Source organism: Silurus aristotelis (assembly GCF_946808225.1).
Source record: "Silurus aristotelis genome assembly, chromosome: 5".
Taxonomy (NCBI): domain Eukaryota; kingdom Metazoa; phylum Chordata; class Actinopteri; order Siluriformes; family Siluridae; genus Silurus; species Silurus aristotelis.
In genome coordinates, this window is record NC_139578.1 from 3,264,537 (window position 1) to 3,386,996 (window position 122,460).

General features: G+C 40.4%; 4 protein-coding genes and 1 long non-coding RNA gene across 7 annotated transcripts; 4 read left to right on the forward strand and 1 right to left on the reverse strand.

The window, feature by feature from the left end:
• The first annotated feature begins 17,863 nt into the window (after window positions 1–17,863).
• clstn2a (calsyntenin 2a) lies at window positions 17,864–89,691 on the forward strand. 2 transcript variants are annotated; one of them, XM_083541695.1, is made up of 18 exons: window positions 17,921–18,015; window positions 18,060–18,190; window positions 52,326–52,448; window positions 63,807–64,002; window positions 64,263–64,471; window positions 66,965–67,114; window positions 70,194–70,379; window positions 72,195–72,452; window positions 73,356–73,477; window positions 81,977–82,139; window positions 83,371–83,537; window positions 83,621–83,769; window positions 83,877–84,085; window positions 84,967–85,134; window positions 85,541–85,686; window positions 85,878–85,998; window positions 86,140–86,327; window positions 88,050–89,691. In XM_083541695.1, exons 2-18 carry the CDS (start codon window positions 18,121–18,123, stop codon window positions 88,266–88,268), a joined length of 2,844 nt encoding a protein of 947 aa, XP_083397821.1. In that variant the 5' UTR covers window positions 17,921–18,015; window positions 18,060–18,120; the 3' UTR covers window positions 88,269–89,691. The 2 variants fall into 2 exon arrangements, with proteins under 2 accessions (XP_083397820.1, XP_083397821.1); XM_083541694.1 differs by having other exon boundaries at window positions 17,864–18,190.
• Window positions 25,107–102,482, reverse strand: LOC310726413. Its single transcript, XR_014533748.1, has 4 exons — window positions 102,293–102,482; window positions 83,364–83,482; window positions 26,303–26,359; window positions 25,107–25,260 (listed from the first exon to the last, which is right to left on the reverse strand). It is a non-coding gene; the product is annotated as an uncharacterized lncRNA (long non-coding RNA).
• Window positions 94,548–96,744, forward strand: LOC310726374 (retinol-binding protein 2-like). Its single transcript, XM_083541895.1, has 5 exons — window positions 94,548–94,569; window positions 94,716–94,874; window positions 94,959–95,137; window positions 96,462–96,563; window positions 96,658–96,744. Exons 1-5 carry the CDS (start codon window positions 94,554–94,556, stop codon window positions 96,709–96,711), a joined length of 510 nt encoding a protein of 169 aa, XP_083398021.1. The 5' UTR covers window positions 94,548–94,553; the 3' UTR covers window positions 96,712–96,744.
• A 1,725-nt stretch (window positions 102,483–104,207) lies between the features above and the next one.
• On the forward strand, window positions 104,208–112,517 carry copb2 (COPI coat complex subunit beta 2). 2 transcript variants are annotated; one of them, XM_083541701.1, is made up of 22 exons: window positions 104,208–104,368; window positions 106,169–106,306; window positions 106,400–106,486; window positions 106,583–106,709; window positions 106,810–106,958; window positions 107,119–107,265; window positions 107,387–107,486; window positions 107,564–107,706; window positions 107,784–107,983; window positions 108,211–108,321; window positions 108,401–108,489; window positions 108,634–108,740; window positions 109,397–109,540; window positions 109,676–109,806; window positions 109,895–110,102; window positions 110,195–110,305; window positions 110,426–110,640; window positions 110,751–110,843; window positions 111,481–111,664; window positions 111,755–111,829; window positions 111,918–112,064; window positions 112,141–112,517. In XM_083541701.1, exons 1-22 carry the CDS (start codon window positions 104,366–104,368, stop codon window positions 112,234–112,236), a joined length of 2,805 nt encoding a protein of 934 aa, XP_083397827.1. In that variant the 5' UTR covers window positions 104,208–104,365; the 3' UTR covers window positions 112,237–112,517. The 2 variants fall into 2 exon arrangements, with proteins under 2 accessions (XP_083397827.1, XP_083397828.1); XM_083541702.1 differs by having other exon boundaries at window positions 111,921–112,064.
• A 717-nt stretch (window positions 112,518–113,234) lies between these two features.
• Window positions 113,235–116,927, forward strand: LOC310726298 (uncharacterized protein). The gene is made up of 4 exons (XM_083541742.1): window positions 113,235–113,612; window positions 114,675–114,860; window positions 114,942–114,961; window positions 115,046–116,927. The coding sequence occupies exons 1-4, from the start codon at window positions 113,361–113,363 to the stop codon at window positions 116,574–116,576; spliced, it is 1,989 nt and encodes a 662-aa protein (XP_083397868.1). The 5' UTR covers window positions 113,235–113,360; the 3' UTR covers window positions 116,577–116,927.
• The last annotated feature ends 5,533 nt before the right edge of the window (window positions 116,928–122,460 follow it).

The following is a 122,460-nucleotide window of genomic DNA, read 5'->3' on the forward strand; positions in this document are numbered from 1 at the left end:
CCATATTGACAGAAAAACACAAAATTGTTGACATTGTTGCAGATTTATTAAAAAAGAAAAACTGAAATATCACATGGTCCTAAGTATTCAGACCCTTTGCTGTGACACTCATATATGTAACTCAGGTGCTTTCCATTTCTTCTGATCATCCTTGAGATGGTTCTACACCTTCATTTGAGTCCAGCTGTGTTTGATTATACTGATTGGACTTGATTAGGAAAGCCACACACCTGTCTATATAAGACCTTCCAGATCACAATGCATGTCAGAGCAAATGAGAATCATGAGGTCAAAGGAACTGCCTGAAGAGCTCAGAGACAGAATTGTGGCAAGGCACAGATCTGGCCAAGGTTACAAAAAGATTTCTGCTGCACTTAAGGTTCCTAAGAGCACAGTGGCCTCCATAATCCTCAAATGGAAGACGTTTGGGACGACCAGAACCCTTCCTAGAGCTGGCCGTCCGGCCAAACTGAGCTATCGGGGGAGAAGAGCCTTTGTGAGAAAGGTAAAGAAGAACCCAAAGATCACTGTGGCTGAGCTCCAGAGATGCAGTCAGGAGATGGGAGAAAGTTGTAGAAAGTCAACCATCACTGCAGCCCTCCACCAGTCGGGGCTTTATGGCAGAGTGGCCCGATGGAAGCCTCTCCTCAGTGTAAGACACATGAAAGCCCGCATGGAAAAACACTAAAAAAACACCTGAAGGACTCCAAGATGGTGAGAAATAAGATTCTCTGGTCTGATGAGACCAAAATAGAACTTTTTGGCCTTAATTCTAAGCGGTATGTGTGGAGAAAACCAGGCACTGCTCATCACCTATCCAATACAGTCCCAACAGTGAAGCATGGTGGTGGCAGCATCATGCTGTGGGGGTGTTTTTCAGCTGCAGGGACAAGACGACTGGTTGCAATCGAGGGAAAGATGAATGCGGCCAAGTACAGGGATATCCTGGACAAAAACCTTCTCCAGAGTGCTCTGGACCTCAGACTGGGCCGAAGGTTTACCTTCCAACAAGACAATGACCCTAAGCACACAGCTAAAATAACGAAGGAGTGGCTTCACAACAACTCTGTGACTGTTCTTGAATGGCCCAGCCAGAGCCCTGACTCAAACCCAATTGAGCATCTCTGGAGAGACCTAAAAATGGCTGTCCACCAACGTTTACCATCCAACCTGACAGAACTGGAGAGGACCTGCAAGAAGGAATGGCAGAGGATCCCCAAATCCAGGTGTGAAAGACTTGTTGCATCTTTCCCAAAAAGACTCCTGGCTGTATTAGATCAAAAGGGGGCTTTTACTAAATACTGAGCAAAGGGTCTGAATACTTAGGACCATGTGATATTTCAGTTTTTCTTTTTTAATAAATCTGCAACAATGTCAACAATTCTGTGTTTTTATGTCAGTATGGGGAGCTGTGTGTACATTCATGAGGAAGAAGAATGAACCTAAATGATTTTAGCAAATGGCTGCAATATAACAAAGAGTGAAAAATTTAAGGGGGTCTGAATACTTTCCGTACCCACTGTATATTGGGAATATACCATCATCAATCATGGATTGCATCGTATTTAATTTCTCATTTTTGAATTGTTTCTTGCTTTCACAGGACTTATTAAGGCCTTGACAACCAAAAAGCCTAGAAGGAAGGAAGGAAGGAAGGAAGGAATTCCCTTTTAAAGTACAAAAACTATACAGGAAAACTGCCATGTATGCTTTAGATTCAAATTACACTAACCAATGAGAGTGAAGTGCTGTAACATCAGCATTGTTATGCTTTTTGGTTCTCCTAATTCTAGTGAAGGGAAAAATTCTTTCTACTGCATTTGGCTGGGAAAGTCATGTGTCCCAATACTTTTGTCACTTTGAGTCTCGTTGCTGGTCTTGGCAACCACAATATAGCATGTTCAAGGGAAAGCGTAAAGGTGCATTGGATGCATAGTGATTTCGCTCTCTGGTGAATGACATATGAGGACTATGTTTAGACCTTACACAATTTTTTTTTTCCTTTTACTTTCAATCTCTCTTTTCAATGTTTAATAACCTGAGGAAGAGAACATATTTTAACCGACACATAGGAGAAATAATGCTTGCGGGATGTGTCAGAAAAATTAATAGCTGCTTTCATGTGGACAGATTTTCATTTTATTTTTTTTTCCTCCCACTGCCACCTCTAAACATCCAAGTGGCCTTCAGCAAGCTTCACAATGCCTACGCTACATCAAAACCGCACACACGGATACACACACGTCATAATCCGGCATAAACCATGTCACCTGCAAAACTTTTTTATTACTTTAATAGAAAACGGGACACTTTTTCCATCACCTGTGTCAAATGACTTCAAATATTCATCTTTATCTTTCGAAATCTGGCTTTGATCAGTGGTCCAGAAAAACAAAGAAAAATAGAACGTAATATTTATGTGCAATTGTGTTGCATAACTTAACACACATTCCCGTGGGCTCACCACCTGCAGGAGGGACCGTAAGGGACCGCTGCTGAGAGGATTGGGCAGCAGTCGAAGGCGGGGGCCTTGACAGCCCGATCCCTGGACACGGAGAAGTGTCCGGGGAATCTGCTTAGACTGCTGACCCCGCGACCCGAATTACGGATAAGCGGGAGAAGATGAAAATGAAATGAAACTTAACACACAGAAACACACATTCAAGGTGAACACTGGGAACCAATCCAGATGCAATTAAAAATACCAGCAAAACACTTGTACATTATTAGACAGAGGAACACATGCAAGTCCTGACAATCCCATTGTTTGTATATTTAATGATTTATTTTATAGTGTAATTTTTGGATTTTCCCTCTGGTCTGGTCATACCACGCTTCATTGTGTTTGACGATTGCCCACCCCATCAGCCGAAACATAAAACTCACTGACAGGTGAAATGAATATCATTGATCTCATCAAGGGATGGAATATATTAGGCCTCAAATGAACAATCAGTTCTTTAAGGTATTGGTTTTAAAAGCAGGAAAAAAGGGCAAGTGTAGGAGGAATTTTGACAAGGGTCAAAGTTTGGTGGCTAGGCCACTGGGTCAGAGCATGTGTTTAATGTTAGGCTTTGTAGGTTGTTGCTGGTTTGTAGTTGTAAGTACCTTCTAAAGGTGGTCCAAGGGAAAACAACCAGTGAACCCGTGACAGGGTACCCAAGACTTACTGATTTGTGTGAGAAGGGAAGGCTAGCTTGTTTGGTCCACCCTCACAGAATTGCTACTGTAGCACATATTTGCTAAGGATATTAATGCTGGCTCTGAATAAAAGGTGTCAGAACACCGCAAAAAAAGTGTCCACAAAGTGCACATGAGCATCAGAACTAAACCATTGGGCAACAAAAAGGTAACTTGGCGCGATCATCTTTACACGTTATGTGGGCAGCCGTGTGTCCGTCGTTTACCTGGGGGGAATGGTGGCACCACGATGCATTATGGGAAGAAGGCAAGCCAGAGTAGACTATCTACCTGAACATGCAGACCAAGAACTCCCCTGATAGCAAAGGTAATTGGTAATGGCTGTGGCTGTGGCTCCTTTCAGCAGGATAATTGACTCTACTAAACTGCAAAAATGGTTTAGGAGAAATTTGACAATGAGTTCAAGGTGTTGACAAACAGGAGGGTCCACCTCACAACTTACAAAACAGGATCTGCTGCTAATATCCAGTGGTGGATGAAGTAAACAAACCATGTACTTAAATGTACTATAAATGTACTATAAAGTAGGCCAAATAAGGCCATGGGTTTTGTGGCAAGTTGGAGTCAGGAGGTTCTTCTATCATTTATTCCTCTCAAAATGTTCGGCTTGCTGTTGAATTGACACTTAACTGTATGTTTGTGATCAGTAGATGCCACCAAGCGCCAATCAAAACAAGTTCAAAACAGAGCGTGCACTAGACCCTGATTGGTGTTTGATTAGTTTAGTTTTTATCCTCATAAATAAATAGGAACGACTAATTTCACAAAATGGAAGATATATGACTTTGGAATGTAGTGAAGTTAAAGTCTCAGATAGAAAGACTTCAGTAAGGTACAGATATGTAAAAAATCTACTCAAGTACAGTAACAAATTACATTTAATTAATTACTGTCTATCATTCCTAATATCTTTATTGGCACCTACCTATTGGGACCTACAGAACATTGTGCAGTTGTCTTACAATGTTAATTTGTTTGCTTGAGTTCTTAACCAGAAGGGAATAACAGCACTGTACTAAAGTCCCTTGTCAGAAAATCCCAAAGCAAGGTACATTTTATCATCTCTTTTTGTCAGGAGTAAGGAGAAATGAAGATGACATGGAGATAAGAAGGAGAGCACCTCAAAACTTCCGGGCCCACACCCTGAATTTTGGTTATAATAACAAGTAATGTATTTTACAGTACACCACTTGCTTAGTGAGGCTACAAATCAGAGAGGCAATCAGAGGAATGGATTATAAGAAAGGGGCTGCTGGGTGATCGTGCATGCGACGGAAGTCAAATTTCTTTTTGACATGGCTCATTAGAGTGTCGAAAACTCTTCAGAGAAAAGACCTAGTGGAGGCAAATGCCTCCTTTGACAATTGCAAAATAATGCTATTATCTAGTGAGTGGAGATTTTGCAAGCAGGAATGAATGGATAATGAGGGGGGACGGGGTAGAAAATATGCCAGGAAGGAAAGGTACCACCCCCCGAACAGCAAAACCTTGAGTCAAATTGCCCTTGCATTGCTTTAGCTCGTCAGTGAAAAGCAATCGTCATTGGCTTATGACTTGTTTTGTGTCAAAGGTGAATGTAATCCGCTTTTATCAGCGTGTGAATGACGTGCCCCACTGAAATCGCAATCACCGTCCTATGCCGTGCGCCGACAAAGCTTAAAAAACCTACCTCATTTCTTTAAAAGATCTTGCTTGTTCCCTCAAGTTTTAACTTCAAGAATTAGCACCGAAACAAACAAAAAAATACTTACTAAAAATACCTAAGGCTCCAAATATGTCTTAATGACAATCATTACAACTCAATACCCAATGAAGTGCTATGGCAGTGAGGCAAGACAGGCTTGCTAACACACCAAAATCACAAGAAATAGCTGCATTATGTGCAGAATGGTTGTGTGTGCATGCTAAAGAGAGTGCACAAATGTTGTTTGTGTGCAAAATGATCAAAGCTGACCCCAGAGAGAAACTGCCATCTATCTAGCCATCTGGCAAGAGAACTCAAGTGGCAGGACCCAGCACATCTTTCCTTATGCACCTCTTTCCTTTATCCAGCACTGCACCACACTGTCAAATATCTCACACGGGCTAATGATCCGTGCCGGATAACTGATGATAAAAACCAAAGATTTGGTCACAGATGGCAATAACGTAGCAAACTTTCAGAAAGAAGAGCCAACTGGCGAAAGGCCATGCGATGTCAAAAATTAAGGGGGAGTTATATACATGCTCATTCAAAGAGTTTCGAACTACACCGCCTTTCTGCCTCAACAACACCGGGAATATAAAACAGATGTGTCACATTTTACACCCCCTTGGTGACAGAACAAAAGCCTGAATTATGCAGTGTCTACAGATATATTGCACCGAGGGTAACGCTGCACCTTTGGAGAAAATGCCAACACAGTAAATCTCGTTCTTAGCCTTTGTTCCAGGACTTGTTTGTCGGGCTTGGCTTTCGCATTCTGCCACAGTCTTGCTCTCTCCCAGGGAAACATTTAGGCCCTGGCATTCAGACTTGGCACTAACAGCAATCACAGATTCTTTGATGATCCCATCGGAATTGGGACAGCCAAGAAGGACAGCTCCTTGTATTTGTCTTGAAAGTGTCTTCAAGGGCCACTCATGATCGCGTTTGGAAAAAATTGGCAAAAAGCTATCTGATATTACCTGATATTATTATTGGGTCCGAATCAAAGCCAGAGATATTAGCCAGTGAGAACACTCAAACAAAAGGTTTATTTTTAACTATCGGCTATCAATAAACCAGTGAAGGCTCAGATTGGTCAATATAACTTCACTCAAGCTGTGAACTGGTTGTCTGAATTAGCTTATCTAATCATTATTCATGTGCTTTCAGCAGAGAGAGGGAGATACAAGATAAAAGCCAGTAATACACCCTCAGGATGCCCAAGTGATACACATCTAGACACTTTGCATAAGACCAGACTATCAATAGGGGTAGATCTATGTTTAGTCCATCACTGCTGTGCAGTGTTAAATGTGCACAAATAGTTTGTACTAAACCAGGAAACAAATTCATTGTATGATCAGCCATACTTAGCCAATAAAGTGAAATTCTGATTTAGTGCCATCGGTGTAATGCAAAATTCAAATGTCTCCCCCGTTGCACAAGTGCGGTTAAGGGGTGTTAATGTCATTATTAACTTGAATATGGGCTTATTGCTGTCTGGTCTTTTTATGGTTTTTGAAAGATGGTATAACGGTATAAAAAATTTATTTTAACCAAAAAATTACAGTACACCTTTGCATCAGGAGAGTTTGTTTCTCCAAACATTCAACCTGTATATTTCTTTTTGATCTTGAGATTCAGTTCATCTTGGTGCAGTTTAATAAGATTAAGGTGTGGTGACTAGGCACGCCATTCCATGTAGATAATACTCCAGCTGACTGTTGGCTCTCTTGAGCCTTAATGCTTACAGATGCTTTTGGCTCATTGTCTTGTTATATGTTGACGCAATTACCCGCAGTCCAGATGGAATTGCATGGTGTCGAAGTATGCAATGGTAGCCATGTTGGTATTCCTTCAGTATATTGCATCAGTTTTCCTTCCACCTGAAAAAAGTCTCCTATATTCCCTATGCCAAACAACCCCAAACTATTAGGCTTCCACCTCCATGTTGGACTGTGGGCATTAGGAAGTCTGGTAACATTATCTTCCTGTTCAGCTTATACACAGAAAGTGCTTTTGTTAGATTCAAATACATCAGATTTGGGCTCATCTGTTTACAGAACTTTCTTCCAGACATACACTGTCCAATTCTTGTATCTTTTTACCTTTTGCCTGGTTTGTTGCATAGAAACATAAGGAACATGCATGCATCTTTTAAAAACCATAAACAACGAGGTAAAAGGCACTGTCTCTCTTTTAAAACCGGATATTAAAGCAGCTAACAGACCATTTTTACACATTGTTATGAAGTCTAACTTTGTCAAAGACATTATACCAGACAACAGATGTTTGATCTGCCCATTTAGACTAAGAGGTCCATCATTTTCAGTTCACATTTACATCTGTGTCATTTGGCAGACATCCTGCGTGAATCACAGAAGTGAAGTTTCTATCAATAAATACAAATACTGCTGCATTACTGTAGGTCACCAAAAAGAATACCATCAGATATACTGGTATTTTATTATTTTTAACAAGTAACTGAGTGATATTGCAGCAGTTTAAGTGTACTTTCTCAAATGCAGCTATTACCCGAATTACCTTAATTGCGACATTAGATAAAAATGTGCTATTGACGTTGAGCTACTGGGAATAATGCACACCATATTCATTTCCAACATTTTTATAGCTGATAATTAGTAATTTTGGTTTCCCACAGAGACTGTGAGGCCCCAACTCATCCATTAAAGCCCTCATGGTGGGGTGCAATGGTGTCAATAGCATGGTCGCAACACTAATGTTCACTCAAGGAAGCAATTCCCTTCAAACAGGTTTGTATCTTAAGTGAGGCACCTACTGAACATTAGTAAGAAGGGCTCTGGTAATAGAAGAATTAGGCGTTTAATTGATATTGCAGATAAATTTTGGAAAACAATTCTCAGTGTAGGGAATAACAAGCAATATAGCTTTGTAATAGGTAACTAATGGTTATATAACAATATATGACAAGTTAGTAAAGACAATGTTCTTTTCTGTAATATCTTTCGGTTCCAACTATACAGCAATTTAGTGTAGGTCCCTGCACCACCAAGCTTGTACTGCTGGGCCCTTGAGCAAGGCCCTTAAACTCTGGATAAAAGCATCTGCCAAATGCCAAAAATTTCATTTTAACAGGAATTGATTTCAAACTTTACCTTTTTTCTTTTTTAAGTCTTTAAACCAATGTTTTATTTGATTGAAATGTACTTTTGATATGTAACTATAGTAATCGTTGCATACTGATTAAATTATACTTTGGTATGTAGCCATTGTATTAGTTGCATACTTATTACCATGATATTTTGTACTTTTTTGTGTAGCTATAACGTTTGCATACTGTTTAGTATGCTAGTATGTACTCGAGGTATGTAGCTGTAATAGTTGCATACTGATAAGTATTTCAAAAAGTAGCTATAGTATTTGCTGCACACTTATTACCATGGTATTATGGACTTTGGTATGTAGCCATAATGTTTGTTGCATACTTATCATGGTAGTATGTACTTTTCTGTGTAGCTATAACATTTGCATACTGATTAGCATGTTAGTACAGTAATCTCCCGTTTATTGATTTATGATAGATTTATGACCAAACTTTTGATGTCACCCATATGAGGATGGGTTCCCCTTTGAGTCTGGTTCCTCTCAAGGTTTCTTCCTCATATCATCTAAGGGAGTTTTTCCTTGCCACTGTCGCCACGGCTGCTCATCAGGGACAAACGCACACCATTCACCTTCACTGTTGTTTTCTGTAAAGCTGCTTTGAGACAATGTCTGTTGTGAAAAGCGCTATACAAATAAACTTGACTTGACTTGACTTGACTTATTGTTATAAAAGAAAAAACTCGATAAACGAACGCCAGCCCAAAAATTATTATTATTTTTTTTTTTTTAATTGTTTAAGCCGTAAATCATCCTCTCACACACTTTTAACACACAGAAAACATTTGCAAGAATATAGCGAGATACATTTTTGGGATAAATTGGTAGAAATACAGTACACAATCACATTTATAGTAAATTGCGTAGTTTCTGTGCTTGTTTATTGGTTGAAGTGTCCTATGACGTCAAAATATTTGCGAGTCAAACCACGGTAAAGCGCGGGGGGAGGGGGGGGGGGATAAGGGCTACTGTATGTACTTTCGGTATATAGCTATAATATTAGTTGCATACTGATTAGTATGGTAGTATGTAGCTATAGTATTAGTTGCATACTCATTACTAAGTTAGTACCTACTTTTGATATGTAACTATAGCTAAAGTATTGGTTGAATACTGATTAGTATGGTAGTATGGACTTTTGGTATGTAGCTACAAAATAGTATTGGCTGCATGTGGATTATTATGACAGTATGTACTCTTATGTAGCTTTGATATTATTTCAATACTTATTAGTATGCAGCTTTATTTGTATGTAGATTGGAATGTAGATGTAATATTAGTGTAATATAAATGTCAATGATTACTGTGTGGATTATGAGTCATCAGGTCACCAGTGGAGATGGCTTAACCTTCATTACCGCACAAAACAGCGCATGTCCTCTACAAATTGTGTCCCCTTGTGTTCAATCTTAGAGCAGTTACGTTCACTGTTTGCATCACTTTTTTTGTGGTAATTGTGACTTCTTGAAGCATACAAATGGGAAATTTTGTGCTTTGTAAAGTTAGTTTTAGTTGCAAAATACAGGCAGACATAAAGCAACCAAACATTTCCAGACGATCGATTTCTGGATGGCTTGTATTTTTAAGAATATACGACTTAACGTGTTTATTAGCTCCAACACTGACAAGCAAAAGAAGAAGAAGAAGAAAAAAGATCTCTGATTACATCACATTTGATTACAATCAAATCAGACAACTTTGATTATAGCACTCACTGTAATTATATAACCATTCTTTTGTGCTGTACAATTACAGTGCCTGAAGTTCTTCTGGAGGGATAATTGCATTCCTGCCCGACTAATCTAGACAAAATGTAATCAGTATAAATGAGCATATACTGTATATATCAGCAATATTCTACTGAAGTGAACCCCTTCTGACACTGCAACTGGGTTTTAGATCGGTTTGTTAAGGTTATGGGTGTTAAGTCTATCTTTTTTTTTTATAATTAGAGCCAATGTGGGCTCATTTTAAAGCAGAATTTTTTCCAATTCTAGAACTCAAATGGCATTTTTTTTTTGTTTGTTTTTAGCTTTACTCATGCAGATCTACTTACGAAGTGTATAATTCAAGCCATATTGACAATGCCAAGATTGTTTTTCATACAAGGATGGATGAATAAAGAATGTAAAAAGTGTCTAATAGTGTCAAATTCAGACTCACAGGGAAATGAAGGCTGAGTGGTGAAGATCATGAGTTAAAATCCCAGTCAACTCACTGCCAGGCTGATTGGCCCAAGAGCAAGACACTTGGCGCCAAATGCCCACCAAGCTGCAACTGCTGGGCCCTTGATGGCCCTTAAGCAAACTTCTTAACACTTGACTGCTCAGTTTAGTGCCACTCTAGATGAGTGTTGAAGTGTAACTATACAGTAAACAAAAATCTTTTTGATGAAAAACGCAAAATGCTTTAGAGACCTCAGTGCTTTCCTACTTTCCCTCCAAATGTCCCTCCAAAAAACTGTCCTTTCTCTATGATGTTTTTAGGAAAAAAATGGAAAAAAGGGGTCAGTTTGATAAAAATTGACTGTGGCTGCTACATTTATCAACTTATCCGAACGTTTAACCAATGCCTGGAAAAATTAAACGTAGAAGTATTGGTAAGTACGCTGAACCATCCTAGGACAGACGTTCACCGTTCCCACAGGAAGATTCATCTCTTATGCATAGATTATCCGGGATCAGGTGTTCCACATGCTAAATGCTCACAGGTTTGACTGCTGTGGGCTGGGAACCACCACCAGGATCATCACTGACAGACATATTGCCATCTTTGAAACGTTTACACCATTCAAATGTCTTACTGCAGCAGAGCGTCTCATCACCGTACTGTGCTTGAAATCTTTTGTAGATATCAATGGGTTTTATGCCTTTTTTCATTTTATACACAGATTTTGTGTACGGCTGATGTGAATTTGCCTTTATTGTGAATTTGTATTACAGTTTAAGAGGTCCTTGATGGCAAACAAGTTAAAAAACTGTTGAATAACTGGCAACGTGGGCAAAAAAGCAATGCATGAAAAGATTTGCAGGGTTTGCAATTGTATATGTAAGAAACATATGTTTGTTTTGTTTTTTTTGTCACATGGATGGCATGATCCGGTGAGACCTGCGATGTTGTATGGTTTAGAGGCAGTGGCATTGAGTAAAAGACAGGAAGTGGAGCTGGAGGCAGCAGAACTGAAGATGTTGAGGTTTTCGTTGGGAGTGACGAGGATGGACAGGATTGAAAATGAGTTTATTACAGGGACAGCGCATGTAGGACGTTTTGGAGACAAAGCGAGGGAGGTGAGATTGAGATGGTTTGGACATGTTCAGAGGATGGACATGGGGTATATCGGTAGGAGAATGCTGAGGATGGAGACCCAGGAAGAAGAAAAAGAGAAAGACCCAGGAGGAGGTTCATGGATGTGGTGAGGGAAGACATGCAGGTAGTTGGGTTAAGAGGCAGATGTAGAGGACAAGGGGGTATGGAGACGGATTATCTGCTGTGGCGACCCATAATGGGAGAAGCTGAAAAAAGTAGAAGAAGATGGCATGATCCAAATCCTAAACAAGGTCACCATGGACCATTAAGTGCTATACTCAGTTTCAAATTAATTAAAATAAATAATTTGAACGTCTACCAAATTTGGTCTGCTTTAATATTTAATGGTCACGAAGCAAACATCAGACTAAAACTTCCCCATGCCCTCTCCTCTCTTTATACACACTCTGACCTCTCACAAGGGCAAACATTGTGCAAATAACTGTGAGGAGGAGAAAAAAAAGGTGTCACAAGAACAAGAAAAAGTTGGCAATGACAACCAGGAATCTTTTCCAGTTTTAAATTGTTCAGATTTGGTGCGTCTGCGCCCAATGTAGCTTTGGGTTCTTTCCGATTTGGCTTATAAGAGTGGAACTTGATGTGGGTTCTGCTGTTGTAGCTCAACTTCCCCAAGTTTTAACATGTTGTGCATTCTAAGATGGATTTCTGTTCACCACAGTTTCAAAGAAAAGATACCGTAAAGCCTTTTTGATAAGATCTTTCTTATCAAACAAGGTTTATCCGCACAACTGTGACGTACTGTTGTTTTTTTTTTTTTTTTTATGATTTACGTACAATTTTGTGTAAACTCTAGAATCTTGTCAAGCATAAGATCAGCAACATTGGTGATGAATTACTCAAACCACCTCCTTGTGCCGAAGTCAAAAACCACAAGGTCGTAATTTCCCCCGTTCTGATGTTTGATGTGAACATTCATCAAAAGATCGGCTGCTGTTTACCCAAAGTCAGGGATTAATCAATTAGGAAAAATATTTTTTAAGTGTTCAATCAAATACTTAAGAACTTTATAATCCACTTTCAGACTCTAATAGGACTCCAAATGAGCACTTAAATTAAAAACGAGAGCACTTGCTTTGTTTGGTGAAATCATTAAAGCTGTTTTTTCAACAGATGCTTTTCATCTTAATTGAGCTGTCACAAAAAAAAAAAATGACACATCCTGAATGGATTCTTTGGTCGGATTAGAATACGCAATATGACCTGATAACTTGTAGTCATTGTAACCAAAGGCAGCTGATGGCACAGTTTTCTTTTTGGAATACATTTTCATAGCTAAAGACACTGAAAGAAAAACAGTACCAAGAAGAGCTACAAATTAGTGAAAGCAAGGCCAAAATGACAACAAAAAAGCTTGAGAGAAAAATTATTTTATGTTTCTAAAGGATATTTTTGTAAATTCCAATATTTAAGAGTTATTCATGAGTAGCATTTGCATCTTCCTGAAAATTGCTGGCTTAAAGCGTCTGGATAAATGCTGAAAGGAGCTTCAGGGTACTCAGATGAGCCCCCACCTTCTTCATCGACGAGTTCAATACATTTCATAAGGGTTCAACAATTAGATTTGATGTACCAAGTTCCCTCCATTTGATAATCTATTTGAGGAGTCTACCCTCTTCATCCAGAGCCATTAGCTGCTTTTTTCAGCATTGATGAAAAGAACATTGGGAAAGGCTTGATAATGGGTTTGGAACAAGGCTCTTTTAGAAATTTTGTTGTTGAGATAGCTACAAATTTTCTAACTTTCTTACTATGTTGTTCAGCGTCCACATCAAGTTCAGCTTCCTTAAGCCTCCTGGGGCTCATCTACATCAAGTCGATTATAATTAATGTTTAATATTTAATGAAATCCAGGAAACAGTTTGTGCTCCAGGTTGGGCAACATATTCCAATTGTTTGCTGCACCCAGTTGCCCAGGCTAACGGATTTAAGATGACCAAATGGGTAGGTAGTGCCCCCTCATCCACAATAGTACCAATACCTTTAGGTCATTTGCACTTAAACGCCTCATCCAAGTCTTACATTAAGTCTTTGAGAACTGCAAAATTGATCAAAATGTAAAAACTTGATCATTTGTTTTGGGGGCAATCTCAAATAGGATACAGAATTTCTAGTCCAGGTTGGCCAGCATTTTCCAATTGTGTGCTACACCAAGTTGATCAAGGGTACATATTGCCCCTTAGTCCACCACATTCCCAAAAAATCATAAGACTTTAGCATTTGCAGAACTTATCTATTCCAAGGAAACTTCCAAGAAAACTCTAAGCTCAATTACATTTGAAGAGGCAGTCTCATTTAGGAAACATGGTGCAGGTTGGCCAGCATTATCCAATTGTGAGTTACTTCAAGTTGCCCTGGTCGACAAGCTTGAAGCAATCAAGGATTATGTGGTACTCTTCCATCCACAATTTTATGAACAGTCATAAATCTCTTACATTCATAGTCCTTATTTACAGAATTTCCACGGGAACTGTAAGCTTGACCATGTTTGTTGAGGCAATCTCAGTTAGGAATCACAGATTCTCACTCAGGTCGACCAGGAGCCTCCAACGATGTGCCACTCCCAATCGGTCAGGTCTGATTAGTTTAATATTTTCAAAGAATACGTACGTTTTATGTTCATCCACCACATACACAACATATTCTTGATATTGTCAGGTTGGTCTTACAGGCATTTCATTGAGATATGTAAAAAAAAAAAAAAAAAGCATGCTTTTTCTTCTGAAGCACCATACCATAGGATGATGTTTTTCATTTTATGTGAAACGAGGGCATTTCTGAAATAACTGCAACCCAGTGCTATATTAGTTGTAACCTAAGGAGGAAGTGTCACATGGTTAGCTTGTGCATCTCTATGGCCACCTTTGAATCTGGCTTGAATAATGGGTTGTCAAAATTTGTACACAAAATATTTTTTGTCATAGCTATCTAGCCTTGCAGCGTTTTTTTTTTTTTTACATCCAAAGAGAAAGCATTTACTGGAAATGTTCTACAAGCATAAACCCATGCAACCACACACCGGAATTTTACCTTGTAGCTTATTGTGTACAGAGAGAAGAACTGAGACAATTTTCTTTTTCTCCACCGCATTGTCGGCAATCTAGTACAATATAATCTTTTAGCTAGTGCTATACAAATGATATAGGAGAATGTTCCTTGAAACTACAATGAAATTTTTACAGGTCAGAAAATATCGGTGTTGTGAACCAGAATATAGAGAGGAATGCAAATCCATGCGATCTTTACTATCTAGAGATGTTTTTTTATGTGGTATATAAAAATGTGATGGTTGCATTACTACTCTAATTGCCTCCTTTTGCCACCTTCTAGCTACAGGATATAAGTATTTTCCTGAGAACTGCTGAAACAGCTGGTGGTCATCATTTAAAATATACACTCACCATCCAGTTAATTAGAAACTCCTGTACAATTTATTATTTATCTCATTTCATGTGACAGTTGCACAATACAGATACAAGTCAAGTCGAGCTTCAATAATTAAAAAAAAACAAAACAAAAATAAGTGCCTTTAATTAGAACATAGACATTGGTTACAAATGGACTGGTTTAATGTTTCAGAAGCTGCGATCTCTTGGGAAGACACATAAAAGTCTGCAAAGTTTACAAACCGTGGCGTGAAAAACATTAAAAGTGTGAGAAGAGGGAACGTCCGACCTCCCAATGGGACCATTCATTCTTTAGTGGACAGCAGACTTAAAAGGACAACTAGAATGAGTAAAACGGCAAAGGCAAAAAAACTAAATGTCCCATCCAGAGGACACAATTGAATCGGTGGGGTCTCAGGAGGCTATAACAGTTATACCCAGGGTAAGCATGTGGATTCGCAATGACCCTGACCAGGATGAAGGATGATGCGGTTACTGAAAACTAATAAATGAATGATATATATATATATATATATATATATATATATATATATATATATATATATATATATATATATATATATATATATATATATATACAGTGGGTACGGAAAGTATTCAGACCCCCTTAAATTTTTCACTCTTTGTTATATTGCAGCCATTTGCTAAAATCATTTAAGTTCATTCTTCTTCCTCATGAATGTACACACAGCTCCCCATATTGACAGAAAAACACAGAATTGTTGACATTGTTGCAGATTTATTAAAAAAGAAAAACTGAAATATCACATGGTCCTAAGTATTCAGACCCTTTGCTGTGACACTCATATATTTAACTCAGGTGCTTTCCATTTCTTCTAATCATCCTTGAGATGGTTCTACACCTTCATTTGAGTCCAGCTGTCAAGTCAAGTCAAGTTTATTTGTATAGCGCTTTTCACAACAGACATTGTCTCAAAGCAGCTTTACAGAAAACAACAGTGAAGGTGAATGATGTGCGTTTGTCCCTGATGAGCAAGCCGTGGCGACAGTGGCAAGGAAAAACTCCCTTAGATGATATGAGGAAGAAACCTTGAGAGGAACCAGACTCAAAGGGGAACCCATCCTCATAGGGGAACCCATCCTCAGCTGTGTTTGATTATACTGATTGGACTTGTTTAGGAAAGCCACACACCTGTCTATATAAGACCTTCCAGATCACAATGCATGTCAGAGCAAATGAGAATCATGAGGTCAAAGGAACTGCCTGAAGAGCTCAGGGACAGAATTGTGGCAAGGCACAGATCTGGCCAAGGTTACAAAAAGATTTCTGCTGCACTTAAGGTTCCTAAGAGCACAGTGGCCTCCATAATCCTCAAATGGAAGACGTTTGGGACGACCAGAACCCTTCCTAGAGCTGGCCGTCCGGCCAAACTGAGCTATCGGGGGAGAAGAGCCTTGGTGAGAGAGGTTAAGAAGAACCCAAAGATCACTGTGGCTGAGCTCCAGAGATGCAGTCAGGAGATGGGAGAAAGTTGTAGAAAGTCAACCATCACTGCAGCCCTCCACCAGTCAGGGCTTTTAGTGGCCCGACGGAAGCCTCTCCTCAGTGTAAGACACATGAAAGCCCGCATGGAGTTTGCTAAAAAAACACCTGAAGGACTCCAAGATGGTGAGAAATAAGATTCTCTGGTCTGATGAGACCAAAATAGAACTTTTTGGCCTTAATTCTAAGCGGTATGTGTGGAGAAAACCAGGCACTGCTCATCACCTGTCCAATACAGTCCCAACAGTGAAGCATGGTGGTGGCAGCATCATGCTGTGGGGGTGTTTTTCAGCTGCAGGGACAGGACGACTGGTTGCAATCGAGGGAAAGATGAATGCGGCCAAGTACAGGGATATCCTGGACAAAAACCATCTCCAGAGTGCTCTGGACCTCAGACTGGGCCAAAGGTTTACCTTCCAACAAGACAATGACCCTAAGCACACAGCTAAAATAATGAAGGAGTGGCTTCACAACAACTCCGTGACTGTTCTTGAATGGCCCAGCCAGAGCCCTGACTTAAACCCAATTGAGCATCTCTAGAGAGACCTAAAAATGGCTGTCCACCAACGTTTACCATCCAACCTGACAGAACTGGAGAGGACCTGCAAGGAGGAATGGCAGAGGATCCCCAAATCCAGGTGTGAAAGACTTGTTGCATCTTTCCCAAAAAGACTCCTGGCTGTATTAGATCAAAAGGGGGCTTCTACTAAATACTGAGCAAAGGGTCTGAATACTTAGGACCATGTGATATTTCAGTTTTTCTTTTTTAATAAATCTGCAACAATGTCAACAATTCTGTGTTTTTCTGTCAGTATGGGGTGCTATGTGTACATTCATGAGGAAGAAGAATGAACCTAAATGATTTTAGCAAATAGCTGCAAAATAAGAAAGAGTGAAAAATTTAAGGGGGTCTGAATACTTTCCGTACCCACTGTATATATAAGGATACATATGGAACAGCTACCGAGGGTCTCTTTTCATGACAATGCTCCTGTGCACAAAGCCAGCTCCATGAATATATAGTTTCTATGCACGCTAGATGATGTTGAGTGGCCCGTTACAGAGCGCTGACCTTAACCCTATTGAACACCTTTGCGACGAATTGGAACAACGACTGCACCCCAGGCCTCTTCGCCTCACCTATGTCGGAATTTACAACACCCTTGAGCACAGTTCTCCACAAGCACACACCAAACCCACCAGAGCAACATCTTCCCAGAAGAATGGAGGTTCTCAAAACAGTAAATGGGAACTAAATGTGGAATGGGGTTGTAAAAAAAAAAAAAAAAAAAAAAGCACATACCATATTTTATAGTCAGGTGTCGGCAAACTTTTGGCCATATATTGTATATTTTCAGTTGAGGAAAATATTAAATGCTGTACGCATGAATACATTTGATCATTTTAATTGGCTACAAGGTGTTTTATCCGTGCAGGAGCTATATATATATATATATATATATATATATATATATATATATATATATATATATATATATATATATATATATATATATATGGCAATAAAGCTTGGTTAAAAATAAATTAAAACATGGGTAAATAGATAAATAAATAAATAAATAAATAAATAAATCTGAGACACACGTGACTGAGGAGGCAGCACTGGTTGTGTTTTTCTCATGTGAGCAGGGACTTTGCTCAGACTCCATCCTACCGTGTGCGTTTTTGCATGCGCTGTTCGAAAGGAGGGACTCGCCTCTGCACACACACACGAAGAAAGAGAGAGCGAGAGAGAGCGAGAGAGAGAGAGAGAGAGAGAGAGAGAGAGAGAGAGAGAGAGAGTGAGCAACACCGAGCATGGAAGAGAAGTGTGAATTTTGGCTCTCGTCGTCATGAAGATGGCCGTGATAGCGCTGGTGCTTTTGGGGCTTTTCAGCCAGAGCTGCATCCTCGCATTTAAAGGTAGGAAAACTCTCTATGACAGAAAAAGCATGCATTAAAACAGCTGCTGGATATGGGACCGGTCCAGTGTTGAGCTTCATTTCTAATTGTACCTTGCTTGCTTGCTCGATCAGGGGTGTGAGAGCTGACCTGAAGTTTGTTATACCTTGACGATCCTTCCTTTTTCAAACATGAAGTGTTGTATTTTTGATTATAAGCCTAACACTAATAGACATCGAAGCTTGGTGCTCAATCTGCTTCCTCTTTTGTAGCGTATGCGACGTGATCCACCTCTGAAATAAAAGTATTGAAAGTTTCAGCCAGGTTAATTGGACTGTTTGGCTTTGGGTGCATTTGGGTGGGTTGTATAAGAGCCAGAGGAGCCCCAGCATCGACCCTGCAGGTTTCACATGATTTCTTATCCTTCGTTTTGCTTTTTATTAGATTTTCTCTTCCCAGCTGAAACATTGCTGAATTGAATTGTCTGATGGACTGGCATCCTATTCAAGATTGGAAGGTTGGATTGATCCTTGGTGCACTCCTTGTACATATCTTGTCCTCTAAAATTTCAAAGATACACCAGGAATATAGTGAACATGAATTTACATTGAAAATTTCTCAGTAATATAGTGTCCAAGAAGGTGTTCTGTCAGTAAACTAATTGGATTACATTTACGGCGTTTGGCAGACACATTAATGCAGGTTGAACTACAATTTGAGGGTCAAGGGCAACACTCAGGGGCCCAGCATTGGCAACATAGTGGAGCTGGGATCTGAACTCACGACCTCCCGATCAGAAAAAAACACTGTTACCACAGAGCAAGAGTACAGTCTCGCTAGAAAATTTTCCTCAACTGGTGCAAATTGGTGGATTTCTGTATTTAATACCTGCCGTTCAGGTGAATTTCAATACCAGTGCAACTAGATACAAAAGAGATCATCCAAAAATAATGCATGGATATTAGACGCAGAAATGTAGCCCAGTATCTAATTTCACCGCAATACAATAATGACAACTATACTTTTTTTTGGAGGAATGGTTTACCTTTTGGGTGTCCACGTTTAGTATTTTCCTTGACCCCCAATGTTAGCAAACTTTTAATTATGCTACAATTTGCTAAAAAAAAGATTTATGAGCCCAAAAGAAACCTTGTGTCCAGGAAGAACCATGCATCCCTGAAATCTATAAACAGTAAAAGAAATCAGACAGAAGAGACTTGCGAGTAACAAGAGCAATATACGAAAGGGAAGAAAGAGGTGCGAGTGTAAAAGAGGGCGAGATTTACAGTGGACCTTTCTCCGAAAAAGCGGATAAATCCAGTTGTCTTGTGTCGCCAAGCTGCATAATTCAAGCTTTTGTTCTCGGATCCGAAGACAAAGGTGTCTCGCAATTCTCCAGTGCATGAGGAGTTGTTGTTATGGGAGCAAGTGCATACTGGGGTTGGATTGCTGTAATTTTTTCCATATCCATCAAATGTGTCTTGCAGATGTTAATTTAATTGAACACGTATTACACCACAATGTTGGCAAATGTTTGAATCTGATTGGTTAGCCCATTGGCGCCCCTTTAAAAGCCCCCACACACAAACACATCCCATTCCCCTCCACCTTAAGGATTTAAATTTTTAGTTATCCAGCATCCTGAACCATTCTGCAGTCTTGAGCTAAAAGACAGGCGAAGACAGGAAGGCGTAGGACAAAAGTGCAAAGAAAATGCAAAGAGGTTAGACAGCTTGGTCATCATTTCTGGCCCAGCTTCTCCCACAGGTCAGCTCGTGTCCAGTTTACAGTCTATGCAGGAATAACTCTGCGTACTCAGCTCCACTTTCATTAACCCTCATGAACACAGACGCATTGCAAAGTTAGATATATGAGTAACCCAGAGACAAGCAGATTTAGTGTCTAGGCTCTTGGTATTTCATTTGTAGGTAACGGGAGGACAAGGAGGTCTACCAACGAAAAAGAAAATCACCTGAAACCTGGTGACACTCATGGACATTCATTAGCTTCCCCTATATTTTATAAACAGATGTTGTATATGGAAAGGATAAGGACTTATCCTTCATTTGGTGGTGAGTTCAACACTAATGGTCTAATTGTACTTTAGAGCAAAGCAGTTATCCTGCAGTTGCACCAATTACTATGTACATGTAGGAAAAAATTACACATTTTAAAGCTGAAACCTTGGTCAAACATCTTGCTGATTTGTTTGTTTGAAAATGAAAGATTGTTTATTCTCTATGAACGCACTTAAAACAGCTCAGTAGCTTGTTGTACAAAATGGTCTGTCTGAATAGTCGATTCTGATTGGCTGGATGGAGTTCAAAAGGTCAAACCCAGGCAGTTACAATTTAGCGACATACAGTAGCATACAAAACGAGGCAGATATTGTTATCGTTATATCCTTACTCAGCTCAATGGAGGATTTCTGTAGTGATGGAAATATGGTGATTTTGCCAAAAAAAAAAAAGAAAACAGTAAAATGTGAAAGGGCATTAGTAGTTAACATCAACAGCTTCGTCATTGGTAGTGCCAAAGTCTAATAAAGGTATTGCACATTTACCTTGTCAATGCATCATGGTAAGTGTGAGCAACGGTTCTTTGCCTTTCATGTATATATTACATTAGCTGCCTCGTATATATTACATTAGCTACCACATTTCCGGCTAGTCCATCAGCAGGCAAACAAAATATGAGACTATAAGAGCTTTTGCCTGCTTTTAGTGCATATGTGTGTGGGAAATGGGTCCTTCACAATGAACAATTTGTCTCAAAGAGGTTTTTTTTTCATTTTCTGAAGACTGAATGTGAACTAATTGTTTTTGTTTCCTATACAGAGCTACTGCAGGTTAGCTACTGAAAATGGATCAGTTTAATTATGCTCAAAATGACTCACTTGACCACAAGATTTGAAGATCCAAATAGACGAAGGAATCTGAACTTTTCCTCCCTGTTGCGTACGTTAGTGTGTGGTCTCTGTGTTGTCGGAAAGGCGCCATTGTTAAGGGATTCCCTCCGCTATAAGATGCATTGGGCTCATTTCACAGAATCCTTATACCTATACCGTACTGCAAGTTCTCATGAGTAGATCTTATCTGCAAACTTTTGCTTTGCCTTGCTATTTGGGTCGGCTCTCGGCAATCCTGAGGCACAAAAAAACATTTCATTATGTGCTCCTCTGACCTTCAGTTCACATGTCAGTTCACAGCAAAATGGCTTTCGAGCATCGCTTGTGTAAGAGAGAAAATTGTGTGGGGGTGATTTGCTTGAATTCAGAGCTACGAGATCTAAAATGTTCAGATGAACCAAACGGTTCAAATCAGGTTGCAGTGTTTTGGATGAAGTCTGCGTTATTCAATGCGTTTCGAAGTCTGCATTATTCAGTGTGACCTTTGGCAAAGTGAGTGTGTGCTGGCTAAAAAACACATATATCTAGGTTCTCTCTTTCCCTCACTCATTCTTTTTGTATCTAAAAGGTTTCCATTAACCTGTTTCACAAATCCCTGCAGGAGTTCTCCTTTTTTTTAAGCACGCTTGCCTTGAAGTTTGATCTGAAGCTGTTGTTAAGTAAGCCGCAACACTGGGGCTCAGGAGTAGCAAATCGTAATCCTGCTATGTTTAGTCCATATTGTACCACGTCGCAGGGGTGTTACTGGAAAAACGTTTGAACTCCAACGTCCTGCTGTCAGGACGTCCTGCCCCCAATAAAAACTGAGCCTAGGAATTTTCCAGAAGTTTCTTTGCTTTCACAGAATTATAGCTATGCCCCCTGTGAAATGCACTGATTGAGGGAATTACATGGGCATTTAAGGACAAAGCAATAATTGCTTTTCAATCTGTAATGTTTTCTCAATGCATAAGTGGGTTCTTAATGGAAAACACTTTACACACTTCACACTGTTCAGAGTTTGAGTGTTTTGCTTTTCAATGTGGCATGCTCGTTTTGTGTTACTAATAAAAAATAAAAAAAAAATAAAATCCACCTTTTATATGGTGTTTCATGTTTTCTCAGAATGAAGAATCCAATAGCAGGAAGACACCTTACTAGTAGATTGGAATATCCTTTTTTTTTTTTTTTTTCTTTTCCTTTCAGATCATACCAGGTTACTAGTGTAGTATTCTGAAAATTTGATCTGGCAGCAGGGGTGATGTTGAGGGTTGATGTCAAGGGTTGTTGTGGCAGCAAGTATTTGGTAGAGGGTTGGTGTTGGAAGCAGGGTTGTGGCTACAGGGATGTGGTCAAGGAATGATGGCAAAGGTTGATGTGCCTGTGTGAGTGTGGTCAACGTTTGATGTCAAGGGTTGATATGGCAGCAGGGGTGTGGTAAAGGGTTCATGTCAAATTTGTTGTGTCAGCAGGGTGGATAAAGATCGTTGTGTCAGCAGCGGTGTGGTTAAAGGGTTGATGTCAAGGATTGTTCTGGCAGCAGAAGTTTGGTCAAGAGTTGATGATGTCAGGGTTTGTTGTGGCAGCAGGGGTGCAAGGTTGGTAAGGGTTGGTAAGGTGCAATTGAGGGTTGATGTCAAGAGTTGATGTGAAAGCAGGGGTGTGGTGAAGGTTTAATGCTGTCGAGAGTTGTTGTGGCAGCAGGAGTGTGTTTTACGGTTGATGGTCGAGAGTTGATGATGTAAATGTTTGTTGTGGCAGCATGGGTGTGGTTGAGGGTTGATGTTGGTGAGGGTTGATATTTTCAAGAGTTGATGTGGCAGCAGAGGTGCGGTTGAGGGTTGGTGTCAAGAGTTGTGGAAGCAGGGGTGTGGTTCAGGGTTGGTGTCAAACATTGATGTGGCAGCAGAGGTTGATGTCAAAGGTTGCAAAGGTTTTTCTGGCAGCAGTTGTGTGGTCAAGGGTTGATGTGGCCGTGGGGGTGTGCTCAAAGTTTGAAGTCAAGGATTGTTTTAGTAGCAGGGGTGTGGTTGAGAATAAATGATGTAAAGGTTTGTTGTGGCAGCAGAGTGTGGTGGAGTGATTATAGTCGACTGTTGTTGCAGCAGGGGTGTGGTAAAGGAATAATGTTACCAAGTGTTGATGTGGCAGTGGGGATGTGCTCAAGGGTTGATGTCAAGCACTGGTGTACTCAAGGGTTGATGTGGCAGCATGTGGGAGCAGAAAGCATTCTCCAGTGTTGAATTGGTATAAGGTTGATATGGTTATTATGTTATGACGTCTACAGAGACAGCAAGAAAAGGATAAGTGTAGGAGAGTAGAGGTTTGGGTTGGCACTTTAAATGTTTGTACTATGACTGGTAAAGGGAGGTAGCTGATATTATGGAGCAGAGAAAAGTAGATATGTTCTATGTTAATGAGACCAAGTGATAAGGCAGTAAGGCCAGGAACATTGGAGGTGAGTATAAACTGTTTTATCATGATGTGGATCGAAAGAGAAATGGTGTAGGTGTAACCTGAAGTAAGAGTACAGTAAGAGTGTAGTGGAGTGTAGTGGAGTGATGAATGTGAAGCTGAAAGTTGAAGGGGTGATGATAAATGTCATCAATGCCTTTGCTTCACCAGTGGGTTGTGAGATGGAGGAGAAGGAAAAGTTCTGGAGTGAGTTAGATGAAGTGGTGGAAAGTTAACCTAGCAAATAACGATTGGTGGGGCAGAGGTGATGAGGAGGTGATGGGTAGATATGGCCTTAAGGAGAGGAATGTGGAATGGCAGATGTTGGTATATTTTGCTAAAAGGATGGAAATGGCATTGGTAAATACTTATTTTAAAAAGAAGGAGAAGCATAGGGTGACATATAAGAGTGGAGGACTCAGGACACAGGAGGACTATGTTTTATGCAGGTGATGCAACCTGAAAGAGATAAAGTAGAAATGGAAAATGCATATGAGTAGCTGTATGTGAAGTTGGACACTGAGGAAGGAGAAAAGGATTTGTGCCGATTGGCCAGGCAGAGGGACCGAGCTGGGAAGGATGTGCTTTAAGTTAGAGCAATAAAGGATGGACATGGAAATGTGTTGAGAAGATGGAGGGATTATTTTGAGAATCTGATGAATAAGGAAAAAGAGAGAGAAGGTTGGATGGTGTGGAGATGGTGAAGCAGGAAGTGGAAAGGATTAATAAGGAGGAACTGAGAGCGGCGATGAGTGGAAAGTCTGTTGGACCAGATGACAGCAGTAGAAGCATGGAGATGTTTAGGAGAGATGGCAGTGGAGCTTTTAACAAGATTGTTCAACAAAATTCTGAAGGATGAGAGGATGGTTTGCTGGTACAAATCTTTTTATGAATAGGGAAGATGTGCAGACCTGAAGTAATTACGGGGAATAAAGTTGATCAGTCACACCATGAAGTTATGGGAACTTGGGTGAACTGCCAGGCAATGTGTAATGATTTTCACCTGTGGTTTATTACAACCAGTCTGGTTACCAGGTCTGCTTACAAAGCCTAGGATACTTAGCCTAGCCTATTCAAAAAGCATCCTTAAAAAGCAATGGAGCTGTGAAACAACCTGAACAAATTTAGAGGTGTACACAATTCAGTTCAGAAAGCCTTCACTCGCCAGTGTGTACACCTGTAAATTAAAACTTAAAGCAAAAAAAATTTAAATAAAATTCCAGCCTCTGTCAAACCGACCTGGCATATTTTCAAAACAGTCACCTGCACACGATGATGAAGATAAGTGTGAATCTAAATCTGGGTACTTCTGTCATTATCACTTTGTCTTCTCTTCACCTGCATAATTGGACTGGGACTATGTGCCTCATTGCCAGTCTTTTTCCAGTCCCAGTCTGCAACAACAGGTGAAGCTTTCTATGCAGCTGAAACCTTCTCCACCTCGATCTGCATTGAGATTATCAGCCATATTTATTTTTATTTTTTGTAAACTTTTCCATACAGGTTTCTAAGCAGGCTTCAGGGCTGCACTGTAGAGTACGTGTGTATGTGCGTGTGCATATGTGCGAAAGTGTGTGCGAGTACGTGTTTACCTGCACACGATCCCCCTTGAGTGCTCATTACTCATGTTTAGAGCTGATATCCTGGTCGGAACACCTGCGCCAGGAGGCTCCCAGGTGAACGCTCCACTCTAAGTAAGGATGCTCTACTCTAGATCTTTTGCTCTCCTCTCCTTCCGCGAATGTGTCATCTGTTCGTGTTAAAGAGACAGTGAGTCAGCGGTTGATCTGCATTTGTTCTAAGGGCATCCCATACCACATTTAGTCCCCATTTGCTGTTTTAATGACTTAAAATCTAAGGAAAAGATGTTCCACAAGGTTTTGGAGTGTGTTTTGTGAAGATTCATGTTCATTCAACCACAGAGGTGTTAGTAAAGTCATGTACTGATGAAGGTGAGGTTAGGGGGGTCTGGGGTGCAGGCAGTGTTCCAATTCATCCCAAAGATGTTCAGTAGGGTTGGGATGAATTGGAACATCTTTGGGATGAATTGGAACACAGACTGCACCCCAGGCGCAGGGTTGAGGGACCCTACTGAACATCTTTGGGATGAATTGGAACACCGACTGCACCCCAGACCCCAGAGCTCTATAGCAGAGCTCTATAGCAGAACACTAAAGATCTTCACTCTTCATCTTCATGAAGTTAATGCTGGAACAGGTTTAGGGCCACCTAATGCTACTAATGTTATTGCATCTAAACTTTGAGGTAACAGTTTGACGTAGGAAAAATAAGATTTAATAAAACCAGACGTTCTTTTCCTTTTGGGTCTCCAGGAAGACACAGCTCTACCTCTGCCATGTAAATCTATATTCTATGTGACTCTCAGGACACGGTTTTGCGAGAAGAAATCGATCTACATATAAAATATTGGTCACAAACTCTTGATCATTTACTGATAATTATATCTAAATGTATAGTTTTTTACTGATGCAATTTATATATATGTTTCTGTTTTTTTGCTCCCAAACATGGACTTTTCTTCCCCCTCTTCCCCCATCCTCCACCCTCTCTAACACTAACACACACTCTTCCTCCAGCCACTAATGCTAACGCAATAACATCTCGGAGCAATTCTATTACCAGAGGACGAAATGTCTTATTTGTTGCGAGGTGATTTGATTATTTATTTATTTTTCCATGTCCTGCTGTTTTTTCACCATTTCTCTTCGGGTCCCTCATGGAGACCCTTAGAGAGGCAAAATAGATCAAGATGATAAAATGCAAAAACGTACCATTCCCTGCTGATACGTTCCACATTGACGGCTGAAATCTTTTCCGCCACAGCGATCCTGAAATGGGAATAGAGATGGCTCTAATTGGATAATGGAATCTAATCTAATCTAATCTAATCTAATGAGGCAAAAACATATGGGTTCGATATGGGTATCGTTTTTTTTTTTCCTGTTAGGGAAAAAACATTTAACATGTATGCAAGGAGTCTCTGGTGTTTCCACTAAGATGTAGCCACTCTACCATGAACATTGAGTGTAAAAAAAAAAGATAATCAGCAAAGGTTTTTTTTTTTTTTTTGCTTTAGTTCGTTCAGGGTCGTTTGTGTCAGTTCAGTTGGCTTGTCTAAAAATCGTGGAGGAACATTTATGACTCAGTGTGTACACAGTGTTCTGGCAGAGATAGGGCTGAGGATCCCAAAATTATTTATGCGCCCCGTTTGTTTGTTTGTTGTGTTTTTATGGTAGACCTTGTCTGAGTTGGAAATCAAAAACCCAAAAGTGTGTTACTGGATTCAGACCTGGTGACTGGAAAGGCCCAGGAAGTACAACAATTTCAGTCAGGATCATCAAAATGGCTATTAAAGGATATAATAAAGACGCACTACCACGCACCCGCGCACTTTATATACATTATTGATCTTTTATATACTTTGTATATTGTGTTCTTGTTTAAGCTGTATTCTCTGTATAGTCTCATATAGTCTGTATTGTCTTGTCTATAAGCTAAATGTATAATGTTATTTATGTGTGTACTTTTCAGTCACCAACAGCTAAAACCAAATTCCTTCTGTGGGTCAACACACTTTGCCAATTAAACTGATTATGATATATTTTGCCAATTTTTGAATATTTCCTGTAAGTGTGTGCTAAAAAGACATTCCCCATATCACCACACAACCACCACCAGCCAGCAGTAAAAGTTGAGCCCATACTATAAAAAAAATCAATAAAAATTTCCAATAAAAGCTACATTTTCTGACACAACTTCTCGGAAAGGTCTTGACATGAAGCAGCCATATGTGAGACAAAGTAGGTTTGAACTTGAACACCAAACAAGGTCTTTGTCTGAGCAAATATATGCTTATTTTCATGTTTCTCATGTAACATATGCTTGCTATTGCTGCAGAAAAACCCAATTTGCTGTTATATTAGCTTCCACTCTTCTAGGAAGTTGTTCCACTATAATTCATCCCAAAGGTGTTCTATACGGTTGAGGATCCCAATACTTTTGTCCATAGAGCGCATATCCACATGTTTTTCATGCTTTCTACCATTCCAATGGCCACCTTTACATATCATAAGCCTGAAGTTGACACCTAATCTGAGAAGTTGGTCAACAAATATGAAGCAATGTGAAGTATAAAGCAGCGAGATATCCTGGAAACTGTGTCAAAAAAATAAAAAGTAGGATTTTTTTTTTAGCAGCCTGCTGGTTACAATTAAAAATGTGTCACTTCTGATAATTGTATGTTAAAAGAAGCTCCTTATGTTCTTTTCACACTGGATTGTGACAAAATGCAAATCAGTCTCAGACACTGTTCAGTTCAGCAGTTGTCAAAAAAAAAAAAAAAAAAGAAAATCATACCCTAATGTTAAAGTGTTTCAATGATCTAATCCCATTACCACATGCACACGTTGTTGTAGGAGTGTTAAATGAAGGTAAAACCAAAAACAAATTAAGCTTTTATAACCGTCAAAGCAGCCCTCCACTGATCTGGGCTTTAAGGCAGAGTGGCTAGAGGGAAGCCTTTCCTTAGTGCAAAGCCCATGGAAGCCCGCTTGGAGAATACCATCAAGCACATGAAGGACTGTGTAAGTAAACTAGAAGTGGGTCTTGCACTGAGGAGAAGGTTCCGTCTAGCCAATCTGCCATAAAGCCCTGATCAGTAGACAGCTGCAGTGAAGGTTGTCCTTCTCAGACATTGTCCCATCTCCACATAGGATCTCCAGAACTCAGTAAAAGTGACCATCGGGTTCTTGGTCGCCTCTCTTACTAAGGCTTTATTTCTCCTGATTGCTCCCCTGATTTGAGAATTATTGAGGTCACTGCACTGGGAATCTTTAGCGTAGCAGCATTTTTTTGTAGCCCTTCCCCAGATCTTTGGCTTGCAACAATCCTGTCTCTGAGCTCAACACGCAGTTCCTTTGACCTCCTGGCTTGATTTTTGCGCTGATATGCATCGTCAGCCTTAAGGCTTTCTTTAGAGAGGTGTACGTCTTTCCAAATCAGGTCCAATCAAGAAACTTTTCCACAGACATACATTTAGGCAGAGGTACCGCCCCTCGCATATAGGTGTTTGGGGATTAATAAGTGTATAGGATATCATTAGACAGGATATCCTTGGATCAAAGTTCCAAAAAGCAATCCCATCTCAGATAGATTATTGATTTCGGACTTAGGCTTGGCTGGGCCAGCATCCGATGACAGCCATTACGATATTCTGATCAGCCGAGTCACTGTGTGATCATTGAATATACAAGTCTACAGCAGACAGTCTCCGTTCCACCCCCTCGGTTCCTCTATTTTCTACTTTTTTCCATGAATAAACGCTGCTATCCAGGCCATTACTGCCAGACTTAATTACCCTACCACGTTCCATACACCTCTTCAACATACGAATTTCAAAGAGTTTTAAATACCTTGGGATTTTTATTATATTGAACATAACCTACTTTAACGAACACAAAGCAGAAACGGAGATGACCACTGTCTGCTGGAGACTCATTGTCAGCCGACACCCGGAAACTACTGCCCCCTACGTCAAGTCCTCATATAATGCAGCGGTGCTACCGAGCGCTTCATGGTTTTTGTGTTGCGTTTTTGATTTAGCCATTTTGTTCATATATCCACCCTTCTGTTGGATTCGTTTACACACATATCCAAAGTCTTTCCTTCGTATGTCGCGAAGTAACGCTCAGAGTTTTGCCACCTGACCTTACCGAGCCATTAGTTTCAGTCTTGTTGTGGGTTAATACTGATTTATTGCTCCATAGACCCATGCAAGTAATATATAGCAATGCTTCTGAGTCTGTTTATTTATCTATCTGTCTGTTTATTCTGTCATTCATTCATTTATATGTTGGGTATTTATTTATTTATTTATTTATTTATTTATTTATTTATTTAATATTTAGGGTAGAACGGTTTGTGTTTCAATTTGTAACTCATTTATTTAACAAATTAAAATAAAGCCTATATGTTAAATGAATAAATGTATTTGTTTGTTGGTTGAACCAATAAGAATAGAGTGCATATGTTAAATAAATGTATTTATTTGTGCATTCGATTGATTATTTATTTGACATTTATTGAAGGAGCATACGATACAAATGTATTTATTCGTTTGCTTGTCATTTATGGTGTATTTAGTGTATTATTTACTTTGATTTCATTATTGAACAAATAAGGATGAAGTGTATCTGTTAAATACATAGATGTATATATTTGGCATTTATGGGAGGAGTGTGCATGTTTAAATCCAACATACACTATATTGCCAAAAGTATTGGGTCACCCAATCTTTCCTGCTATGTGTGCTTCTTTTCCAATCTGTTACCACAAATCTGGAGGCATTCAATTGTACAGGACGTCTTTAGATGGCGCTCTAACAAAATTTTCATTCACTTGAACTTGGAAACCCAAACCTGTTCCATATGGTGATGCCCCTGTGCACAAAGAGAGCCCCTTGAAGATCTGGTTTACATGCTTTGAAGAGGAAGATCTTGAGTGGTCTGCTTTAGAGCTCCATCCTAAACACCTTTGGGATGAACTACAAAAATCACGTCCTACTTATGATCAGGTGACCCGATACTTCTGTATATATGTATACATATTTTCCCCCAAACAAAAGCCAATCATAGCTTGTTCTCTCCTCAGTTTTTATGTCTTTCTCTATAATTATCTGTTTTTGTTTTTTGACACATCATTTCGCTCACTCTTTATCTCTAGCAAGGTTGCTCAGGTTGTCACGAAACCCTGCCATTACGCACTTTACTTCCAGGGTTCTAAACTCCGGGATTGGCATCGACGTCTACTTTTTTAAAGTCCATTAAGTTCCCCTCAGCTCTGCAGATCGTAGGGGGGGTTCCATCACTCCGAGCCATGCTTCTGCACTTCGGAGCTTGAATGTGCGTTTAAATCAGATTTGAGCATTAATTAAAAACGACACGGCTGAACCTTTCCACGTAAGAGACTATGTGCGTATGTACATTAGAAACTATTTAGACTGTGTATATGCATGGAGCAGAAATGTTTATCGGTATGTTAAGGTCGTTATCAAGGTCGCTTGGGGCGGCTGGGGGGAAAGATAAGGGCTGGTTGGATTAGTGTGCTGTACTGCTATCATTTGTTGCTCCTAAGCTCCATTTATATTTTATAGAGAATGAGGGCTTAAAAAGTTTGAGAGGTGGGTTTATATATGCAGTTTTTCTTTCTGCCGAATCGATCCGTGCGTGGGGTTGCGTCTCTCTTTTTTTATTGATACTCATTGATATTTAATCATGTGTTCTCTTAAAGACGGAACTCTGTAAATGTGATGCAAAGGAATGAAGGAAGCAGTGAAAAAAAAGGAAGGAAGGAATAAAGAAAGAAAGAATGGTGAAGGATGGATGGATAAAAAGAAAGAATAGCATGGCAGGGAGCATAGAAGGAAGGAAGAAAAGAAGGAAGGAAGGATGGAAAAAATAATATCATGGTAGGAAGATGAAAGAGTAGCATAGAAGGAATGATGGATGGAACAATATGGCAGGTGATATAAAAGCTTAGCAGGAAGAATGGATACCATGAACGGATAGATGAAGGAAGAATAGAAGGATTGAAAAGAAGGAATGCTGAATAAATGGAAAACAGAATACTATAGTAGGAGGAAAAAAAGGAAGGCATGGGAGGAAGGTAGAAAGGAAAAAATATTAGCGAAACGATTGAAAAAAGGAATAAAGGAAAGAAAGAAAGAAAGAAAGAAAGAAAGAAAGAAAGAAAGAAAGAAAGAAAGAAAGAAAGAAAGAAAGAAAGAAAGAAAGAAAGAAAGAACGGAAAGCATGGCAGGAAGGATGGAAGGAAGGAAGGAAGAATACCATGGATGGATAGATGAAGGAAGGATGAAAGGAAAGAAAAGAAAAGAATAAATGCTGAATAAATGGGAAAAAAAACTACTATAGTAGGAGGGGAAAAAACAAAGAAAGAAAGAAAGAAAGAAAGAAAGAAAGAAAGAAAGAAAGAAAGAAAGAAAGAAAGAAAGAAAGAAAGAAAGAAAGAAAGAAAGAAAAAAAAAAGAAAGAAAGAAAGAAAGAAAGAAAGAAAGAAAGAAAGAAAGAAAGAAAGAAAGAAAGAAAGAAAGAAAGAAAGAAAAGCATGGCAGGAAGGATGGAAGGAAGAAAGAATACCATAGATGGATAGATGAAGCATGGATGGAAGTAAGAAAAGAAGGAAGAAAGGAAGGAAAATACCATGGGAGATTGAAGAAAGATGAGAGGAATGAAAGGACAGCAAGGCAGGAATGAAGGATGAAAGTAAGGAAAAATAATAGCATGGTGGGGGGAGAAAAAATCACATCCAGATTATAGAGAAGGAATGAACACAGCAGATGGATGGATGGATGGATGGATAAATGAAAAAACTATAGTATGACAGGAGAAAGAAAGAATAACATCCAGGAAGTAAGGATGGAGGAAAGTAAGATTGAAGGCAGGAAGGACTTGCATTTATTTCCAAAAAGGGAATTTATTTCAGAGTTCATTGTAGGCTATTGGATTTGCAGGGTTCTTTTGGGAGGAACCTGTCATGTCTCTGAATCCGCTTCGTAACGCAAGCTTCTTGTACCCCACATGCAGAAAATAGACCCGAGGATTTCTGAGCAAACAATCAATAATGTAGACGACTCTCAACTTCGAACTGAACCCTGAGGAACAAAAGGATGTTGTAACATGGTAAAACTGGTGCAGTACCACGGTCAGCAAACCCGAAAACATGACCCAAAACCACTAAACAAGTAGAAATATAGCAGGAATCAAAATGTGGCCAAAAAACCCAGGAACCTGACCCAGGTTTTGTTTAATGAACATGACCAGGAAGTTCTGTGGACAGAAAATGTGCTTGTTCAGCATCAATAAACAGCAATGCACCCTGTGTAGGCTTTCATTTTTTCAGTTTTGAGCTCGATGAAGATATGGGTTTACATGGGTTAGATTGGAAGATCTCCTGCTATACAGCTCTATTAAACACCTTTGGGGAGGAGTTGGAATACTGGCAGCACCCCAGCTCTTCTCACCTCACCTACATCAGGACCGGGCTTTACTGACACCCTTGTTGCTGAATGACCACAAATCTCCTCAAGGACACTCTAAAATCTAATGAAAAATCTTCCAAGAAGAGTGGAGGTTATCATGGCATCAATTGGGGACTCTATGTCGAAAAGGAATGTTAAGAAAGCATGGATGGATGGATGAATGGATGGATGGATGGATGGATGGATGGATGGATGGATGGATGGATGGATGGATGGATGGATGGATGGGAAGTAGATTGGCAGTTATGATAAATGGGGCTAATGTGGAATGGGCTGTTCAAACAAGAACAGATCTTATGGTCAGGTGTCCAAACATCTGTCAAAACTATGGAAAACAAACAAAGGAAAGAATGTATAATGGACAGATAGATTGATGGATGGATCGAAAAAAGAATAGCATGACAAAAGAAAAAAGAATAGCATGGGGAAAAAGGAAAAAATTTAAATAGGAAGAAACGAACAATGCGAAGAAGGTAGGATGGATGGATGGATGGATGGATGGAAAGAAGACTGGCAGTTATATCAACAGCAAATGGGGACTAAATGTGGAAATAGAATGTTCAAAACATCTTATGGTCAAGTGTCCAAACACATTTGTCAGAAGAAAGGAACTTACAAAGTAAAAAATGTAGAGTAGATGGATAAATGGATGGATGGATGAAAAAAAAAATAGCATGATAAGAGAAAGAAACACTACCATGGCTGGAAGAAAAGATAAAAGCATGGGGAAGGAATACACACAGCAAGGATAGATGGAAGTAAAGAAGAGAGCAAATGGGGACTAAATGTGGAAATTGGAATGTTTTACAGATGTTTAAAAGCACATATGGATCTTTTGATCAGGTTCAAACACGTTTATGTATTTAGTCTACACCCCAGCTTAGTGTGGTGATGATTTACACAGGAGTTCCCAATCACTTACAGCTCAGAACCGAGTTGTTTTTTAAAGTCCCCTTGTGACAATATTATTAAAAGCGCTATATATAAAAACTAATAATTATATTGTGTTCAATATCATGCAATATGCAAATACAGTGAGTAATCAAGAGAACACTGTGACTCCAGATGATATATTAAATTCGATTTTATTATTAGCAAGTGATTAACAAACACCCCCATACACACACACACACACACACACACACACACACACACGCTAAGCAAAGAGCTTGGCTACATCATAAGGCCACGTTGAAGAAGAATCATCTGCCAGCCTCAGGTTTCAGCCATCCAGTCACGAGCATCCTTTATTAATGTTAATGAAATTTTACCTCCATCAGCCTCTTTTTATTTAATTAGTTTTTTTTTTTTTTTTATCATATTACTGCCACTTTCGATCTGTCCTATTCCTGAGATGGCATCGACTTTTTCTTTTTTTTTCTTTTAATATCCACAATTACTTCAGCATTACTGAAGATGGTTACATTTTTACAGTAAAGCAAAAGAAATTTTTTTTTTTTTTCCGGATTTACGCGTAAGCACTTGTGTTACAAAAACTTCTGCTCGAGAGGAAAATGCAACCTTGGCCTTTTAACCTGCATTCCAGGTATCTGAATAATCTGAATGAGGCTTTCAAACAACCACTCCATAATAACGCAAGTGGTGGCAAAGGAAGTGTAATAAAGGTGCAGGATGCTGGAGTGTTAACAGATGGACTAGCAGGTAGTAAATGTGTTCCACCTGCTTTCAAAAATCCAATTTCAGAATACGGTTATGCAACAAAACAAAAAGACAAGGTGTTAAGGAGCGGTGTTACTAAGCTCTCACACATCTGCCACCACACCAAGCAAAAATGTGCAAATATGGTTTCCTACTTTTGTTTTAAGTTCCTTGCCAGCTTATGACAGACAAATGATCTGAGGGAATCGGTGGAAAAGCCGTCCAGCTCATACACTACTCCAGTGGGAGAAAGATAAAAAAAAAAAAGTCTGGAGGTATGAAAAAGGAAGACAAAGATGAGAAGGCAGCTGAAGCGGATGATGAAACCGAGAAGGTTTTGTTCTCTCGTTAGCGATTCTGTGGCGTCGAAGTGGCGTCTCGAAAGTCATATTCGCCACATGTCCCGGCCATCTGCAAGCCCTTCTGCTGCTCTTCCAAAGGTGCGACACGGATTCCAGACCATAAAGCATATGATGATCAGTCAAATTCGTCTGACAGTATGGAGAAGGGTGCCAAAAACACTGTGAGGAATTTTGGAATCCAAATTCTTTAATGAAATACATTTTTAAAAAGATAAAAAAAAAAAAAAAGTATTAGGACCCCTGACTGTTCTGGCCATATGTGGTTCTGTAGCCGACTGTTGAGACAATGTCTTCGGATGGGGTGGCATTCAATTTTCTCTTCACTTGAACTTTGAGAACAAACCTGTTCCAGCATGACAATGCCCCTGTGCACAAAGCCAGCTCCATGAAGATCTGCTTTACATGGGTTGGAGTAGAAGATCTCCTGCTGTAGAACTCTGACCTCAACTCTATTGCACACCTTTGAAATGGATGTGAACACTGGCTGCACCCCAGTACCTGACTTTACTAACACCCTTGTGGCAAATAACTACAAGCACACCTTAGAATCTAGTGGAACCAAAATTTTCCCAGAAGAGCAAGGAAGTAGGGTTTATTATAACAGCAAATGTGGACTAAATGTGGAATAGGATGGTCAAAAGGCACTTAAACCTTATGACCAGGTGTCCAACAAAACGTTTGTCCACATAGTCTAGCTTATATAAGGATATATAAGGGGCGTTCAAGGGGAACCAGGACTTTTGTGGAAATTACCTTTGTTTTTCGACATACTCGCTACATTTATACCCTCCTCCTAATGTTTAACTAACGCCTGAAAAGATTAGTCAGTCTGCTTCACTTCATCATCATTAAACCACCACTGACGGATGTGCGTCCATCTTTAAAATGTTTCACCGTTCGAATGCCTCGTTTTACTGTTAGTTTTACGCCTTCGTTCACAAGAAACACGTCGGTCATCTTGATTAACGGTCTCCGGGATGGCCTTCAACATGCCAAAAACTTACTGCTGCATGTAGTACCAGCACACTAGCATCCATTTTTATACTGGTCCTGGTTTGACTTGAACGCCCCTCGTAGTATTCATTGCATACTTAGTCTCATATACAAACGATAATAAATGGCATATGGCAATAGGAAGTTGCACAGGGAGCAGTATGTGCCAGTAGAATGCATTCATCCTTCCCTTGATCCTGACTGGTATCCCAGTTCCTGCCCCATAGCATGGTGCTGCCACCACCATGCTTCATTGTGGGGGTGGTATTGGCCATGTGATGAGGGGCACCTGGTTTCCTCCATACAAGTTGCTTGGCATTCAGGCCAAAGACCTCGATCTTTGTCTCGCATGATCTGAGAGTCCTTCAGGTGCCTTTTGGCAAACTCCAGGCAAACTTTCCTGTGCTTTTTACTGAAAAAAAGGGAGTTGACCGAGAGACCCAGGGATTTGACCGAGGACCTAATGTACCTAAAATAATGAAATCAACCCGTTTTGGAATAAGGCTTTAACATAAAAAACGAAACGCTGTAAAGCAATGCACAGTGTTCCCAGTGTGATTTTGTTTTGATTGTGTATCAACAAGCTCGGGCTATTATTCATGTGGTTAGTGTCTGCTATCGGGCTAATATGATTTCATGCTAAATGCACCGGCTGAATAGCGTGACTTCACTGTACATTATCATATTGAAATCTTATTTGATCACACTGAATTTCTTTAGCGCTACCCTACACCACATCTCTTGTACTCTGGACCTTATCGACAGCACCACTGTGTTTTATGTGTATAATTGTGTTTTGAAAGAGGTGGGGCCAGTTCATAGCCCCACCTCTGAACTAAATTTGTTTACCCAGCAACAGTAATTCAAGCACAAGTATTGTCTTCCTTTTTTTTATTACATTACCATTCTATATTAGCAGGAAAAAAGGGGAGGGGTAGAAGATAGAGAGAGAGAGAGAGAGAGAGAGAGAGAGAGAGAGAGAGAGAGAGAGAGAGAGAGAGAGAGAGAAGAAGCTGAGCTAGGGGAAAGATAGAAAGAAGCAGATGGAGAGAACAAGGAGGAGAAAAAGTAAAGGGAAGGTTGTAGAACAGCTCCTGCTCTGTTATTCTTTTTCCTGAATCTCTGATCTAGTTTACGACTCGGGGTCTATTGTAAAACATTCCTTCGTTCAAACAGAAATGCCTGAGGTACAGATTTAGATTTTCGCTCCACATGGATTAGCAAATGTTTTATGCCAGTATGTATATATACACACACAAGATAGATGGGAAGTGGGAAAGTGGCTGATTGACCACAAAAAAAATAGGTTTACAATTGCAAATCACAAAAAAAGGCAGGGATATAAACATCAACTGTGCATTTTCTAAACACACAAACCCACATGGGGAGTTTGTTTTGGCAGAATGGTGGCCCATTTGTGCTAAAATTGGTATGCAAATGGGAGTTGAGTTGCTGCAATATATAATTATCACCACTGTTCCCTTCCATCCCTCCCTGACTTATTCTCCCAAATATTTTTAAGTAACTTTGGACAGAATGGATTCATTTTTACTTGCCCTTAAATGGACAGAAAAAGAGTCTTACCCACCATATTACCCCCCCCCCCCCCGCCCCCCCCATCGTGCCAGTACATTGGATCAAGTCATGTGTGTAAGTTAGTTTTCCACGAATCTTTTTATATTAACATTGAAGAGCACCGAAAGCTCACGCCTCACACTTCACACCAAAAATAACATTCAGAAATACCTTCTTCATACAAAGGTGCAGGATCTTTATTAGTACCTAGAAAGTTAAAGACTACAGCAGGGGGCAACGTTTCTTGCTACAAACACCCTCAACTACAGAAAAAACATTCAAGGTGCCCTAATGCTTGTTTTACCTTCTGGTTGTGGAATTATAAGAGCGACCCCATGAGGTCATCTGATCATAAAGGCACCCGAATCAGAACACGACATTGGTTACAAGTTGGCGATTGAATCACGATTAAGGCTGCTGCTACCATTTATCGAGTAATCATATAAGAGGTACTTCGTCTTTTTTAAATAGCAATAATAAATAAGAGAGAGAAAGTTAGACGGGTTTCTTAATACGAACAAGTAATTGTTTTTTTTCTTTTAAGAACAATGTACTGAACAATTGCTAAAATTGCATCCAAGAATTTAGTACATTTAATAGCCATATTACATCGAAATACATTTACAGTTGCGTTCAAAAAGTCCCTCTGCAGCAGCCACGTAGAGTAGGTTATGGAAAACTATTAGTTTAAAGAAAATCATTGTTATTTTTCCTTATGTATTAATTATTAAATATAAAAAAAAACGATGTTTTATTTAATGTTTTAGGTTAGAAATGATCCCAAACTTTAGAAACATTCTGCCATTTTCTTTAGCCTAAAGCTTCTTCTCGCCCCTCGCTCTTTTCTCCTCGTTCCACAATTTTTCCTTCTGCATCGTATTCTGTGATTCCTGTCCGGAGCGCTCCAGAGTTTAGCGTGCGTTAGAAACAAATGCACTAAGCAAAGCCAAACCCAAATCGCGATGATAATTTTTTTTTTACACGTATTTGCATTTTGAAAAAACGGAAAGTGACCAATATTTTATATGTACATTGATTTCTCGTCACTAAAACAGTTTCCCAAGCACGTTCTCTCAACATCACCGCTGCTACATGAACATGAATGTATGATGAATATGATGTAACAGATACCGAGGCATATCCTGACATCTATATTCTATAGACTAGAGATTAATATGGCAGAGGTAGAGCTGTATCTTCCTGGAAACAGAAACTGTGTTTTCTGTACTCCAAAGACCTGTTTGTGAAAGGGCCATGCGTTCGAAGTCAGAAGGGACTTGATGATTTGCTGTCTGTCTGAACTAATGAAATAAAAGGGAACTATCTGTGCCATGTTGAATTGGACAGCATCATATTTTTTCCATTGCATCGTATCGCATTGAACTGCATTGTGTCGAAACAAATCGGATCGCACTGCATCGCAATAGGGGTCAATCGTATCATATCACGTCGGTAGCCTCAGTTATGGAAATGCACATCGCTAGTAAATGCCATGTAACCATTTAAGAGTGGAGCTACAGTATCTAACAAAATGAGTGACCACCCAAATAGCTTTTTAACACAGATGCCCTGTGTACATACAGGCCTCCCATATGTATCCGATATGTATTGTACAAATTTCTAAAGGTATTTTACTGTATATACTGTATCAACCATGTGGTAACTAAAACCATGGCTATGTTTTTTGGTAGCAGCATCTGTTATGAGACTTCAAAGGTCATTAGCAGCTTTTTTCCTTTGACTTACTGAGGATGTTTTTCGCTGTTGTTTGCTCTTGTTTGTGTTCTTGTGCTAGGAGTGCCATACAAATGCCTCATTAATAAGAAAAAAAGACAAAAAACAACAGGTTATGTACAGTAGTAACAGTCATCAGTAACAGAATTTGTTATGGCATATGCACCTGATGAGTGGTTTGAACCTGAGCTTGATGAGTGCGAGATGGTCTCTCTGTGCCTGGCTGGGATTTCCTCAGGGTTCTCAGGTTTCTTTTCACCATCGCAAAGCATATTAGTAAGTGGATTGCTCTAACTCGTTCCAAACAATGACCTTGTTTTCCTTGAAGAATAGGATACAGGTCCACTGAGACCCAGGATAAAGTGGTTTCTGAGGGTCAATAAATTATTTATAAAGGGACTTGAGACAAATACTAGAAAAGAGTAAATTATAGTAAGCAAGTCGCAGTGTAATAAACACCTAATCTATTGATTAATAATGGGGTTGAGATGGGCAATACGCAGTAATTGCTTTATTCCAGTCAGGGTCCATCTATAGTTAACCTCATTTAAAGTGATAAAATGCAATTATAGTGGAATACTATATGATGTATTTGACCTCCAGACTCATTTGGGCGATTCTTCTTGTTCGCTGTTTTGATCCTAGGTCAATTGCAACAAAACATTTCCAGTCGACCGGCTTAAAAAGCGCCCTCGGTAGATACAAGACATTCCTTACCAAGTCGGTGCTGTTATAAGTATGCTTTCACACACAGTCAAATTTGGCAAGGTATCCAGAATCTTTGCCCCACACACACAATAAATAGAACTGTCAGAGGCGATAGATTGTGCTCTGACACATTTGTTTGCCTCTCATTTCTTGAACTTGTGAGCACCTAACATCACTGAACTCCACGGAAGCGGGACTATTCCTCCAGACCGGCAATTTCAGAAGCGTTTTTTTTAAAAGGGCTGCGAGTTGCTCCGATCGATACGTGCATCCATTATCGTACTCTTTTATGGTACTCGTGTTCCCAGAGAGATACGGTTGATGGAATCGGCTCTGGCATGACCGAGAGTGTTTGACATACTTAAAACAAAAACCGTACACTGGAAACTGAGACAAAACACGATACAATCCCTGTTTCTCACTTTCCACTTAATTTAAATACATAGTGACCCCCTTTTTCACTCTTTCTGTATCCATATGAAGTGTGGGAGCGAGAGATAGAAAAAAGATCCAGAAAAAAGGCGAGGACGGCACTAATGGGGCCATGCTCTTATCGCAGAGAGAGGGAGGGAGTGCGTGAGAGAGAGAATGGAAGGGACGCACTAATGGAACCATGCTTTTATCAGCAGGAGAGAGAGACAGAATGTTGATGTGATGAAGGAGAGGAAGATGAGCTTGAAGCGGGGAAAAAAAAAAGAGAGATGAAGGAGACTGAAATTCGGGATTAGTGCTGTATTCAGCTGAATAAACGCCCCTAGATAAAGCGGGGGCGCTTCATCATGACTAATCTCTGGTTGCATGCTTGGAAATTTCAATCACGTGAAATCTCACACACACACACACACACACACTTGCTCGGCTCGTAGGGTCGGGGCATTGGGAAGACCGATGGGATTCATTCTTAAGTCTCCATCTGTCTGCGCACCATTACTCGTGTGTTGCTTCACAAAAAAACAACCATCAAAACAGCAATTTGCTGTGTAGTCCTGCTTTCTTTCTGCGTGCCTCTGCCCCAGCTACAGGACCATGTGGCTGGACAGACCATGAACAATTTTGTGTAGGCTATTTGCATCGTGCTTGCTATGCCTTTGGGGATCGTGATCCTTCCCTTTCTTTCATATCAATCTCGACTGGAGAGTTCGAAATGCGCTCGGAGGGGAGGCCAGAATCTAAAGTCAACAGCTCGACAGTGACATGACCTGAAAGCTCAGAAAAAAGCTTTATATCACAAAGCCTCGTAGGTGATAAAATAAAAATGATGTGTAGCAATGCAAACACACACTTAAGCAATTGCATTCAGGATTAGTTTCAAGTCTGCAGTGGCCTAATGGGTTTTTTAATGGGACAGAAAAAAAAAAGTGTACATACCAAAAAACAAATAGCCAATAATCAGTGTTTCTTGGAGAAGTGGAAGTTTGTTGAATGCTTTCTCTCATTCGTCCAACGTGATACCAAAACTATGCTAAGCAAAATTATGCTGGTAACTGGACCTAACATCATAATAATATTAGGGCTATCAATCGATTAAAATATTTAATCGCACCTTTTCTATCTGTTCATTTTCTTCAGTTACTGTGCCCTTCTATATGCTTCATATATATATATATATATATATATATATATATATATATATATATATATATATATATATATATATATATATTAATCCACTACAATTCTTCTATACAGTGATTTACACTGATTGGTGTAGACATTAAAAGGTTCTTCCTGTCTGTAAGCAATAAATACCAGAGGTGACATAACTGTAGTCATGTGACCGGAAATTCAGTCATTAATGTATCTTGATGTGTAGTGAACCAGGGTCCTGACCAATGTCTGAAATTCATGTATATGATCTACCGATTCATGGCGTATAAAACCAGATCATATCAGTCAAACTCACCTAAACCAAAGACTCCCATATATTCAGTCAGATTATAGGTCACCTGACCCTTTTTATATTTGCAGTAGGTGTGATCTCGGAGGCCTGACACCTACAGGGAGATTCGGGAAAGATCTGGCAGTCCAGTCATTATTAACTCACAGATTATAATGAGTAAACATAGAAATAAAAACTTTCTTTCGGCTTCTCCCATTAGGTTTCGCCACAGCGGATTATCCGCATGTTTGATTTGGCATATGTTTTTACGCTGGATGCTCTTCCTAACGCAACCCTCCCCATTGATCCGGGCTTGGGACCGGCACTAAGAATGGCTGGGGTTGGTTTCCAGACCGGGGATCGAACCCGGGCCGCAGCGTTGATAGCGTCGCATCCTTACCACCAGACCACCAGGGTACCTTGCGTAAACATAGAAATAAAGGTACAAATATAAGGCTTATATTCACAGAGCATCAAGGGGAGATAACAGCGTGTAATGGAACTGGGATCGCACAATTGGTATCGTTTTATTTGTGTGAGAAATGAAGCTCGCAAAAACAAACTAAAACCTGGTCAGAGCGACTTGATGGAGGTTGAGGACCTGTCAAAACTGACCAATGTTTTTTAAGCAGTGGTGGTAGAGTTGAAAACCGAATACATAAACTATGTGGAATATTTGGATGCTCAAACAGGCGCAGGTATTTGAAGATCGCAACACTGCATCATGCCGCTAATTAAAAGTTCGAAACTCGGATTGCGCCCGGAGCGCTAGCTGCCATAGTTCATCCCAAGAAACACATCTTAAGGAGTCAGGCAATCACTCAAAGAGAGAGAGATCAAGGAGATGTAGTTCAGCTTGAGCTGGAGGGCAGGCTCCTAATCAGTCCTTTACATATGTACAAGCTAATAGGAGTTCCGATATGTGATCTGCTGCTGTGCCAAACCAGCAAATAGTTTCTCTTACACTTTCTCACACCCTCTCTCCATATTTTCTCTCTGTAGGGATGGGAAATGAACATCCCAGGTAAAATCAAAGCACAAATAAAATCTTACGTTCCACGGTATGGTCTCGTAGTCACAGCAAAACCTTGATCCAGATTCCATCCCAGCTGACATTTTGATTGATTTGCTCACTATTCTTAGAGCAGAATGTGTATCGCTTTACGTCTTGTCACCAAGAAAGCGTGTAGATTTGTTTTTGCTTGGATGTGTAATAGGAAAATGGGCATTTTGGAATCAGTGACTTTCTCCCGAATGTGATTTCCTGCCAGGAATTTCACAACGGTACAGTAGTTTTTACTCCAAAAAAAATCAGATTAGATTTTTTAAATCGAATTAGCCTTTGTGTTGAAAAAAAGACTGAACGCACGTTTGGTGCTTTTTTCTGCATATCTATTTCAAAAGACTAAAATAGAGGAAGCTCCACATGCTCTAAGATGATTAATAAACTTTATGCTGTTATGTAACAAATGAAAATGGAAAAGTCGGCATTTGTCTGCATTTTTTACTATTAAAAAGTGTTCAAGACTGTATTCAAGCAACTTTTGTTCGTTTTTGTTTGTTTGTTTGTTTGTATAGTTAAGCTCAAGAAAGAGAAAAAAAAAACCTGTTTCCACACCATGGACCAGTTTTGTTCTGAAAATATTTTTGCAGATCATTATGTGATCTGCTTTGCTCCATTAGATCCAATTTTTCACAATTTTTCGAATGAAATAATTCAACGGTTTGTCTCTCAATGCTATTAGTTTCAAAACGCTAAAATGTCAAGGGCTTCACTGACTCATTAGCTAATGTATCTCCACATATTACACGCATGGGGATTAAAGCATGTGAACAGCCCATAGAGACAAAACCGTATGTTAGCTATGAGTCATCATTTCTGTATTTGATCGCTACTTACCTCCTCCACCAAAAACCTTTAGAAGAATATTTAATACTCGTGTTTACTGTTAGATGTATGGCGTTTGGCAAATGCCCTTTTCCAGAGCGATTTACATTTATCTCATTCATACAGCAGAGCAGCTGTATGGGGTTTAAGGGCCTTAATCAGGGGGTCAAGGAGGAGTGTGGCTGGGATTTAAACTGATGACCTTTGGATCCAAAGACTAATGGCTTAACCACTAATACACTTGTGAAGTTTGGTGTGTTTGATGATGTTTTCTGAATGGTGGCTCTAAAAGTGTAAAACGCACAATACATAAAACAGTGGCATATTTACAGTCTAAACTTTTCTCCAGTACTTTCTCCTGACCTGCTAGTTATGGTAAGGAAGTTCTAAGAGGTCATGCATTAATACATTTTCTTTCTTTCTAGTTTTCTCGTGATTTCGAACGTTACAAAAGCTGTTTTCCTGTTATCACAACTTGATTCTCTTGCTCTTGACATGACAAACATTGTTGATCAATCAATTTTAGCAATAGGTCTACCTTATCTTCCTCCATCTTTGTCAGGTTCTCCCCTAGGACACCCCCCCACACACACACCCCCCTATATATAAATTTTTTTAGCTTCATGATGGAGATTTCAGAAGCCGATGCAAACTCGTATGTCATTGGAAAATGGTTTTTTTTTACGTTGAGATCATAAGGAAATAAAGTCGTGGCATGGCCTCAAAGGACTTCTCTATTGGAGTTACTGTATAAGTAGTGAAAAAGTCTGCCATGTTCTTGACAAGTAAATTCCAATTGTAATTGATGCACCCTGCTCTGGTATAATGCCCTCTACACACTTCAGCCATCCTATAAGATCGTTACAAATAAAACTGTGGAGCTAATAAACATGGGCACAGCGTGTATGTAGACTGTAGGATTAAGGTAACTAATGAAGCGTAAGGCTACCAGGCAATTCATGTAGAAGAATAAAACGTCATCAGTATGTGCTATTAGTATTTCACACCATCAGCATGTTCTTAAGCAAGATAAATCACTCACGGGCAATTGTGGTTTATATGCTTGTTGAAAAAAAAAAAAAAGAAGAGGAGGCGGAGGAGGAGGCGGAGGAGAATATGGACCTGGTCATGGCTAGAAAAAAAGAGGCCAACTTGGGATGCCAGGAATGCAAAGGGAGGTTGAGATAAACATATATAAACAAGAAGGCCTCGGCTTTCATAACCCCGCAAGATTTTATTCTGTACTGCAATCCAGTATACCGATATTCCTTTTTGCCTTCATGGTAATTACGTTTTAGCGCCATGCTGCGTTTTTATTGGCTATTCAGTAGATGTAGGTGGGAGCAGCAAACACACTGAACACTGTGAGATGTCATATCTTGAATTTCTGACAGTTGCAGAAATTTTTTTAGATGCTATCTTTGGTCACAAGACCTGAACCATGGGTACCTTCTCTCTTAGTACAATGTAATAGCACTGTTTTACAGCCAGAACTACCAAAATAGCCACCATCGTTTTACATTGGTCATCCTTGATATACCAGGTATAAGAGGAATAAAGTACCTCTGGATGATCTGGAAAAAAGATCCACTTCAGGTTGAAAAAAGTAGTTCACATTAGGCTAAATAAGACCACCGTTCCTATAACAGCATGGCCCTCAGTGTTTGGTCCTTAAAACATAAATTGTGGTGGTGTAGACTGCAGTCATACATTTTTTTTGATTTGTACTATCAAAGTCAAATTCTAGTTGTCATAAATAAAATGTTTTACTTGGCAAAAACAGATCAAACCACTGGTAGCTCAGTGGTGTTAAGGCTCTGTGTTACTGAACGGAAAGTCAGGGGTTCACGCCCCACTATCACTAAGCTTGAGCCCTTTAAAAGGCCCTTAACCCTCTGTCCTCCAGGGGTGCAGTATCATGGCTGACCCTGTGTTCTGACCCCAGCTTCCTAACATCTCCGGGATATAAAAAGAAAGAATTTCATTCTGCTGTGCTGTATTGTACATGTGTACAAGTATAAAGGCCCCCTAATAGGAAGCACTTCTGATTAGAATTAATAGATATTTGGTATGGTAATGTGGCTGTAATCATTTTGGCAGTTTTCCAAGAGGCAAAGCAACATTAATGACCCTTCAGTTTCTGTCACTCTGCCCTTATTTGCTCACTCTGTTTGCCTAACCAGATTCATTTTATGCTAAAAAAAAAATCCAAAAGGGTTAAAGTGATTAAAAGCTAACTGGAGAAACAGCTGACAGGAAAATTCCCACTAATCAAAAGACAAGAACCCATGACTTTGACCGTGGCATAGACAATAGTGCCAGATAAGCTGGTCATAAACCGCAGAGGTCCTGGGATTTTCACGCACAACCTTACACACAGTGTAACAGTGTTACACTGAAAACCAAAAAGAAAGAAAAAGTCCTCAGTAAGCAGCAGTTCTGTGGGTGGGAATGGCCTGTTAAAAAGAAATCACTAGAAAGTTGACCGATATTTTTTGAGCTGACAGAAAGCCTTAGGCTATGGTAACTCAATCACTTTTTGCAACCGTGGTCAGAAGAAACGCATTTAAAATATGCACTAGACTTTGAACATTGAAACACTGTAGTTACATCAGATCCTCAAGCCACAGTCTTGCACAGGCCTATTGTTAACTTATTGATCATGTCCGCTGTGTTTGACCTTCTATGTCCCTCTCTTTCGGCTTACTCTTTAGAATTGTCCTGACCAGACTAACAACTGCCTGACAATAAAATGATTTTTGCAGTTCATGTTTGGACTTTCGATTCAATTCAATTTATTTTTATTTGTATTGCGCTTTTAACAATGAACATTGTCTCAAAGCAGCTATACACAGATAACGTGGTGATAAAAAGTGAATATGTTCTTTATAAGTAAGTTTTTCCCTGATGAACGAGCCGGTGGCGACTGTGGTGAAGGAAAAAAACCCCAAGATGGCATAAGGAAGAAACATTGAGAGGAACCAGACTCAAGAGGGAACCCATCCTCATCTGGGTTGCACCAAATGTCCATTTATTAGAGATATACGATGTTGCGGAGTGCAGTGATGGTGATCAGAAGCAAACTGTAGTCCTGAGTCAGTGTAGGAGACTGTTCACATTAACTACAGTCCAAATCTATCCTCAAAGCTCCCGTTCTTACTACGGAATTTCATGGAACCCCCCAAGGTGTTGATGAGAAACCATCCCTAGCTGCACAGAGTGGCCTCCAATCGAAGAAAAATGGCCTGTCTATGTTTGGAAAATAAATAACGTTCACAAAAAAAAAAAAAATTCCTCATGCTGAACAAGTAAGCAAGGGACTGGTTTTGTTTTTATTTTAATTTAGCTTGACAGTGCCACCTCGAACAGTTCCATAACAATAAGTCTTCAATTCAATTATTTTAGGCTGACTGCTGTTTGCAACCATATAACATTGACAATTTATGGTTCAATGACAATCTTAGCTTTATATAAACACATTAGTGGCACAAATGAAATGATAAGAAACACGAATAACCAATATGGATAAAGACAAGTGGTAACTCAGTGGTCAAAATGTTAAACGTTTGACTTGTCAGTCCTGGGCAAGGCCCTCAACCCCTTAACTACTTAGCTGTATAAAGTACAGTCGCTTGCTTTGGACAAGGGTGTCGTTCAAACGCTATAAATGTAAATGTAGATATTAGCATAAGCAATAGCAAAAAGCCACGTTCTCCAACAGCAAGCCTGTCTACTAAGTCTGGCATCTTTCTAATTACGGCCAATTGACATTTCAGAGTCCTCAAGGGCGACGGAGCGAGATGAGAATGGTAAATGCCAGAGCTGTGAGATACTTATTACAAAAAGGATCCAGTTAAAGGTTTGCATAATGGAACAGTATGCAATTTATATTTTTTCATGTTGCTAATTATAGCAGCATCTACGAAAGTGCTCATGCTTTTAAACCATTTGTTTTGTGGTTAAGGCACTGATCGGGTCTCAGAACTACCGCATGGCCAATGTTGGGCTCTTCAGCAAGGCCCCTTGATTCGAAAACCTCTTTGCAAGGGTATGTCAGTTTATATTGGAAAGTAATGCGTTTTGAATTAATGACGGTCTTAGACGAGATAATACAAATAAAATATAGTAATGGCATTTTTCCCAGTACATTGGCAATGACTCCCATCGCTGGGACTGGGATAAAAGAAACAATTAGTCAAGCAATTAGTCTGTGTGTTTAGTTCAGTTCAGTGTTATTTATTGGCATGGGCATGCAATGCAATATTTCTATTTTCAGTCTAGACCACAGATTTGTATCTGTTAATGGACTTAGCATCAGAACAGCTCAGAAAATACAGGCTAAATGTATTAATGACAAAAGCCATTACAGTTCAAAACTGTGGTCAGTGAAGCAATGAGGTTAATGTATCTGAAAACGACTCTCGTGCCTCTTAGAGCAAACTCAATTCTGCCTAATGTGCGAGTATCGGCTTATCTCAAATCAATACGCCTAATTAGTCTGTTCCTGTTAGTCATTTCTGGTGTGGTTATAGCTCTCAGGGTTGGACTGTGAAAACAAAGCTAACCACCGGGTTTTCCTTTAATTACATTTGTGAATCTGAATCGTAATCCGTTGTTCTCCAAGACAGGAAGTCTACAGACTACAGTCGGACACCGGATGTAATGTTTTTCCAGCCAATCGATGGACTACTTTGATTAATGAGGGCTTAGATGTGGTATGTGCCTCTATAGGGACTTACTCCAGTCCTGTGGATGAAAGATTGGGCAGTAATGTATGTATTAATGTTGTAGCACTAGCCACTTTCTTTTTTCAGGACATTAATATCCCAACCATATTGGCATATATACAAGGCTGTCTTGTTTTTGAACACCTAGAAAATTGGGAAATGCATAGAAATACCTCACACATATAACTATATGTCTCTTTATTATGGCTGACCAGCATGTAGCTAACATTATACACCCAGCCAAGCAATATTTCTAGTTTTCAAGGCTGGACTTGCAAGTTCCAGCATCCAAGACAAATGAAAATAACCAGCAATTTCAATCCTGGATCCATAATTTTGTTGGCTTTTGAAGAAGGTGCAAATTGAGCCTTATATCACTCAACACTTTGTGGTGTAAGAATGTTTTACTCTAGCAAGTGTGGCTTATAAGAGGCTTGTAAAGGAAACTGGTAAATGCATATACTGTACGTAAACCATGAGCGTGGAGGTTAAAATTCTGTCTTTGTGCATGTTCTCCCTTAGCTTTTTTTTGGTTTCCTCTGGATACAATAGTTCTCCCCCCTCAGACCAATGACTCCCATACTCCCCCATGCTCATACCCTCCCAGGCCAAAGACCCCCATGTGCTGTAGGTTGAATTGCATTTCCAAAATGTCCGAAGTGTGTGAATGGGCTGCGTATCCTGCAATCATGTCCTTCCCCTGAACTTACAGAGATGGGCCTAAGCTCCCCAGTGACCCACTGTAGGATAAGCGGTATAGAATATGGATGGCTTCGTACAGACTTACTACTTGGCTTGAATTGTGCCACATGGCAGAGATAAGTTTTAGGTAAAACCTCCAACTACCTTTTAAAATGTTACTCTTTTGAATAAAGTGAGGAACGTTTTCTATTCAGGCATCAGGTGTTCATGGTTCACAGCAAAGGACTGTGCAAAGGACCTTGTATAGTAAAAAAAACAACATATGAAATGTGTGAAACAGATAACGCAGACAAAAACATGCTTGCTGTAGTTGGGGAAACTATTACCGACTGTGTAACAAGCCATAATGGTGCCATACCTTCTCCAAGCAGAGGCATCATTGAAGCCACAGGGAGTTCGATAAGCGAAGTGGTGCATATGAGTAAAGTGACAGATGTCGGACCAGTTTGTAGCAAAAGTGTCTAATGAAGTGGATCGCCACATGAAGCTGGAAAATCCTAGTGGACAGAGGGTACTATGGACAAAGATGACGACCTCATCAAGAATATAGATAACAACGAGAGGTTTTGAGATGTCAGGCGATATGATCTGATGATTTTCACTGATCGGCATTAATTCTATGAGTGTTACATCCATATTGCAATACAGATGTATTGAAGCTGGAATCTTTAACCTCTAATGAGAATAGAAAATCAAATGCTCACAATAACAGCTGCTTTTCTCAAACTGCACCAAAAGCAAATGTTAATTCTTCCAGGATTTGAGTCAGGTAGATCTGAAGACCACTGTGGCCCACTGGATTGAATCTATTATGTCTTATATTTTCAACAAAGGCTTATAAAGCAGGTATTAATGTTCTTGTTAGCATGCTAATTTCACGTGAAGTCCATGCCTAAATAGAAAACGCCCCCATTTCAGTTAATCTTTAGGAAGAGTTACTGATAAAGAGTTGCTTTTGCATGCACACAAATTAATCTTATTGAAAGCAGCCAAGCAAATTGTATGAATACTGCATTCTGACTGCAGGCGACTTAAAGGCAGCCGAAAGCACATGGTGTTTAACTGAAATCTCTAATGATAATAAAAGAGATGTAGGACTTTTCAAGTGGACCTTAAACATTTGTTCTTGTACATTGAATTCCTTCATGTGTGGAAAATCCCTTCGGTTTACAGAAAATAACGTGATGGACTTGACTCAAATATAATACAAACTGCTTTACCTATTGATTCTTCGCAAGCGGGGAAATTGGGGTTTCAGAAATAGGTAGTGCCAAGAAAATGGACGGACTTCTCACTTTAAATTAAAAAAATTCTGAGCATTAGTTATAGGATTGATATTTGCTTTGACCTCAGCCCTAATGAACACCTTTGGGGGGAATTGGGTAATACTTGCGTTTACTAAAATCCTTAAGATTGAATAAATCTTCACAAATCTCCACAAACACACTCCAAAACCTAGGGGCGCATCTTCCCAGAATAGTGGAGGTTATTATAACAGGGAAGCAAATGGGGAATGGGATGTTCAAAAAGCAAGTACCAGACTTTAAGTTGGGCCTCTACACTCTTTAATGCATACTGTGTATATCCTCCTTAACATTAAAATAGAAGCTTGTGTATGAGTATCTGGTCTCAACCAGGTCACTATTATCTAAGCCTAGAAGTAATCCATATAGAGATAGCAGAGTCTGTTTTTTTTCTGGAAGACAGGATTTCACTATTCACTTACAAACCTAATTAAGAAAAAAAATAAAAAATAATTGGGACACTGTTACAAAATGTAAATACATGTCTTAAAAAAGTTGGGACAGGGCCATGTTTACCAGTGTTTAGCATCACGTCTTCTGTTCATATACATCTGGGAATCGAGGAGACCAGTTGGTAAAGTTTTGTGAGAGGAATGTTGTCCCATATGTGTCTGATACAGGATTCAAGCTGCTTAACAGTTCTGGTGTTCTTTGTTGTGTTTTTTGTTTCATGACCATTTTCAAATGGTGAGAGGTCTAGACTGCAGTTCAACATTCAGACTCTTCTTCTTTGAAGTCATGCTAATTATTGTAATAGATGTAGTATGCAGATAGCAATCAATCAATACAGGTTTTTATGCTTCAAGACGAAAAATTGTGCATGTTTCGATCTCGCTAAAATGTTTGTTTTTTTTTTTACACATTTTTGAAGCCAAGAGTAGACATATGAATGACTTGATTAATTCATTTAGCATTTTCAGCAATACTTCTATCTGATTGTTCCTCTTTGTACAAAGTCAACAGTCTTCTTCAGCAAAAAGCCTGTTATACACTCAACATTTAACCATTCTTGAGACTGCAGTCATATATAGTAGATCATTTAATGGATATTACAGACTGTCAGTCATTAAGATTTGTATTATACGTGGTTGTCAGTCACCATAAAAGAATGAAAGAAAGCCTTCCGCATCTTACAGTTTAAAAAAAAAAAAAAAAAAAAAAGTACAGCAATCAATTGCTAATGTTAAAATCAGGTTAAAAGCCTGCTTTATGAGTCCATTATTGTGGTGTTTTGTCATCTCATAACGAAATATATGGCTCTGGAGTGGATAAAAGCAGACTTTGTGTTGCATTAGTCTGGATCGCGGTGCATTACCGCTTGTATAATGTATAATATAATTATCCCCCAGGTAATAACCAAGGCATTATAAAGGAAGGGAGAGAAATCGAGGGAGAAACAAAGGAAGAGGGAATGGGGAGTGGGTGTATAATGGAGCAGACACCCTTTATAGTAAAGAGAAGTCATACACACCCGAATTATTGCCATGCGTGTTCCGATTGATCAGAAATAGTGTGCTGGTGCTGCTATTATACCGGTGAATAAATTGGGTGGTACCCATTGGAGTACAAGAATCGCTACTCATCTCAATTATTAATTCAAGTTTTACGTTGAATTTACGTGATTTAATTGGATGGAAAATGGACATGTAATTGAAATACAATTTCTTACTTTCAGTACGTCCTACTAACTGACGGATTCACTGACTTCTTACTTAGTGGCTTAATCTTGACTCCCCTTGTGTGCACCTGTTCTGTGTCCCCCCCAAACACCACTGATTATATACCTGTTTTTCCTTGGTTTCATAGTCTTTTTCCTCCTTTGTTGTTTGTCTTGCATTATAGACGTAGGTCTGTTCTCTGACCACCTCGATAGACCTCTTACAATGACTCATGGGTTGCTCTCAATAAGTTAAGCTTGTGTGCACAAGGGGTTATTGGGTTGTTAATGTCCCTTGATAAGCCCTAGGGTCAGTGTGTAACAAATGTGCTTATAATGCAATCCAAGATTTTTTATGTATACATGTTTGACTAACTGAAGAGTGGTAGATTTAGTGAATTGTTGGGCAAACTATATAAAAAAAAAAGCATTGATCCAGCATACCCCATTTGCTACTATTCAATTCCCTGATTCTTTTACTTTGGGTCAATTGGGGTGAGATTTTGCATCTGATATTTACATTTGCTATGCCTTACATCTTTCTCTTCTAGTGAACAAACACAAACCATGGATTGAGACATCCTACCATGGTGTGATCACCGAGAACATGGACACCATCCTGTTGGACCCTCCACTAGTAGCCTTGGACAAAGATGCCCCTGTTCCCTATGCAGGTACATGTTTTCTCTTACTGACTTGAAACAAGATGAGCTCTTTTTTTCCTTCTTACTTGTTAATAAAATATCGTTCTGTTCCGTTGTGTCTCAGCCATATGAAATGACCCCAGCATTATTTTTTGTTCCTGACATCCTGATTGGCCCAGTGATGCACGTTTATAGTTTTACTGACCTTGGAAATGGTAGAGAAAGAAGTAAGCATCGAAATAATCTGGTTAATCATTTAAGTGCAAGATGGGATCAGCTGGAAGTCGTGGGGGGGGGGGGGGCAATTACATTTGTGTGTTGGTGTCAGGTTAGTGTCAAGATGTGCCAGCTGGAGAGTAATTTACAAGTAATGATAATTTTATATTTATACAAAGAGGCAAACAAGGTGCCGTGACAGCGCTTCACAGCTTATTAAATGGCAAACGTTCCAATTTATTTGCTTTCTGCCATCCTTGAAAATCTGATTTAGAAACCTATTTTTTTGTTGCGCTAAGTATTAGCTCGGATAATAATCAGGCATTTTGCTGCCTCTCAGCCAAGCATTAATCGGATTATAAAACTAATACAGTGTGTACTTGATAAGAGTCTATGCAATCATAGTTACAGAGAACTGGCCCAGGGGCCGATTTCGTACCTCACATATAAATATGGCATGTCATACTTTGTGTAACCTTTTATTTTATTTTTACTTTTTTTTTTACTATTTGACCAGCAACTTCTGTTTTCTGCCATTCCATTGGCTATAACTATGCCTGAGATTGTTGTGATGACCTTTATTTAACCTTGTAACAAAACAAAAACATTACTTTGCATTGTCTATATATACCTACTGCACATATGATGCAGTAAAGGCATTGTAGAGGAATGAGCACATCCTTTGAATAAAGGGCCAATAGAAACAAAAATCAGTTTAGGCTTGGATTTGACTTGATAAAAATAAATAAATGCTAAAACTACCGATGGTAATATTCAGCGATTCACCCCACTCCTGCAGACACACTTGACCAATCCAACAACCTCCTGCAGACACACTTGACCAATCCAACAACCTCCTGCAGACACGCTTGACCAATCCAACATCCTCCTGCAGACACTAGTGACCAATCCACCTCAATCTTGAAGACACACGACTAATCCAACAAACTCCTGCAGACACACCTGACCAATCCAACAAACTCCTGTAGACAATAGTGACCAATCCAACAAACTCCTGCACATACACCTGACCAATCCAACAAACTCCTGTAGACACGAGTGACCAATTCAACAAACTTGGACACACCTGACCAATCCAACAATCTCCTGCAGCAACATGTTCAATTTCAATTCAATTCAATTCATTTTTATTTGTATAGCGCTTTTAACAATGAACATTGTCTCAAAGCAGCTTTACACAAATAATGTGGTGATTAAACGTAAATATGTTCTTTGTAAGTATGTTTGTCCCTGATGAGCAACTGTGGCAAGGAAAAACTCCCCGAGATGGCATAAGGAAGAAACCTTGAGAGGAACCAGACTCAAGAGGGAACACATCCTCATCTGGGTTGCACCAAATGTCCATTTGAAGCAGATATACAATGTTGCGGGGTGCAGTGATGATGATCAGAAGCAAACTGTATTCCTAAATCAGTGTAGCAGACTGTTGACATTAACTACAGTCCAATCCATCCTCAAAGCACCCGTTCTACTCCGGAATTACATGGAACCACCCAAGGTGTTGATGAGAGACCGTCCCAAGCTGCACAGAAGTGTGAAGATCCACGGAGAGGAGAGGGGCAGGAACAGTGTACATGTGACCTTGATCAGTCCCACCTACTCCTACAGACCTTGTGGAAAAATTCTGCCCACTCCTGCAGACATGGCCAACCACACCCAAAAACCCACCCTTCCTTAAAGAAAGCTCTTGATCTTTCCCACCCACTTACACAGGCATTTGGAACCAGTCCCCTTTTCCACAAATACTCTTGACCTTGTAGCTATTCACATTATATTTTAATAAACAATTCATTACTCAGGATATATTCAAATTTAAATCTTAGATCATTAACATAATTTCAAACAGCTGGGGGTGCCCCCAAATAGTCAAAGATTGATGCTTCAATAGGGGGAGCCTGATTCGACTACCAATCTCTGAATCGAAACTTCACAGTGGGGCTATTAAAAGAGGATCATGGCATTTTGGTATATGGGGGTGCACACTCATTGTCGTCATTGTCCAGCCCCCCAAACCCCTAACACACACATGATTCGACTATCAGTCGACTATAGGCAAGATTAAACAATTTTAATTTGACATTGTAAATCCTTAGTCAAGGACACTACTCCCAGTCTCTATAGCACAGAGCAAATCCCATATTATTAAACACTTCTTCCCATCCGCGTCATATCCGACAGTCGGCTCTTAGCCGGAGGAGAGCATTTTGCTAGATGATAACAACGTCACATTCCGAAAAGGTGTTTAAACTCCCTCTTGCACCAGCAGACTTCGGGTCAGTCTGGGTTGGCAGCTTGCGAAATAATTAAGCGTGTATGAGAGAAAAGTTCAGTTTTGAGTGCAAGCACGTGCACCTTAATGTTTTCATGCCATGTGATTAATGAGTAATCTGCCATACTGATGTCCATTATCTATGAATCTCCCCCGAGGTGAAGACATACGCCCGAGGAACTAGTCACAGCGGTGTCTTCCTAATTATGCACTTGGGAGTGAGCAAAACGCAGCACACCTCTTTTACTCTGGTTAATATGGTGCTATGGTAGTCGTTGTTTTTTTCCCTCCTGTACATGTATGTATGGTTTACAATGGTACCACTCATACTCATACATAGTCCTGGGGGACATTTACCTCTATAACCAAGACCTCCAGAAAAACAACTTTAATATTAACGCCCTTACGTACTGGGACTGGTTTGGGGGGGGGAAAAAAGAAAAAAAAAAAAGAAGTCAAATTTACACTTTCTACCTATGTTGAGAATTTACAGATGTGGAAACATGTAAAGCCACTGAAGAGGTGATAATTAAAACATGAGCTGGAATCGTTTTTTTTCCCCATTTCTGAGAGTGGTAGTGAGTTGTGTTTTGTATAAGAGCATACTCTTGTGTTACCATTCCCTCTACACACAACACAGACCATTGCTGTTTAATTCATTAAATGCATGGTGCCAAATGAAGTCTGTAGAAAAGAGTAGAAAAAGAATCTAGGTATTTTTTTATTCATTTTTTTTAAATATATCTTTTTAGGATAGTGCTATTCCTCTAAAGATCTTCTTTTCAAGCTGTCAAAAAGAAAATGCTAACCCATACTAGCCATTCATGGCAGTTGCTTTGGACGTCTTGCTTCTCTGTGCTTTTGAAGATTCATTCAATCACCTCATTTAAATCGAAACAGATATTTGGGGCACTAAACAGATAGTTACAGATGGTGTCATTGAAATACACCACCTATACTTAAGTGGGCTGGGTGCTACATTTGGCTCATTACTTGCCGTGAATACTTCAACTGAAGCCTGTCTCGTTCGGTAGAACACATTGCATCATTTCGGCTGTCTTAATTATATGCCGTAATCAACTCTCTTGCTCTCTCAAATCACTATATTTTATCTTTAAACATATAAATGTGTGAATATGGGCTGAAAAAAAACCCAAAATATATTTGAAAGACACGTCTCGCCTCGACTACCTGGAATTAAAACAAAGATGGATAGAACAGGTTGGGTGAGATCCCCCCCCAATGAATGCGTCTCCAGACGCATCATTAAGCCAAACATCCATTACTTCCAATTGCAGCAAATTAAGTATTCTTATCTCGAAACATTTCCTTTAACTCTCTTGTTGAACTCATCTTAAACTTCACCCTTGAATTTATTAACCACTCTGCTTTCAAGCTCTAACTTAGTAACTGACAGCACTGGATAGTGATAAAGAGCTTGGAGACTCGGGCTACATTAAATAAATTAAAAGGCGTAAGCGGTATAGATGATTCCAGAAGGTCATGCCGTATGATTGGCGTATGGTCGTCACTTGTAGGCACTTGTTCGGTCACGAATATACAGGCACCAGTGCTCTTTTCAAGTGGTGGACAGTAATTAAGAAAATTTAATTTGTAGTAGGTTTTTTTAATAACCTGGACTTTACTGAAGTATTTTCATTTAACTTTCAAAAACTTAGCACCAACATAGTTCAGCATCAGTTCAATATTAAGCAGAACATTTTTAGAATAATAAATGATGGAAGAAACTCCTGTCTAAGTTGCCACAACATCCATGGCCTTATTCTAATAGATATTGATCAGTGTAGATTGTAGATGATCAGTGATTAATATCATTCTATTAATAGTTTGGTGAAAAGAGTAAAAAGAGTCTTTCACAGTATTCACAGCCTTTAGCATGACACTCAGAATTGAGCTCAGGTGCATCCTGTTCCCACTGATCATCCTTGAGATGTTTCTACAACTTGACTGTAGTCCACCTGTGGTAAATTCAGTTGATTGGACATGATTTGGAAAAGCACACACCTGCCTATATGAGGTCCCACAGTTACAGTGCATGTCAGAGCACAAACCAAGCCATGAAGTCCAAGGAATTGCCTGTAGACCTCCAAGACAGGATTGTATCAAGGCACAGATCTGGGGAATCAAAATTACTGCAGTATTGAAGGTCCCAATGAGCACAGTGGCACAGTTTGGAAACCCCAGGACTCCAGGGCCTGAGTGAGGGAGGTGACCAAGAACCTGATAATCAATCTAAAAGAGATTCAGCGTTTCGCTGTGGAGAGAGTAGAACTTTCCAAAAGAACAACCATATCTGCAGCACTCTACCAATCAGGCCTGTGTTGTAGAGTGGCCAGACGAAAGCCACTCCTCAATAAAAGGCACTTGACAGCCCAACTGCTGTTTGCCAAAAGGCACCTGAAGGACTCTCAGATAATGAAAAACTAGAACTTAACTCTTTGGCCTGAATGCCAAGCGTCATGTCTGGAGGAAATCATCCACTGTTCATCACCGGGCCAATACCATCCCTACAGTGAAGCATGTTGGTGGCAGCATCATGCTGTGGGGATGATTTTCAGAAGCAGGAACTGGACTCTGAATGTCCTTAAGTGGCCCAGCCAGAACTCAGACTTTAACCCCTATGAATATCTCTGGAGGATCTGAAAACGGCTGTGCACCAACACTCCCTATCCAACCTAATGGAGGTTCTAAAGAAGAATGGGAGCAACTGCCCAAAAATAGGTGTGCCAAGCTTGTAGCATCATACTCAAGACTTGAGCCTGTAATTGTTGCCAAAAGAGTTTCAACAAAGTATTGAGCAGAGGCTGTGAATATTTACGTATGTGATTTTGCATAGAATTGAAAGAAATTCTAATATATTGTGTACAAATTAAAAATTATAAAGTTGCCTGTCACTGTGTCACTGGCTTGGGTGTAAGATAAGGTTTCCAAAAAAAAAAAAAATCATCAAAGAATTGCTTGAGGCTGTAGGAAGTGAAAGAGGATATGCCTGACAGGAAGTGACAGGGCCTGTTCAAACACAGTCCATCGAGCCAAGGTGCGATGCAATATACATTGCAAGAACTTAATTACATGTAGGAGTGGAACAGCCGAATTTCCTGTCACGCATACGAATGGGGCGGTCGCAGTACTGACAAGCCAATTAGATCCATATTTGCATATTGCCTTTAGCCTATTCGGCTTGTTCAAAGAAGCATAAAAGGAGCAACAAAAAAAATGCTGTGAAGTTGGCCTAGGTCAAAATCTGTTAAAGCTGCTAAATCACCTTCCCTCCACCTCCTAGTCTATTCTACTTCGTCTTTTCAGCTCTAGATAAGATTGCAAAAAATATATATATTGTTTCCTTGTGGCATTATCCGTGAGCTAGTTTTGTAAAAGTGTGTTGGATAAAGCACTGTGCACAAATTTGTGTCTGAAAAAGTTTGATACTGCAACTTTTATAATGGCCAGACATCTCAGAACATTTTTTTTTTAACACAAACCAGTAAGCTCTCCTTTTGGAGAAATTCACATATACCAATAAAAGCAATATGGACATAAGATAGTGGACACCTGACTTTTTGGACTTCCAATTCCAAATTTGGTCCCCAATTGCACTTATGATAACCTTCACTCGAATGGGAAGATGTTCCAGGTAGTGATGTAGGTGAGGGTGCATCAGGGTGCACAGGATCATTGTCCGGCTGAACAAATTTTGGTGTCTTAGTTGAATAGATGGAAAAGTTTCAAGGTTCTCTCATCCAAAGTCATCCAATACAATTGTGTGCCTCCAACAATGTGGAATGTACCACATATGGCTGAGAAAAAAAAAAAGGTTTCCCAATACGGTTATGTTCTAAGACCCCCCGCAATACCCCCTGCGAGTTCCAAAAATCGGTGTGTTTTGGATGCACCCCTGCAGCCCCTATCATCCAGACATTACGTAAGTAACTTGGTTCCTTTTTGATGCAAACTCAACAGAAAATGTAAAGTAATAGACATGCTTTAAAAATATATATAATCTGTTCCTGAACATTCGGTTCTGCTGCGGATTCCCGCAAATGTGTAAGATAATCCGCAACTTGCTGTTAGTTAGGTTCCAAATGAGAACCCAAGATTTTTCTGAACCACAAATTATCAGGGGGTTGAGATTTTAGAGGCAATTTGTTAATACGGTGACATTTTTATGCTTGTCCTTTTTAAAAGATGAAAGAAAAATGTTAGCGCTGTGATCAAACTGGTTATGGCTTCAGGAATTCACGCACTTTTTTGACAAATATTAGCCGGTGTAGTTAAAGCACTTAACTAGCTAGCTAGAATATATTAGCAGTCATGTTTTCTTTACAAGGCTATTCTTTCAAGCATGTGACAGTGTTATGAGATTCATTGAATGATAATTACGTAGAAAAACGAATGACGGTATTTGTTAATATTTGTTTAGCCAGATTGGCTAGTTTTATTATATGAACAAAACAAAACAAACATGGGTATAGTAAATGTCCTTCAAGTGTGCATAAAGGAGTAAATGCACTAGGATTGTTTCAAATGATAGAGGTGTGAGGAAGTCCTATAAAACACCCTATCAATTAGAGTAAAGAGGTGGTACTACACGTCACATGCATGGTAGTTCTCTTTTCTTGCCAAAAGCTTGGCGGACAAAAGGCACTTTTTGACCCATTAGTTTTGACAGCAGAAACAGCCAATAATTACACATTGCAAGCACTTCTTTGAGCTCTGACTGAAAGCTCCCCACACTTTCCTCTGCTGTTCCATCAATTGTTAACAATGCCTTTCATACACTTGCCTCTTCCACCGAGTCCACCCACTTGGACCTTCTTTCAACCTCGTAATACTTGCGAAGCGCGAACAAAGTTTCGCAAACATTCTGAGACTTTACTGTACTGTGCTTGCTGGATGCTAAAAAGAGCTGCATGCTTTTATTAGATTCGAATTATATATTCAACAAATTAGCAATGTTTGTAATTACTGCCACAGGCCCCTAAATGGTACCCTGAGCTCTTTGGTTTTCCTCGAAGTATGCACTTTGGTGACTTCAGCTCAGAATTATGATACATACAACCTATGCAGCATGGTGGTCAACATTTATCCCGAACGAGAAAGCCATTAGTAAAGAAAAACTCCCTGATATGATGTGAGGAACCAAAGGAACCAGATTCAATAAGGGGAACCCATCGTCCTCAAGGTGGTGGTCAAGTGGTTAGATTCGGCGGTGAGAGCAGGCCCACGGCCTGGCAGCCATTAGGGTTGCACAAGGTGGGTGCACTCTTAGTGCCGGTCCCAAGCCCGGATAAATGGGGAGGGTTGTGCTAGGAAGGGCATCCAGCATAAAACATGCGCCAATCGATCATGCGGATCATGAAACGGATGATCCGCTGTGGCGACCCCAAATGGAGAGAAGCCGAAAGAAAGTTTATAGGTTCATCAATGTTGAGGTTATCGATGGAGACAAAACTTGGAGATAAAAATAAATTGCTAAGAAACCATTCGTGCCAATTGTAACAAACTGTTTATAGTTTGAGTGAAACCCTTCACATTTATATTTTATTCCACATCCAAGTGGTGCTACAGCCATTTGTCTCTAGGAGCAAAAGGAAGATCTGTCAATCACAACAATACCAGCCAATTACAGTCATCTGGCTTCATGTATGTGAAAAAGGATAATAGCGCTTTTCTATGATCTGCAATTCTTGCAGTAAGACACATAGTAATAACTCATTCTCCTTTGTTGGTAGGTGTTATACGATGGAAAAAGCTGGATGGTGGGTAGGAGTTGATGGGTGACCAAATCATGAAGCAAAAAAACATTTGAAAAAAAACAAAACCGCAGCTTGTCAGTTTTACCATTGGGAAAGACATCAGTTGTCACCCCTTTTCACACATCTCCTCAGCCTCCCTTTCTTACGTTCCCATCAAACTGTTTCTCTCCAGCACGATTTCCACCCACTCCAATTTTTCGAGCGGTTTTCCTTCCATTGAGCAAATAAGACTGCAAATATTCCTTTATATATACACTCTATATATTAACCTATTGCCTTGACCTTTCTTACATCAAGCCTCTGTCCTTTCTCCTCCAGATCAGTTTTCGCTGTGCCCTTTAAGCGCTGCCTTTCCAATGACATTTGAGGACAGAAGGGCTGAGAAGAAATGAGAACGGGGGAACCCTCTTCACCTCAACCCCCACCCATCGATACAAATCAGTCATGCATTAATTTTTATCCACTGTTGTACAAGATATAAGTCATTTCTTTTTGGTAATCAGGGGCATTGTGGAACATTTTCATGTCAGCTCTGTTTATGTTGGCTGCTGCACAGCACTTCAACAATGAACCCACACCACCTTCTGTTTTAGATGTTATGCCGTTTAAACAGCCCCTTGAATCACGAGCGCAAGGATGTTCAACCTGAGTGTTCTGCGAGCACGCTCATTAAAATGAATGCGAGGCACCTTGAATAGCACCTTGACTCAGCGGCAAATTGTAGATGCTGGTGTGCGAGTGGAAAGAAAGTGTCTCTCTGAGTGTGACGCCGAGTTCTCAGAACTGTCGGAGCACTCTCGTGCGTAATAGCTTCTCTGCGTGTTTGCTTCACTGCTTCGCAATACCTTGTGCATGCACAATTCTTGGCACCTCGCCGAGAACCGAAAGAGCAAAGAGTTTTGATAAGTGTAATGGCTAAAGTAATACAATTTACTAGAATGTAGCCAATTGATAGTGGATTGGGTTTATTTTAAAAATATGTTGCCAGATTTAGTAGCCCCTAGTAAATCTAGAGACACGGTTCCCTGGTGGTCTAGTGGTTAGGATGCGACGCACTCACCGTTGCGGCCCGGGTTCGATCCCCGGTCAGGGAACCAACCCCAGCTTTTAGGGTTGCACAAGCCTTAGTGCCGGTCCCAAGCCCGGATAAATGGGGAGGGTTGCGTTAGGAAGGGCATCCAGCGTAAAAACATGTGCCAAATCAAACATGTGAATGGTCCGCTGTGGCGAAAGTTGAGTAAATCTAGAGACGAACCTACGTAAAACAAGCAGAAGGGGTGATTAGCGGTCACTTGGCATTTTGTTTTGTTTAGCGGGGGTATAAAAGCTATAATTTTTTTTTATTATCCAGTCAGCCAATAATGTTGCAGCAGTGCAATGCACCGTAATTATGCTAGTACATCCTATAACACAACAGTTATCATTAAATTTCATGCAGCCATCAGAGGGCCAAGTGTCAGTTTAATAGTAAGGAAATAGCCTGTATAGTGGCATATGGTGTATTGCGTATTCTATTGAATATTTGTATATGTGTCCTGTTTCTATAATCCACTGAACTACTTTTAAATTACTAAAGGATTTCGACAAAATGCTCCAGATTTTAAAGTGGATACACAACTGAGAGTAGGATGACGAAAGAGGCACAATAGTACAAGTTTTGATCAATACCCTTGGCCGAAACTCTTGGTTTGAGTCATGGGTTTGATATTACACATTGGTATTTAACATGGGCAACTTATGGTGTTGCAGTATTGAGCAATTTTCTGTATTAAATGCCCAATTAACACATTTCTATCAGGTTTTCAGGTTGAAAAATCAGGCTAACACATCTCAAACGGAGAAATTTTCATATATTGCAGCACTTCCTAGTGTGCATAGTTTGTATATTGGATTTCTGATGCACTATGAGGGGGATAATGTGGAAATAATGCATCAAAGTTCCAGCAATCTGAAATAACTAACCCTACATGAAGTGGACTATACGGTTAACATAAAACAAATTCAGATATTTCTCTGTACTGCAAAAGTCTTACCACCTATTTGCCTTCTATGGTTGATCACTATAGAGTTCAGCCAATTAAATATAGAGTATATTGTCAGAGGAGAAAAAGATCTTTCACAAACACACACCTGCTTTCCTGACCATTGTTGCTAATTTGAAAAATTGTTGGAAAAGCCATGCAGAGAAAGTATTGAATAAAACATTGTAGTTGATATAAAAGCAAGACATCAACCATTTGCAATGTGTTTTTTTTACTTCAGAAATAGTGTCAACAGATATTTCACACTCGTGTGGGCAGGTCTTTTCCGTGGCATGACAATAAACCAATATAATTCTCTTAAAATATTATTCTATTTTTTTATCTCCTCACATGCATATAGAAGATGAAAGACACTAGTAAAACACCCATAGTTCAATATTACAAGGCAATAACTTGCCATAATTAAATTGTATGTGTACAAGGAAAAGAATAATAAATATACATCGCACGATGTGCTCGGTACAGCTCTTATAATTGAATTCTCCTTGGCAAAAAATTGAAAGGGGCCAGTTAACAATGTGCCACGGAGACAAGAATCAAAACAATTTAGGTCGGTAATTTTGCAGTCAGCAATTCAAAATTCTAGCCTTGTGGGCTGTTATGGCACGTTGTGCCTCTCTATTCATGGTAAAGAAAATGGAATAGGCAGGCATCCTTTCTCTGCCAGCGAATCTGGACAGTACCCTGCATATTTAATTCTTTGGCGAAAGTTAGAGCTGATAATGCCTTGCCGAACTTCATCCGCTATGCATCTTTGCACCATTCTGAACCTATCATTGCAGTGCTGTATATTCCACCCATATTTATTCAGTATATATCGACATTATAATATTATGACATTGATGCATGTGGGGAGCAAAGGCTGGCCCGTGTGGTCCGATCCAACAGATCGTAGCTGAAAATGCTCAAGAAGTTATTGCTGTTAATCGATGGGTCATGACTGTTTTGCCATCCAAACGGGGACCAACCCAATATTAGGCAGGTGTTCATAATTTTATGCCTGGTCGGTGTAACCTAATCTACATATAAAAACTCATTATACCTGTTGCTTTTTCTGTTTCAGGGGAGATTTGTGCTTTTAAGATCCATGGACAAGACACTCCGTTCAAGGCGGAGGTATTAAACAAGACGTCGGGGGAAGGAGTACTGAAGGCGTCGAGCCCTATTGATTGCGAGCAACAAAAGGAGTTCACCTTCATCATTCAGGCTTACGACTGTGGGGCTGACGTCTCGGGAGACAGCTGGAAAAAGAGCCACAAGTGCGTAGTACGTTATTTGTATACCGGACGGGTCATAAAAACTGTATTTACTACTCGTACGCTGCACAAATGCTTATTCGAATTTAATGCTATTTTCCAAGCAGTTCGAGGATATGTCTTAGTTCAAATCGAAGGTCGATTGAAGTTAAAATGTGTTCACGATTGTAAATTGGTGTCTGCGCTAGGGCGTCGGTGCAATTTGATCCCTTTATTACCTACCCCTCTCCGTTATTCCAACCTTGCTTCATTCTGTGCATCAGAGCAGTGGTCCACATCCAGGTCGAGGATGTGAACGAGTTTGCTCCTACTTTCCACGAGCCGGTGTACCAGGCCACAGTGACGGAGGGGAAGATTTATGACAGTGTTGTGCAAGTGGAGGCCTGGGACCAGGATTGCTCGGCCCAGTACAGCCAGATCTGCAACTATGAAATCATTACGCAAAACACCCCTTTCGCCATTGACCGCAATGGTGAGGCTCCTTTTTATTTCTCTTACACACACTCACACACAAAGATAAATGGGCACAATGAAGTCCACACCATCCGACTTACCTCTACTTCCTGAAGGAAAAGGAAAAAAAAAAAAACACACTACTCGCATCTTTTTCTGTTATTTATCTCTGTCTTTTCTGTATAGTGAATAAAAATCGAATGCAATCGTGTAGATGACGTGAAATACTAGCATAAGCAAAACACAGTGTTTGGAACATATATTCCCAGTAGTAGGAAAGAACAGGATGGTTGACTATTCAGGTGATAGAGGCAATCAGGATCACTGTGTTTGATAGACAAGAGTAAGACCTATTTCGTTCCCAGGGCATATGTTGCACTCACTTACGTGCAAACATACACCACAAGCAAAAGGAGACGTCAAGGATGATTGCGCTTTTATGTTCATCCTCGACACCGTTTGAGCGCTGTTATGAGATGCAGGTTTCCTGCCAAATGTCTTGATGCATTTGTCAAATTTTAGATGAAGGTAGCTTGAAGTCAGTCCTTGTCCTGTCAACCAACCCCCTTTCCACTTTTTAGTCACACTGATGCATAAAAATGCTTGCATTTTAAAACTATTGGTATGAATGGTGGTGCAGAAGTTTAGCCCCACATTTACAGGTAGTCGTCGACTTGCGACCTATGCAACTTACGACCATTTGACTTTACAACCACAATCGCTAGCCGTGGCATACAACAGTGCGTACCAGCTTCCGGCATCATTTCACAGTACTGTACATATAGCCTATTCTACTTACGACCGGTCTGTCGGAACCAATCGTGGTCGTAAGTCGACGACTACCTGTACCACTTTTTAGACTTGGGCAGACTAATTAGTCTTTAGCTATGGGGACGTGGTAGCTCAGTGGTAGCTCTGGATTACTGATTGGAAGGTCAGGGATTCAAGCCACAGTATCACCAAGCTTGGGCCCTTAAGCAAGGCTCTTAACAATCTGTATCATGGCTGACCCTGCACTCTGAATACAGCTTCCAGACACTGCCTGGATATATGCGAAAGAATTTAAGAAGTTTACATGTGGAAATGCACCACTTTTAGCTATGGAAAGGATAATGGCTAGAAGAAAACTTGCAGATGAAGATCGAGGCAAATAAGGACAACTCTCCTAGACTCTCACTATACCTGCTGCTAGTGGCTGTTCTTTTGCCTACACACTTATTTGCTGCATAATTTATGGATGATATCAATGCAAGTTTCTTTATCTTTCAAGGTTTAAATAACAAAGGGAATTGAATAATAAAGACATCTTGCGCTTTCTTTTTCTTGCCTTGTACACAATGGACCGCATGTACTGTACACCCTCTTCAGTAGTTTTCTTAACAGCTTCTAACTAAGAACTACAGGTTCTGCTGACATGTTCTAGTTTCGTGCTATCTTTTCTAGCATGGTGAGTGTTTTTATACACCATAGAAATTAGTGATACCCACCAGCACTGACTTTTCCTTGTTCTCAGTGCTTGCCTTATTCCCTTGCTCATTATGCTCTTTCATGTCAGCAAACAAGTCCCATTCCATTTACAAAAGCAGGCTTTCCAATTTAAATTTTAATTCATTGGACCGGTAAACCCAGGATTTCTTTCAGGGTTTCGGGCTGTGTATATGACTTTTGTCTCTTCATACACTGTACATATAGGAGCAGTGGTGGCTCAGCAGTTAAGGCTTTGGTTTAATGGGGTTCCAAATGAGGTTTAACGTGCCACTGTTGGGACTTTAAGAAAGGCCTTTACCCTTTTCTACTCCGGAGGTACCATGCACTGGGACCCCAACTTCCAAAAAGGCTGGGATACACAAAAAATAAGAAACACAAGAAAGTATCCAGATGATTTTTTACTAGTTATCTCAAGAACTACCGCTACAAATGTACAACCCCAATTCCAAAAAAAAATTGGGACGCTGTGAAAATGTAAATAAATACAGAATACAATGATTCGCAAATCTCATCGAACCATATTCTATTTATAATAAAGCAAAATGTTCAAACATGTTTTAATAAATACCATTTGAAGATTTAAAAGCATTCGATGCATCATGAAATGAAAAATACAACAAAGAATACCCAGGACTGTTGAGCAGCTAGAATCCTGTATCAGACACATATTGGATATATTCCTCTCACGAACTTTAGCAACTGGTCTCTTCAGTTCCCAAAGGTATACGAACAGAAGACGTGATGCTACAACTCCCAACTTTTTTGAGACATGATGTAGGCATCAAATTCAAAATGATCTTATTTTTTTCTTATGTTCCTTATGTTCTCTATGTACTATTTTGAATAACAAATTGATTTATGAGATTTGCAAATCATTGTATTGTTTTTATTTACATTTTATAAAACCGTGTCCCAATTTGACCATGTATAATTGTATGCCTAAATACCAAAGAAGGAGGTCAATTGTAATTCAATTAATTGATGAGCTTTGCCTCACCACTCTTATGTTTCTCGTTTCCTCAAGGTAATATTCGGAACACGGAAATTTTAAGTTACGACAAGCGCCAATACTACAAGATCATGGTGAGCGCCTACGACTGTGGCCAAAAGAGGGCGAAAGAGAGTGCGCTTGTCCAAATCCATGTGAAACCCATGTGCAAACCTGGCTGGCAAGGTAAATTTAAGGGTCTTTTTTAGTGTGTACCATTTGATATCCTGACTTCTGGAATTGTTTTCATTGTATTATATGCAGCAAGAGTCTTTTGGCTTTAGTTTATTCATCTTGAATACCTATGTAGCACATGTAGCACTATGTACTATGTGTTTCCAGCATTTTGGATAATAATTGCAGCTGAAAATACAGCACATTTTTCAAGTCCTGCTTCTTCTCCTTCTTCTCGCGGCTTCTCCCATTAGGGGGCGCCACAGCGGATCGTCCGTCCCCATACCCCCCCCTGTCCTCTACATCTCCCTCTTTCAAACCAACTACCTGCATGTCTTCCCTCACCACATCCATAAACCTCCTCCTTGGCCTTCCTCTTTTCCTCCTTCCGGGTGGCTCCATCCTCAGCATTCTTCTACCGATATACCTCACATCCCTCCTTAACAATTGTAAAGTGCATAAAATGTGTTTTCTTTCAATTCAAGGCAAAACTGTGGAAGCGTGAAATGGTAGAACCTTCAAAAAATGTTGTTACAGCTTTACGTATTTCACCTCGACGTGAAGTGCTCCCAGTGAATTTCCCAGTCTTTCTTTTAATTGAATGCAAACGTATTCCAATAACAAGTTTCACACTGAGAAAAGTAAACAAAGCTATGTTTCCCCTTCATATCACATAATTAAATTGTCTTACCGGAACACAGTGCTGAGGCGAATTTACCAGCAAGTGTGCATCTCGCTGTTGCAGGTTGCTTTCCGAGTGCTTGTTAAAATGACAGGTGAACTTTGTTGATCTGGGGCAATTAGAAAGGTGCTACTGGGTTGTTTTGTTTTTTTCTCTGCCTCAGTTTATCAAGGAAAAGCACTGTCTGGAAAGAATGTTCTCGTATTACCCGGAGAAAGAAACGGGTTTTGATCATCCAGCAAAACAACAGTTTCGCCCAGCACAACGCAAAAGGTCACCCTCAAGCGCATTAATTAGAAATCCTTGTAAAAGCAAGCAAACGGTGCCCCGAACAACACTCTAGTTCAGCTCGGAAGTGCAAATCAATTTTCCTAAGGCCCATCTCCTTTCTGTATTCCATCGACCCCCAACCTATCCCCCTTTAGCCTCATGCAGGATGGTTCCTTAAATATGTTTTGACAGGCCCTGACCAGCAGCTAGAATCAGTCACTGGCTCATAGATTGTGTGTCCTGCATTGTCATTCGGTGTAAGGTGCTGGGGTGGAAACATGGTGACTAAGGTGATGAGCCCAGGGCAAGGAGAAAAAGAGGCTCGAAAAAAAAGACAAAAAAGAGGATTTCTCAGTTCCAACATGTCATGGTGGTTCAGGTCTGTAATTGGCCAGCCCATCTTGCTCTTTAGGGTCAATCCCTTGTGTGTCAGCTCTGATCTATCTATCTATATCCTCCGTTCCTTCACTGTTTCCCGTGGTCCACGCTGTCCATGCAGGGAGATTAACATTTCACTCAAGTTTAATGTCCATGAGAAAGTGAGTTTTTTCTTTATCCCAAAAATGCCTTACTTCATAACAAAAGTTCTCATTTTTTAAAAATGCATTTAGAGCAATATTCATAGTTGAGATACATTTAAGGTGGCCTAAAAAGGATTGCATATGAGCAACATGGAAATTTGTGGCAGATTAGCGCTCCGTCAGCTTTTTCCTCACATCGATTGGATAATCTTGGTGTTTTTGTACCCATTTAGCAAGAAGCAAAGTAACAGGACTTTAAGTAGCTAAGTAGCGTGGATGTAGGATGTGGTGGATCAAGTGCTATTTTCAAAAAATGCAGAATAATATTGATGGAAACCATATTGGTTAAATGCCAGTAAATTGTTCCAACTAAAACTATTTACATTTACATTTGGCAGACTCTGTTATCCAGAGCGACTTCCAATTATTTCATCTGAGGAGTTGAGGCTTAAGGCATTGTTCAAGGGATCAACAGTGGGAGTTTGGGAAGTGGATACTGTTTAAAGATTTGGATTTTGGATCTGAAAGTTGAGAGTTCAAATCCCAGTCAAATCAAATTGGGCCCCCGAGCAAGACCCTTAACCCCATAGATGCTTAGTGGTATAAATGAGTAAAATGTGAGTCACAATAAGGGCGTCTGCCAAATGCCACAAATGCAAATGGAACATTGGCAATGTTGGCGTATGGTCTTATCCTTTTTAGCAGTCCAATATCTTATTCAATATGCTACCACTTTTGCGTCCATGCGTCCACTCTCACCTCTCAAACCAGTACGCAAAAAAAACACGCAACCTCCAAAAGTCAACTCCATGTGTAAAGCCAATCGATCAAAATATGACAACTGTCTATTGAGGTTTTATCATTGGTATGAATTAGAAAAAGCAACTGAAACTAATTTTATTTTGTTCAACAGTTTATTTCCTGGACATTTTCGCAAGTTGAAAATGTAGACGCCCTCCTTTTCTCCAGACCTAGAAAAGGTGTGGACCCGCAAGGTTCCATTTCAACAAGCATCCCGGCACAATAGGGTGGAATAGTTATTGTTAAATCTCTCGTTTTTTTTATGAATTAGTTTTATTCTGAACAATCGAAACCAAAATCACAACCATTTTTTTTTATGTAAAGCCTGTCCTCTCTGTCCCGCTTTATTTGGAGTGAAAGTGCTGCCTCAGATACTCATAAAAGAACCATGACCCTTTCTCTCTAGAGGAGGGAAAAAAAAAAGGGGCAGCTATTTCAACATGGATACTGCCATCTTGCTGTGATAAATCACAATGGTGTTGCTAAAAATGTGTCCAGAGTGGTGCGGAAGAAAAATGATAGCGACTTGAATGAGAACAAAGGCAAAGTAAAACAAATCCATAAATAAAGACAAATAAGATTCAATCAGGGGAAAAAAGTTGGTGTCGTATAAAAGCAAAGCAGCATATGGGTTGGTCAGACCATGGTAGACTGTATAAGGTTTTGTGAGTGTGGCTAAATTATATACAAGGTCTAACTTCTAGTTTCCTATAAAGACATCCATGCAGTATGTCGCATTGAGCTATGGTGTTAATCAAAAAGTGGGCGTTTGCTGTCCTAGCAAAACTGTGATGCATTTTGTATGCATTCTCTTCAGGATGGAGTAAGCAAGTGGACTACGAGCCTGGGACCGGCAGCAAGCAACTGTTTCCCACGATGCACCTCGAGACGTGTGGTGGCCCCATATCCTCGGTCCAAGTCACAATAGAACTGCAGACCAGCCACATCGGGAAAGGCTGCGACAGGGAAACCTACTCTGAGAAATCGTTGCAGAAGCTCTGTGGTGAGTCGTGAAGTCAAGATACAACTAAAAAGTTATAGAAGTGCCAATCTTCAGAATATCCAACGGGAACCATTCACACCTCACATTGCTAAATATGAGCTTAATGTACCATAAATAGTACAGGTAGCCCGTGACCTATTTGGTATGCAATGTTCACTATGGGCAAATACGCATTAGCATGCTGAATATGGTAGCAGCTTTAACATTTGTGCACAGTAGTGTGGGTCCAAATGGTCCTAATTAATTATTAATGCTATATGGACAATTGACCATAGAGCATTATGTGCTAATGTGTTTTCAATCCACATTTACTCCCCATTTCTTGTTATAATAATCTCCACTCTTCAGGAAAAAAAGGTTCTAATAGATTTTTTTAATAGATTTTGAAAGTTTTTATGGATGTAGAATGAGAAGGGTGTATGGTTGGGTGCCGTCAGCATTCCAATTGATCCCAAAGGTGTTCAATAGGGTTGAGGTCCAAGCAGTCCACTCAAGATCCCTCACTCCAACCCATGTACCATATCTTCACCAAACTCATTGTGTGCAAGAGGCATTGCCATGCTATAACTGCTTTGGGTCACCTAGTTTAAGAAGAGGGAAAATTTTATACTTATCCAAAGACATCCTACACAAGTAGGGGAAGAAAAGTCTTGGCTGGAAATTGGCTGGAACAGTTCCAATTCTTTTAAAAAATTCTCCATAATGGTGTGTTTACAACTTTGTCCAATCGTCAAAATTACAGCTGTGACAAATTGTATTTCTACCCAAAACACCAATTGCACATTGCGGAGTACGACACGAACCAGACAACTCCAGGAGTCTCGCGTATACATTTCAGCTATTTCATAGTTACACCTTGTTCTCAAGTTGCCATTGATTTTCTCTTCATTTGTCTGAAATGGACAATTAGTGGAATTGAACTTCTGTCATTATCACTTAAACCTGGCGGTATGAAGACCTTAAACGTTTTAGGCAGGATTAAAAGAAATTGAACGAGTCAAAGAATTGCACAATTGTTGAGTTACATTCCCAACCTCCCCCTCTCAAAAAACACATCCCTGATAACCACCTCGGATTTCGTCTCCCATGCAGAAATGTGGGGCGCTCTATTATAAAATAAAATATGTGTATGCAGTAAACGTTTGTAATTTGAGCCTGGTTAGTTGACACTTATGGGATATCCAATAACTGCAATGGATAAAATGGATTCTTCAATTAGGACATCAGTCATTTACTGAAAAATCTAAACAAACAAATAATATCTAACACTATATGTGTGGTAACCTGATCCAATAATACATAGACAGACACTATAATCATCTTTACAGCTTTAGAGTTTTGGTCAAAACCAGGTTTTCGCTTTAGGGAGTCTGGCAAAATGCCCTGCATCATATTTGACAATGACAACATTCACTGTAATGAATTTAGCTTGCCTGTTATTGTCCAAAAGAGGGAAAACATTATTTCCTCTACCTGTCATTTTCCACAAAGGATTACCAAGTACAAACAAGAAAGGATGTTGCAGGGTCTCTGGAAATGGTTGCTTATAAAAAGACAAGCTATCAATATCGGACAAACTGTGATCGTTAGAGCTGTGGATATGCAGCGAGAGCTTTTTCACAGATTCTACTTGCCACCTTCAATGTAACAAGGTGAAATTTTACACATTAACATGTGTTTCTGTGACATTGAGGGAAAAAAAAAAACGAAACAAAAATAAATGCCGGGTCAAACATTGCTTGCTGTTTAGTTCAGTGTGACATTTCCCGTCACCTCATAATCCAAAGCCGTTCTCACTGTTGTTATTTTCTGCAGGTGCCGCTTCAGGCAGTGTTGATCTTCTCCCTGCCCCGAGCACTTCGACAAATTGGACAGTTTCGCTGCTGACCGACAGTGGACGAGACAGTGACCTCGTCTTCCACTTCGATGGGCGACAGGCGACCAATATTCCAGAACTGGTGGTGCCTCAAAACCTCACTGAACAATTCACAATTGCCACATGGATGAAGCACAGCCCTAGCCCTGGTCTGAGAGGGGAGAAGGAGACGCTGTTATGCAACTCGGACAAGACGGGTATGAGGGAACTTGATACCGCTTTACCATATTACAGAGCATTGTTATAGGGAAGTGGATAAGATGGATGTCGATCGGAAAATCACGGGTTCAAATCCCAGCACCGCAAAGCTGACACTCCTGGGTCCTCGAATAAGGCTCTTAACCCTTAATTGCTCAGCTGTAGAAGTTAGATAACTGTAAGTATCTCTGGATAAGGGCATAAATATAAAATGTAAATGTCCCTACACAGGCCTGGAAATTATTTAGTGCTCAGCAGTTCACATTAAATTGCATCACATTTACATTTATGGCATTTGGCAGATGCCCGTATACACAACGACTAACAATTATATTATTTACATAAATTGAGCACTTGACAGTTAAAGAACTTGTCCAAAGGACCAGCAGTGGCAGCGTGGTGGTGCTGAGATTTAAACTCATGACCTTCTGATCAGAAGTCCAACACTTTAACCACTTAACTGCCATGTCCCTTGTTTCCATATTTTAGTTGTGTTTTTCTTTTTTGTTTTTTTACTAAGAAAGCAAGGAAGTAGTGTATCGCATGCTCAACATTCGGATCAGAATGTTGCAAGACCATTGATTTGCATCGCCATGGAAATCACAAGACACTGAGAAGGTTAATTGTTCGATATATAAACGCTTCAAAAACATGGCCTTAAAGGTGCCAGATTCCACAATATCGATGGCTTTCCAATTGATTATGATTGATTGTTTTGATAGGCTGTCCCAATAATAAATAACTTTTTTTATTTTTTGGTCTCACCATATTAATGGAATAACGAGGTCAACTTGCTCCGAATTTCTATCCATGCCACAGATACACTTTTTCTCAAGATTCAGAACTTCTTCCGTCCCCCCCCCTTATTTGAATTAACTTTCACCCATCTTATATATTGACAGAGATGAACAGACACCATTACTCATTGTATGTGCACAACTGCCGTCTGGTCTTCTTGCTGCGGAGGGACTTCACGCAGATGGACACATTCAGGCCGGCAGAGTTCCACTGGAAGCTGGAGCAGGTGAGAAGAAACCGATGCACACTTCTTTTAAAAGTATAGTGGAAAAGGAGACGATAGAAAAAGACAGAGTGAAAACCTAAATATGTATATTTCCATTCTACGCTTTGCTAAATGGGATGACCAGAGGCCAAGGGGGTCCTTGATGAGCATAGAAGTGAATAAGGTCACTGGATTTGAACAAATCTGAAAGTTTGAACTTAAATGTGCTCAAGATGATGTATAATACTCTGACTGTGACCATTTTGTCGGAAATTGTAAAGAATTGAATTAGTGGATGAGAATTTTAATGAAAAACATGAAAATGGCTTTGTGCTTAGGGTAACAATACTGTCTGTGCGTCATTGGGGCTACAGGATTTATGGTACCCCAGAATCAGGTCAGGTTTAAGTCTCTTGCTCAAAAACTCACCCCTGGCAGCTTGGTAGGATTTTGACTTTTCAACCTTCCTATAATTAATAGCCCACGATTTTATCCCCACTTTCAGCTGCTAATTGCAGAGAGATGGAACATCCGTGCGAGATGAATTATGACTGCATTTGTGCCATGACATCTATAATTTCTGAATCGCTGTTTCAGACATATGTTCACATATCTTTAGTTGTCTCCAGAGTAAACAACGCTTCTCGTGTGCTGCAGTAATCACTTAAAACATCTTGAAGACTCAGCATGTCCCAAAAAAAATTACAGTGTACAGGGTTTCTTTTTTTTTTTCTCTCACATGTCAAGAGTAAGGCTTTTTAACGAAACCTGAAAATCTAACTGATTACACAGGCAATGTAACATCTGTTTCTACAGCCGCGAGAGCCTCCAATTGTGTCAGCAACTGCATATATCTTCTGCACTAAATAACTGAGACAGTTCCGTAGCCACGAGAGTATGCAAATGTGTCAGCAATTGCACATTTCCACTGGGTTAATTATCTGCCATTGAAAAATTGCATACAAGCAGGGAAGGTTTTGTATTTTCATAACAGCATGTACTATTCAATTTACCAACATGAACTGCTCACTTACTTACAGGTCAAATGGAAATTGAGTTTTAAAAAAAAAAAATTATAAATCCAATAAGCTACACAGGCTTCAGTGATCTATTTCTGCCTGGTCCAGGACACAATTCAGTAAAATAACTGTTTGGCCAATAAGCAAACACTGACTCAAGAAGACTAGGAAGACTATGAATATCCCAGGAGTTGAGGTTTAAGGTGGTCAACCTTCAAGTCAAATGGTCCCATTATTCATGGTTTTTTCAATCCCAGAGTTTACTACAACTAAGTACAGGAGATGAGTCCGGCCCATGACTTGCCCTTGGGACTGGGCATCCAGTTTTCCAGATTGAGGTGTACATCTAGACCCCAACACTGCAGTGTGAGCCATTATTGGAACTTGGAACAATGCTACATTTTCCCAGATTTTGTCAGCCTACCAAATTTCCTCCAAGAGCACCTTATTCAGTCCAGGGAGCCAAAAAGAGTTCATGAGAGGGCAGCTGCAAGGTAAATTCCACAATAAACGAGGTATATATTCTCAAAAAAGTACCTTGATGACCAAGAATTAACAGGCCTTGCAAGACCACAATTGAGTCCAAAAAGGCTTGGGGTTGGGTTGGGTTCATCGAGGTGCTTCATTGAGACAAATGTGAGACAAGCCTATATACAGTATATAGCTTGTTTAGTAGTGGAATTAGCATTGCATCTTATGAACACTGATTACATCCAAGGCAAGTGAGATCTGCCATTCCTTAGATGTTCATCTGGGGTTTTTGTAGCTCTCTGGGTGAGCTGCCGAGGTGATCTTGGAGGAAAATTTTTAAAGAACTTTAAGTCTATTACCTGAAGCTTGAACTGAGAAAGGTAATGGCCCAAACATACAAGCAAGTCCACGAGTAAATGACAAACAACATCTAGTCAAGGTCCTGACATGAATTAAAACACTTTTGCTAAAAAGAATTCAAAGAATTCACTGATCCAGTGAACCCGCTACACCTTTTCTGTTAAGGTTAGCATAGTCTTTGAACCTCTCAAACGGTCTTTTTCTGAGGAGCAGTAGACAGCCTATAGTTTTTAGTTCTTTTGAGTGTAGTATCAGAGATCTTGAGATGCATCTCATGGCAACAATCATGACAATGACAGTCAGCATTGATTTTGTTAAACCAGTTGGAAAATTAAAAGCATTTCTCATTTAGATCTCCAGCTACAATGAAAGGGACATTAAATTGAATGAATATCTAGAAATTTTTGGAAAATCCTCGTCTATTCTAGAGGAAAGTCAATTGCAAATTTTGTAACAATTATAACAAATTGAGGGTGAGGTCTTACACCATTGTTTGGAATCATGTATGGAGCCAATAGTGTACAATACATGTAGACTGTATTCATCAGAGATAGCGAATGAATGTTTTTATGGGCTATAATGTCCATTTTAAGTCAATTTTTTCATGACAAAGAAACAGCAGGCCTTGTTCACTGTGATTTTTGCCTCAATGCATTTAGATCAATAAGCTGATTTTTCTACTGATGTTCATCAGTCCAGAGGGCAAAGAGCACTGATTCCTTCTGCTAATTGTGGCGCCTATTGTTCTATGTCAACTATAAATCAGGAGGGTTAATGGAAGTCCAGAAATGTTGTTAATAGAGAATACTGTATTCATAATTGGCATACTTCCATAATAAAAAATTTTGGTTGGACGTGTAGATTACTATAAGGGCTAATACATATGTGTAGGTGTGGATCTGTAAAATTGGAGCTGACTGTCCAGCTCATATCACAGCATTGACTGTTGATGAGCAGCAATTAGTCCCATGTCATTTGGCAGTGATTTATTCGGATTACTGATTTTCCCTTCAAGCTGGAGAATATAAACATGAATACATAAATATAAAATACACACAAATCTGTCATTGTGACAAAGAATAGATCACTTTTCTCATGAGGACTGCATGCATCGCGTCTGTGATTTCCTTCAGTGTCAGAAGATGCGGCAGTAAAACGCCCGTAGAGAGTATGCCATTAACAATTTCCTCATAAACTGAGGATTTTTGAAATTACTTGGTTAATGTGGATGTTGTCCTGCCACTGGTCAATGATGTCAGGTACCATTCAATGTACTTGGACCTTCTGTATAAGATCAGGATTAGCCCAGTTAGCCTGGAGTCTTTTACTTTTTTTTTTTAGATACATCCATGCTCCTATTGTTTCTATGTAGCCAACTAGGTAGAAGGCAAAAACAGACAAGAACTGTAATTGGAAGAAAGTTCTGTGGACAGATAAGTCCAAATCTGACATTTTTTGGCTCTAACAGAAGAACTTATAAGACAGAGAAGATGTTACCAGACTGGCCCACCCCTACAGTAAAACATTGGTTGTGGAAGTTTGGAGAGCATGGAAGGTTGAAGACTTATTTAGGGTCAATCAAAAACTGAACCAACATGGCTCCCATTCCATACTTCAACACCATGTAATTCCGTCTGGACTGCGCCTCATTGGAACAGAGTTCACCATACAACATACGTTATTTAGAGAGCAAACAGAGGTCTGAAGTCTTATAGATCATGAAATGGCCTGCCCAGTCACTGCACCTAAATCCTATTGAATTGCTCTTTGATGAAGTGGATCGCAAGAAAGAGATCTCTAACTAGCAAAGAACATCTTTGACAAGTTTTCCAAGAGGCATGGCAAAGTATTCCAGCTGAACGTTTGGAAAATGTAACTCTCCAGATGCCAAAAGTGTGTCAAGCTGTTATTCATGCATTTTCAATAAAAAAATTAAGTTGAGCATCTGAACATTTATATATTTGTTTGACTAAAGTAAATCTTTGCCTAGGTTGATGTAAAAGACAAGGGGTTCAAGTACTCTAGCTCATTACATCATACTCAATTTAAATTTCAAAAAACCCTAACAAATATCAGATGAAAGGGGTGGGTCCATGCTAACGTTAAAAAATCCTAACCAAAATGCACAAATCACAGATGCCTGTGAATTTAGTGCAGGTTTAATTCCTGTATGATTGGAACACTGTTTACTGACCACTGTATATTTTTTTTAAAGAATGCAAAAAAAAAAAAAAAATTTAAATACATTGCCAGTTCTTATTTAATACCTAAAACCACACAGAGTCTCACAGAGATCACACTTGTAATTTCAAGACCTAGCGAAGTTGCAAGCGGTTTACCACAGTCGCAATTTAGGTAGGTAACTCCTAACCATCTCAAAGTTAATGATAACCACCAATTTCACCGGTTGCAAATTAGTAATACAGGCGATACCCCAATGCAGTCTTTATTTTTTTGTACTTCCTTGGAATACTGACAAATTGGAGATGGAAAACACTCTTTAAAGGGGATACATTTGAAAACGCAGACTGTGAAAATGGAGGCTTTCGAAAAACCATGATGCATGTTTTTGCCATTGCTGCGACGAAGAGGCTTGGGTTTTGCTCATGTGCAGTACAGGGACATAATCATTTTCAGACAACACAGAGTTGAAAACGTCGTTTTTAAATTGACCCGGATTAGTGTAGAGGTAGCCTAAGTAAAATAGTTGGTGTTGCAATGATGAAAGCTAATAACACATATACCCTCCACACCCTCTGCCATAACCCCAATAAAAGCCTGTCTATGCCTACAGCTTTTCTTTTCTCTGTTTTTTTAAGTTCTTTACCCTCAGTCTACAGTAGGGATTATTCGAGAACCTGGGCCAATATAGTGTGTGCCGAATCAGTACAGCTCCTTCTAAACTCACAATGCATTTCCTGGAAAAGGGAGTCTGAAATGATGGCTTTGTCATGGCTGGCTGAAGTGCTTGCCAGGAGTGCACTGAGTGAAAGTGAAGCCAAGTGTTTGTGTGCAAGTGCACAAGTGTGTGGTGGTACTTTCATGTGCATGAATGGCCTTTTTCAGGAAAGTGAATGTAATGAACTGCCAGCTAAATCCCAGGTCCCGTTCCATGGATGAAAAAGCTTAGAAGAGAGATGGCTTCCTCTCATACATTGGCGAACTTGCAGGAGTTATTATTCGAACTCCACAACCTCCAGGCTTTTAGAAATTTAATCAGTGCAATATCTCTCGTTGTAGCATGGGTGGAGCTGGAGAAGAGTGGTGTGGGTACATGAAAAAAATTTCATTAAGAAAACAAAAACTTTCCAACTCCATCCTACCACTCTTTTCAAGTTCTTTGCATGAGCCGAATGGTAGGAGGGTTCTCAGCCTACGTTCACATTTGCAGTGCTGTACTGCTGGAACAGGTTTGGGCCTCTTTGTTCCAGTGAATGCAAAATGTAATACCACGGCATGCATAGACATCCTACAGTGTACAATTGTGCAAATTGGCTTATATATTTATAATGCCATATATTAGTGGAACGGACATGTTTCTATACACTCCTATAACAATCATTTTATAACAGAACAGTTGGATAGATCAGTCAGCGGAGCATCAGACTTTTAATATAATGGCTCAGGATTCAAGTCCCCATTTGATGCTTCTTGGTGAAGTTCCTCCTCCAAAAGCATAGGTGAATTCTTTTGCTTTGCGCCCATTAAGATACATTCTGCATTCACCAGTTTAAGATCAGGAATTAATCGATGCAGTGCAGAATTCGTGTGTTAAAGTTCTTTTCAAAACAATGTACCATCTCAGAATAAATTAAGGTCTGGTTTATGGCCAAATGAACATGTTCCTTTCAGACAGACCAGCACAGAGATGTGTTTTGACAGCATGGGGGAAAAAACAATCCCCGCTCCCTGGAGCATTGATTTGGTATTCCTGGAATGAGGTCACCTACCCGACCAGCTTGAGGCTGTAGACGTGGAGGTCACTGGTAATGTTTTAGAAATTCCTGAATCATTTATCTGCCAATGATCAGGCGTGTTTTGGAGGAGGGCAATGACAAGGAGAGGTGCGTTTAGCTCTTTAGAACTGGACCTCCTGTAAGTCGACTGGGTTGTAAAGTGGGACTTTGGGAGGAGGTCTGTTAAGCAGACTTGTGCAAGAATCTCATTCCTGAATGAACATAAACTCCAACAGAGGATCATGCAAATGGTTAATGCGTTCAAATGGATCTTTGGTTTACAGCATTCCGATTCTCAGCAAATCCATCCTCCAAGTTCTTGAGTTGCTCAGTAATTTCATGGCTCTTTAGGTGTCTTTAGGAATCTCCTTTAGGTACCTTGGAACACTAGCAAATTTTGCAATATCTCACTATATTTGTTTTTGTAAAAAAAAAAAATAATTCAACTCCTTTACTTGTGCATTTATCATCCTGTTGAAGTCTGTTTCAATCGATCAGCTGTCCCAGCATTCGCTGAGCATTATTTCAAACTGAGCACTGCCTAATTCTTGACTACAATTCTTGTTCCTTGTGTAGCGCAACGTGTCGGGAGAGTAGGGGGCAGAGATAGGCGCAAATGATTGTTTACCCCCAAGAAGCCGATGCCTGGCCTATTACAGGTCCATAAATCTCCAGGCACTTAGAAACACTCAGCCAATCTCATGCTCCAATGATCAGCACAGGCTGCACTCTGAAAGCAATCAACAACTCCACCTATCGGAGTGAAAACTAGGATGAGTGTTTCATACCCTTTGTTTTTCTCATGGACCCTTTACCTTCTCAGTAAATCCCCCCTCGAGCCCAGTGAATTCAATTGGTGAACGTTGGCTAGGTTTTTCTGTCGTGTGTCTAATTCCAGTTGCTGTTGTTTAGTTGAATGCTGAGGTGAGAAGGAATGGCCCACCATCATAGTTTTTCATTTGTTTGTTTATGTTTTAAATTAAATATGAACCCCCCCCCAAGCACTATAGCAAAACCCAGAAAAACAAGTCAGCATTTTGTGGGAACTTTAACAGTTTCTCAACCTCCGCTACATTGTTCCCACCGGCCAAATTATTCATTGTGTTTGTACTTACCATTTAGGTATTTCCCAGAAACATCTAAAATGCAAACACATGCAACCTTGACAAGGCGAAAACCAAAGATGCTGCAAATGCATTACTCAGTGCTGTTTAATAGTTTGCTATTATTAGTTATTTCTATTATTCCTTTCAAGGCCACATTTGCCGTTTCTATTGAATCTGTAAAAAAGCACTTTGCGAGAACTGCACGGTGCCAATCAATAAAAGTCTTAGCTGCCAGTGCATAATATTAATATCAACACTACACAATGATTCTTTGTTATGGAGGCATGCAGGGTTTGAGGTTTGATTTGTATTCCAGCTCACACGTCTTGTCATGGTTTCGTTTCTAGTTGGCTATAAAGGTCACAGGCAGAAAGGACCTCAGAAGAGCTTGTAAACAAAGAACGGTGTTTAACCAAAATAAATTAAGGCTAGTCAAAATAAACTGTGGTTCTGTAGTGTTGCAGTCTGATTTAAACCACAAACTACCTACTTTTAAAAATCGACAATTAACAGGTGGCCACAACCAGGTAACAAACAAGGACTAGAAGACACACATGAGATGTGTCACTATAGATACATACATGATGCCAAAGAAACACTAACCCTACCTAGCTAGGATATTGTAGCAACGTTTAAAGAGCAAACCTGCTTCTAGATCAGGGGTGTCAACCTTAATTTCACAGGGGGCCAAAACTCAAAGCACACTTTAGGTCGTGGGCCAAAAACATTTATTGAACACACTAAAACTAAATGTTTTTTTTTTTTTTTTTTTTACATAAATATGAATTAAAAAAAAGACAGGAATATTATTCCAGAATAAATGAACTTAAACTTTAAATAACTTTTTATTTTGCTCTCCATAAAAATATCTCCTGTCAAACACCAGACGTTTCACACCTTCATCATGCAGCTCTTCAGAAGCTCTCCCTGGGTAAATGTTGGCTGATTTGGCTTTGATTTCTCCTCTGCCACAATAAAACTTGCTTTCACACCAGCTTCACTTTGTGATTTTGCTCTGTTGAAATGTCAGCTTCTTCTTTAACTCTTCTACTATCTGGATCTTCTGTTCTGCATTCATGTTTTTCATCTTAGCCTGATGTTTTGTCTTGTAGTTCCGTCTTAGATTTAATTCCTTAATTACAGCCAAATTCGCTCCACAAATGAGACACAGTGTCAAACATCTACTCAGAATCCCATCGGTTTTGAAAGGCTCTGTTTTCAGAATCCACTTTTCTCTTCACCATTGTGAGGGGCTTCAATGGGGTTAAATACATCAACAGAAGCTCGACTTGATTGATGCTGGAATGTTCCCAGGTAGTCTAGTGTTCGATAAGGCAGCTGAAGCGCTGCATTATGGGATATGTAGTTTGTGTGTTATCAGCGCTTCATATCGCAGGGCCATTAATAACAATAATAATAGATCTATATAAAATTATCTTGCGGGCCAGATAGAATTGTACATTGGGCCAGATGTGGCCCTTGTGCCTTAAGTTTGACACATATGTTCTAGATGCATCCTTTACTACACTATCTGACCGAATATCGATATCATGTGCTTTCTCTTTTAATGCTAATTATCTACTTACATTCTCTCTATTCTCTGCACAGATCTGTGATAAAGAGTGGCACTACTACGTGATTAACGTGGCGTTTCCCGCCGTTACCCTTTTTGTTGACGGAGTGACCTACGACCCCTACCTAGTGACAGACGACTGGCCCATCCATCCCTTAACAATTGATGTGCAGCTGACAGTCGGTGCCTGTTGGCAAGGTAAGACAGATGGATAACATATTTATAGATATTAGTGTTACCATACAAGGTATTAATAGGCCTGTACTATGAATAACTCGGATTAAATGTAGATGCTATTTTTGGAACCTGGAACCTAGTTTTTTTTATTTGTATTATTATTTAAGAGCCGATGGCTACAAACCATAAGGAGCCATAAAACAAAAGCCTGATTAGTTTCATTATTCTGAAATGAGGCTCATCTGTTGTTCTTTCTATTTCGCCTCCGGTGGTGATTATTGCGATTCCCCAAGACAGGATTCAAAGGAATCGAATGGTTCACTCACTAGCATACCACAATAGATCACGTTTAAGCTCTATTAAGCCACATTATAGAACCTTTCTGGCTGTTAGCATGTGAGATTGCTTTAGCAGTCAACGTAATGGTAACTGGATTTTTCAAGGTTGAGCCAATCGAGATCGCTGTTAAAGAAAGTCATGCATTCTACTGATGCCATTCTGGAAGCAAATAAGTAAGCACTAAAAGGCATAGGGTGTACAACAATAGAACAGGAAGAATGGTATTCGGCACAACTACATGTTTTGTTTTCATTTGTTTATGTAAATAGTTGAGCATTCGGAGCCATTTTATTATTGAAAAGGGTAGCATTATAGACTGAGCATGTTTTGCTGGAATGATTGTCAGAGCTGTTGTTGGTAATAAAAATAAACACCTCCTGACCAATCCGATCTGAGAATTTAACAGCGCCTAGACTTGGCCATTATTTCATTAGCATTTCATTCTGTCAAAACTGCTAATGTGCTGCACTAGCAAACAGGCATAAGTGGGCAATTTAGTTCTTTATATTCCAATTACTCAATTAGCAATTGTTTGGGGCTAGGTATTCATTTTTATGCTTGTCTTTCAGCAGTCTGGAATCCCAAGCCAGAAGAAATTGCTAGTAAATCATAACAGATATAGTAGACTGTCCTTTTTTAAGAAACCTGAGGGTTTTTTTGCTGCTTTCTTGGGCTCAGATAACAATCAAATGGCAATATATGTCAGAGAAATGATCAGTGGGCCAAGAGAGAGGGCAGATTAGAACGTTCTCTGGACGCTTGTGTCAGCAGGTTGGAAAAGGAAAATAAATAGAGAAAGGCCTTTAACCCACTCATACATTTAGTCAGTTAACACAGGTGGTGCTGGCTTATTGGAGTTGTGTTGTATGCTGCTTTTATTTTTTTTTGTTGACCGTGTTGTGACACCTGGCAGGAGGAGAGGTGATGACTCCTCGCTTCACGCAGTACTTCCGCGGAAGTCTCTCAGGACTCACTATCCGTCCTGGGAAGATCGAGACTCAGAAGGTCATCTCCTGTTTGCAGGCCTGTAAGGAAGGTTTAGACATTAACTCGATGGAGAGCCTAGGGAATGGCATCAAGGTACATGCATACACAAACAGATTTTACACAAGCAGGAATTATTTAACACGTTGCCCCCCCCTGAATTTCGTTCTCCATTTCAGTTTCATTTCAACCCAGCCCAGTCAGTGCTAGTGATGGAAAGCGATGATCTGGAGAACGTTAACTCAGCCATGGAAAAGGTCTCTTATATTAACTCGAGGCAGTTCCCTACTCCGGGCCTGCGCACACTACGTGTATCCACGACCATTCAGTGAGTGCTTTGTTAGGAGAAAATGAATCGACATCTTTTTCCAATGGGAACAATGCCCTCAAATGCAAGTCTTTATCAAAGGTTTCTTTTGTGCCTGTCTCTTCCAGATGTTTTGGCGAGGACCAGTGTATATCCATTCCAGACATAAAGGCAGGGGTGATGGTGCTGGTGCCAAGCGAGCCACAGATCAGCATCACAGGCACCGAGCATGTAACAAAACCTGCAGCTGAGCTACAAACCCCTCTTGGGGTGCCACTCTTCAAAGAGATTCGTATCATCAGTACGGTTACCAGGAGCGACACGACATTCAACTTGGGTAACGCTGCTCTTTCACATACACCAATATACACCAACATACCAATATACACCAACAGTTTGTTGTCAAGTGTTCATTACGTGGCTGCTTGAAAATTGACTAACAAAGTAATTTGTTTCTTATTTGAGCCCTCTCCTGAGAAAAGTGTTACACTTTTGAACACAGCCTAAACATCACAAGTTCACCTCACAAAGATGCCACATCCATCTCTGGCTAGGAGCTTAGAAAGCAAAAATGGAGCAAGTTATATTCCGAGGGATTGCATACACTATGTCTCACATCAATCTTTAACACATTTGACAGCAGTAGGCTCAATAAAGGGAAAGAGTTGTGACTCTACCGCGTTCTTATTTCTGCATAAATCACATGATCCTATCGGTTGGTTATTGTAACATTGACTTTTTGCTTGACACGTTTACCATTGTTCATTCTTCGTACACATACACAAACCTTCTGGACCGTTGGAAACTGTTATTTTGCCGAGTTTGGGGAGCGTGCTGATGTGATAGAAACACTAAATTACAGTTATTACCTGTGCGATAGAAACATGACTGAAGAAACGTTCTGTGATGCTTAGGAAATAAATTCTTTTTTGAAAATAAGGGATATCTTTTGTACCCTACTATGTCAAGTGTACTTGGTATATTGAATGCACTGTGCCCGTTATTATAGGAGCAATAGATCACTGACATTGCATTCATACTACACAACAGCTCAGTCGTTGGTCATATACAGTATATATGGGGCAGTTGGAGATTGCATTTCAACAGTTTATTATCAATATCATAAACAATGGACAAGATGCTTCTATATAATAGATAATAAAAATGGCCAGGGTGTAGCTTGAAGTTACCTAATATACATCTGTGTACTCTATGTAGGTCACAGACCTGGAATTCTGGAGGTAATGCACAACCTTGATTACTGTGATGTGTTGGTCATCGGGGAGGAGCTGAATCCAGAGCATGAGAGTCTGGAGATCCATCACAGCTCCCTATTGGGGAAACACCTCGACGCCACTAATTCCACCTCTGGCATCTCTATTTACGGTATCTGTCTTAGTGCTGCTCATTGATCTGCATTACATTGAGTCGTTATCATCATAAACACCCAATTTTGACTTGTTCATTTTAATACCAGTGTATTAAATGAATATTAATACAAAGTGATCCTTTGTGAAGAATTAAATCTCGAAGGGAACCAACCCCACTCCCTAGTCATGCTCACTAATCACTACATTTACAATTATTGCATTCGGGAGACTTATCCAGAACAACTTACCAGTCCCAATTCCCCCATACCTTCAACTTGTAGCAGCCATATATTCTTGTTTAAAAATAACACTCATATCACCCTGTGCGACGCCACGTTTTGTTTTTTTTTGTCTGGCTGAAAACAATTCAGGAGGTGGCTTGTCACTGACTGATGGTGTGTGTGTGTGTGTGTGTGTCTCAGGTGTGGACTCCATGGCAAATTATGAGCTGGCTATCCAGCAGGTGAGGTACCGCAACTGGCAGCCGACCAGCCTGTCAGAGAGAAGGTTCAGGCTCAGCTGCTCCGAGCTCAATGGCCGCTACACCAGCAACAACTTTAACCTAGAGGTCAGAGATTGCATTTTGGAATGCAGAATGAAGTGTGTGTGTGTGCCCTTTTTTGTTGTTTTCTTCATCCATTTTGACAGTTTAATTGACACCTTCTTTAACGACAATGTCAGACAAGATTACAGTGAAGGATATTTTGAGCTGTTGAACATTTTGCAAATTTCAGCTGTTTTTTTTTTTTTACCTTTCAGCTACGAATAGTTCATAATGTAAAAACTGTGGAGCATGTAAATCAAATGGCTGTCAAATCCCCGTTTATGATACCAATCCATCATCCACTGGTCATCCACTCCAACTCGAAATACATGTCGGGTAAGGATTCCACCAACCAGCTTCTTAACCATTGAGTCAGTAGAGAGTTTTGACATTGTTTCTGCAGACTACTGATTTTTTGGATACGTTAATGTCATAATATTTTAATTTGTCACTTTGGTCTTGTGTGTACATTCGCAGAGACATCTGCAGCAGCGACAGTAATGATAGTGATGAGTATCACTGCCCTGGTGGTCATCATGGTGCTGGGCATCTACCGCTTTCACATGGTCTATCTCGAAGGCCTAAAAGAGAAGGACGATGAATCGAAGGAGCCAGAAATAGTCTGGGATGACACAAATGTCACCATTACTGTCAATCCTATGGAGGTAACTTACACACTTGCTTCATTAGCCCATCCAGTAAGCGTTATTGCAGGGGTAGAAGCAGACAGTTTGAACAACGGATAGTTTTTCCTGCGGGTCTCAAGGACACATAACACTTAATTTTTAAGTCTATAAAGGGAAACTCCTTGTATTGCAGTAATAATTTGGAAATTCCTTCTCCATTTGGCCAAAGCAGTTTCCTTTGTTTTCCTTGCTCAGTACCAGTAGCAAAGTACTCACATTGTGACCCAGTGTGGTCACATGCTCATTCACTTTCCCTTTTTGTCCTTCATATTGCCAGAATGCCCATCCTTTCAATACACTCAGTAATTGCTTGCCTTTGGTCTTTTACTATTCTCTGCTTTCTGACTATACAGTCGCATAGAGATAAAATTTAATTGATTCACTGAAAGCGCTCGGGGTTTACAATGCCATTTTTTTAAATTACACAATCGATGGAATGATTGTTTTCCACCTCTGTAACTTGATAACATCAGATCATTGGCTACTAAGCACAACCTGTGCAGAGTATCATTTACAGTTCAACCATCAACAGTTGGCAAACAATGGGGTCCACCCCACAGATGTTCGACAAGTTAACTGACTATAGAATATAGTATTGTATAGTATATTGCTAACTAAAGCAAACAGCAATAAAAAAAAGTGGACCAGCGTGACCAGCTGGATCTGCAACCCGAAATTTACAAGCTGACCACTTCCACATTAGTGTGAAGCAATGCCATGGTGATTTGTTTTTTCATGGCACAAAATTGCAAGCAAATCCGAGGTGGCAGAATAAGCTCTGGCACTGGACAGATGCACGCCAATCCAAGAACCGAGAGTTAGCAAATTGCTCAAGATGGGCCAAATCGCAATCGGCCAAATCTATAAATATACGCCTTGCCACTACCAGAATGTTATGGATGGCACTGCAGCATAATCCAACGGTGTTGTTGATGATCCCATTCTGACAAAACAGTACATGATATGGGCACGATATCTGTTGATGGCATTACTAAAGGGCTCCCTATACAATTTGCCAGTCATGGACAGGGCAGAGACAAAAAGTGTCTTTTGGCCAGGATCTATTGCTGGCATTACTAATGTATACCCTCTGCCAGCCAGACTACAAACCTTAAAATTATAAGCCCCGGAAATGAGAGCAATTCCGTGGCATCAGTGGCACGATTGCAAGGAATCATTTGCACTTTTCAGAATCTGTCTGCTCCATTTATGCACCAACTTTGTGCAGGGAAGCGACTTTTTTTGTGAGTTGGCTGAAAGTGTCTCTTTCTAAATGTACCACAGAAGTGTGTGTGGGAGAAACTGAAAGCCTGAGATAGGCAGTTCGCCCCTTATGAACAAAGGGAAGGTGTCTTGTTCAGTATAGTATGCAAGTATACAAATTTTTAGAGGTAATGATCAGCTTGAATTGTCCATAGTAGGAAGGGAATTATTGGTATTGGTACATAGCAAGGACGCAAGCAAGAATTCTCCACTAAGTCCCCGGAAAACCAACTGGGTGGCACAGATTGCAAGGAGGTAAAACCACAACTACACATAGTACACAACTACTCAGTAGTCTATTTAACGCCACAAAACACCATCTTAGGCATTTCTGTTTAGCAAGCAAGAATGGATTTCCATTAGCCTCGTACTTTTGATTCAGAACTGAAAGCTGTATGAACTTAGACATGTCTCTCTCTCTCGTTTTCTGCGAAACAGAATATCGAGGGCCGACAGACTGCTGAGGACATCGAGGAGGAGTATCCTGAGAAAGACGATGAATGCATTGAAGAGGAGGAGGAGGAGGACGACGACGACGATGAGCTGGCTCGGAATCTGTCCAGTGCAGACTCGGATGAAAGCGAAGGGGAGGAGCACACAAAACTCGAGAGAGGAAGAGTGAAGGGCAAACTAGTGTGGGATGAGTCCACCTATTAACATCCCTCCTCAACTCATACACTCAGGACACACACACACACACACACAAACAAAAAAAAAAATCTGAAATTGCTGCCTGAAAATCTTAGATTATTTAACTGACCCACCAAGAATTTTCGTTTTGCCGACACCCACCTGACGTGTTGTCTAATCCGCTAATCTGGCTAGCGATGGAACTGCACCCACACACCCATCTTTAAAGTTCCTGTACCCTTTGTTTAAGGAGCTTAAATCAGTCTAGGAAAAAACAAGACTTGTCCACGTTTTTACAGGTTACATAAATATGAATATGCACTGACACACACACAAAAAAAAAGCGAAAACCAGCACTGCTGGGGGAGTTTTTGTTTTTGAACATGTTACATGTCTTAATGTCTCAACATGTGGTTAATGGTTATTTTCCTTAACGCCAGCTTACAGAACACTTTGTTTTTTTTTTGTCTAGCAAATAACACTGGAAAATTTATTTTTAATGTCAAATATTTTCAAATGTTTTTACCACGATTATAAATAGACTTTGGTTTACACGTTCTAACGAAAGCACATAGAAATGCATATCGTCTTTCGCCGTCTCGTCGAATTCCGTTCAAATTGTACTCGTAGAAAGGTTGGCGGTACAATTTTATAATGCCTGTACACTGTAAATAGAAAGCTGTCGAGTAGAATGCATCCTTTCCAGCCTGTCACCTTGTTTTGTGCCCACATTTGCTTGTCATGGAAAAAAAAAAACCATTGATTATTAGTGTCTGTCTGACATCTGTCTTTTTCACATAAAAAAGAGCAGGAATGGTAAAATCATGAGGTGTCATTATTTTCTTTCCTCAATTCAACTTCGATATAAAGAAAAAAAAACATATAAATTGGAGGTTTGCCCTTTTACCATCTGGTTAAAAATATCAGTTGTGTAAAAACAGCCCCACTTCATGTTTAGTAATGAGCTCTGTATCCCGTTTATCCCTAAAGCCTTGTGTAAATTCAGGAAATATTTTCAAAGGGGGTAGGGGGGGTTTGTGCAAATTAGGGCTTTGTGCTATTTTTTTGCCGATTTATTAAAACGTCACCTGAGAAAGGCTTGTTTAACTATATATAAGTAATAGGATCAAAATGAAGATGGATGTTCATGTAGTCATTCTGCTGTAGCTGGAAAATTGCTTGTTGTTCCTGCTATGTGACCTAAGCTAGAAAGAGGTTCATCGTTTGCCCCTTCCGCACTGTTTTAAATGTACCTGTGGTCACCATTTTCCTCGTCCGCCACGTGCTCGTGATACCGCCGTCGTGAGATATTCCACCGCGCCCTCGATTGTCCCGTGTGCACCATTGTTTGATATCTTGAACGAATCTGTTTGTTTTTGTAAATGGTTCGAGTTTCTCCGATGGTCGCTACGGAACGTTCTGACCAATAAAGACATTTCTTTACAATAAACGAGTGTGTCTTTACCGTTTTTTCTTTTTCAATCCAGGGACTTGATGTGAAATGTGAACTGGCTTTACTCTGAGACTTTTCTTGAATCGAGTTAATATTAGAAGGCATTGAATCGAACGGAGAAATCGCAGACTCGTGCTGTGTGCTGCAGATTGTCTGGATGGTGCCTATGGAGGAAGAGATGGAGTCATTTAAAACTAGTTCCAGAACACCCAGAACCCAGAGGCCAGCAGCAGGAAATGAATCTTTCGGAAAGGGGTAGAAAGATGGTTTTTCGACAGGAGCTCTATCACACAGGGCTCCGAATAATCCATAGGACCAAACCGAAATGGGGCCCAGCATGCAGCAAGGCAGTGGAGCAATCCATGCTCTGTATGGAACCGAAAAATAAATAAATAAATTAGCAAACACAAGCAAGTGGCGCATTCAGGGTTTTTTTTTTTTTTTTGGCTTCTGTTCTTTCAACTACCAATTGCAAGCACTTAGATTTTGCTAGAACAAAATGGACATTTTTTTGCTTCACTAGATGGTTATATGACTATATTTAGCATAGGGCCATGCATCTACACCATACACCCAGGCCTTCAATGGTGTCCTACCTGAGCTAATCCACCTCTTAATACAGTCATTATGATGCCATGGCTATAGAAACCAATCAATATTATACCGAAACACAGTATAAGGAGTACTGCATCACGGAAAGGAATCTCATACAGCGGGAAACAATGCCGTTACAAAAGCAAGAAATCCAGTGAACACAATTCAACAAGTCTCCTTTCACTGCAACCTCGGCTGCAACACCCGCATACATCATCTCCATCAGAAGCATCGATATTAACCACAATAAATAACCCTGGGTTTTCTGTGCATTTCTGTAAATTTTCAGATTTCTGACCATATGATCAACGGATGTGATAATGGCGACGTGATTGGACGCCTTCTACTTTAGATGGCTATAGAGTGGCCAGATAAAACCAAATTGTTGTACGGGTAAATATTGTGAACGCAAACTGTCTCAAATCTAAATTAAAAAAAAAAAAACTATATCGAGCCCTTTCCACAATGTAGACATTGATATTTTGAATATTAATAAACTTCAGTCGCCAACTACAGCCCAAAACACAGAAGCATCACAGAGACCAAACTCCGGGCTGATTACGATTGCTTGCCAGATGACACTGCACCATCAGATCCAGAACCAGCTGGCTTTGGGATAGCTTTCACCCTAAGGCCATCAAGCTGCCGAATAGCGAGTGCACTAGCATGTGGTTCGCACATACCTCTATAGCAGTGGTCCCCAACCCCTGGGCTGCGGACCGGCACCGGTCCGTGGGTCAATTGGTACCGGGCCACCCAGAAATTTATTATCTGATTGTGAACAATGTTTTATTGTGGAAAATGACCAGATTTTCTCCGCCATATCTGTCTATGACTCACTCTTGATGCATGTCAAGATGCCTTGGTCACATGTTTTACCTCCATCCACTACCTTCTTAAAGGGGATCCGCTAAGACATAATACATTACCCCTAAATTGAAAGCCCCCAAGCGAGCAAAATGAACAAAAAACAACACAGTGGATTCACGTTTATTATTGTATTTAGGAAATACCAGTTTTTATGGTCGTATCATTTAATGTTTTTGTATTTATCTGCCACACCTCAAAGGCCGGTCCGTGAAAATATTGTCCGACGTTAAACCAGTCCGTGGCGCAAAAAAGGTTGGGGGCCGCTGCTCTAAAGCACATAACTCCATGCACATTCCCAACCACATCCTATTAACCCTGTGCAAAGTGACCATCCAATGCTTTTTTCCCACCTTGTGCTATAGTTATGTGAATGGAGTACCATCACACTACCAATGGACAGTCATCCTTTACATGTTGTATATAATCAATCGAATATGCATGCAGTATATTAGCAATGAGGGCCTGTACATCCAAGAGTTGAATTAATACCTGGCCAAGCATAATGCGAATTGACAATGTGAACCAAAGGGTCGGTTTACGCATTCAGAATGCAGGTAGAGAGCATTTATTCATTAGGGATTAATGCTGGGGCGGATGCGATTCGCATATTGATGTATAGCCAAAGATACGATATATTAAAAGGACACATATGGAGCAGCTACCGATGTGACGCGATCCGATTTCCATTCGATTCAACGCAATGCGACTCGGTGCAATATGATGCAATGGAAACAAATATATATATAATGCTATGCATTTCAATATGGTACAGTTCCCTTTTGTTCTTTGATTCAGACAAACAGCAAATCGTTAACATTTAAACTGCCTTCTGTCTTTAAACGCACTGCCCTTTCACAAACAGGCCTTTGTAACGCAAAGCGAATACAACCAGACATTCTTTTCCTGTTCCGTCTCCATGAAGATGCAGCTCTACCTCTGCCATGTTAATCTGTATTCTATGCGACTCTCGGGACACGCCTCGGTCTCGTTGCGATATGTCATTCACGTAGTGGCAACGGTGCCGAGAGAACTTATTGGTCACTTTTTCACTAAATAATGAAAAAAAATATCTACTACTAATGCCAACACCTACTAAAAATTATACGTAAAATATAATAAAAATTCACACATGGACATGGATTTTTTTATTTTTTTTTTATGCAAATATTCTGCAAATGAAACCTAAGAAGGTGGTGATGTGCAGCATCTGGCAGACGCTCCTATAAAGAGTGACTAACAATTTATCTTATTTATACCCTTAAGGAATTGAGGGTATAAGACATATCGCAACGAGACCAAGGCAACGAGACCGAGGCCTTGCTCGGTCCTCGGCCTTGCTCAAGGGCCCTTCAGGGGCAGCTTGGTGGTGTTGGGATTTAGATTTTCCAAACAGAATTCCAGGTCCTACTGACCTACCACTTCCCTACAACACACTGCATGGAAGGCTATTTAGCTTTATTTAGCTAGGTTTAAGCAAAAAAAAAAAAAAAAAAAAAAGGTAGAGTAAATTGGTAAAGAGAAATGTATCTTTTTGTTATTTTCAACATATTTTTTGTCTTCCTTGTATCTTTGTATTAAATGTACCACTCTATTATATACCCGCATGGGTGCTGCCAGTTTAGGACACGGACGGAAAATTAGCTTCATGAAATTGCATTGCACTGATCTCTGATAACCTGGCCAGGAGTTGCACTGCTTTCGTCTGGCTAGAAAGTCACGCCGCGTCGGCGTCGCTTTGTTCTCGTGGCGCAGACAGACACGCCATCATCTCCTTGCTAAAGGGCAGGCTTTGTTCGCATTTATTCTATAGGTTCGGCTGGAAATGGCCTGTGAAATTGCTTTCTGGGCCCGAGTTAATAACCGACTGCTGTGTCGTCCGTGCAAGTGGGCATTGTCAAAATAATCCCCCATTCATATTCAGCAACCACTAGTCAGGGCCTGCACTGAATCTGGAGTTTATCTGGACTTAGTGTTCTCATGAACACTAAGTCGTGCCTTGGACTGGATAGACAGCGAGCATCAGAGCTCACGCATAATTGCTGAATTTACTTGCGGCTGTACGGCGGCATAATGCAGAATTTTTTTATTCGCGTCTGGAATTGATTTTATTTTTCCGGGATTGAGATCCATTTTTATTGGAGACTGATACTGTTGGATCTTTAGCTGATCACCTGGTCATTGGTGCTTCAATGGGTTTTTCTACTGTTTCTGAAAAGATGCACTCGTTTGGTTGCCACAAACTAAAAGCTAGACATTGCTGACCCCTAGTGTTCATTTATTTTTTAACATCTTTAAGCTTAAAAAAAAAGATCCATTTGATTTGTTTAAAATTTGCCTTTCTGTAACATTGAACAATCCCAGGTAACCATTAGCAAGAAAATAAAAAAATAAAAAAATAAATAAATAAAACTGGCAGGAAGAAACAGGACAGGGCTTTGATTAACAGCTTTAGCTACTAAAATATATTATTAATTGATCAAAATCTATCAATAATCTCTCTAGTAGAGGTCAACTGAATGGAATTGAATAAAACCTTTAGCTCGTTTGGATCGTATTAATCCATCAATTAAAAGCGAATTACATCAACCGATACTTTAGAAAATGGATAATGGAAAGGAGGAAAAAAAAAAAAAAACACAAACACACACCATGTAAAATAGTATTGTTTATCTAGTAATTCCAAAAAATAAAAAAACAACCAATACTGAAAACGAAATGTGTTAAATAAAATAAATATCTTAATTGATCTTAATTAAATAAAAAATTTTAATTAATAAGTTATAAATAATAAATATAATACAGTGCTCTCCGTGCAGCGTGCAGTCTCGTGTGTAAAAACAAACAGCACACGGATTCAGTGATTCACCTCTAGAGGCCGCTCTTATAATAACAGCAGACCCGAAGCCAGAAAAATCTTTATGAATTTTTGCCGATAGCTCATAGTTCCCGCGCTTGACTATAAGTGGCGATTAATTGGCAAAACTCGAATCGCTCTAACTTTGTAGTACCCAATTTTGTAATAATTGTGAGACTTTTTTGCTTTGTGTTGTGCCATCTGCCAATAAGGTTTTCCTATCACAAGTCATTATCTCTGCATATGCAATGTTGTCTTTATAAATGATCAAAGAATTAGCGAAAAAAAAAAAGAAAAAAAAAAAAGAAAAGTTGAGTCGTTTAAATGCTATGGGTCAACCTCAAGTATCCCAAGTATCCTGCCGAGTACCAAGAAGCAAATGAAGAACCAAAAAAAAAAAAAAGAATGACCCTTGGAGAAATCCACAAGGTATGTTGGGAGACTCTAGCAGAAAAAAACCTATCTGGTCTAAAAGAACTGCTTGGCTCTGGTACAAAATTCTACATTTGGAAAAAAAAACCAATGCACTCCTCAACTCAGAATGAAGCCTGATGGCGGTAACACCACTGACTAGATGTTGAAATTTTATAAACATTGTGTCTGCTGCCGAAAAATTCACTATTTAATAGAAGTCTATTCCGTTGGCTGGACTGTGCCTCATTTTGGCTTCTCTCCCATTGCTCTTCTTTCTTATCTTTAACAGTGAACAATTCGACTCGCTCCAGTATAAAGTCCTGGGAACAGCATGCCCTCTTACATTCGGCCCAAAGTTCATCGCCCACCACCACCATGCCTGTGGATTTCAACGGGACGTGGGTTCTGGAGAAAAATGACAACTTTGAGGAATATATGAAAATTCTCAGTAAGCCTGAACGACTTGGTTATGGGGTGCGTTATGAATTCTTTTCTTGTCCACATGATGCTTGCAAAAAGTTTTGTTTTGCAGACATTGACTTGGTCATACGCAAGATCGCCGTCCACTTGTCTCAAACCAAAGTTATTATCCAGGAGGGAGACGATCTTACGATAAAGACGCTCAGCACCTTCAGGAACTATGAGGTCAGCTTGAAGATCGGGAAGGAGTTCGAGGAGTATACCAAAGGACTTGACAACAGAATGCTTAAGGTAGGAGTAATTATTTAAACCATTTTTTTTTATACCTCAGACCTTTGGATTCACTCTGACGCAGTCTAAGCTTGACATATAACTCACTATAGATGTGAACAAAATTATTGGCACCCCTTCACGAATACGAGCTCACATTTTTACTTACTCAATAACTTGACAGATATTGTTTATTCCGTGTTCTTTTTTTTTTCTGTGCTTCAACAGAATATTTGTAATAATCAAAACGTAACAATCGATTGAACCAAATTGAACCTTCACCACCTTTAGAGTCGACTTTTCATAAGCATGCTAGGGCTGAAGCTATCGAGTAAACGAGGATTTTTACGGATTATTGCATAGGTCGGCGAAAAAAAATAAGATGGGCCTCTTAAAATGAACGAGTAATTTGTTCCCTTTTTAGAAAAATTTACATGTTAGTGCTGCAGTTGTATACAAGAATATCTTTGAAAACTAAACAAATTTAGTGCATTCAATTAAATAAATAAATAAATAAATAAATAAATAAATAAATAAATAAATAAATAAATAAATAAATAAATTAATTAATTAATTAATTTGTTGTTCGCCGGAGGTTTGAAGCTGTTGGTGTGTGAACGAAGCTCCTCTGCTTCATCCGTCTTGTTCCGTCTCCTCCAGAGCTAATTGTTCAACAGAGTTCTCTCCAGGGATCTGAGGCTCAGTTTGGTACCATGCGATTCTGTTGATTGGAGCCCATTTCATTTTCAATGTGTAAAGCTTTCAGGCACTACATTGCACAAAGGGTTAAAAGGCATTGCTCAAAGGCCCCCAAAAGTGGCAGCTTGGTGATACCGGGGCTTGAACCTCCAACCTTCTGAGTCTTAACCAATGTCCTACCACCTCACCAAGGAACATGGAAATAGCCACAAAAACGTATCATTTGTGTGAGCAGAGGTTCAAAGCCACATCCATCCATGAGAGCAAAACAGGCAATTTCAAGCACAGTGACAATGAACCGATCATAGTGTCTGATTTTTGTGTATGCAGAAGGTGGCAGATAGTCTGGATTGTATGATGATCTTGTGTGCGGGCTCAGAATCAGAGTGCCTTGGAAACATCATGGCTTAGCATTAGACTTTTAGACCAAGTCAAAGCAATTCAAATTTCATATTCCTTTTTAGCTACAATGAATGATTCCTAAAACCTATTCCTCCCTTTAAATAATGGAAAAGCACACTTTTTTCTATTCATTCTTTGCCCATACATTAATGAATTCTTCTAAACAACCAAGGTAGATAAATTTGTGGGCTTGTTATTGGTAAAATGTAAATTTTGTAATTTTTTGGCGCCATTGTGCCAACAGACTTTGGTCAGCTGGGAGGGCGACACATTGGTGTGCACGCAAAAGGGAGAAAAGGCCAACCGCGGATGGAAGCATTGGTTAGAAGGAGATAAGCTACATTTGGTGAGATTTTTTTCCAGCAATTACAGAATCATAATGCATAGCACCGTCAATCTAATAGTATCTCAAACAACCTTTTTTATTTTTTTTTTTGCAGGAGCTGTATTGCGAAGATGTCGTCTGCCATCAAGTGTTCAACAGAAAGCAATAACTACTTAATGGGCAATAAAACCTTTTAAATAAATGTATACATGGTCGTATGTATAATAGTAAACATTATGAAGCATGCATATTGCACTATAAGGTATAAACCACAAACAGCCCTCAGTCATGTGCAATTTTTGGCCATTCATAGATTCAAAGTTTGGGCACTTCTGGTATGAACATTCAATGTCATGTATGTGATTTACCACAAGGTGGCAGCAGAAAACACTCATGAATGTCACCTGGAAAGACAGGAACGCCACAGACAAGTGAGGCCAAATCCAGATTTTGCTCCAATGAAGGTTCCAGTTTTATTGATATATTGTATTACATAGAAACAGAAATAGCAATAACATAAATGGCAGACTTGTTACAGCTTTATTGTGATCTTCCAACTAACAAAATATCCAGTGAACTGGGAATATTCTACATAAAAATCCTACAACACCCTGATTGCATAAGTCTGGGCACCACATTCAAAATGTGTCCTGTGGGTAAACGGCAGTCACTTGCCATCAATTACGGAGATTCGGATCAACACCAGAGTAAAGTCAGCTATTGTTAGAATATTTGCTTGAATGTTTGCAACCAAGAGCCATGGGTACCAATCAGGAGAGGGATAGAAAAGAATATCAAAGGCACTAAATGTACTATAGAACACTGTCAAAAGCATTAATATGCAGAGAAAATGTGGCACCACAGAAACATTGCAAAGATCAAGTCCGGGCCGTGAGGTAGAGGGGGGCAAGATGGAAGCCGTTCCTTTCGAAAGAAGAACATTCAAGCTCTTCTAAATTACGCCAAAAGATTCATTTAGTCACCCCGAACTATGTGGGGGAAAATGTTATGAGCTGATAAGAGAAGTTGAACATTTCAGCCATAATTCTAAAAAGGTATGTTTTTGGCCAATATGCATCATCATTCGAGGAACATTCTCTTCCGCTAGATAGGCAAAAACGAATAGCTCCAAATACAGAGCTATTTTCGCAACAACTAAAGAACTTCTGTCCTTCTTCAAAAAAGGTGAAAACGAAGAGGCCCTTGCCAGTGTCCCGAAGCGGTAATCAAAATCAAGAAAGACATGGGAATGTCCAACATATGAAATTTGAAGGAACTTGAACTTTGTTTCACAAACTTACACAAAGTATTAGTTGGGGGGGTTTGCAGACTTGTGCAAGGTTTTATTTATTTTTATTTTATTTTTAATGTTCCCCAATAATTCATTTTACATGGATTATTATTTAAAAAAGTATTAAATTATCATTATTATATTATATTTATTATTATAACAAAGTATTAGATTGGAGGGTTTTGCAGACTTGTGCAAGGTTTTGTTTATTTATTTTTATATTCTTCAATTATTATTTTTTTCTCTCTGGAAATAGTGCGCGAGAGCAGACTTGGTGAGTGAAATAGCGATTATATTTCAATAAACAAACAAACAAACAATGCAGTAGTGGAGACAGGAAGCAGCACAGCTAGCGAATTAGCTACATCCGGGACACACCGGGGTGCCATATAGCCACAGACAGTAGAATAATGCTAATGCATTCCTTTGGTCTTTGCTATTCGGAATTAATTAGTACATTTAATTAAACATTTTTCTATCATTTCATTTATGACCATCTACCGCCAGGGAATGAACTCAACCTGGTAGCTTGCTAGCGAGCAGGCGACATAACGTATAGGACATAGGGGAATAATAATGCGGTCATTTAGACCCCGTAATAATAATATTCATAATCATCATATTAATAATAATAGAGGTCTAAATTATTAACAGTCCCCTTTTCAATAGAGGACACATGGGATTTGGTAGTCTATTATTATTATTATTATTATTATATTGCTGTCTTTAAGAACATTCTAACCTTTCATTTGGCCAAAAGAAATAATAATAAATAAATATATAAATAAATAAAAACATCATGATGGACTGTTGATTATATACACTATATTTCCAAAAGTATTGGGTCACTTGGTCATAAGTACGGCATGTGATTTTTGAGCGTCGCCTTCCACATTTAGTCTCAGTTGTCTTTTATAATTCCCTCCACTATTCTGGGAAGATGTTCCACTAGATTTTGGAGTGAGCTTATCGATATTTGTGTTCATCACCCACAAGTGTATTATGAAAGGCAGGTACTGATGTAGATGAGGAGACCTGGGGTGCAGTCAGCGTTCACATTCATCCCAAAGGTTTTCAGTAGGGATACAGCAGACCACTCAAGATCTTCCTCTCCAAAGCATGTAAACCAGATCTTCAAGGAGCTCACTTTGTGCACAAGGGCATTGCCATGCTGGAACAGGTTTGGGTTTCCAAGTTCAAGTGAATGAAAATTGTTTTAAAGCGCATCTAAAGACGTCCTGTACAATTGAGTGCCTCCAGTTTTGTGGTAACAGTTTGAAGAAGAATCTCATAGCAGGAAAGATCAGGTGACCCAATACTTTTGGAAATATATAGTGTAAAATATGTCAATTGATTCAAATATTAAATCGCAATTAATCCATGATTGTCATGAGTTAACTCGTAATTAATTCTTCTCTGTTCTAAATGTACCTGAAATTAATCATTTTCAGGTTTTTAATACTCTAATCAACATGCGCATGGACAAATATAAATGCTTTATGCAAATGTATGTTTATTAATTAGTAAAACCATCCTCGACATGGAGCACGAAGACCAAATATTGTCAATGGATTAAAGTAATTAGGGTGTTTTAAATGGCGGAAATCATCAGGACACCAAAGGGAACTTTTGCAAATGTTTCCACACGGACGGTTTTAACTGCCGGATTTTTGCTTTAGTAATGCCATTCACTCTGGCTGAACAAGATACCCGTCTTTTATACTGCATTTCTGTATAATGATGATGGGTTCTTTAGCCGTAGCGTCGTAATGATGGTATTAAGAGGTTGACGTTCATAGGTCCTACACCATGGCGAGATGTGCTGTTCAAGCTATTTTGAAGAAGCACAACAAAACGGGCAGTGTCGAGGACAGCGGACGCAGCGGTCGGCCAAGGAAACTTAACAGAGCAAATGAAATATACGTGAGAAGACGTCCAGCAGCGCCATCAGCGAAGAACTGGCGGAAACCAGCGGGACCCAGGTACATCCGTCTACTGTCCTGAGAAGTCTGGCCAGAAATGGTATTTACGGAAGAACTGTGGCCAAAAATCCATACCTCAGACTCAGAAACACGACTAAGCGAAAACATAGAAAAAATGGCAGCGAGTCAAAATGTAAAATATTTGTCTGAAGCAGCAGGCAGGTGAGGGTTTTTTTTTTTTTTTCCACCAGTTACTGTCATATTTCATTACATACATCCTTTTATAACATTTATATATGTTTTGCAGGAGCTGTATTACGAAGATGTTGTCTGTCAACGAGTGTAAAACAGAAAGCAAAAACATACACATAGCGGCCAATAAAAAGACATTGCAGTAAATGGATACATGGTCATATCGATCATATTAAACAATATGAAGCATGCATACTGCACTAGAGACTCTGTGATGGCCATACTAGGGCCTGTCATGCCATATATCAGAGTAGTGGGGGAACAGGAACAAAATAACACTCAACAAACAAATATGGGGAGATCGAAGCAGTGGTACACAGACAGGAAGAAATGTCAGCTGTTTGGAAAGAGCGCCATATTGTCGCCACTATGAAGCCAAGCACTCTTCAGCTTTCTCAAAGTGTGTTGTCGAGAACATTTCATAAAATATTTACTTTCTGCTCTCAAAGATTCTTTGATTTTTGGCCAATTTATAGATAGCAGAAAGTTTTGGGCACCTCTGGTATAGACTAAGCATTGAGTGTCATGTATGTGATTAACCACAAGGTGGCAGCAGACATTAACGAATAAAACCAAATCCAGAATTTTTGCCAGTATGGTGATTATTTCAGACCCGGTGGAGATTTTTGAATAACTTAAAATCAAAGTGTTTATATAGATATATTTTAGAAATGCCAGAACTGCGAGATACATAGACCAACCTGTTCCTCCATCTCCCTTAGCCATCAACCCACCTTCCACTCCCTCCCCCCCTCAACCCCATCCCTCTCCTCCCACCCTCAACCAACCTGTTCCTCCATCTCCCTCAGCCCTCAACCCACCTTCCACTCCCTCCCCCCTCAACCCCACCCCTCTCCTCCCACCCTCCCTGTTCCTCCATCTCCCTCAGCCCTCAACCCACCTTCCACCCCCTCCCCCCCAACCCACCTCCACCTCCTCCCACCCTCAACCAACCTGTTCCTCCATCTTCCTTAGCCCTCAACCCACCTCCACCTCCTCCCACCCTCAACCAAACTGTTCCTCCATCTCCCTCAGCCCTCAACACCCCTCGACCCCCTCCCTCTCTTTTCCCCTCACACCTCAACCCACCTCCCTCTCCTCCCACCCTAACCCACCTCCCTCTCCTCCCACCCTCAACCAACCTCTTGCTTCATCTCCCTCAGCCCTCAACCCACCTTCCATTCTCTCCCCAACCCACCTCTCTCTCCTCCCACCCTCAACCAACCTTCCCCCCCTCAACCCTATCCTTCTCCTCCCACCCTCAACCAACCTGTTCCTCCATCTCCCTCAGCCCTCAACCCACCCTCCACTCCCTTCCCCCTCAACCCACCTCCACCTCCTCCCACCCTCAACCAACCTCTTCCTTCATCTCTCTCAGCCCTCAAATTCCCCCCCCCCCCCTTCGACCACCCCCTTCTCCTTTCCCCTCCCACCTCAACCCATCTCCCTCTACTCCCACCCTAACCCACCTCCCTCTCCTCCCACCCTCAACCAACCTCTTCCTCCAACTCTCTCAGCCCTCAACCCCCCCTTGACCCCCTCCCTCTCTTTTCCCCTCCCACCCTAACCCACCTCCCTCTCCTCCCACCCTCAACCCACCTCCCTCCAACAACCAACCTCTTCCTTCATCTCCCTCAGCCCTCAACCCACCTTCCATTCTCTCCCCAACCCACCTCTCTCTGTTCCCACCCTTAACCAACCCCCCCCACCCCTAAACCCCATCCTTTACCTCCCACCCTCAACCAACCTCTTCCTCCATCTCCCTCAGCCCACCTTCCACTTCCTCTCCATTCCCCTGAATCCCCTCTTCTTCCATCCCCTCCTTCTTTTTTTCCCTCAACTCCTCCTTCCATCTTCTTTGCCTCATAGTAAGTCACCTGCAACGTCCTTTACATACATTAATTAGTCCAAATAAAATTCCCTATTTAATGTTCTAACAATTAAAATAACAAAAATCACATTTTAAACAATTTCATTCAAATTAACACATTCAATAAAATATATTTTCTTACACCCAGTTCATGTGCTGATTCACACCTCAGCTATGCTCCACTGGAAATCACACAAACATTTTTCTAAAAGTCCACATTATCTCCTACAAAGTACAAACAAACTGCACCACCATATTAATGCTGAAGTCAAGCAAGAAAGGTGCAGAAAATAAAGAATATTAGCGCATAGTTTACATTTTTTGTGTGTAGAAACCTAAAATTGATCAAATATAATAAAATATAGTAAAATAAAATTTATTCTAATGCTATAAAAAAAATCAAGATGTCACTCACCTCTTCATCCCGCCATCCAAGTAAGTTTGCCTCACACGGGTTGTGTCTTATTCCACACACTAGTGTACTATGGAGTGCGTTCAAAGTAGTTTCGTAACGAGTTTCTTCTGCTCACTTGTAGGAAGGGAAGTGCGGATTGAGATGCGCTCCACCCTAACCACGTGGGGCTAGATTCTCGATGGTGATTGGCCAAAATCTATCCATTAATAAGTGCGAATAAAGCGCCAATATTATAAATATATTATAGTTATTTATCCACGTATTTAATAATATAAAATTTTAAACTATCCAAAATGAAGTATACGTGTATAGTGCTTTTTTTTGTATGCTCTTTTTGAACCTTCAAAATTATACAAAAACAAAAAGACATTTATTTAGTCATGCAATATGATTATTTTATTATTATTATTATTTTTTATATATAACATGTTTGGTCCCCTACATAATTCCTAAAAGGCCATGCATTATAATATTTTTCTTTCTTGTTTTCTTGTGATCACGACTTAATTTTCTCACGATCGCCAGTTTTGCGATTTCTATTTCAATTTTGCTCGTAATCTCGACGTAAAAGTTGTTTTCACGTGACTGGACATTTTAAAAACGCTCAAAGTGGTTTAATGCGAAGACAGTGTTTAAAAACCAAAAAAAAACAAAAAAAACTCGATAAACACGTGGATAATAAAGCACACCATGTACAGACGAGCAGTTCGGTTACGTTCGGCCTTTTAAAAACGCTGTTCCCTCGTGATCATTTTCTCATGTTCTCGACATAACAGCCATCGTTTCCTCGTGATCAGTACTGATTTTTTCTGTGCATTCGGCACAAGAGCAAGCCCTGGGGGTGTCTCCCACAAAAGGTTATTCAAGACAATTCATTTTTATTTGAATAGCGCTTTAAACAATGAACATTGTCTCAAAGTGGCTTTACACAGATAATGTAGTGATAAAGAATGAATAAGATGTACAAGTGGAACTTTGTCCCTGATGAACGAGCCGGTGGCAACTGTGGCACGGAAAAACTACCTGACATGGCATAACAGAGAACCTTGAGAGGAACCAGACTCAAGAGGGAACCCGTCCTCATCTGGGTTGCACTGAATGTCCATTTATAGCAGATAAACGATGTTGCGGGGTACAGTGATGGTTATCAGAAGAAAACTGTAGTCCGGAATCAGTGTATCAGACTGATCAGACTGTTGATATTAACCACAGTCCAAATCCATCCTCAAAGCTCCCGTTCTTACTCTGTAATTTCATAGAACCACAAAGGGCGTTAATGAGAAATTATCCCCAGCTGCACAAAGTGGCCTCCAATGGTTATGGTGCCACATCTAGAACATACAGAAGTCATAAGAGTCCATGCATTATAATGGATTTTTCTTTTGTCGTCATCACGATTTGATTTCCGTCATCGTTTTGTTCACGCCGCTGCCTCTAGAACATGCACGGCCTCTTAGGACTTGTCTATTCGGCATAAGAGCGTGTTCCAGAGACCGAGTCATGGATAATAACCATAACAGACCAGACACAGGAACTTTCCCCAGACACTTTATATACATGACTGATCTGATATGCTCTGTATCCCTATTTAATATTGTCTCACATTGTGTTTATTGTCTTGTATAGTCCAAGCTGAATCTATAGTGTTATTTATGTCTGTACTTTTGAGGGTCACTAACAGCTGGAACCAAATTCCTTGTGCGTTTCAACACACATGGCCAATAAACCTGATTCTGGGAAAATTACGTCATCATTCCGCGACAACAAGAAAGAAAAACAATATATAAAGGACTATTAGGATTTCAGTAGGTCGTGGAAAAAGTAAAAGAAAATGTTCTCTCTCTCTCTCTCTCTCCCTCCCCCCTCTCCCGTCCACCATGCTTCAGAAAGACCCCACACCTCCATCCCTCACCCACAATGCCTTGCGTGCCCACGTCATCACTTCCGACAACACGTTTCAGGAAGTTCCACGTCAGATTTTTTTTTGTGTTGCCGTGTAGAGGAGCGCGGACAGAACCGGTGTCAGAACCGTAGGATTTCTTTGGCAAGGGGTAAAAGCAAACAAGAGCAGATATGGTGAGTAAAAAAGATTATATATTGTGATATAAAAAATATATATAATACAATATGCAGTAGGAAGCAGCACAGCTGGTGTTAGCGTTACATCCGGGCTACACCGGAGGCCGTATCGCTACACAGACCTAATGCTAACAATGCTAATGTCTTTCTTTCTTTTTTTAATATCCTTTTTTTTTTTGCGCGCGCGCGTTTTTAATTAACATTTTATTTTATGCAATACATTTTTAAAAAGTCGTCCTTCTGCTGTCAATAAATTGAGCTTGTTCGCTTGAAGGCTAACTAATGTGCAGAATAATGTATTAATACAAACTTAATGTAGACACTTAATAATTAAAACAATAGTAATAATAATAATGCTAATTATTCTTATTATTAGAGCCTCGTTTTAAATAGAGGACACTTTATTATTTAGGTTTGGTGCCATTGGCTGTCCAAACGTTAAACGTTGTGTGTTATTAATTATTAATGAATGAAACATTAATGTTGTTTATTATTATAAAAAAAAAAAAAGGGGACACACAAGGATATTAAAACATTTCTGTTAAAACATCTGCACTACAGTGGTGTCCTACCTGAAGCAAGAGCATCGTTAAGGCACCACGGTTATAGAAAGCATTCATATTATAGAGAAATTCAACAAGTCTCCTTTCACTGTAGCCACAGCTGCATAGACACAGCTGCACCGCCCCGCATACGTCATCTCGGTTTTCTGGGGGGGGGGGGGGGGGGGGGGGTTTGAAGGACGATCATTGGTACCTGCTTTATGGAACTGTTGATTTTACACCTGACTCTGATCATGCAAGAAAAAAGAAGAAGAAAAAAAAAAACCCTGTGCAAGTGTACAAAAAGTGTGCAAAATTAAAAATTCAAAGCCAAAGGGTTTACTGCCTAAAACGATGGATGGATGGATGGATGGATGGATGGATGGATGGATGGATGGATGGACATATATACACTCTCACTCTGTATTCCAGCTGTTAGCAATGTTTTTTTCTTTTAAATGCAATTGTATAATGGATGGATAGACAGACAGACAGATAGATAGACAGATAGATAGACATTGTGCTAGATTTACATATAATTAAGTCCAATATAATTGTTAATTCCTTCTCCAGAACACAGTAATCCCCCGTTTATAAACGATCAACCACGATAAACGGACGCCACCGCAAAATTGCTATTTTACGTATATACGGTATTGTACTGTGTTAACATTTCACTTAATTTATTAATGAATAATTATATTTTTATTAACAAATGTCATTATTTCAACATACAACAAATTATTTATGTAGCAAATGCAATTCGCCCCGTGGTAAAGCGGGGGATTACTGTATATTTGACTTGGTATCCGTAATTGGGTTTATATTTGTCATCTATTTCTAGTCGATCGCCTCTAATGAATTAATTCTTCTGCGGTTTGAAGAAAGAAACGCCTGTAGAAGTCGTGGAAGCCTTAACGTTTACTCTGGAGGATCTCGTGTCGAATCCGTGAAGTTCTTGTGTAAACGTTTTGTTGGATGTTAGAACGGGTCCGTTGTCAGAACTACTGACCAATCAGAATTGAGCATTCAGCAGCACCGGCGTAAGAGTCACCCATACAAAACCAGACACCTACAAACGAAAAGGCAGAAAGGAACAAACCCACCGGAGTTTTCGACTCTGACCATTCATAGTATGACATGCAGCTCAATGCTTTTGTACGATCACATTTGTGGGGTATATCGTTAAAGGCTATCGTTAAGACTTGAAGTCAGATCGGTGCCCTAACTGTTTTCCCGTCCGGTTTTCTTGCAGCCTCTCAGGCTGGACATCAAGCGCAAGCTCACGGCTCGGTCGGACCGCGTCAAAAGCGTCGACCTCCATCCCACCGAGCCATGGATGCTGGCCAGCCTGTACAACGGCAGCGTGTGCGTCTGGAACCACGAAACACAAGTAAGTAAAAGGAGGAGTTTAATAGACTTAGTATTGTTTTGGACAGAGGGAAGCAGCCAATCACATCCTCTCATGCATTTTCTCCCACGGTAGACTTTGGTGAAGACCTTCGAAGTGTGCGACCTGCCAGTGAGAGCTGCGAAGTTTGTCGCCAGGAAGAACTGGGTCATAACCGGAGCAGTAAGAGCGTTCTTTCACAATGCAAGCAGTTTGTTTTTTCCCCACCATCTGATTTTGATCAAGTTCAATCCCTTTTTTCCGTCTCCCGAACTCTAGGACGACATGCAGATCCGCGTTTTCAACTACAACACGCTCGAGCGCGTGCACATGTTCGAGGCGCATTCCGATTACATCCGATGCATCGCCGTGCACCCGACCCAGCCCTACATCCTCACCAGCAGTGGTACATATATACACTATACACAAATGGCTGCTGGAATAAAAATCAAACAGCATGCGGTGTCGGTGATCCAGCAATTCTTGGCGTGTGTCTGTGTGTTCAGACGACATGCTGATTAAGCTGTGGGACTGGGAGAAGAAATGGTCGTGCAGTCAGGTGTTCGAAGGCCACACGCACTACGTCATGCAGATCGTCATCAACCCCAAGGACAACAACCAGTTCGCGAGTGCCTCGCTGGACAGGACCATCAAGGTGAACTTTCCGATTGTCTCAATAACCTTTTAGTAATCGAGAAAATCCAAAAGACTGGTACGCGACCTGCTTTTGGTGGGTTAGTGGAGGTTTTTGTGCAGGACCACCTTAGCGCAGGATCCTGAAAAGGTTTAGCATGTTTCGTTTCTTGATATTTCAGGTATGGCAGCTTGGTTCCTCGTCTCCCAACTTCACCCTGGAGGGCCACGAGAAGGGTGTGAACTGCATCGATTATTACAGCGGCGGCGATAAGCCGTATCTCATCTCCGGCGCAGACGACCGGCTGGTGAAGATCTGGGACTACCAGGTGAGCGCCAATCTCTCTCTCTCTCTCTCTCTCTCTCTTTCTCTCTCTCTCTCTCTCTCTCTCTCTCTCTCTGGTTTCTTGTCACTTCGTTTCCACTTACACGGCCAATTGTTCCCCTCAGAATAAGACGTGCGTGCAGACGCTGGAGGGTCACGCCCAGAACGTGTCGTGCGTCAGCTTCCACCCCGAGCTGCCGATCATCGTGACGGGATCCGAGGACGGTACGGTAACAGTGTCCACCTGTAAAACGCGCACACCGAGACGAATGACTTACGCTGCCTCTTTTACCCATGTTTAGGCACAGTGCGCATCTGGCACTCGAGCACCTATCGGCTGGAAAGCACCCTGAACTACGGCATGGAGCGCGTCTGGTGCGTGTGCGGCCTCCGCGGTTCCAACAACGTCGCACTCGGTTACGACGAGGGCAGCATCATTATTAAGGTAATACCCTGTACTTTTACTAATACATAAGGAATATGCTGTAATGTTCTGACTTTTGTTTTTGTTTTTCCCATTAGCTTGGTCGTGAGGAGCCCGCCATGTCCATGGACACCAACGGGAAGATTATCTGGGCCAAGCATTCTGAGGTCCAGCAGGCCAACCTGAAGGCCATGGGCGACACGGAAATTAAAGACGGAGAGAGGCTGCCACTGGCCGTCAAAGACATGGGCAGCTGTGAGATCTACCCCCAGACTATTCAGCACAACCCTAACGGAAGGTTAGTTGACACAAATTTGACACCAAATCTACACAAAGCTTCCCAATGAAACGGTTCTGGAGGTCGGGCCTCCACTATACTTTCTTAGAGATGTAAATGAGTGCTGAAGCAACATCTGACAGGGACATAAGATAAAATAAGATGTTCCCTCTCGGACACTTTACGACACCCAATTCCAGCACGTTGCCTTCAATGTACCATGTTAACGTATACCCGTTTACGACCAGGTTCGTGGTGGTTTGCGGCGACGGAGAATACATCATCTATACAGCCATGGCTCTGAGGAACAAGAGCTTCGGCTCAGCCCAGGAGTTTGTTTGGGCCCACGATTCTTCAGAGTAAGTAGTGTTCTGCTGCATCACACAGACCACCACAAGAAGTGAAAAAAAACCCAAAATATCTCGTTCTCTTGTGCAGGTACGCTATTCGAGAGAGCAGCAGTGTGGTGAAACTCTTCAAGAATTTTAAGGAGAAGAAGTCCTTCAAACCTGATTTTGGGGCCGAAGGTAATATGAACTTTCGTATTTGCAAAAAACGACTCGAGCAGCTGTTAGTCGGAGACTCCGTGATCGAAGCACACTGAGAAGCAAGTTCCTGAAGTGAAGTGTAACGAAGTGCATTAGATGTTTTTTCTTTTTCCTTTTCTTCAGGCATCCACGGTGGCTTCTTGCTGGGCGTGAGGTCCGTCAACGGCTTGGCTTTTTACGACTGGGAGAACACCGAGCTGATACGGCGCATTGAAATTCAACCAAAACATGTAATGCTTGTTGAAATTCACATTTATACAGGAATATATATTTATATATCTTCTCAGGGTACAATATTATAGAAATGAAGCTTTTAGAGCAGTCTTTTGATTTACTGTCCTCCAAGAACAAAAGTGAGTACACCCTAAGTGTAAAGAGTGAATATTTTGTGTGAGCGCCATTGTTATCCAGCACTGCCTTAATCCTCTTGTGCATGGAATTCACCAGAGCTGCACAGGTTGTTGCTGGGATCCTCTTGTACTCCTCCATAATGAAAACACAAAGCTGCTGGATGTAAGACACATGGCGCCTTTCCACCTTCCGCTTGAAGATGCCCCACGGGTGCTCAATAGGGTTCAGGTCTGGAGACATACTTAGCCAGCTTTTGGTGGCCCCCCAACTCATGCAGCCCCAGACTAGTATGCTGCCACCACCATGCTTTACTGTAGGCAAGACACAGTTTTCTTATACTCCTAAACCAGGTCGTCGGTACACATGCTGAACACCACCCGAGCCAAACAAGTTAGACTCATCAGACCACAGGACATGGTTCCAGTCTTTACCATGAGGTGCCATGTTGAACATCCAGTGTTCTGTCAAGCAGACAAAAACATGAACATGTGACTTGGTTACAAATGCAATTTGTTGTACACATTTCTGTAATTAGATCTTCTGGTCCGACTCTGGAGAGCTGGTGTGCATCGCCACGGAGGAGTCCTTCTTTATCTTGCGCTACATGGCAGACAAAGTGGCTGCATCCCAGGAGTCCAACGAAGGGGTCACCGAAGACGGCATCGAGGATGCTTTCGAGGTAAGAGTTTCCTGTGTTTATTATTCATTTGTGCTCCCAGTCGTCTCCCGGGCGTTCAAATCTTTTTGATGATCGTATGTCTACACGATTATATCAGAATTGCATGAATTCAGACTGATTTGGGTGTGCGTGCAGGTGCAAGGTGAGATCCAGGAGATTGTAAAGACAGGTCTGTGGGTGGGAGACTGCTTCATCTACACCAGCTCGGTCAACCGGCTGAACTATTTTGTCGGAGGCGAAATCGTCACCATCGCTCACCTGGATAGGTGCGTTTCATAAGCGTCCCGAATGTCATTAAAAAAGGCCCCTTTCCCCACATTTGTGGGTTACATCCGAAGCTTTTGATCTTCTCAGGACCATGTACTTGCTGGGCTACATCCCGAAAGATGACCGCCTGTACCTCGGAGACAAGGAGCTGAACATCGTCAGCTACTCGCTGCTGGTGTCGGTGTTGGAGTACCAGACAGCCGTCATGCGGCGCGACTTCTCCATGGCCGACAAGGTGCTCCCGACGATTCCGAAAGAGCAGAGGACCAGGGTGGCCCACTTCCTGGAGAAACAGGTGCGACTTCACCTACGCCCGCGCGACGCCGATGTACCGGATCCATCTCTAAAAAAAAAAAAATGTTTTCTAATCAAATTTTCTATTTCTAGGGTTTTAAACAGCAAGCGCTGGCCGTCTCTACCGACCCAGAGCACAGGTTTGAACTTGCTCTCCAACTAGGGGAGCTGAAAATTGGCTACCAGCTAGCAGTTGAAGCAGAGGTATGAATCGTGTAGCTCGAGAAATTAATTAATTTATTATTTTTACTTAAATTCTGTCGTGATCCTGAGTTTGTAACGAAAAGGTTTAGTTGTCAAATATATTTTTGTTCTATATTTAAGTCTGAGCAGAAATGGAAGCAGTTGGCAGAGTTGGCTATCAATAAGTGCCAGTTTGGCTTGGCACAGGAGTGCCTTCATCACGCCCAGGACTACGGAGGCCTGCTGCTGTTGGCTACAGCCTCTGGCAACGGCGCGATGGTGAGCAAACTGGCTGAGGGCGCCGAACGAGACGGCAAGAACAACGTTGCCTTCATGACCTACTTCTTGCAGGGGAAGTGAGTACTTTTTTTTTTTCTTTTTTTTTTTTTTTTTTTTATTAATCCTGTATTTTTTTCTTTTTTTTCATTGCTACTAACATACTGATCTTGTTCAATTCTTCCTTAAGATTGGACCAGTGTCTGGAACTCCTGATTAGAACCAATCGCCTGCCTGAGGCCGCCTTCCTTGCTCGCACCTACTTGCCCAGCCAAGTGTCCAGGTGCTTCCCCTTACACACTCCATAACTTCTCTCTCAGATTTTAATAAATATAGAATTTGGCAGATTTTGAACACACTGCTGCCACCTAGTGGCACCAAGTCACTAATCATTATCACATTAACGGAATGTAGGGATGCTAAGATTCACCAACGGCACAAAAGTTAACGACATGATGCATCATACACATATCACGATGCATAGATTTTTAACGTATTTGCATCGGTTTAAAGGCGATTTATTTATATATAATTGTAAGTAGATGCGCTCTACTTTATTCTTTCAGAAACTGACCAATATTTTAAATGTCGATAGATAAGAAACCGTTTCTCGGGCGCATTCTCTCAGAACCACTGCTCCTAGAGCGAATATGACGTATCACAACAATACAGAGACCGAGGCGTGTCCTGAGAGTCACATAGAATACAGATTAACATGGCAGAAGTAGAGCTGCGTCTTCCTGGAGACTGAAAAGGAAATAAACGTCTGGTTTTATTGAATCTTTTTTTGCATCAAGATCGGTCTCAGTTGTGGACAATCACATCCCTGATGATACGGCATCAGCCTTATAGACCACATGTTGACTGGCAAAAATGTGTGCCTTGTTTATAAACGTGGGTTTGCTGCGTGTTATTACTAGAGTGGTAAAGCTATGGAGAGAGAGCCTTTCGAAAATCAACCAGAAAGCGGCAGAATCCCTGGCAGACCCCACCGAATACGAGAATTTGTTCCCTGGGCTGAAGGAGGCTTTCGTGGCTGAGCGGTACCTCCGAGAAACCTGCCTGGACAAGAGCAGGCCTGCCACCGACTACCCACTGGTCACGGTGAGAGACCTCAGAACCCTACTGTAAAAGCATATTTGTGTAGTTCCCCTAATGTTTCATGGCTAACTGAACGGATCCGTGTCTGTCTAGCTCAACGAGGAGCGGAACATACTAGAAGAAGCCAGCGGTTATGAACCAAAAGGCGTTCTTCCCATTCATACACAGGTTTTATTCCACAATTTTTTTCCTTTGTATATTATAATGCGTCTGGATATAAAGCTGGAAATAAACTGTGTATGGTGTTTGTTCACAGCAGAGCTCCGAACCTGAGAAGGCTACAGCAGAAGCAGAAGTTTCGCCAGTCACGGATGCTGCCGTAGCCGCTTCCGTCGCTAGTGCGGCTCCTCCGCAACCCGAACCTGCGGAAAAAGACGACAATATTACACAGTTCAGAGAAAAGGTACGGTATTAATAATCATTTTCATCAGCCATAAAAGGATTTTGCGAACATCTTATTATTCCGGCTTTGCTCACAGACCCTGGAGGAACTGGAGGACGACCTGGACAACATGGAGCTGGACGACATCGACACTACAGACATCAACCTGGACGACGACTTCTTAGACGACTGACCGCATCCCGAGATGTCGAGATTTATTTAAAAAAGACCAAACATTTACTTTGTCGTCCTGTCGTTAACCGCGAAGTCTCCCCAGAGCAGAAAAAATGGAAGGGTGATGTGGACTGAGCAGGATATCTTTTGGGAACATGCTGTTTAAAGAGGGGGGGTGTATGTGTTCGAATTTTCTACTACATGCAGGTTTTTTTTTTTTTTTCTTTTGCCATTACATTACAAACTGTACATTTCGAGTCATGATTCAAGTAATGAATAAATCTATACATTAATCTATAATTATTGCTTATTTGTGGATATAGAAGATGTCTTCAGCTGTCGGAACAAAATCTTCCACTCTAAACAAACATACAATGAATTGCATATGTTTGAAGCGAGTCTTTGCATGGTAATTCATGCCATAACTATGTATATACATACATACACTAAAATTGGCAAAGTATTGGGACGTCTGCATTTTTCATCCATATGCAGTATTAACCCAAACTTTTTGTTGATGCATGGATGGATGTATGGCCAATGATAAAACCAAAGCATAAAAAAATACATTTGGTTTGGACTTTGGGTTTGGAATGAGAAGCAAAAGGAATGATTGACTCCCAGGGATTTGCAGCAATCAGTAAATGTGTTGTGATACAAGTGTGCAACCCTCTTGGTCTGTACATGAGAGAAGGGATTTACCAGTCAGTTTAGCAGTCCTTCTGAACTTCAGTGTTTCTCAATTAAATCTCTCGATCTCTCTAAAAAAAAAATCTCGGCAAGATTTTGCTGTTAGTGCCGACGCTGGAGACTCCTTTCACTTGACTCTGTGGTACACACAAATCCTAAACAATGAGCTGTAACAGTAGAAACCCTCTGACCAATCCAGTGTGCATTTGATGTGGTTTTCCTGAAATATTTGTTATAGAAAATGTTTGACTGCCTCTGAAACAATAAAAGCAACACTTGTCATCCTCTCCAGAAGGTGGTGCTGGCACCAGCATTATTATCAGCAACCATAAAGTCCTAAAGAAGACCATCCATACACATGGAGTGAGAACTGAGCAGGAAGTCAAACCTGCCAGCAATTAACTATCTACCTAACTAACAAGATCAACACCATTTTCTCCATTGGGTGGGAACATGGCCAGTGTTAGAAAGCCAAATCCCCCTTGGGACAACGTGTGCTTCTATTGTTCAGGATGTTTGAACAATCCTGTGGTTTTAAGATGTTCTCATAGGTTGTGCAAAAGCTGTGCACAAAGTTACTGGGAGTTGACCCAGTCTCTGAAATGTCCTGTTTGTTTGAGAGAAACGTTGTGTGAGGTGTCTTTACAACATATGAGTTGGGAGTTATCAGGACCAAAGAGGGGAAATGTTCTTGAGGATGAAACGGTGAGTGAATGTTTGAGCTGGTTGGACACGTATTTGTATTTAGATTTATGCATATATCTTGCGGAATGTTGATTTTACCCAAACATGGCAATGGACCAAGCGGGTACGATACTACAGACCAAAGGCTGATCGCCAATATTCTTTTTTTGAACAATGAATATAACTAACAACTTTGGTTGCACCATTCATCTATAATCTTGTGGTTTCAATCGAGCAAAACAGACGATTTCAACCAATTTTACAGTTTTGCGTCAAAATTCCAGCCATGGTAACTCCGAATTAACGATTCCAAATTCCTTAAACACAAATGCTAGTTTTTGAAAAACATTTTTAGACTAAAGGCATTCTGACATTGGGTGACCCTTGGCTTGTTACTCCACCTTCCCACAGGGGTGGTCAAATCAATAATTCATTAGCTAGCTTAGAGGGCAGGTCAAAGTTACAGTATGCTTGCCCAGTCTGATGTTCTGCTTGCCCGGAGGTCCAATTAACTAAAAAGTGTCAACCAAGAAGCATTTTCTTTAAACAAATGACTAGCTAATTATGTACATTTAAACAGACTATGGAAAATTAGCAAGCATTTGAATCCTTGAGCGGGGTGACTTTGTGTATCTGGAGTCTTTCCTCCTTTTCTTCAATCTAGCATTAAGGGTTAATGTCTCACACTGTACTATACTCAGATTAGTCATTATTTTCACAATTCTTTAGATTTTGGAAGGACTGTCAAGCATTTGTTCATGCTAATCAATATTCCTAGTAAAATCCTTTAACCTTATTAGCCAGACCTTGACCCTGTTTTTTGTTTTTGTTTGTGTAGGGTTATGTATGCAACAGAGTCGTATACCATTACAAGAAAGTGCATTGTAAGACCAATAAATATGACAAAACTGGAATACGTGCTTGGGTTGGTGATTCAACCACCCGTTAACCAGCCCACCTTAATGATTCTTCAATGGAGTGTTGTTGACCACCATGTACTTATAAAACTAGCATGAAAGCCGAATGCATTTGGTTGAAAAAAACATCAGCAGCTAGGTACATCTGATAAACTCTCCTTGGCAGGTACAACCAAAGATGTGGCTTCAAATGGCAGCAAGCACTGTGACTTCAGAAGAACATGAAAAGCATGACACTGCGAAGGACATGAGGTGCAAATACAAACCAATAGAGCTGAAGTTATCAGCCTATTTCAATATCCATGACACTGGTATACATGGATTTAACGAGGAGGATGTCACACAATTCATGGTAAATTTCATTATTATTTTTGAAATCAAGACCAATAATTTGATCTTGTCAGAAATTTTTAAAGTGTTTTGTAATTTTTAGAAGCAGCCCCGAAAGTGCAGGTATGTATAATGTTTGTTTTGCTCATATTTACAAGGACTAACTTTGCATGCCCTTAAACCCTAACGCAATTGGCAACTTTTCAGATTAAAGCATGAACAAGAGCTTACCACAGTTGAGAAGAAAATGTTCCCTTTGCATTTGAGATCCCCTGAAAGAAAATCTTCTAGTGAGGTACCAAGTATGGCCTCAGTGGGTCAGAAAGCCCAAACTCCGTCAAAAGCCTCATCTCCTCAGCTGGCCTTAAGAGCCAATCTGTGCCCTGAGTGTGGCAAATGTTTCAAAAGCAAATCAGCCCTGAAAACCCATCAGAAATCGCACTCTGTAAAGAAGCTGCATGGGTGCTTCACCTGTGGAAAGCAATATGCTAGCAAGAGTGAACTTGCTTTACATCAGAGGCTTCATACAAATGAGAGGCTCCACAGTTGTGCCTATTGCAAAAAGAAGTTCACAAGGAAAAAGGACTTGATATGCCATGAAAGGAGTCACACTGGAGAGAAGCCTTTCCCGTGTACTTTCTGTGGGAAGAGCTTCAGTAGGAGAAGCTCGCTCAAATTGCATACACAGTGGCACGAGGGGATCAAACAGTACCAGTGTGACCACTGTGGAAAGTCTTTTCTTACGTCGACATCCTTGAGGAGCCACAAAGCAATACACACTGGAGAAAGGCCCTTTGCTTGCCATCAGTGTGATAAAACATTTGTTCTAAAACCTCAACTGGCCGCTCATTTGCGCATTCACACAGGACAAACACCCTACAGTTGCTCAGTGTGTGAGAAGGCTTTCACAAGGAAGCAAAGCCTTACTGTCCACCAGATAACTCATCAGAACGAACGGCCGTTTAAATGCCCGGACTGTGACAGTAGCTTTAGACGTGCTGACCACCTCAAGTCACACCAGGTGGTCCACTCGAGCGACACGCCGTACAAATGCGATCACTGCGGCAAAGCTTTTAAGCATCAGAATTATCTTAAGATTCACGTACGTGTTCATACCGGTAAAAAGCCCTACAGCTGCAAAGAGTGTGGGAAGAGCTTTGTATCGTCCGGTGACCTTAGAGTCCATTGCAGAATCCATACAGAAGAAAGAAACTACAAGTGCTCCGAGTGCGAGAAGACTTTCCGATTCTTGCCCTCCTTGAAGATCCACCAGAGGACCCACTCTAATAAAAGACCGTACCATTGCCGTGAGTGTGGCAAAAGCTTTCTTGCTGCCTCCAACCTTCAAACCCATGAAGAAATGCACAAGAACGAGCGGCGCCACCGTTGTACAGAGTGTGGTCAGGGTTTTAACTCCTCCTGCACTCTGAAGTCCCACCAGATGACCCATTTGCCCAGGACCAAGTTCCATTGTGATGTTTGTGGCAAGAATTTCATCCGCAAAGACACTTTTAAAACTCACCAAAATATCCATTCAGGAGCAAAAGTCTACGATTGCCCGGAGTGCGGAAACTGCTTTAGCAGCGCTAGCAATTTACACAGACACGTACAGAACCACAAAGTGAAGCCCATGTATCACTGCAGCGAGTGCGAGAAGAGTTTCAGTAGCGCAGCATACGTAAAGAAGCACCAGCTAGCCGTGCATGCAGCAGAGACGCCGTATGTCTGCGCCAAGTAAGGGAAAAACTTTCATGGCGGTGGATTGTCCTAGCTGGAATTCTCAAGAGATCCTTACAGCAAAGGATGAAAGAACCATTTGAATTTGTATTTAATATCTACAATCGCAAGGGCAAATCTGTCCTCCGTGGAATGCCTGAGTGGGGGGGACAGTAATTATCAGAAATATTATTTTTCACCCTTTTTTTTTTGTCATGGTACAGGGTTTCATTAGCAATCCAACCGATCTGATTTATCTTATTCATGTCAAATATCTAAATTTCTAAATGCTTATTTTTCCAGGCTGTTTATGCCAGGTTTGTCTCTGGTAACTGGTAATGAGAATCTGTATAGTAAATTGAATTTTCTCGCACCTTTCAAACCAGTGTGCTGTTAATTTTCAACTAGGGATTTCTCTGAAGAGTTTGTTTTGTAATGCAACAGCTAAATATGGAGCAGAAGTTCGGGTAAATAGGTCAAGTGGATAAGATGTTGACAAGGTCATGGATTCAAATCCCAGCACCAACAAGCTGCTATTGCTGGGTCTTAAAACGAGGCCATTAAGCCTCAGTTGCTCAGCTGTATAACTAAGAGGACTGTAAGTCGCTCTAGATAAGGACATCTGACAAATGCTTTGAATGTAAAGGTAACATAAGGTTAATAAATTACGCTGAGAACTCAATGAGAGGCTTTGACATTTAAACCTCGGTTTTATTGACCTTTAGAGCACTGTAGAACAAATCAGAGTTTATATTGACATTTAATTGTACATGTATGCCATTTTGGCAGATGCCTTTATCCAGAGTGACCTAACAATCTCCTTTAATTTATAAAACTGAGCAGTTGAGGGTTCAGGGCCTTGCTCAACAGTTCAGCAGGGGAAGTTTGGTGGTGCTGAGATTTGAAATCCAATAAAGATTTATCTGAATTGTTTAATTAATTTGCCTATTAATCATCATAATTAATGAGATCCAAGATTTAGCTTAAATTTCATTTCAAATATGTGGATTGAGTTAAAAAAAATTTTCTTTCAAGCAACCTATAACCCTGATCATACAGTTTTTTTTTTTTTTTGGGGAAAGTCGATACATCATGTATTTGTGATAACTAGTGATTTTTAATTTGCAATTGAAAAACTAAAGGTGAATTACGACCCGTCTTTTTTTTAAAGCAGAAAAAGAGAGAGAGAACGGCTTCTTGTTTTTTGCCATTGAAAAACATTTAATGAAAGTATATTCTATATAATGACGCTCACACAGGAAGTTAATGACTGTTTATACCCTACAGATTTCCTCGCACTTTAGACAGGTTCAACGAACAGCAACATCAGTAATGTCTTCACCAACCAAAATGAAGTCGCTAACAGGCTTTTTGTAAAATAGTGAACAACTTGACCAGGTTCCCTGGTGGTCTAGTGGGTAGGATGCGGCTCTCTCACCGCTGCGGCCCGGATTCGATCCCCGGTCAGGGAACCAACCCCAGCAATTAAGGTTGCACAAGCCTTAGTGCCGGTCCCAAGCCCGGATAAATGGGGAGAGTTGCGTTAGGAAGGGCATCCAGTGTAAAACCGTGCCAAATCAAACATGCGGATGGTCTGCTGTGTGCGACCCTTAATGGGAGAAGCCAAAAGAAAGTTTTAGTGAACAACTTGACCAGGACGTCTTTTGATGGACATACCACTAGAAATGATTGAGTACTACGTGATTGTGTCCAGCTTGCACGGCTGCTTGGAGTATATGGGGCAAACCATAATGTCCTCCACAATTTCCCTGACTACCTCCATTGTTCAAAACATTCCACAAAATCGTTTTTGAGTGGCATTTTCCCCCGCTTTGCCGTAGACTGTGGATGATGTCACTTCCTAATACAAACACACCCAATAATGTAGTTCCACTCATGACACTAGATTGACGGCTTTCCTTGCAAGGCAAAGTTAAAAAGCATACATGGTAATTAATATTGCTATTTAAATATGACCTGGACATAACTCGTAAGACAAGGGAAATACAAATGGACTTTGTCAAATTTCAAATGAAAAAGCAGTCACCGTTCGTTCATGAAAGTGAAAACGGTTATCCAAGATTTGCAATTGCGTTTGGATTATCAATTTATGCGTTCACTTATCATGATCTTTCGGGCTGCCCCCATTAGGGGTCGCCACAGCGGATCATCCGTCTCCACACTATCCTGTCTTCTACATCTGCCTCTTTCAAACCAACTACCGGCATGTCTTCCCCCTCGCTACATTCATAAACCACCTCCTTGTCCTTACTGGCGGCTCCATCCTCAGCATTCTCCCACCGATATACCCCATGTTCCTCCTGCACATGTCCAAACCATCTCAATCGGGTTTCTCTCACTTAGTCTCTAAAAGATCCTATATGCGCTGTTGCACACGTCACTTCTGTCGTATATGACGGCATACATGTCCTGAACCACCCTCACATACTTCTGACTTTCTTATACAATACCACAACTCCTCTCTCTTCACCCTGTCGTACGCCTTCTCTAAATCCACAAATACATAATGCAACTCCTTCTGACCTTCTCTATACTTCTCCATCAACATTCTCAAAGCAAATACTGCATCTGTAGTGCCAATTTTTTTTTTTTTAAACAATCTGGTATGTTATCTGGTCCAACTGACTTTCCACTCTTCATCCTCTTAATAGCTGTTCTCACTTCCTTTTTACTAATCCTATCCACTTCCTGCTTCACATCTCCACATCATCCAACCCTCTCTCATTTCCTCATTCATCAGATGTTTAAAATACTCCCTCCATCTTCAACACACTCTCCTCACCTGTCAACACATTTCCATCTGCATCCTTTATTGCTCTAACTTGCAGCACATCCTTCCCAGCTCGGTCCCTCTGCCTGGCCAATCGGAACAAATCCTTTTCTCCTTCCTTAGTGTCCAACTTCTCATACAGCTCCTCATATGCTTTTCCTTGGCTTTCTCCACATCCCTCTTGCACTCCTTTATTCTTCCTTTATATTTCCAGATGTCACACCAAGTACCTTCCTAGCTGTCTCCCTTATCACTTCTGCAGTAGTTGCTTAATCATCCAGCTACCTCTTCACCACCACCGAGCCCCTGTCTGACCTATTCCCTGAATCTCACACTACAGCCTTCCTCCTTCAATTACCACCATTTTATTCTTTTTTCAGTCTTTGCTTTCCTCCTCTTTCTCTTTACCTCCAAAGCCATTCTACAGACCACAATCTGATTTTGAATAGCTACACTGTCAACACATTTGTCTCTTAGGTTGCATCTTCTGCATAGAATATAGTCCACCTGTGTGCACCTTCTTCCACTCTTATACGTCACTCAATGATCCTCCTCCTTCTTAAAATAAGTGTTTACCACTGCCTTTTCCATCATTTTAGCAAAATCTACCACCATCTGCCCTTCCACATTCCTCTCCTTAAAGCCATACCTACCCATCACCTCCTCATCACCTCTGTTCCCTTCACCTACATGCCCATTAAAGTCTGCCCCAATCTTTCATTCCTCCGTACAAATTCCACCTATTCATCTAATTTACTACAGACTTTTCCCTTCTCCTCCATCTCACAACCCCCTCGTTGAGCATAAGCACTGATGACATTTGTCATCACCCCATCAACTTCCAGCTTCAAATTTATAACCCTTTCAGAAACTCTCTTCACCTCCACTACACTCTGACTGTACTCTTCCTCAGAATCACCCCTACACCATTTCTCTTTCCACCCACACCATGAAAGAACAGTTTAAACCCCCCTCCAATGTTCCTGGTCTTACTCCCCTTCCACTTGGTCTCCTGAACACACAGCATATCTAACTTTCCACAATATCAGCTAATTCTCTCCCTTTACCAGTCATAGTACCAACATTTAAAGGGCCCACCCTAACCTCCACTCTCCTACACCTCTCCTTTTTCTGCTGTCTCTGTAGACGTCTTCCTCCTCTCCTTTTTCTTCTTCGGCCAACAGTAGCCCAATTTCCACCGGTACCCTACTGGCTAACAATACCTGTGGCGGTCATTGGTAGCCCAGGCCTCGACCGATCCGGTATGAAATTCAGGTTTGTGATCCACATGTTTGATTTGGCACATGTTTTACGCTGGATGCCCTTCCTAACGCAACCCTCTTTATTTAGCCAGGCTTGGGATCGGCACTAAGAGTGCACTGACTTGTGCAACCATAATGGCTGGGAAAAATCCACATGAAAAAAGCAATTGCAAATACAATTATTTTTGAAAATTGCCTGGAATTTACTTCCAGAAATATCATATGTTTCCGAAATACTTCCTATCTAACATCCTTACGTTCTTAGCGGTCTTGCATGAGTGAAAGAAATTTCCATTTTGGAAATGTCACCTAATTTCAGCAAATAAAATATGACAAAATCTAGAGCAACATATTTAGAAATCGCACACAATCTGGTAGGGACAAGGTTGTTCTAAAATTAGTGTCCGAGAAATTTTGTTCAGGGCATAACACTGTTGGACATGGGTTGATCTCTCATTTGTTGTCACACTCTTGTTGCTTTTAATCTATATTAACTCTGCTGATGGTAAAAAGTTCTTTTACATCCCACATACCCAACTAACTTAAAGAAATAAGAGGGCAAGAAACTATAAATGAGGCACATTATAAAGTTCCTACATTTTGAGCCAAAAATTTTTTTATAATTTTTCATTTTCAAAATGCAATGTACACAGACCACTAATCAATGCCAGAGTGGCGTAATCAGGTGAACCAGGGTGGAATTCCTAGGGGACCATAAGCTGTTGACGTAATAAATTTAAGGTAAGCATTATAACTTACCCTGCAACAAGCAGCTCTATCGATCACACTCCTGCTTCCCTGTACTGGAGGAAATGCGGCAATGAGACCATTACAGCAGCCCTCAGAGATCCTTAATTGGTTGTTTGATTCCTTTTGGGTCCCATGACAAATATACAGGTTTACAGTTAAACCAGAGATCCATCTTAGCCTTTCATCAATATAGAGTGAAAAAAAAGGGGTGTCGGAAAAGGCTGGATTTGCGGATATATTTATGATTATATCAATACAAATAATATAAAATGATAGTTCAATGACCGCATGCATAGGCTAATTAGATTCCAAGCCAGAATAATCAGCCATGGGCAGAGAATTTGGACCATTACAGCCAGTGTTATAGCTGCAGTATATTGTGCGACACTTTCAATTCAATGTTTTCTGACTGTGCATATTTTGTATTGAATTTCTCATGATCAATTGTAACTGGAGGAGCTGCTGAACCATCCAGCCACAAGAAATCTGTAAACAAGCTAGAAGGGCCTTGGTCAGGAAGTGTCCACAAACCCAACGGTCATTCTAAGGGACTTTCAGAAATCCTTGGGAAAGATGGGAGAACTTGCTGGAAGGATTCTCTATTAGAGAAATACTCCATTAATTTGGCTTGTAAGGTAGTGCAGTTAAACCCGAAGATACTCGAGTGAAAGACATATGGCAGGATTTTGAGTGAACCCTACAAGCTGAACTCTAATTAGTCATTTTGGTGAAAAAACAGATCCTGCTTGTTAAACTGGTAAAACTATTCCTAAAATAAAGCCTGCTGGTAGTATAGCAGTGTGGGAAAGTGGGGACTGGTCAGAACCTTTCAGCACAAAGTGGGCCTTTGTGGAAAAGATTGGACACCCCTGATTTAGACACAACTCAAGTGGATTTAAATGGATTCTGGTCACCCCTAGTCTATATGGTTAAGTATTCAGACAGGATAGTGTGGAGACAGTATTCAATGTTTTTTGTCCAGAGCTTTGAGGGTCATAGAGCAGGTTTGCAGAAAAAATAAATGCTCTGGTTGTTTGCAGTCATTTTGCTTCACTAGTTTGATCATCCATAGTAAGGAATTCCGAGTCAAGCTTAGGAGAGTC

What these genes read in the sequence shown, in the direction of transcription:
- clstn2a (XM_083541694.1), top strand. Translation starts at nt 18,121, where the DNA reads ATGAAGATGGCCGTGATAGCGCTGGTGCTTTTGGGGCTTTTCAGCCAG. An exon ending in CTGCATCCTCGCATTTAAAG is followed by an intron (nt 18,191 to 52,325) that starts GTAGGAAAACTC and finishes TTTCTCTTCTAG; the next exon opens with TGAACAAACACAAACCATGG. An exon ending in ATGCAACTCGGACAAGACGG is followed by an intron (nt 72,453 to 73,355) that starts GTATGAGGGAAC and finishes ATATATTGACAG; the next exon opens with AGATGAACAGACACCATTAC.
- LOC310726374 (XM_083541895.1), top strand. An exon ending in TTGACAACAGAATGCTTAAG is followed by an intron (nt 95,138 to 96,461) that starts GTAGGAGTAATT and finishes TTGTGCCAACAG; the next exon opens with ACTTTGGTCAGCTGGGAGGG. An exon ending in AAGGAGATAAGCTACATTTG is followed by an intron (nt 96,564 to 96,657) that starts GTGAGATTTTTT and finishes TTTTTTTTGCAG; the next exon opens with GAGCTGTATTGCGAAGATGT.
- copb2 (XM_083541701.1), top strand. An exon ending in CGCTGGACAGGACCATCAAG is followed by an intron (nt 106,959 to 107,118) that starts GTGAACTTTCCG and finishes TTGATATTTCAG; the next exon opens with GTATGGCAGCTTGGTTCCTC. An exon ending in TGAAGATCTGGGACTACCAG is followed by an intron (nt 107,266 to 107,386) that starts GTGAGCGCCAAT and finishes TGTTCCCCTCAG; the next exon opens with AATAAGACGTGCGTGCAGAC.
- LOC310726298 (XM_083541742.1), top strand. Translation starts at nt 113,361, where the DNA reads ATGGCCAGTGTTAGAAAGCCAAATCCCCCTTGGGACAACGTGTGCTTC. An exon ending in AGGATGTCACACAATTCATG is followed by an intron (nt 114,861 to 114,941) that starts GTAAATTTCATT and finishes TGTAATTTTTAG; the next exon opens with AAGCAGCCCCGAAAGTGCAG. An exon ending in AAGCAGCCCCGAAAGTGCAG is followed by an intron (nt 114,962 to 115,045) that starts GTATGTATAATG and finishes GCAACTTTTCAG; the next exon opens with ATTAAAGCATGAACAAGAGC.